Source organism: Hylobates moloch, unplaced genomic scaffold (genome assembly GCF_009828535.3).
Source record: "Hylobates moloch isolate HMO894 unplaced genomic scaffold, HMol_V3 SCAFFOLD_6, whole genome shotgun sequence".
Taxonomy (NCBI): Eukaryota; Metazoa; Chordata; class Mammalia; order Primates; family Hylobatidae; genus Hylobates; species Hylobates moloch.
In genome coordinates, this window is record NW_026652281.1 from 156,234,480 (window position 1) to 156,371,738 (window position 137,259).

At 53.9% G+C, this 137,259-nt stretch overlaps 7 protein-coding genes across 20 annotated transcripts in view; 3 read left to right on the plus strand and 4 right to left on the minus strand.

The window, feature by feature from the left end:
• The first annotated feature begins 7,262 nt into the window (after positions 1–7,262).
• LOC116471953 (uncharacterized) lies at positions 7,263–8,411 on the plus strand. The gene has a single exon (XM_032158896.2). It carries the CDS (start codon positions 7,279–7,281, stop codon positions 7,900–7,902), a length of 624 nt encoding a protein of 207 aa, XP_032014787.1. The 5' UTR covers positions 7,263–7,278; the 3' UTR covers positions 7,903–8,411.
• A 99-nt stretch (positions 8,412–8,510) lies between these two features.
• LTC4S (leukotriene C4 synthase) lies at positions 8,511–11,499 on the plus strand. Of its 4 annotated transcripts, XM_032158895.2 has the most exons (5): positions 8,538–9,124; positions 10,570–10,669; positions 10,772–10,842; positions 10,927–11,008; positions 11,240–11,499. In XM_032158895.2, exons 1-5 carry the CDS (start codon positions 8,911–8,913, stop codon positions 11,379–11,381), a joined length of 609 nt encoding a protein of 202 aa, XP_032014786.1. In that variant the 5' UTR covers positions 8,538–8,910; the 3' UTR covers positions 11,382–11,499. The 4 variants fall into 4 exon arrangements, with proteins under 4 accessions (XP_058296213.1, XP_032014784.1, XP_058296212.1 ...); XM_032158893.2 differs by having other exon boundaries at positions 8,522–9,124; positions 10,772–11,008; XM_058440230.1 differs by lacking the exon at positions 10,772–10,842 and having other exon boundaries at positions 8,511–9,078; positions 10,587–10,669; positions 10,927–11,499.
• Positions 11,500–12,600: 1,101 nt separating this feature from the next.
• Positions 12,601–21,942, minus strand: MGAT4B (alpha-1,3-mannosyl-glycoprotein 4-beta-N-acetylglucosaminyltransferase B). The gene is made up of 15 exons (XM_032158877.2): positions 21,552–21,942; positions 16,787–16,972; positions 16,557–16,697; positions 16,336–16,469; positions 15,913–15,959; positions 15,490–15,603; positions 15,190–15,265; positions 14,955–15,069; positions 14,504–14,634; positions 14,198–14,305; positions 13,923–14,116; positions 13,509–13,587; positions 13,343–13,430; positions 13,156–13,268; positions 12,601–13,059 (listed from the first exon to the last, which is right to left on the minus strand). Exons 1-15 carry the CDS (start codon positions 21,646–21,648, stop codon positions 13,036–13,038), a joined length of 1,647 nt encoding a protein of 548 aa, XP_032014768.1. The 5' UTR covers positions 21,649–21,942; the 3' UTR covers positions 12,601–13,035.
• A 5,139-nt stretch (positions 21,943–27,081) lies between these two features.
• On the plus strand, positions 27,082–50,514 carry SQSTM1 (sequestosome 1). 2 transcript variants are annotated; one of them, XM_032158881.2, is made up of 8 exons: positions 27,082–27,351; positions 38,322–38,417; positions 39,060–39,289; positions 39,384–39,525; positions 40,348–40,428; positions 48,002–48,213; positions 48,560–48,755; positions 49,664–50,514. In XM_032158881.2, exons 2-8 carry the CDS (start codon positions 38,369–38,371, stop codon positions 49,819–49,821), a joined length of 1,068 nt encoding a protein of 355 aa, XP_032014772.1. In that variant the 5' UTR covers positions 27,082–27,351; positions 38,322–38,368; the 3' UTR covers positions 49,822–50,514. The 2 variants fall into 2 exon arrangements, with proteins under 2 accessions (XP_032014772.1, XP_032014769.1); XM_032158878.2 differs by lacking the exon at positions 27,082–27,351 and adding an exon at positions 36,222–36,490.
• Positions 50,515–50,535: 21 nt separating this feature from the next.
• On the minus strand, positions 50,536–72,626 carry MRNIP (MRN complex interacting protein). 7 transcript variants are annotated; one of them, XM_032158888.2, is made up of 8 exons: positions 71,213–72,626; positions 69,714–70,848; positions 65,627–65,686; positions 61,558–61,646; positions 57,344–57,419; positions 55,135–55,292; positions 54,108–54,195; positions 50,536–51,147 (listed from the first exon to the last, which is right to left on the minus strand). In XM_032158888.2, exons 2-8 carry the CDS (start codon positions 69,768–69,770, stop codon positions 50,653–50,655), a joined length of 1,023 nt encoding a protein of 340 aa, XP_032014779.1. In that variant the 5' UTR covers positions 69,771–70,848; positions 71,213–72,626; the 3' UTR covers positions 50,536–50,652. The 7 variants fall into 7 exon arrangements, with proteins under 7 accessions (XP_032014779.1, XP_032014777.1, XP_032014781.1 ...); XM_032158886.2 differs by having other exon boundaries at positions 69,699–70,848; XM_032158890.2 differs by lacking the exons at positions 69,714–70,848; positions 71,213–72,626 and adding an exon at positions 69,363–69,442.
• Positions 72,627–73,403: 777 nt separating this feature from the next.
• TBC1D9B (TBC1 domain family member 9B) lies at positions 73,404–117,731 on the minus strand. Of its 4 annotated transcripts, XM_032158873.2 has the most exons (22): positions 117,538–117,731; positions 114,572–114,682; positions 108,682–108,800; positions 105,402–105,630; positions 104,227–104,485; positions 102,400–102,607; positions 99,181–99,390; positions 90,226–90,387; positions 89,649–89,799; positions 88,919–89,133; positions 85,939–86,056; positions 84,921–85,206; positions 83,139–83,268; positions 82,922–83,020; positions 81,919–81,987; positions 80,711–80,951; positions 80,223–80,288; positions 78,373–78,444; positions 78,040–78,090; positions 76,462–76,512; positions 75,910–76,016; positions 73,404–74,794 (listed from the first exon to the last, which is right to left on the minus strand). In XM_032158873.2, exons 1-22 carry the CDS (start codon positions 117,653–117,655, stop codon positions 74,114–74,116), a joined length of 3,753 nt encoding a protein of 1,250 aa, XP_032014764.1. In that variant the 5' UTR covers positions 117,656–117,731; the 3' UTR covers positions 73,404–74,113. The 4 variants fall into 4 exon arrangements, with proteins under 4 accessions (XP_032014764.1, XP_032014765.1, XP_058296208.1 ...); XM_032158874.2 differs by lacking the exon at positions 78,040–78,090; XM_058440225.1 differs by lacking the exons at positions 114,572–114,682; positions 117,538–117,731 and adding an exon at positions 111,988–112,208.
• A 9,577-nt stretch (positions 117,732–127,308) lies between these two features.
• The window catches only part of RNF130 (ring finger protein 130), a 152,731-nt gene continuing 142,780 nt past the window's right edge, over positions 127,309–137,259 (minus strand). Inside the window, exon 8 of the mRNA XM_032158898.2 lies at positions 127,309–130,289. Within this exon, the coding sequence (XP_032014789.1) occupies positions 130,180–130,289 (110 nt within the window). The 3' untranslated portion in view covers positions 127,309–130,179. The remainder of the gene's footprint in view (positions 130,290–137,259) is intronic.

The window sequence follows — 137,259 nt, forward strand, 5'->3', positions numbered from 1 at the left end:
TTCTGCAGGAGGGCTGCGCTCAGTGGCTCACACCTCTAATCCCAGCACTTTGGGAGGCTGAGGTGGGTGGATCACCTGAGGTCAGGAGATCAAGACCAGCCTGGACAACATGGTGAAACCCTGTCTCTAGTAAAAATACAAACAATTAGCAGAGAGTGATGGCAGGCACCTGTAATCCCAGCTACTCGGGAGGCTGAGGCAGGAGAATCGCTTGAACCTGGGAGGCAGAGGTTGCAGTGAGCCGAGATTGTGCCATTGCACTCCAGGAGCAAGAATGAAACTCCATCTCAAAAAAAAAAAAAAATGGAGAAGGAGGAAGAAGAAGAAGAAAAGAAGAAGAAGAAAGGAGGAGGAGAAGAGAAGAAAGAAGGAAGAAAGAAGAAAGAAGAGTCATCCTGGCCTAGGCCCAGCTCCCAGTGGGACCACTGGGTCCACAGCCCCACCCAGCCCAGCCATTTCCCTGGCCTTGATATCTAATCAAAAAGGACTCCCTTCATAGTTGACAGAAGCCTCACACTGGGTATTGGCCTGGGAAGCCACAGTGGGGAAGGCCCAGAGAAGAAATGCCAAGGGGCCTTGTTTGCCAGTGGGTCGGACACAGGGTGGTGGTCTGCCTCATAGATGCCTTTTTTTTTTTTTTTTGAGACGGAATTTCGCTCTTGTCGCCCAGGCTGGAGTAGAGTGGCACGATCTCGGCTTACTGCAACCTCCGCCTTCTGGGTTTAAGCGATTCTCCTGCCCTACACTCCCAAGCTGGGATTACAGGCTCCCGCCACCACGCCCAGCTAATTTTTGTATTTTTAGTAGAGACGAGGTTTCACCATGTTGACCAGGCTGGTCTTGATCTCCTGACCTCAGGTGATCCGCCCACCTCGGCCTCCCAAAGTGCTGGGATTACAGGACTGAGCCACCGTGCCTGGCCATAGATGCCTATTTGATTTTCCAGTCTGGGCCCAACGAAACGCAAATGGTCCCCAGCAGCTGACAGCAGTCTGCTGCAAACACAGCAAAGTTGAGTCCCAGTTGCAGCTGCAGTGACCACCAGCCAGCCTCTTTCATGGCCCCCGAGTGCTGGGCCCAGCAAAGGTGGGCTCATGAGCAGTAAACAGCAGTGGCAGGGGTGGGGCTCAGCGGGATCCCAGCATCGTGGCTCTGGCTCCCCCAGACAAATCCAGATCTGCCACCCAAGTGCCCAAGTCTCCAGCCTGCCAGTGACAGAGATCAGTGTTGGTCTCCTCAAGGGACTGAGTGAGGAGACCAATCACCACCTGGTGCAAACTGAGTCCCTTCCACACGGGAAGGGGCCACAAGCAATTCATGTTTTCTTTTGTTTGTTTTTGAGACAAGAGTCTCGCTCGGTCGCCCAGGCTGGAGTGCAGTGGTGCGATCCTGGCTCACAGCACCCTCTGCCTCCGGATTTTGTGAACCAAGCAGGAGGTTGCTTGCCCTGCATCCTAGCAGGAGTCAGCAATTCTCCTGCCTCAGCCTCCCGAGTAGCTGGGATTACAGGTGCCCACCACCATGCCTGGCTAATTTTTGTAGTTTTTAGTAGAGACGGGGTTTCACCATGTTGGCCAGGCTGGTCTCCAACTCTTGACCTCAGGTGATCTGTAGGGACCAGCCCCACAGGGTCAGTGGGCTTCTCCCCGTGTGCGGCGACGAGAGAGTATAGAAATAAAGACACAAGACAAAGAGATAAAAGAAAAGACAGCTGGGCCTGGGGGACCACTACCACCAATGCGCGGAGACTGGTAGTGGCCCCGAATGTCTGGCTGCGCTGTTATTCATTGGATACAAAGGAAAAGGGGCAGGGTAAAGAGTGTGAGTCATCTCCAATGATAGGTAAGGTCACGTGGGTCACATGTCCACTGGACAGGGGCCCTTCCCTGCCTGGCAGCTAAGGCAGAGAGAGAGAGGAGACAAAGAGAAAGATGGCTTACGCCATTATTTCTGCATATTAGAGACTTTTAGTACTTTCACTAATTTGCTACTGCTATCTAGAAGGCAGAGCCAGGTGTACAGGATGGAACATGAAGGTGGACTAGGAGCGTGACCACTGAAGCACAGCATCACAGGGAGACGGTTAGGCCTCTGGATAACTGCGGGAAAGCCTGACTGGTGTCAGGCCCTCCACAAGAGGTGGAGGAGCAGAGTCTTCTCTAAACTTCCCCGGGGAAAAGGAGACTCCCTTTCCCGGTCTGCCAAGTAGCGGGTGTTGTTCCTTGACACTTTTTGCTACCGCTAGACCACGGTCCGCCTGGCAACAGCGTCTTCCCAGACGCTGGCGTCACCGCTAGACCAAGGAGCCCTTCTGGTGGCCCGGTCTGGGCATAACAGCAGGCTGGCACTCTTGTCTTCTGGTCACACCGCACTGTGTCCCCTCAGCTCCTATCTCTGTATGGCCTGGTTTTTCCTAGGTTATGATTATAGAGCAGGGATTATTATAATATTGGAATAAAGAGTAATTGCTACCAACTAACGATTAATGATATTCATATATAATCATATCTAAGATCTATATCTGGTATAACTATTCTTGTTTTATATTTTATTGTACTGGAACAGCTCGTGTCCTCGGTCTCTTGCCTCGGCGCCTGGGTGGCTTGCCGCCCACATTGACCCACCTGCCTCGGCCTCCCAAAGTGCTGCTGGGATTACAGGCGTGAGCCACCGCACCTGGCCATGTTTTCTTTTTTTAGCTTTTCATTTTGAAATATTTTCAACCTTACAAAAAAGTTGTGAAAATACAACAAAGACCTCAAAAACATTTTGCTAAGTTGTGCCAGACACAAAAGACCACATATTGTATAGTTGCATTTATATGAAATATCCAGAAAAAGCAAATCTGCTAAATGCATGCCCCAAAAGTTCATGTGTTGGATTTAGTCCCCAATGCAACAGTGTTGGGAGGTGGGGCCTAGTAAGAGGTGATTGGGTCATGAGGGCAGAACCCTCATCAATGAATTTTTTTTTTTTTTTTTTTTAATTTGAGATGGAGTCTCACCCTGTCGCCCAGGCTGGAGTGCAATGGCGCAATCTCTGCTCACTGCAACCTCCATCTCCCGGGTTCAAGCGATTCTCCTGCCTCAGCCTGCCAAGTAGCTGGGATTACAGTAGATTGCAGACCTGAATATAGGAGACTATCTTGATGACCTCAGAGTTGGAAAGAATTTATTAGACAAAACACAAAAAGAGCAACCATAAGGTAAAACACTGATTCATCTGTTACAGTCAATTTAAGAGCTTCTGTGCATCAGGAGACACTGTCAGGAGCCTGGAAACACAAGCCATTGGTGAAAGAGAGCCTCTCTCTGGGGGCGGGTTTTGGCTACTGTCAGGGAGCATGCTGGAACCACAGCAGTGGGTGACATAGGAGTGTGCTTGTGCTTACCTGTGCACTGGGACACCGTGGGTGCTGGAGCACCGCTTCCACTGCAGGAAAGATGGCCTTGGGCCTGCCACACTGTTGGACTTCTTGGGCCCAATAGAACCAGCTCCTATGGCAGACTGCCCTGGCCACACAGTCACTTGGTGCCCCAATGTCCCAAGGTCCAGTTTTGTTTGTTTTGTTTTTGGAACAATGTCCATTCCCTGCTGGGGAAGGCACAGACTTGATCTGGGACCATAAGGTTATGCAATACGACTCTCTTACGAGGCTTCTGCTAGAAACACCACCTGGCCCTGTCTCCACCACAGCTATTTCTAGCACCAGGGGGTGTGCTCGATTTTGTGAACCAAGCAGGAGGAGGTTGCTTGCCCTACATCCTGGCAGGAGTCAAAGCAGCAGTCCCCAGTGTGAACTGTGTTGCATCCAAAACCTCCAGAGGCCCGCCAAGGCCTATGTGCCTTTCTTAGTGGCAAGAGATCAAAAGTGCAATAACTTGAATTTTTGCCCGGGCTGGAGTGCAATGGCGTGGTCTCAGCTCACTGCAACCTCCACCTTCCGGGTTCAAGTGATTCTGTCTCAGCCTCCCGAGTAGCTGGGATTACAGGTGCATACCACCACGCCCAGCTAATTTCTGTATTTTCAGTAGAGACGGAGTTTCGCCATGTTGGTCAGGCTGGTCTCGAACTCCTGACCTCAGGTGAGGACAGGCCCACCTGGGAAACTCCTGTTTTTAAAACCATCTAATGGACCGGGCTTGGTGCCTCACGCCTATAATCCCAGCACTTGGGGAGGCCAAGGCGGGTGGATCACTGAGGTCAGGAGTTGCAGACCAGCCTGCCCAACATGGGCAGGCTGTGTTTTTTGTAAAAATACAAAAAATTAGCCAGGCGTGGTGGCGGACACCTGTAATCCCAGCTACTCAGGAGGCTGAGGCAGGAGAATTGCTTGAACCTGGGAGGTGGAGGTTGCAGTGAGCTGAGATCGCACCACTGCACTCCAGCCTGGGCAACAAGAGCGAAACTCCATCTCAAAAAACAAAACCAAAAAAAAATAAAAAAATTAAAAAAAAACGGGAGTGTCCCTGCACAAGCTCCTCTCTCTTTGCCTGCTGCCATCCACGTAAGATGTGACTTGCTCCTCCTTGCCTTCTGCCATGATTGTGAGGCCTCCCCAGCCATGTGGGACTATAAGTCCAATAAACCTCTTTCTTTTGTTAAATTGCCTCGTCTTGGGTATATCTTTATCAGCAGTGTGAAAACAGACTAATACACTGGGCATGGTGGTGCACACCTGTAATTCCAGCTACACAGGAGGCTGAGGCAGGAGAATTGCTTGAACCCAGGAGGCGGAGGTTGCAGTGAGCTGAGATTGTGCCACTGCACTCCAGCCTGGGCAACAGAGTAAGACCCTATCTCAAAAAGAAAAAAAAGACTGGGCGCGGTGGCTCATGCCTGTAATCCCAGCACTTTGGGAGGCCGAGGCAGGTGGATCACGAGGTCAGGAGATCAAGACCATCCTGGCTAACACGGTGAAACCCTGTCTCTACTAAAAATGCAAAAGAATTAGCCAGGCGTGGTGGCGGGCGCCTGTAGTCCCAGCTGCTCGGGAGGCTGAGGCAGGAGAATTGCATGAACCGGGGAGGCAGAGCTTGCAGTGAGCCGAGATGGCGCTACTGCACTCCAGCCTGGGCGACAGAGCGAGACTCCATCTCAAAAAAAAAGAAAAGAAAAGAAGAAGAACAGAGCAGAGAGAAGCCAGGCTAGCTGCCCCAGTGAAGACTCAGGCTCTCACGATCGCAGGCCACTTCCAGACTGAATCAGTTCTCAGCTGTGCAGCAGGTGATCCCTGCCCTACAGGGATCTGCACCCATTTACTCAGGAAATGGTCTTCTTACTATCCAGTTTTGAGAGTTTTTATATATTCTGAATTCAAAGTATTTTTTTAATCATATATGTGATTCACAAATGTTTTCTCTAAATCTATGGTTTAATTTTTTAATTTTTTTATTTTTGAGACAGAGTCTTGCTCTGTCGCTCAGGCTGGAGTGCAGTGGTGCGATCTTGGCTCACTGCAAGCTCTGCCTCCCTGGTTCAGGTCATTCTCCTGCCTCAGCCTCCAGAGTAGCTGGGACGACAGGCGCCCACCGCCACCTCCGGCTAATTTTTTGTATTTTTTAGTAGAGACGGGGTTTCACTGTGTTAGCCAGGATGGTCTCGATCTCCTGACCTCGTGATCTGCCTGCCTTGTGCTGGGAGTACAGGCGTGAGCAACCACGCCTGGCCCTCTCTGTGCTTCTTTTTTTTTTCTTTTTCTTTTCTTTTTTTTTTTTGAGACGGAGTTTCGCTCCTGTTGCCCAGGCTGGAGTGCAATGGGGTGATCTTGGCTCACTGCAACCTCTGTCTCCCGGGTTCAAGCAATTCTCCTGCCTCAGCCTCCCGAGTAGCTGGGATTACAGGCATGCGCCACCATGCCCGTCTAATTTTGTATTTTTGGTAGAGACGGGGTTTCTCCACGTTGGTCAGGCTGGTCTTCAACTCCCGATCTCAGGTGGTCCACAACCTCGGCCTCCCAAAGTGCTGGGATTACAGGCATTAGCCACCATGCCCAGCCTGGCACAATTTAGCATAAAGTTTTTGAGGTCTTTGTACTATTCCAGTGGGACAGTTGGTGAAACTTGAATAATATCTGTAAAATACTTGATTACTAACTTGTATCAATGGAAATGTCTTGGTTTATATAACTGAATTTTGGTTATACAAGTTTTTTTTTTGTTGTTGTTTTTTGTTTTGTTTTGTTTTGAGACAGAGTCTCGCTCCGTCACTCAGGTGTGATCTCGGCTCACTGCATCCTCTGCCTCCTGGGTTCAAGCAATTCTCCTCTCTCGGCCTCCCGAGTGGCCAGGATTATAGGTGCCTGCTACCATGCCTGACTAATTTTTGTATTTTTAGTAGAGATGGGGTTTCACCATGTTGGCCAGGCTGACCTCGAACTCCTGACCTCAGGTAATCCGCCTGCCTCGGCCTCCCAAAGTGTTGGGATTACAGGTGTGAGCCACCGCGCGTGGCCGAGACCGTAGATTTTCGCAACTTTTTTGTAAGTCTAAAATAATTTCAGCCAAGAATGGTGGCTCACACCTGTAATCCCAGCACTTTGGGAGGCTGAGGCAGAGGATCACTTCAACCCAGGAGTTTGAGACCAGCCTGACCAACATAGCGAGACTCCATCTCTGGAAAAAAAAAATTAGAGCCTGTGGTCCTAGCTACTTGGGAGGCTGAGGTGGGAGGATTGCTTGAGCCCAGGAGTTTGAGGATGCAGTGAGGCATGTTGAGCCACTGCACTCCAGCCTGGGCAACAGAGCACAATCCTGTCTCAAATATAAAATAATTTCTAAATAAACTTTTTTGTTCAAGCTCAGGGTCTGAGTTGTGCACTGCTTATGATCCACTCCACAGAAGTTCTGATTTCTTCTCTGTGCAATGGTTCTGCCGGCCTTTCTGCCTCCCAGAGGTCCTGGTGGGTGGGCATCAGAGGCTCTTAGGGCTCTGTGGAGGCTCAGGGAGAGCTTTCCCTTCCCTCCTGATGCTGGTGCTTCCAGAGCTAGACAGGAAGATGGAAGCTGGGTGGCCCGAGCAGGGCTGGGGGCTTGGCTGGCCCTTCTGTCAGCTTGAGCTGGCTTGAGCCCAGGCGAGGCCCTGACAGCCTGGGCAGGCTCAGAGGGAGGGAGGTGGGGACCAAGAGACCCGGGGAGGGCTCCCAGGGCCAAGACCCAAGTCTCTGCCCTGCACATCTGCCAAGGGACTTCCTCAGAAGCTGCTGATGTTAGGCTTTGGCTTCCTGCTGTGGACTGAGGGGATGAACTCCGACGGGAGGACATTCAGGCCTTGGAGGAAATGAGAGCTTGGCCGACAGGAGGGCCTGGACTCGCAAAGACACTTGGACACCCACAAGCACAGAGACATGGGTGTGTGACAACTGACCAAGGGGCATGCAGGTATGTATGCGTGGTGCACACAGACACCCTGGGCACAGCCCACTGGCACCAGCGTCAACCCCTGCGTGGCGGCCTGCATCCCACCCTTCGGGCAGGCCCTGTGGGGCAGATTTCAGGGAGGAAGGAGGCTGAGTGGGCAGAGTCTGAGGATGCGGCCACCATCGCTCCCTGGCACTGCATCTGTGTCCGGGATCTAGGAGGCAGTCCTCCATCACTGAGCCCCAAGATGACTGTCACACCTTGGTCTAAAGCAGGGGCCGGGCCTGAGCCCTGGAGAAGCTCACAGAGCCCCCAGCTGGGGCATATCTGGTTTCCAGGGGCAGGGGCGATACCCAGAGGAGGAAGAAGGGATTCTGAGAGAGCCCGGCAGGCTCTGAGCCTCAGGCTGGAGCTGAGCTTGGGGCAGCAAGGAAGGACCAGGTGTGAGGGCAGAGCCATGCGGCCCGACCCCTGCAGCACGGCCTGTGGCCTCCCCCAGCTCCTGCCTGTGCTTCTGGGTCAGTCTGGACTTTGCCACTTCTGACCAAAAGCCACCGCAAACCCACTCAAGCCAAAAGAGGAAGTGACCATTAGGCACAACTGGGAAGGCCTGCGGCCGGGGGCGCTCCAGGCGGGGCGAGGGGGACACCCAGGACTCCAGACAGGAGTCCTCAGGTGCCACCTTTCCTCTCTCCCTGGCCCTGCGTGGGCCCTGTCCTCCTCAGGGTGGCCTGCCGTAGTCCTCCTCCCCACTCCGAGTTTCCTGTCCCAAAGTTCTAAGGAAGTTTCCAGAACTACATCTCACCATCTTGAGTCAGCCTTGACTCAGTGTCCATCTCACAGGCCTGGAAGGGGCAGGAGTCAGCACTGTCCAGACCACAGGGCCTGAGTGTGGGGAGGGCAGCTGTCTTAGGAAGGTGGTGGAGGGTTGTTACCCTGAGGCAAGAGGGCTGCAGGGCAGAAAGACGCGGCAGGTGACTGTCGTGGGAGGCCCAAGAGAGGCCTGGGAGAGGGATGGCCCACAAGGGCTGACCCTCCCGCCACCCAGGGGGCTTGAACAGGTTTCCTCCTGGCAGGGTGACCCTTGTGCATGGAACCCCTGCGACGACTAAGGCTGGTAGGCATGAGGTTTCCTGAAGGAGAGCTTGTGGGGCCCAGTGTGGCTGGGGGGCGCTGGGACTCCATTCTGAAGCCAAAGGCACTGGGAAGGGCTTCCGCAGAGGAGGGTGCGGCAGGGGTTGCCAGGAACAGCCTGGATGGCGGCAGGGAACAGATAAGGTGGGTGGAGGAGTCAGCCGGGAGCCTGGGGCTGGCTCCAGCATGACGTGGGGGTCTGCAAGGCCCTGGAGAAAATGGGGTGATGCAGCAGGGGGCACACCCATAGCTGGAGCTGACCCAGATGGACAGCTTGGGCTCTGCCACCCAGGACTAGGCAAGGAAGGGGCACGAACAAGCAGGAAGTGGTGAGGCTGTCTCCAGCTGGCTGCTCTCCCCTGCCCAGACTTTGGTTTCCTCCCTGCTGGCCTGGCCTGGCTCCCTGGCTCTGTGTGATATGGTCACACCCCCACGCACCCCCTCCACTGAGATGGGGCGGGAAGAGCACCGAGGCTGCTCTTCCTCTCCTGGGCCGACCTCTGAGCAGCAGACGGGGCTAAGCGTTCCCCAGCTCGCCTTCACACACAGCCTGTGCCACCGCGCCAACGGTACCATGAAGGACGAGGTAGCTCTACTGGCCACTGTCACCCTCCTGGGAGTCCTGCTGCAAGGTGGGCTGGTTCCTATCTAGGAAGAGGGTGGGCCTCAGATCCCTACAGCTTGCCCTCTGCCCCCTAGGCCCAGGTGGAGGGCAGAGGTGGGGACTCCAACCCAGACCCAAGCCCAAGCTGGAAGAGGGTGGGGACTTTCAGAGACCTGGGGGGCACCTGGCTGTGAGAGCTGTAGGACTTGGGGGTGGCAAGGGTGCCAGGACAAATGGTAGGATAGCCATGGGCTTGGGGAAGCTGATCTCTGCTCTTTCCAGCTGTCCCCTCTCTGAGCGTCCCAGCAAGCAGCCCCCATTCCCTGGCCCTGCTTCAAAGGCACCTCCATACTGGGACCACGTGGAGCAGGGTAGAGGTGGGACTCCTTCCTCCAGCCCCCTAAAAAGAGCCTGCTTAATGCCTTTCTCAGACTGGCCCTAAAGGACACATTCCTGGGCCAGATATCCTTGCCACTTAAGAGACACCACTACTCCACAGTGTGTGGGCTAGGATAAGGCACAGCCTGGGGAGGGGGCTCTGAAGGGGCTGGACAGACAGGCCAGCCTGACCTCCAGCCGCACCTGCCCTGAGCTGGATGGCCACCCTGTGACACCCATCTGCAGAGGGCCCAGCAGCAAAGGTGCCAGGGCTGCAGGACTCAGGGGGAGATGGTCTGACGGGAGGTCTCGGGGGGGAGTGCACAGCCAGCACTGGCCTGTGTGTGGTCTGGCCTGGCCTCACCTGACCAAGGGAAGGGCTCCTGCTCACAGAGAAACTTTAGGGCCAGCCCACCCTCTGCAACTACCCCAGCCCTCGGGTCCTGGGGTTAGGCTAGGAGAGTCCCAGCTGCAACCTCCTGGGAGCAGGAGAGAAGGTGTCAGATTTAGGCCTGGGACCGGAATGCAGGAACAGAGAAACTGAGGTTTGGAGGCACAGGGACACAGGCTTTAGTGATCCTGGCCTGAGGCAGGGTCAGAGGGCCCTGCTGGTGGGCGCTGGTAGGTGGGTGAGCAGGGACTGTTAGCTACAGGGAGTGTGCTTCCTTGCACCTGGGAGGATGCAGCCAGCTCTGCCCTCAGGCTCCCGAGGCACTTCCTGGCCAGGGACCTGAAAGCTGCATTTGCCTGTGTTTTGCGAGTGAAATGATTCAGAAACAAGGACTCAAGCGGTCTCTCTTGCGGAGCAGGTGTCCCTGTGCCTGAATCACTCACCCTCCCCCATACACTCACAGGTTGGGACAGGGCCTCTCTGCGCCCCAGGCTTCAGCCCTGCCCTCCTCGCTGAATGTCAGGGACACAGGGCAGGCCAGGGATGGGTCAGACGAGAGGTTTCCTCGGGTGGGAGGGGCGGGGTTCCGCCTTAGGGAAGAGAGGACGCGGCCCAGTGAAGGGCCAGATTGCAGGATCCCTCCCACTCTCATCTCCGGGGCTTCGGGTGTCCAGATCTGACTCCTGCTCCCCCTCCTCCCGCAGCCTACTTCTCCCTGCAGGTGATCTCAGCGCGCAGGGCCTTCCGCGTGTCGCCGCCGCTCACCACCGGCCCACCCGAGTTCGAGCGCGTCTACCGAGCCCAGTGAGGCGCGGCGGGAGGGCGCGGGGCGGGGAGCGAGCCCCTGGCGGGTCCGGGTCGCAGGACCATCCCGGCCCGCGCGCTCATCCCACCCGCCCACCGCAGGGTGAACTGCAGCGAGTACTTCCCGCTGTTCCTCGCCACGCTCTGGGTCGCCGGCATCTTCTTTCATGAAGGTCGGGGTGTGGGGCAGGGGCGCACGCGCTGGACCCCCGGGGCCCGCGCAGCGCGCTCACCAGGTCTGCGCGTACCTCTCGCAGGGGCGGCGGCCCTGTGCGGCCTGGTCTACCTGTTCGCGCGCCTCCGCTACTTCCAGGGCTACGCGCGCTCCGCGCAGCTCAGGTGAGGACCGGACGGGGAGCGGGGCGGGGCCGGGGAAAAATCGCGGGTGGGCGGGGCTCCTGGGGAGCGGGACCGAAGCTGGGGGCGGGCCACGGGCCGGAGCCCAGCGCCTTTGGGGATTCGGTGGGCGAGCCCTGGCGGCGGCCAGAGGAAGTCCCCGTGGGGCCGGGGTTGCGGCGGGGAAGAAGCGGGGCCTCCTCGCGCCACCTCCCGGCTGACCGCCGCCCGCAGGCTGGCACCCCTGTACGCGAGCGCGCGCGCCCTCTGGCTGCTGGTGGCGCTGGCTGCGCTCGGCCTGCTCGCCCACTTCCTCCCGGCCGCGCTGCGCGCCGCGCTCCTCGGACGGCTCCGGACGCTGCTGCCGTGGGCCTGAGACCAAGGCCGCCGGGCCGACGGAGCCGGGAAAGAAGAGCCGGAGCCTCCCGCTGCCCCGGGGAGGGGCGCTCGCTTCCGCATCCTAGTCTCTATCATTAAAGTTCTAGTGACCGAGACCCGGGCTGCGTTGTGTGTCCGCGGGGGTAGCGCACCGCGGGCTACGGAGCCTGGAGGGGCCCAGCCCAAGCCCGGGCAGCCCGGCGGGCTTCCTAGTGACGGCGTCAGAGGGGCTACGAAGGAACGGGACCTCCCCCTGGGGCGGGACTGGATCCGGTCTTCACCTCCTACCCCACTCCCTACTCAGCCTCGGAGTCACAAGGCCGCCCAGTCCTGCCGGGGTTCACCCTCCTAGCGCTCAGCGGTCTCCTCACCGGTCCCCCTCCTCAGGGGCCTCCCCTCTCCTGACTCTCAGCCGCCCCAGTCCCTCGTCCCCTGGCCTTGACATCTGACACTAGATAGAGCCTGTGGCTCTCTCCCCAGGTGAGGGCAGCGGCCTTTTTCTTTTGGTCAGCACTGGATCCCCCTCATTAACTGTAGGTGTTCAGGGCAGCCCTCCCAGGTCCGCAGAGCTGCGGGCACCATGGGAACGAAGTGAGTCAGTGACAGGCGGTCTCAAGGAAATATCCAGAAGCCTTGGGGATCCAGAGGAGGCCCACAGGAACAAAGAAGTGACTTTTAGCCAAGTATGCAGGAGAAACGGAGAAAGGAGAGCTTTCCAAGCAGGGGCAACGGTGTGTGCAAAGGCCCTGAGGTGAGCGGGAGACCCTAACGTGCCAGAGGAGAGTGTCGGGGACCCAGGACGAGGACCAAGCTGAGACACACGGAGGGGAACAAGGAGGCTGGGAAATGCCTTCAGCTTGAGGAGCTAAGGGAAGGCCTCATCGCAGGCCTTGGACATGGGGGAGGCATTTGGGGGACTTGCTATAGGCATTGTGGCCCCAGATTCTGAGCTGGTTTCACCAGTGACTGACTCTGCAGCCTGATCCTAGGAACGGGGGTGAGCTGGCACCGAGGTGGCACTGCAGCTGCACACCCAGGTGCTGGACCCCGCGCCTGCAGGCCAGGCTGGCTCCTTGACTTAGCAGGGAAAGGTCGCTGCTGATGCTGGCTGGGGAGGCCCAGTGCCAGGCTTAGCTGGCACGTTGGGGCACAGACCAAATGAAGCCAACCGCAGGGGCAGAGGGAGATGCCCAGGGCGCTCACATTTGAGGCACACACTTCATTAACCCTTTATTACAAGTCACGCTCTTGTAGAAGTATATGTGGACTTACGTGAAAAAATCAAATGTATCCAAGAATAAAAAACACAGCACATAAAGTAGTATATGCATTCCAGTGTTCGCGCCAGAGACAGCGGGCGCCCAAGAAAAAGCTCTTCTAAAACGGCCTGACTGGGGCAGGCCGGGTGCGAACGGTTCCGGGCCTCAGGCACAGTGTGGGGGCCGCCTGCCTCCTCCGCGGCCCGGCGGGCGGGGGCAGCACCAGCTCCTAGGGCCTCCGGGCCAGCGGCGGACCCCAGGCCGGCCCAAGCCTGGCGCCAGGCAGAACCCTTCGGGCGGGGCTGTATCTGGCCCTCCGGGGACGGCAGTGATGACATCCCCAGAAACGTGGGCTTCAGGGCTGGCCACAGGGTACCCTCGGAAGCCCACAGCTTAGTCGGCCTTTTTCAGGAAGATCTGGAAGAGCCGGACCCAGGGTCAGCACGGCCTCTCAGCTCCGCCAGGGTCTCCCTGGCTGCTCCCCGTGCCTGGCCTGGCCCTGCCCAGCCTCACCTCGCTCAGAATCACCCACACCGGGGAGTCTGTCTGGATCGAGAGGCGCAGTGCTTCCAGAGGGCCGAAGGCTGGGTCCACCTCTCCCTCTGCCACTCCCTTGTAGAAGGAGCCTGGGGGAGGGCAGCGCTGAGAGGGTGTCCCCGAACCCCAGCCCAGCCCACGCTCTCCCCCAACCCCTACCCACCGATCTGGAGGTAGCCATCGGGGCTCCGAGGGTACCGGAGGGTGGCGGTGCGGCCCTCCTGCAGGGCCTCCTTGTCTGACTGAGGGTTCTGGGGACAGAATCAAGGGCTGAAGCAGGTGGCCGCGGGAGGCCCGGCCTCAGTGCACACCACACCTACCGAACTTACGTCGAAGGGCAGCACCTCCACAGACGTGTTGAAGAGCTTGTCCTCCGGGTGCTCGATGTTCCCACTGCGGAAGAAGAACCTGCAGCCAGGCAGGCCTGTGAGCTGCTGCGGGGGCAGCGCTCCAGCACAGCACCCAGGGCCCAGCAGAGAAGGGCCAGGCCTGCGCCAGGGGGGCCCCCCAGGCAGCTGTCAGGCTGTGCAAAGAGACCAGGGCCTTCCTGTGGGAGGATGGTGACGGGAACATCCCTGAGCTCCTAGGGGCTGCCTGACTTAGTCCTCACAAGGTAGTTACCATTAGGAGGCCCACTGCAGATGAGGAAACTGAAGAATGTGAGGAGAATTTGCTGGTGGAGCCTACACCCTGGTGGCCAGCCAGCCCCGCCCCCATTGCAGACCCAAGGTGCTGGCACTGACCGCTCCAGTCTTAGAGGCTGGAAGAAGCGGAAGCGGATGAAGTCCCCCGCAGCAGGGGTGAAGGCCCAGAAGAAGTCCTCACGCAGGTAGGCTTTCTCCAGGGTGAAGTGCTGGTACGTCTTCAGGCTCGTGCTCACCTCTGCTGGCGGGTTCACATGCTCCTTCCGCAGTGCCTGCTTCCCAAAGTCCTTGTCCTGCAGCAGAGGAGGGACAGCAGCGATGGCGTGGGCCCCGACCTTGAGCCCGGCCTAGGGAGAGCCTGCAGCGCAGCCCACCTTCAGCTTCTGGATCTTGCCAGCCAGCGAGGAGTGAGTGCCCACGTGCTGGAAGAGGGACGGTTTGAAGCGGATCCGCAGGTTAGCCTTCTGCCGGTCACAGTGCTTCTGTGGAGGGTGGGCAACACCCCAGGGCTCGGCTTAGCCCTCCTTCCTCAACATGGCCTCTCCTGGGGGCTGCCAGGGCCCTCCCACAGCTGACAGTGCCTTCTCTATGTGATCAGATAGAGGACAGGGACACAGTTTGGGGTGGAGGTTGCCTGCCCCTTGGCCCTGCCCCTGCCAGTCCCACCAGCTCTTGCTCACCGCATCCTTCTCGGGGTTGCAGACTTTCACCCACAGAATATGGTCCAGCAGCCAGTCGATGGGCTTGTCCCGGTAGAACATGAGGATGAACTCTACAATCAGGCTCAGGTCCAGTGACTTGAACATCTTACCTGGTGGGGAGGGGCCTGAGTGGGCAGTGCTGCTCCGCCTACTTCCTTTCTCCCTGCAGGGGCCCCGGAGAGTCTCACAGCAAACCCAGGGGCCGGCTTCAGGCAGGTGTGGGCATAACGGGGCAGGCGGGCAGACAGGTGATGAGGGCAGACATGTCTGACGCACAGGCAATAGGAACAGGCCAGGCAGGGCTGTAGCACGCACACCAGGCAGGGCCCAACCTGGGCAAAGGCTCACAGCGGACACTGTGGGACTGGGAGAGAGGATGGCAGAGGCAGGTGGGACTGAAAGGCACCCTCAGGTAAGGGGAGGGGCACACCAATGAAGCCCAGCTGGGAGAACTCCAGGATCATCCAGTCCTCTGAAGGCTGCTGCAGTGCGAAGTTCTTCATGGTGCTCAGGTAGTTGGGCTTGGCCACGATGTCATCCTCCAGCTGCGGGGTGAGCAGAGAGGGGCTGGGGCTCAGGAAGAGCACCCAGATGGACCTGACCCATCGCAGGGCAGGGCAGGGCAGGGCAGGGCAGGGCAAGGCAACACAGGGCTTGGGGCTGACCTGCACGTAGTAGATGCCTTTGGACTGTGCGTACATCATGAGGAAGCAGTAATCGAGGTTCTGTTTGGTCCTCCACCTGTGGGCCGGGGCGGGGCCTCAGGAGTTCAGACCCCTCCACCTCCTGTGTGGCTCCGCAGAGAAGCCGCTGGGTGGGCAGCTTCTGTCCCCCCACCCCCATGCACGGGTCCTCCCATGGGTAATTCAGGGCACTGCAGGGAAACGCCCTGGACTCAGACACCAGTAGATGGGTTCTCAGCACAGGTGGGCAGGTTGCTGAGGGTATGGGGGAGTAACTAGTACCTGACTCTCTCCTTGGGGTCCCCAAAGGACTCTCGGAGGCGGGAGAAGTCAGGGTAGAAGTGGGGGGAGGGTGAGATGACCTCCAGGAGCCCAGAATGGATCTCCGTGGGGAACCTGGGGGACGGGAAGGCCCAGTCTGTATGCAGCCTCCAGGGGCTGAGGGGGGCCGAGCCCACCAGACTGTGGCTCTTTCTTGAGGCTCACCCAGTGCCAGCCCCCCACCACCCCCTACACCCAGCCAACTGAGGTAGCAGAGCTCCAGAGGGGCGGGGCCGCTTCTGCACACCCACCCCTCCCCAACTAGTTCCCTGCCTCCCCCCAAGATAGGAAAGGCACCATCTTACGGGGAGGCAGGAACCTGCCAGCACAGCACCCCGCACAGAGCTCTCCCGCCACCAGCTCTCTGGGGCCACCAGTACTCACAAGGCCTTGATGTTCTCTGTCACTGCCGAAGTGTACTGTGAGTCAGTCTGTGGGGAGACCAAGTACCCTCCCTTAGCCCTGCTGCTGCCCCAAAAGGCCTGGAAGGGCTTGGAGAAGGTGCACAGGCTTCAGATGCCCCCCACGTGGAGGGAACGAGCCTGCTGTGCTGAGGGCAGAGTAAGGGGCCCCAGAGACAGCCCTTTCCCTTTGGGACTCGCATGACCAAGGACGGGGGAATGGGGGGGTGGGTAGGGGTAGAGGGCACCAGAATGCCCTTTTTCAACTTTCTATCTCAGAACATTTGCGAATGAAACTAGCAACTGAACTTCCAACAGCTTTCTCCTCGGAATGGCTCCTGCTGTCAGTTCTGCACCGCGGGGGCTCCTCTGAATGTCCCCCAACCCCGAGTCCCGGTTCACTCGCCTCGGCGATCAGCACCACGATGACGGAGTCCTCCTTCTCCTGCGGGCTCAGCTCGGAGATGAGCGAGTGCAGAGTGTCAGTCAGGTACGAGTGCACCTCGCGCCGCACGCTCGGGATGCCCATCACTACCGACACTATGGGGGACGGAGGTCCGACGCTGGAAAGGGCGCGGGGGCCACCCGTCCCCCCCACCCCGTGCTCCTCCCTGTCCACGCCCATACCTCCGGTGCGGCCCTGGCCCACGCGCACCGCGGGCTGCAGACTGCTCTCCTTGGCCAGCAGGTGTGGCAGGTGGTGGAAGACGGTGGGCAGGTGCAGCACGTGCCGGTGTGAGCCGTTCCACGGCTTCAATCGGGGGTCCTCTGGGTGGGTCGGGAAGGATCGGGGCTGAGACTAGGGAGCCTACAACCAGCCCGCCCCCGCCTTTTCCCCCTCCCGCCTCAGACCTCACCTGTTAGGCGGCTCCAGGTGCGATTGCCGTCGCCGTCTCGCAGCGCCTGCCTTTCCGATACGGCCCTCTTGATCTCGTCCAGCACCAGGTTGAGCTCCTTGGAGCGCTTGAGGCTTTCCTGCTCAGCTGCGTGCAACCGATCGCGCAGCGCCAGGAACTCCCGCTGGTAAACGTCCACAACGTCGCCTGCAGGTGGTACGCAAGCCGTCACGAGGGGGCAGTCTAGAGCCGCCCTACGGGCCCCTTCAGTGTGCCAGCGCACACATCTGGGTGCTCATCTCTGCAACAGCTCATTTACATCTGTTGTGCCTGCCACACGTGACATAGCTGGGGTCACTCTAAAATTACACTGACACTAATGCTTGTGGGGAGAAAAACAGGGGAATTAGCCCTCTTCCAGTACTCTCCCCTACCGGGGCTTATTTTATCCTCTGAGGCGGCATCTGAAACGAGAATACGATTCCCAGACCTAGGTAGGTGGATCCTAAGCAAGGGCTGGAACAGCCTCAGACCGAATCCGCTCTGTCTGTTGGCCTCCAAAGCCCACTCTTGCTTTTTGCAGCACATGCTCCTTCCAGGGGGTGGGCTACCCAAGGTCCTGGTGCTAGTTCTTCACTGTCCTTGTAGCTGTCGCTGGTTGCTCACCCTGCACTGGATTCTTAGCCTCACAATGGCCCCGGGGGTGGCTGCTGCAGTTCCAGGAGCTCACCTCACTTCATTGCTCAGGTGAGCAGATGAGGTTGAGAAACCCGCCCTGGGGCTGCTCAAGGACAGTCGACAGCAGCAAGGGGACTAGCTCTGAATGCCCTAGTGCCTGTGTCTCTGGAGACCTGTGCTGCGCCTGGGGCACCCTGAAGGGTCTGCATGCCACCCCAGGGGGCCCATGTCAGAACCTCCAGCTGGGCCCAGGCATGAGGGCTGTAGGTGGATGGGGCAGCACACAGGTGGGGCTGCCGGACAGTAGAGAGGCACCATCAGTCTGGGAAGGACCAGTGAGCAAGAATGAGATCAACAACCTCCTGGTGGCTCGGTGCCCACAGTCCATGCAGCAGGACGCTCAGGGCCTCTGCCAGGCGAGCCTCTGAAAACCTATGTGGCCTACAAGGCCTTATGTTTCCAAGTCTCCAAGTTTAAGAAGCCTGACAGAACTCCCTCTACCCCCAGGCAGCTCTTCCATTCCTTGATCCTTGGTGGCTTCACAGACCCCAGAGTTTCGTGGGATGGCCTCACCCCACCAGCAGCCCTGTGCATGATCAAGGTCACGATCAGGCAAAGTTCAGTCACCTCAGGGCACACCCCTTTCCGAAACAGAGGCAGGAGGTCAAAGTACCAAGTGACCAGGGAAGAGGAAGGGGTGGACCTGAGCAGGAGGGAAAGGTTTAAGGAGCAGGGAGCCAGGTAGACCTTCCCTGAGGTATCTCTTACTCAAGAAGCTAGCCCCCACCCTCCCACACCCTGCCTCTCTGGGGCTAAAGGCTGAGGCCAAGCGGAGCCTCTGGACAGCCCCTGGCGGGAGGGAAGGGGGAGTCAGATTACCAGATCTGCCAGGCTCCACGCTGGGCTCAGGGGCTGGGTTACCCTGGAAACCTAACCCCTTGAATGCAGAGCTGGCTACCCTCAGGGCTCACCCATTGCTGGGCGACACCAAGGTGTAGGCAGCGGTTGCCCACAGGGATGGGACTGGAGGTGCAGAGGCCTACAGAGCCATCAGGAGTGGGTTCAGGGCCACCTGCACCTGCAGGTGCACCTCCCTCCTGCCTAGATGCCAGTCCCCGCTTGCCTACTTACAGCCACTGCCCACCCCCACCCTGGCTTTCTCTGTCCCACACGACTGCCTCAGATGGACAGGCTGGGTGGGCAGTGGTGGGTGAGGCTGCCTGAATCACCCTGGCAACAGCCTGCGCCTTACCCTGGCTTCCTTCCTAGGGGCCTCCCCTCTCCCCCAGGTCCTGTTTACCAGGAGGTAAAGGGCCCCACGGGCTCCGGCCTACACCAACCCTTCTGTCATTTCCCTGCGCACTGCAGGCCCTGGCCCTGGGCAGCCTCCCCCGCCTGCCAGCTCCTCCACCCGCCTTGCCCTCAGCTTCTCTGACTGTGGGTCCAACTCTGTGACTGCCTCCCCATGGGCCGGGCCCCATGCCAGGGCTCTGCCAAGCCATGCTGGCAACCTATAGCCTTCGGGAGCTGGGTAGGCAGCTCAGGTGAGGAGAGGGGCCAGCCTGGGAGCCCCTGCCACACCTTCTTGCCTCAGGGCCACATTGTTAAGTGCAGCAGCAGTGAGGCCTGGAGGCTGTGTCACCCTCCCCTGGAGGCGAGTCATTAGGACACCCTGGGGCCCACAAACCACAGTTCCCCCTGCTTCCCTTTTGGTTGGGGAAAGATTAAAGAGCCAAGCTGGGGCACAACCTTTGTGCCCTGTACTCAGGGAAAAGGGACAGGCTCAGAGGGGCATAGGGACAGGCTCAGAGGGGCATAGGCAGATATCAGGCCCGATAACGGTCTGCTGTCACCATGCATGTGTGTGGCAGGTGTCTGCCTTCTCTCCAGATCCTGCAACCTCCTAGGAGTCAAGGAGGGTGTCCGTCATTGCTGAAGGCCAGGCCTGGGGAGGCAGACAGCCTGAAGGCTGGGAGCGCTGCGTGGCTGAGACCCTGGGCCGCCCCCAGGGGTCTGCCTCCCTGGGCAGATCCTCAGCAGGTGCTTGGCCGAGGGCCACAGTTTGAGTGCTGGCAGAGCTGCTTCACAGGCTAGATGGGAAACTGGGCCCCAAACCCTTCTCCAGGGTCCACTTTGCGTTGGTCTAAGAGGCTGTCCTGGGCTTGACCTTGGGTTTCCAGGATGATGCCCGCACCTGCTGTCCTTCCTCTCTGGCTCCCTGCCCACCTCCTTCCTTCCCTGCAGATTCCACTTCCTGGGTCCTTCCCTCAAGTTCCTGGACGCCCGCTGGCTGCAAAGTGGAGGCCAGGTTCCGATCTGGCCTCAGACTGGCTAAGTCTGGTTTCACCAGGGGCTTAAGACAGATTTTCTACATGTGACAATGAGATGGGTTCACATAAGAGCCCAGATTCCTAGCTTCTCTTGAGGCCTCCAAAGACCTGGTACTACTGGGTCACCACAGAAACAGTGACAGCCCCTCGACAAGGCAGGCCTAGGTCACCCCCTACTCATGCCTCACAGGATCCTTAGGCTTCCATCCCCTAGGGGCTGGGCTCTTGAATCTAAGTGCTCCCCTTCTTTGCTCTCCTGTTCCCCAGGCCCTCAGCCAGCCTCCTGGATGCCCCCCAGACAAAGTGGATGCCACGGAGCCAGTGCCTCTCCCTCACTCTCCTGTCCTGGAGACTGGCTCCCTGTGGTAAGCCAGGCTTGCAGAGGTGGTTCCTGACATCAATCCAGGGGCATGTGGCTGCTGTGGGAGGCACACACTGGCTGAGGACAAAGGGCAAGGGCTCATGGCTCTACCCACGGCTCGAAGAGCATGCCCCAGCCCTTCAGATATGGCCCCACCTAGGCCTTCATGCCAGTGTGCTTTTATAGTCACCCTGCCAAGGACCCAGAATGTCCTTCCCCAGGTGACACACCCTACCTACAGAGAATTCTGCCCCAGCCATGCCTGCCCTTGATGATATACCCCACCACCACGGCCTCTGCCCCAGCCATCCCTCCCGTGTCAGGCAGGCTCCCGGCAGAGTCCCTGGGTGATGCCTCTCTGGCCCTGGAGCCCCAAGGCCAGCCCAGGCCTCTGCCCTGACAGAACAAGTGCGGCAGGCGGGCGTGCTGGCAGAGCTCGGCGTGGGTAGATGGAGCTCGGAGGGTCCGGAAGGGTCCAGGTCCCCTCGCCCTCCTCCTCAGCTTCTCTGGGGTGGCGCTCCGGGACAGGGAAACAGGGAAGCAGGTGGCGGGGAGGCCGAGGGGCAGCCGGACTCGGCACGCTTAGGCCTCCAGCAGGCAGGCAGGCAGGAGGCCACTCTCCCGGAACCTCCAGGCCGGGGGAAGAGCGCCTCCGAGGGCTCAGGCCCTACCCGGTCCCACCATCGCCAAGACCCGCCAGCCTGGCGGCGGGGGGCTATCGGTCCGCACCCTCCGCCTGCAAAAGCGCTGGGCGGACGCAGAGGGCGGGGGCCAGCCCGGGAAGCTCGGGGTGCGGAGGACGGGCTGGGGCCGCACGGGAGCGCAGGGCAGCAGGGGCCAGGCTGGCTGAGGACGCCTCCCTCCCTCCCCCGCTCCCACAGGCCGGATGCTGCCGAGGCGTTCTGGGCGCCGAAGGGAGTCTCAGGACCGGGTGTCACGCCGGGGTCGCCCAGGCCGGCGCGGGGCAGCGGGAAGCAGGGTCGGGGGGGTGGTGCCTGACCGCCTAGCGGTGCCCTCGCGCCTGTGTCCCTCACGCCGCCCCAGCTCCTGCCCAGGTGGCTGTGGCTGGCGTTCCGGGACCTCTGTGACCTTGGGTCTCTGCCCCTCTCCGAGAACCCCAAGGGTCCCCAGCTCAGCGTCGGGACAGCTGCGCCCGCGGAGTCCGGTCCGGAGCACCCACGGGCGCGGCCGGCGCTGGGCGGGCAGGCGCAGCCCGGGCCCGAGGAGAACGCCGCGGCTCCAGCAGCAAACAAGTGGGGGAGGGTGGGAGGGGCGTCCTCTGCGCCGCCCGGGCGGGGAAGGGGCGCCTGCGTCGGCTTCCGGCCGCCTTCCGCGGCCACCGCCGGGCCCGCTCCCGCCGCCGACGCCCAGGTGCGCCAGGTGCGGGCCAGGCCGGCCGGGCGGGGGTTGCGCTCACCTTTCTGGCCGCTGAGTGCCGCGTACCAGGACAGCGAGAGGAAGGCGCACAGGCAGAAGAGCAGCAGCGTCAGGAAGGTGCCATTGCGGAGCCTCATCTCCTCGGGTGCGCGGCGGGCGCCCGCGGGGCCGAGGCTGCATGGCCCGGGGGACCGGGGCCGGGGCGCAGGGATCGGAAGGCGGCGGCGGCGGCGGCAGGGGCCCCGGCCCCGGGGCGGAGAGGGGCGGGGGGCCCGGGGCCGGGCGGGGACCGGGCCAGGGAGCGCGCCGGCCGCTCCTCAGGGCGCAAGCTTTGTGCCCTGTACTCAGGGAAAAGGAACAGGCTCAGAAGGGCAGAGGCAGATATCAGGCTCACTGCAGATATCAGGGGCGCGGGACACTGGCGGCCTCGCCTCCGCGGCAGGGCCGGGCCGGGCCGGGCTGGGCTGGGCTGGGCTGGGCGGCGAGAGCCGCGGCCCGGCCTGGATCTGGGGCCTGGATCTGGGGCCTGGATCTGGGGCCGCCGCGGAGTCGACGGCGCAGGGCGGGGCGGCCCGGATTTAAAGGGGCCGCAGCACCACCGCCGCCGGCGCCGCGAGGGGGCGGGATGGGGTCCGGCGCCTGGAATCCCGACCGGCTCCCGCAGCCCTGCGTGGGCTCGTGCGAGTCGGCCTCAGGTAAGGCCGGAGTGGGAGTGCGGGTCGACCGCAGCCGGGGTGGGCGGCGGGGGCGGCGCTCCGGGACCCCGGTAGTCTTCTCGGCAACATCTCCTCCGCGCGCGGACCCCGACCCCACTTGCACGTTCTTGGGGCTCTTTCCCGGGCGTGAGGGGCTCTGGGTGGCGCGGGGGACTGGGCGGTTGAATGCGGGAGCGACTGCTGCCTTCGCCGCTGCCCAGGGCGCTTCCCCGCTCAGGAGCTTCTTCTGGGCCGCGGGACGGAGGTGCGCAGGGGCCCGGGAGGCGGGAACAATGGGCCGTTCTAGGGGGTATCCGGGCCGATGTTCGTGGATGCAGAGCAGTGACCAGCCCAGAACCGTACCGGCTTCCCGGGGCAGGGGCGGCCTGAGCGCGCCGCTAACGGGAGCAACGGGCCCTGTCCCCGGTGGTGCAGGTGTCACTTCGCCCCGCCCAGCACAGCCCACTATTGATGGGGGCCCACGCCTTCATTGGGGTTTTTTTTTTTTTTTTTCTTGAGACGGAGTCTCGCTCTGTCGCCCAGGCTGGAGTGCAGTGGCTTGATCTCGGCTCACTGCAATCTCAGCCTCCCGGTTCAAGCGATTCTCCTGCCTCAGCCTCCCGAGTAGCTGGGATTACAGGCGCCCGGCTAATTTTTTTTTTTTTTTTTTGAGACAGAGTCTCGCTCTGTTGCCCAGGCTGGAGTGCAGTGGCGCAATCTCGGCTCACTGCAACCTCCGCCTTCCGGGTTCAAGCGATTCTCCTGCCTCAGCCTCCCGAGTAGCTGGGACTACAGGCGGCCGCCACCACACCTGGCTAATTTTTGTATTTTTAGTAGACACGAGGTTTCACCGTATTGGCCAGGCTGGTCTCGAACTCCTGACCTTGTGATCCGCCCGCCTCGGCCTCCCAAAGTGCTGGGATTACAGGCGTGAGCCACCACTCACGGCCCATTCGCGTTCTAATTTCAGGCGTTCCTCAATCCTCTGTGGAACCAGGAAGGGCGCAAATTATAAAGGGACTGGCCCAGCGCCGCCTCTGGGCAGGCTTTGGGCAGCTCCTGGCCCGCTGCCGGCTTGGACCTCCCAGTCCTAGGGGCCCGGTTCCCGGTGGAGGCTGCAGGGACCTCTGCCCCGCCTGCCCACGGGAGGCCCGAGGGGCTGGACTCAGACTGAGATTGAATGCGGCTTTGTCTTCTAGTCCGGCCCCGGCCCACACCTGGGGCTGGGTGGAATCGGGAGCTTCGAGGGGTCTGGACAATTCCCCCGCAGAGAGATTGATGCCAAGAAGGGGGTGGACGAGCCAGAGGCTCAAGTGGGCTAGATCCTGAGGCCCTGCGTTAAAGGACAGGGCTCCCCACTCAGTGCTCCTGGAACTTTCCGCACTAGAGACTGGGGCTTGTAGGAGCCTTCTAGAGGAAACTGTCGTGTTTTCACAGATGTCTTCTATTTGTGGCAAAGGATAATGGCTTTTCACTTAGGTTGTGACATAAAGGGCCTTAGAAATTGTTAATGAGTTACTTAATGTTAAAACTTAGTCACCCAGAGGCCGGGCACAGTGGCTCACGCCTGTAATCCCAGCACTTTGGGAGGCAGAGGCGGGCGAATTATGAGGTCAGATCGAGACCATCCTGGCTAACACGGTGAAACCCCGTCTCTACTAAAAAATACAAAAAATTAGCCGGGCGTGGTGGCGGCTGCCTGTAGTCCCAGCTACTGGGGAGGCTGAGGCAGGAGAATGGCGTGAACCTGGGAGGCGGAGCTTGCAGTGAGCCGAGATCGCGCCACTGCACCCCAGCCTGGGCGACAGAGCGAGACTCCGTATCAAAAAAAAAAAAAACACAAAACAAACAAACAAAAAAACAACAAAACTTAGTCACCCAGGCCCTGTGTCACCGGTGGCTCATGCCTGTAATCCCAGCACTTTGAGAGGCTAAAGCAGGAGGATCATTTGAGCTCATGAGTTCAAGACCAGCCTGGGCAACATAGTGACACCTCATTTCTATAAAATTAAAAATTTTAAAACAAATTTTTTTGGATTTTTTTGTAATTAATTAATTAATTTTCTTTTTATCTTTTTTTTTTTTTTTTTTTTGAGACGGAGTCACTCTGTCGCCCAGGCTGGAGTGCAGTGGCACCTTCTGGGCTCACTGCAAGCTCAGCCTCCCGGGTTCACACCATTCTCCTGCCTCAGCCTCCTGAGTAGCTGGGACTACAGGCGCCCACCACCACGACCAGCTAATTTTTTGTATTTTTTAGTAGAAACAGGGTTTCACCGTGTTAGCCAGTTTGGTCTCGATCTCCTGACCTTGTGATCTACCTGCCTCGGCCTCCCCAAATCCTGGGATTACAGGCGTGAGCCACCATCCCTGGCCTTTTTTTTTTTTTTTTTTTTTAAAGACGGAGTCTCGGTCTGTCGCCCAGGCTGGAGTGCAGGGGCACCATCTCGGCTCGCTGCAACCTCGGCCTCCCAGTTTCAAGCGATTCTCCTGCCTCAGCCTCCCAAGTAACTGGGATTATAGGCACCCGCCACCACGCCCGGCTAATTTTTTTTTTTTTTTTTTTTTGAGACAGAATCTCCCTCTGTCATCCAGGCTGGGGTGCTGTGGCACAATCTCGGCTTACTGCAACTTCCGCCTCCCGGATACAAGCAATTCTGCTGCCTTATCCTCCTGAGTAGCTGGGATTACGGGTGCACGCCACCAAGCCCGGCTAATTTTTTTGTATTTTTAGTAGAGATGGGGTATCACCATGTTGGTCAGGCTGGTCTCAAACTCCTGACCTCCTGATCCACCTGCCTCGGCCTCCCAAAATGCTGGGATTACAGGCATGAGCCACTGCGCCTGGCCCTTTTTTTTTTTTTTTTTTGAAACGGAGTCTTGCTCCCTGGCCCAGGCTGGAGTGCAGTCGAGTGATCTCGGCTCACTGCAACCTCCGCCTCCCGAGTTCAAGCGATTCTCCTGCCTCAGCCACCTGAGTAGCTGAGATTACAGGCGTGTGCCACCATACCCGGCTAATTTTTGTATTTTTAGTAGAGACGGGGTTTCACCATGTTGGTCAGGCTGGTTTCGAACTCCTGACCTCAGGTGATCCACCTGCCTCGGCCTCCCAAAGTGCTGGGATTACAGGTGTGAGCCACCAGGGGTGCCCAGCCTAATTTTTGTATTTTTAGTAGAGATGGGGTTTCACCATGTTGGCCAGGCTAGTCTCCAACTCCTGACCTCAGGTGTTCTTCCCACTTCGGCCCCCCAGAGTGCTGGGATTACAGGCGTGAGCCAACGCACTGGGCCAACAATTTTTTTTTAATTTAAATTTAAATATTTATTTTTATTTTTTATTTTTTATTTTACTTTAAGTTCTAGGGTACATGTGCACAACGTGCAGGTTTGTTACATATGTATACATGTGCCTAGTTGGTATGCTGCACCCATTAACTCATCATTTACATTAGATATATCTCCTAATGCTATCCCTCCCCCCTTCCCCCACCCCATGACAGGCCCCAGTGTGTGACGTTCCCCACCCTGTGTCCAAGTGTTCTCATTGTTCAGTTCCCACCTATGAGTGAGAACATGTGGTGTTTGGTTTTCTGTCCTTGTGATAGTTTGCTCAGAATGGTTTCTAGCTTCATCCATGTCCCTACAAAGGACATGAACTCATTCTTTTTTATGGCTGCTTAGTATTCCATGGTGTATATGTGCCACATTTTCTTAATCCAGTCTATCATTGATGGACATTTGGGTTGGTTCCAAGTCTTTGCTATTGTGAATAGTGCCGCGATAAACATACGTGTGCATGTGTCTTTATGGCAGCATGATTTATAGTTCTTTGGGTATATACCCAGTAATGGGATTGCTGGGTCAAATGGTATTTCTACTTCTAGATCCTTGAGGAATCGCCACACTGACTTCCACAATGGTTGAACTAGTTTAGAGTCCCGTCAACAGTGTAAAAGTGTTTCTATTTCTCCACATCCTCTCCAGCACCTGTTGTTTCCTGAGTTTTTAATGATCACCATTCTAACTGGTGTGAGATGCTATCTCAATGTGGTTTTGATTTGCATTTCTCTGATGGCCAGTGATGATGAGCATTTTTTCTTTTTTTTTCTTTTTTTGAGACGGAGTCTCGCTCTGTCGCCCAGGCTGGAGTGCAGTGGCACCATCTCGGCTCACTGCAAGCTCTGCCTCCCGGGTTCACGCCATTCTCCTGCCTCAGCCTCTCCGAGTAGCTGGGACTACAGGCGCCCGCCACCACACCCGGCTAATTTTTTTTGTATTTTTAGTAGAGACGGGGTTTCACCGTGGTCTCAATCTCCTGACCTCGTGATCTGCCCGCCTCGGCCTCCCAAAGTGCTGGGATTACAAGCGTGAGCCACCACGCCCGGCCGATGATGAGCATTTTTTCATATGTCTGCGGGCCAACAATTTTTTTAAGGAAAAAAAAAAAGTGACTCAGTTGGGCACTGTGGCCTATGCCTGTAATCCAAGTGAGGCAGCCAAGTATAAAGGAGTCCTGGTTTGGGAGGCCGAGACGGGCGGATCACGAGGTCAGGAGATCGAGACCATCTTAGCTAACACGGTGAAACCCCATTTCTACTAAAAATACAAAAAAATTAGCCGGGAGTGGTGGTGAACACCTGTAGTCCCAGCTACTCCGGAGGCTGAGGCAGGAGAATGGCGTGAACCCGGGAGGCGGAGCTTGCAATGAGCTGAGATCGAGGCACTGCACTTCAGCCTGGGCGACAAAGCGAGACTCCGTCTCAAAGAAAAGAAAAAAAAGAGGTCCGGGAGAAACTCCCATACCTGCCTAAGCACTGGAAGAACTGGGTAGAGCCACAGAAGCTCTGCAGGGGAGAGGAGCTTTGCAGGGGGAGGAGCTTTGCAGGGGGAGGAGCTTGGTCTCCTGTTCCGGGGTGGAACTTGGGATTCTATCTCTGAGGTGAGAAACCAGCTAGCGGGACTCTCTCGCTTTGCTGAGAGTCCCTGTTTCCCTTTTTTTCCTTCTTGCCCAATAAATTCCATTTTTCTCACCCTTCAAAGTGTCTGCGAGATTAATCTCTCATGGCCGCGGCACAGAACCTGGCTTTTGGCTGAACTAAGGAGAAAGTCCTACAACAGTTTGGCGTGCAACATGTGGCTTGAGAAAGGGTGAGTGAGATGCACACCAAGAAATTTCTTTCCTCTCTTTCTAAGCCTATTTATCTTCGGACTTCTGAGGGGGAGGGGAGGGGAAACCGTGACCCCACCCCCTTGGTCTCCACAGCCTTTTCCTTCCTTCTGGACGGATGGGCTGACGGCGGTTCTCTGTCACCCAGGCGGGAGTGCGGTGGCTCCATCTCGGCTCACTGCAACCTCCATCTCCCGGGTTCAGGCGCGCCTCCTGCCTCAGCCTCCTCCCAGTTCCAGTGCAAATGTCCGCAGGGACGGCATGAGGGCCCTCACTGGGTGCCGCGGGCTCCTTCCAGGGCAGCAGTTGAAGCGGGTCGTACTGCAGGCCTACAGAAAGGCTGGGGTTCCTCTCCTTTTCGGGTTCCTTCCTGATGGAATCCTAGGTTTTCAGCAGCTTCCGGAGGCGGCCTGGACTGCAGAAGGCGCCCTGGGCGTGTGTACTTCCACCTCTGCAGGCGCTGGCATCTCCAGGCTGCTTCGGGCCGCTTTGGACCTCACCATCGGTAGCATCTGTGTCTTCTTGAGGTGACTGGAGCCCATCTGTGGTTTCAGACATTGACTTCTGGACATGGGAGTGTCGAGGCCATTTTTGGCCCCTCTCGTATCCGGGAAGGGCTCCGTGGCCAGTGGAGGCGCAGTGCAGCAGCCAGCTCGCAGCAGCGCTCCCGTAGAGCTGATGGCATTGGCAGGAGCGGTGGCTCAGCACAGGGAAGTTATCCAGTGCCCAGGCCCAGGCTTGCTCTCGGTTTAGGTCCCATGGCACGTGGGGCTCTGGACCTGCCTGCCTCCAAGACAGCTCTTCCAAGGTGGATGGTTGGAACTCCGCAGCCGCAGCCTCAGCCTCGCGCGGCTTGACCAGGCCCAGCCATAGCTAGTCTAGGAAAAGAGCAAATGGCCGTGTTTTTATATTTTGACCTTTGCATCTCAATATTAATTTTTTTTTGGTAATGTAATGCATTCAAAACATGGTTCTCAAAAAAAAAAAAAGAAAAAAAAGCATGTTTCTAACCAGGGGTCCTTCATCTTCTGCAAATGCCAAGGGTGTCCCTGGCACAGTAAAAGTTTAGAAGCCCTGCCCTAAAGCCTCACCTCACCTGGCAGCTGGCTGTTTCATTCATAGTAAATGTTCTGTATATTCACCATGTACCAAACACACATGTCACTAATGATACAGACATGTGCACTGACACTGACCTCTTCACTGTCTTACTATAGTCCCATCCACAGCCACCTTATCAGAGTCCATGGGACTGTGACAACTTGTAATGGGAAAATTAACCATGCCTGTAAGGGTGGACGGCCTGGGTAGCGGGAGGTGGTTCGTGACTACCAGGAAAGCTGGCCCTGGGGCAGACCTGGGCAGGGCAGAGCACAGCTTGCAGGACCTAGTACACAGTGTTGGGAATTGAATTTGGGTTTTGACCTTTGAAGTTGTGCATAAAGTCTAAAACAACAAGAGGAGTGGAGGCTGGGGTTGTATTTGTATTTTAAAATGAGCATTCGCCACACAAGGCCAGGAGCTTCAGACCAGCCTGGTTAACACACCTCCTCTCTGTGAGAAATTAAAAAAGATAATAATAAAAGCCAGGCATGTTGGCATGTGCCTGTAGTCCTCACTGCTCGGGGGGCTGAGGCGGGAGGATCACTTGACTCCTGGGTTACAGTGAGCTCTGATTGCCACCGCGCTTCAGCCTGGGCCACAGAGTGAGACCTTTTCTCAAAATAAGATAAAATAAAATATAACCTTTTGGGCAGGCGTGGAAAGGGGCTGGAGAGAATAAGAGGAAACAGAGATAAGCCACCTCCCTGGGAGCAACCAAGGACTCTTATCACCAGAGATGGCACCACAGGCAAACAGACACTGTCACAAAACTAGCATATTATCTTTCCTAGACGTCCTTTGTTTTCCCCAAGTGCCCTTTCCCCCAACGTTTTGCTGGTTTACGAGCTCCCCAGTTCTAACCTCCTAGTACATGAATAAAGATGTCTGTCGGGGTGGTGGTGTGAGCCTGTAGTCCCAGGTACTTGAGAGGCAGAGGTGGGAGGATCCTCTGACCGTAAGAGTTCCTGACCAGCCTGGGCAATACTGACTCCATCTCAAACAAAAAACAAAAAGCTACACAACTCCGTTTCTCTTGCTAATTTGTCTTTTGTCAGTTTAATTTGCAGGCCCTCAGATGCTGAATCTAAGAGGGCAGAGGAAAAGCTTTTCCTCCCTGACATAACCATCAGGAGAAAGTCTGGAATGGAAGGTCAGAGGGGTGGGGAATGGAGTTAGGAGAAGCAGATGGATTCAGGACAGTCTTTGGAGAATGTACATCACTGAGGTCAAGATGTCCTAGGGAATGGCCCTTCTGGGTTCATAATTCTGCTTCCGTCCGTTAACAGCAACTTAGTCCCTTCTGTGCCTGTGGGGATAATCAGTCAGGATAGACTGGATTATGCTGCTCTAACAACCCCAAATTTCTCTGATCTAATAAAAGTATACTCAAAGCTGTATACCCTTCAAGGGTCCCCTGGGGTCTCTGCTCATTGTAGTTCCTGCCCAGGCTACAGGCATAACCATGTGAAAATCAAAGGCTTTCTTGGCAAAGAGAAAGAGAGCTCTAGAAGCTTTGGCACTGGCACATAAATAAATGCTTGGTGTATAGGTGATATATGGCTCTTCTGGCTCAGGTCCTTGGCCAGAATTAATCACATGGTCTCACCTCAAGGGAACAGGTGAGTTAATATGCAGAAAAATATTCAAGCTGGGTGGGGTGGCTCACACCTCTGATCCCAGCACTTTAGGAGGCCGAGGTGGGAGGATCGCTCGAGCCCAAGATGATCATGGTTGCCGTGAACCGTGATCATACCACTGCACTCCAGACTGGGGACCAAAGTGAGACCTTGTCTCTAAAAATTAAAATATTTAGAATGCTTCCGGGCATAAAAGATGTGCTACATGTGTATTATTACTGTTGCTATTGCCGGAAAGTACAATCAACAGGAACTGCTGGTGGCTTGAGGGGAAGCACATGGTCATAGCTGACTCCCAGGTTTCTGGCCTGTATTGTGACTGTTTCTGGCCTGTATTGTGACCATCACTGCCATCAGGAACCCTAGAGCAGGTCGGGTGTGGTGGCTCACGCCTGTAATGCCAGTACTTTGGGAGGCTAAGGTGGGCGGATCACTTGAGGCCAAGAGTTCAAGACCAGCCTGGCCAACATGGTGAAACCCCGTCTCTACTAAAAATACAAAAATTAGCCAGATATGGTGGTGGGCGCCTGTAATCCCAGCTACTTGGGAGGCTGAGGCACGAGAATTGCTTGAATCCGAGAGGTGGAGGTTGCAGTGAGCAGAGATTAAGCCACTGTACTCCAGCCTGGGCAACAGAGCAAGACTCTGTCTCGAAAACAAAAAGAAAACCTGGGGCAGCATGGGGTACACGGCAGGGGTCACTACTCTTGGATACAACTGAGGAAAACCACAAACAACTGGCTTAAGCCGTTTTATAATCCAGCATTAGGCCAGCCTGGATCCAGGAGTCAGATACTGAGATCAAGCTTTGATCTGCTCAGGATTCCCCCCTCCCCAAGGCTCCTGCTTCCAGATGACCCCAGTGTGCATTTCATCGGCCATCGTGGGTCACATGTCCATCCCTGACCAGGGTGCTACAGTGCTCTGGTTGGCCAAGCTTGGATCATGGGTTTACCTCACCCTACCTGTACACAAAAGTACATGGTGGCCTAACACAGGTGGGGGACCCTGCTTCAATACCAGCCGTTATCCACAGGTGAGCCCACGCCTTCTGCTCCAGAGCATCAGGGTTATAACACACAGGACACACGGGGCACACATACACTCCCACACAACATCCACACACCCCACAAAACTACCTGAGCCCACACAGTCAGGCAGGGACAGGCACAGAACAAAGCGGGTGCACAGGGACTCGCAGGGAGGTTGAAGAGCTGAGTCTGGTTGGGAGGCTGACGGGGAAGAGCGGGCACTGGGCTGTGAGTGTGCAGAGCTGGAGGTGGGGGACTGCGGTAAGTACCCGCCCTGGGGTGCAGGCCCTGCTGGGAAACATTGGGAGCAAGAAGGGTTAGATCCTCAAAGACAGATAATTCTTCCAGAAGGTTTTCTTTTTTGTTTTGTTGAGACACCAAGATTGGAGTGCAGTGGCGCCATCTCAGCTCACTGCAACCTCTGCCTCCGAGGCTAAAGCAATTCTCTTGCCTCAGCCTCTCAACTAGCCGGGACTACAGGCACCTGCCACCACGCCCAACTAATTTTTTTTATTTTTAGTACAGATGGGGTTTCGCTCTGTTGGCCAGGCTGGTCTCGAACTCCTGACCTCGCGATCTGCCCACCTCGGCCTCCCAGTGCTGGGATTACAGGCATGAGCCACCGTGCCTGGCTTCTTCCAGAAGGTTTTCGATGGGAGCAGGTGGAGGGGAGCGAGAGGGCCATCGCTCCTGCTGCGGGGGCAGCCCTCTCCACGGGATCCCACGCTCCCGACCCGTTCAGTATAGACGGGGTACTCCCGGTGCAGCCTGGCACCGCTCTGTCTGAGGCTGGCGCTCCTAGAGAAGGCATGCTGACCTCTCCCCCACCTCGCTCCAGATTCCCCTTCTTGAGCTGCTTTTCCCACTGTCCCCCCAGGCGCCACTGAGAGCCTCCAGTCTTCGATGGGCTTGGGGCGCCTGGACCCTTCCGGGGTCACTTTGCCGTCTTACTCCAGCCCCCCTCCCTACTCCTTGTCGCCGCCCCCCCGTCTTTTCAGGACCTTCCGCACTCAGGCTGGCCCTATGCTTTGGGGTACCCCAGCAGGGCCCCCGGGTCTCCGGCCACTGGGTGGCCACTGGGTGACGGAGGAAGGGAGAGACTGGCGAGGGGGCGGGGCCTTAGGTCCCAGCGCGACCCACCTCTCAGCCCCTCCCGCCGGCTACAGGTGCGCGGGACGATGAGGCAGGGGCCTCGAGAACACGGGGGACTTGCGGGCCGGTGGCCCCGGGCAGGCCACTTCCCACGCGGGTGCGAGGCGCCCGCGGGCGTGCACGGTTGGGCCGGAGCCGCGCCAGGGGCCGGGACACGCCTGGGGTCAGCGCTGGCGTCGCCGCTCGGGTGGGGCGGGCCGGGTTCGGGTCCAGTCTCCTCCCCACGGGCGGCCCACGCCCCGTCTTCCAGTGAACCCCACATCCCTTGCGCCCCGAGCTAGAACCCCGGCAGGTTCTGCCCCGGGCCGCGCGCGCTTTCTGGGGACCAGGGCTGTGGTTCCTGCTCCGCGTTGTGCCTTTAGACACCGCCGGGCGTTCGTCCTCCATCCCTCCCCTTTTCCCCACTCCGCGGTTGGCGAGGGCGGCCCCCAAATGGCGATGTCCCCCGGCATGGGCGACACTTCAGTGCCCCTGAGGGCCCAGGGTCTCGCCCCCGTCCCGAGGCAGGCCATATCTGAATTTATTTGGAGAAATTCGCCCAGCCCGGGGGACCTCTTTCTGCAGCTCTGGCCTTCCAGTAGGAGAGGGTCCCTGGGGCTCTCAGGCCTGACAGCTTGGCATCACTGAATTCTCCAACCATGTCTGTCCATGACTTGAACTCCTTTTCTTTTAGAAAGATCTTTGCAAACCCCTTGTGGGCGTGCCCCCTCCCATGGCCCCAGCTCCTCTTTCCTGGGCTTTGGGCTTGTCTGAAAGGGCTAAAAAGGGGTGATGTCTGGCCGGGCGGGTGGCTCACGCCTGCAGTCTCAGCACTTTGGGAGGCCGAGGTGGGTGGATCACCTGAGGTCAGGAGTTCAAGACCATCCTGGCCAACATAGTGAAACCCATCTCTACTAAAAATACAAAAATTAGCAAGGCTTGGTGGCAGGCACCTGTAGTCCCAGCTACTTGGGAGGCTGAGGCAGAAGCAGGAGAATTGCTTGAACCTGGGAGGCGGAGGTTGCAGTGAGCCAAGATCGTGCCACTCACTGCACTTCAGCCTGGGTGACAGAGAGAGACTGTCTCAAAAAAAAAAAAAAAAAAAAAAGTGATGTCCAGTGCCTGGGGAGTTTTTCTAGGGAGTGGTCAAGGAAGGCCCCACTGAGGAGGAGACATTTAGGGTGGGAAGTTGCCATGTAGGGCAGGAGCGGAAAGGGTTTCGGACCAGAGGGAGAGCCAGGGAAAAGTCACCAGGTAGAATGAGCTGGCATGATTAGGAAGATGGCAAGGGAGGGCTGTGGCCTCCCATGTGAGTGGAAGGGAGTGGCTGCAGCCCAGAAGGCCTGGAGGTCCCCGCACAAACCAGGACCTCTGTAGAGGAACTCATCCCCTGTGTCTCCTGTGATTGTCAGTCTCCCTAAAGATGGCCCAGAGCGGTGCAGCCTGAATCCCTCAGTAGCCTCGTCTCTGGCTGCCCCAGCACCCACGCGGACACTTGACTCCACACTCCAGAGAAAAGAAGCGAACCTGGGAACACCACTGCCAAGGCGTAGGGTTATTTGGGAAGGGGGAAGGGGGAACTGAGGGGGTGGTTACAACATGCCGGGCAGCAACAGACAGAACCAGACCACCCCTGTGGCTGCCCCGGCTGGTCTCCTGGGACCACTGGGCGCTTGGCTCAGGCCTCTCCTGCCCTCCCCACTCTTTCACCTCAGCCCCCCTGCAGTCTCTGTCCTGCCCTGACCCCCCAGCTTACAGCCCCAAAAGCAGCTAAACAACTTGCACACCCACGGGTCATCGCCTGGGAGGGCAGTGCAAGTCCTCCCACTTCAGCCCCATTTGAAAGATGAGGAAATGAGAGGCTGGTCCACAGTGGGTCTCACGGCTCAGGTGCGGAGCTTTCCCTGGTCATGCACGCTGGGCCCTGGAGGGTGGGAAGGGGGTCAGTGGACGCGGGGAGCTTGCGGGGTGGGACTGCATCGGGAAAGGGGAAGGAGTCAGAGGCCAGAAGGGGGAGAGTGTCTGTTTGGCACCGGCCGCTGCACGCTCTTCCTGCTCAGGGGACTCACGGTGACCCCGGAGCCCCTCCCCAGCCCAGCCTCCAGGTAAGAGGTCACTGAGACGGGTGGCAGCAGGGGCCGGGGATCCCCCTATTACGACAGCGGTCATGGGACGCTGACTCACTGCCGGCCAGACCACCTGACCTCCGCGGCGGGAGGAGAGGGCCCTACCAGGGGGTTCCCGCCGCGCCTTGTTTACCTTCGGGAGGCCTTGGCCTCGCGTGGGGGCAGGGCGGCCGCTGGGGCCGCAAGGCGTGCGGGGAAGGGCCAGAGCCGGGGTCTCCACCCCAGCTTCCCAAAGACCCCCCTTCTGTGCCACCTTCTCCCCACCCCCCAGTCTCTTCACCTGCCCCCAGCCCCCGCGGAAACTTCCCGCGATCCCAAACGGGCCAAATGGCGAGAAGGCAAAGGAGCTCCTTCTTGGGGGTGAGTGGGGCGCCTTGAGCGCTTCCTCAAAGCTATGTTCCCAGAGCCAGAGGGCTTTCCTTGTGTCCCTCACCCTGCTCAGACCGGGCCATAGCGGGGGGCTGGGGCAGGAAAGCCGGCCCTCGGCGGGGGCCACGTGGCTCTCAGGCGTCTGGGCTGCTGAGTCACGCTTGGCCAGCACCCGTCTGTAGGCCGCAGCCTCTGCCAGCACGCCCCTCTGTGTCCCTACCCCTGTCTGCAAGGCAGTGGCTCCAGCAGGCCCTGGGGCATTTTCCACTCTCCACCGCTGGATGCAGGGAGAGGCCTGAACCCTCGCCACAGGGCTGCTCTGGGCAGGGTAGAAGCCTTGCCCACTTCGGAGCCCTCCGGGAAGGATTATTCACACCTGTGGACCAGGCCCTGCTGTGCGCACACGAAGGATTATTCCCACCTGTGGACCAGGCCCTGCTGTGCGCACACATCACCTTTGCACCTGACTGGCCCCATCCAGCTACTCTTCCCTCCCTCCCTCTGGGTTTCCTCCCCTGGGAGGTTTCTCCAGCTCCTGCACGCCCTGGCCTGAAATGGCACGAGTTGGATCCAGCAGGTTCCGACCTGCCCCTCACAGGACCTTGCCTGGGGGCTCCGGAGGGTGACCACTCGTCCTGCCCCTCTCCTTGCCCCAGTTCTGGCGGACAGGTTACTTTGGTGGCATAAAGCAGTGTTTCTTCGTTCCTAGCTGAGGAGACCGTTGGCTGACCCCCTTGGCTGCCCATAAGGCCAACGGGCCTGAGCCCCCACAGGGCCATGGGCATTACCTGCTGAATCAAGGAGCTCATAAGGAGTCACTTGGACCACAGTGAACACTTGGCGACCACTGACACTCAGGAGACCTTAGCTGGTCCTCCAGCACCTCTCAACTCCACTCCTACTAAACTGGGAACTTCTCTGTTGCTCAGGCCAGAGTCGGGGTCCGTCACCAAGGATGCTATGCGCTGTAAGAGGGCTGCCACCGCGGGAGGCTGACCATGGCAGGGTTCCGCCAGCACCCTGAGAGCCAGCTTGTTCTGGCCAGCAGTGCCCACTGGGCGGCCTAGCAGCCTCCTGATATGGGCGCTGTGTCCCCCCTCTCCCTACACTGGGTACCCCCAACTGAGGATATTGCTGAGTCATGGCCAGGCCCAAGCCTGGGAGGGGCGAGGGGCTGGACCCCCGCCAGTACCCTGATCCCAGGCGCAGAGGCTGGAGCCCAGGCCAGTATGAGTGCCAGGGCCGGTTTCTTGGGGTCCTTGGTGCACCGGGGCAATGAATAGAGGGGTCAGCAATGAGGGGGCCGGGAGACCTGGAGCGAGGGGTAGCGGGGAAGGGGAGAATAGTGAAGGGGCCTCTGCAGGGCGGCTCTCGCGCCGCGACGACGGTGGCGGGGGAGGGGAGGGCGCGACAAGCTCCGCCCCTCTCGAGGCGGGGCGGGGCCTCCGCGTTCGCTACAAAAGCCGCGCTTCGGCTGCGGCCGGGACGGCCCGTTTTCCGCCAGCTCACGGCTCGCTATGGCGTCGCTCACCGTGAAGGCCTACCTTCTGGGCAAGGAGGACGCGGCGCGCGAGATCCGCCGCTTCAGCTTCTGCTTCAGCCCCGAGCCTGAGGCGGAAGCCGAGGCTGCGGCAGGTCCCGGGCCCTGCGAGCGGCTGCTGAGCCGGGTGGCCGCCCTGTTCCCCGCGCTGCGGCCCGGCGGCTTCCAGGCGCACTACCGCGGTGAGCGGGCCGGGGAGCGGCGGGGGCGGTGACGCAGGCCGGGCACGACCTCCTGCCGGGGGGTGGCTGCCCCCTCCCTTCTCGCCGATGCCTGGCGGGCCGTGAGGGGGTCTGCTCTGGCTGCTCCCTGGGTGGCGGTGGCCTGCATGGGTCCCCAGTTCGGCCATGGGTGCCGGCCTGGTGACTGGAGTGGTGACCAAGGCGGGGACCCGCTGCTCAGCGTTGGCCCCCTGGGGCGGTGGAGCCCTGCCGGCCGGGGGGTTCGAGCCTGGGGGCGTCAGACGCCCCCCCACCCCCCGCGCTGTTGGGGATTTTGGCAAGGACGCGCCGGGGCGAACTCTCTGGCTCTCCGCGGGAACCGGGTGGTCAGGCGGGCACTCGGGTTACACTGACATCTTGCTGCGCCAGGTGGTGGGTTCAGATAATGCCCTGGAGGAGCCCGGGGAGCGTCGGCGGAGGGGAGGGAGTGACGCGGGTAAACAAGCGCGGGGGTGCGGGGGACTCGCGAGCGCCGCGACAGCGCCTGGGAGGCGGGCACTGATTGCCGGCGGAACGCTGCGGGCCAGTACAGATGTTTTCCCATTGGCAAGTGGAGAGGAACAAGACGAGAACATTCTTCAGAAGTGTTGGTGTGGGCACAGAAGCCCAGGAACTGTTTCCTGCTGCGCTGGTGTGACCTGTGGCTGCTGGGGGTGGGGTTAGGGAGGTGGTTGTGGCCAGGAGGCGGGGAGGTGGCCAAAGCCGGCCCCTGGGAGGGGGCAGTGCTAGGACCTCCCTCTGGAGGGCTGCCTGCCTGCCAGGCCCTCTCCTACTCTTAAAAAAAAAAATTTTTTGTGATGTTATTGAGCTGTAACTGACATAAGGGTTCACTCATTTAGTGTACACGTCAGTGGTTTTCACCATTTTCATAGGTTTGTGGACCATATTCAATGTGAGAGCTTTTCATCACCTTATAAACGCCATATATACCTCTTATCACCCCCCTATCCACATGCCCCCAGCAACCTCCTTTCCGTATCTATTCATCTTGCAATCCTGGACATTTCATGTAAATAGAATCAGACAATGTTGTCTTGCAAGTGGTTTCTTTCGCTTAGTGTAATGTGTTCAGTGTTGTGGCACATATCAGTACTTCGTTTTTTTTGGAGGAATAATATTCTGTTGTATGGAGAGGCCATGTTTTGTTTACCTGTTCATTAGTTGACAGACATTTGGGTTGTTTGCACCTTTGGGTGCCTCACCTGTACGCACGGTGGATGGTGTGGTTTGGTCTGCACAGTTGTCTTTAAAGCCATTTGAGCTCACATGTATCTGTCACAACTGGAGACTACATACAAATACATGTTTTTTAGCTTTGTTAGGGAAGGAAGCAGGCAGATGCCCTCGTCTCCTTTACTCCCAAGCCACTAGAAGTCTAAGGCCTTTGTGGGGCTGGGCCCCTCAGGAGCAGGTCACAGGCAGGGATCTCCCATGGTTGAAGATGGACATGGGCCTGGTCTGATGTGGAATGAGGTAGCACGTTTCTGAAGCGGCAGCTGGCCCAAGGCTAAATAAGTGCAGCAGCCGAAGCTGCTGTTGCCCCTTTGCCCAGGCCCTCCGTCCCCTGCATGTGGCTGTGGTCCAGGGCCCAGGTTGGAGCACTCACCTTCCAGGAGGTGCCAGAGCAAGGGGGCAGTCTTGCCTCTCACTCCTGCCCTCCGTGGCTCAAGTAGGTGTGTTCCAGTTTATAGCCCTGTGAGTGTCCCTTTCATACTGGCCTCAGCCCGTTCCAGCAGCTTATGTCCAGCTGAGAACCCCTGGGTGCTCATGTGCTGTCTTTTAAACAATCTAGATGAGGACGGGGACTTGGTTGCTTTTTCCAGTGATGAGGAATTGACAATGGCCATGTCGTATGTGAAGGATGACATCTTCCGAATCTACATTAAAGGTAAGGGGCTGGCCGGGCGCGGTGGCTCACGCCTGTAATCCAGCACTTTGGGAGGCCGAGGCGGGCAGGTCACCTGAGGTCAGGAGTTTAAGACCAGCCTGGCCAACGTGGTGAAACCTTGTCTCTACTAAAAATACAAAAATTAGCCGGGTGTGGTGGTGCGCGCTTCTAGTCCCAGCTACTCAGGAGGCTGAGATGAGAATCGCTTAAGCGTGGAGAGCGGAGGTTGCCACGAGCCGAACTCACAGGACTGTGCTCCAGCCTAGGCAACAACAACAACAAAAAAGACATATTAAGTGCTGTGCCTGATCTGAGAAAGAGGAGTCCATGTTCACTCTAGGGATGGGGTCTGCTGCCGTGGTGCTTGGGTGAAGAGCATGGCCCAAGCTGTGCAGACAGGGCTCCTTGCTGCTGCTCTGCTGCCTGGGCCACAGTTCCCGGGTAATAGACACAGGGACTGGGAACCTCCTAGCAGGTTCTTGGTTGCTCTGCTGCCCTCACCTAAGCGGCTGAATTTTGTGTGGACTCCACGCTGGAGAGCAGGGCCAGGGGCCTTGCTGGCAGTGACAGCCCCACAGTGACGATAGAGGGGGAGGGCTTTAGGGGGCCCCACTCTAGCGGCTCTCTTTACCCTTCCTGTAGAGAAAAAAGAGTGCCGGCGGGACCACCGCCCACCGTGTGCTCAGGAGGCGCCTCGCAACATGGTGCACCCCAATGTGATCTGTGATGGCTGCAATGGGCCCGTGGTAGGAACCCGCTACAAGTGCAGCGTCTGCCCAGACTACGACTTGTGTAGCGTCTGTGAGGGAAAGGGCTTGCACCGGGGGCACACCAAGCTCGCGTTCCCCAGCCCCTTCGGGCACCTGTCTGAGGTGAGCAGGCCCTCTGTGCAGGCCTGGGGTGGGCTCAGGGTGGCAGGAACCTTGACCCGCTCACTGCCTGCCCCTCTGCTAATTCCTCCCCCAGGGCTTCTCGCACAGCCGCTGGCTCCGGAAGATGAAACACGGGCACTTCGGGTGGCCAGGATGGGAAATGGGCCCACCAGGAAACTGGAGCCCACGTCCTCCTCGTGCAGGGGATGCCCGCCCTGGTCCCACGGCGGAATCAGGTGAGGCTTGCGTTGGAACCGGCTTCTGTTTGGTGACAGTAGTCAGGCAGCCTGTGTGCAGGGCCCTTGTGCAAAGCCTGTGTGCAAGGCAAGAATTCAGAATACCTCCCCACCTTCCCAGTGTCCTATGATCGCACAAGAACCCTGCAAAGTGGGGGGTATTCTCTGCATTTCCCAAATGGGGAAACTGAGGTGCCTAAGTGCCTGAGGCCACAAATTCACCTGCACAGCCCTTCCCACCTCAGGAGGCTGCCCTCTTGAGGTACCCTGAGGTGCAGGCAGGGAGGCCCTTCCAGCCCAGGGATCTTTGATGCACTTTGTTCTCTTTTGTGATGGTTGTCAGGAAGATCAGAGCCAAAGTTGCTGAAGTCCTTTTAAACATAGTTATAAGTTAAACACTTATCCTTAGCTTTGTAGTCTAGATTTTTGGATTCTGATTTTATTAATGTTACTGTGTCCTGTGAATCACCTCACCCTTTGGAACAAAGATGGGGATGTTTGCTTGACTTTGAGTAAATAACATATTTACTCAAGGATGTGATCAGTATTCACAGTGGACTGAGCCTGAGCCTCTGTGGGGTTGCTGAGCACCAGGGTCACAGATGAGGGGCAACGGCACGGGAGAGTGGAGATGCTCTCTGTGTGGGGCCGGGGGGTGCAGAGTGGGAGGAAGGAGAGGGGGATGCTGAGTGGGCCACTGGACAGGACGCCTGGGTTAAAGGTCACCCGGGAACACAGGGACCTTGGTAAGAAGGTGACGGGACTGTGACAGGTACCCAAGGCATTAAAGATATCTTTATCTTATCTTTGTAAAAATCAAAGCTTCTGCTCCATCGGAGGATCCCAGCGTGAATTTCCTGAAGAATGTGGGGGAGAGTGTGGCAGCTGCCCTTAGCCCTCTGGGTGAGTGCGCCTCCTTGCCCAGTGCTTCCCTGACTCAGCCTGCACTTTATGTAACTTTTCACCTGGAATACTGCAGAGGAATGGGTAATTGACATGCCCTTGACACTGGTGAGGATTTGTTGCCTCAAATCAACCTTTAGTAGTGCTGGACCACAGGCAACTCAAGGTTGAATTCCCTGACAAAATTCTCAAGCTTTCTACATGGAGTGAAGTAGAATCAGCCGGCATTTGGTTGGGATAATCCCAGTAAGGGAGGGTGACCAGACTCTGGTTGCAGGTCTTGCCTGTCACCTCTGACTGCCCTCCTTTGGGTGAACAATAGTCTGCATTTTCCCCTAAGCCAGGCCTTGGGATTTGGACTTTTGAGGACCTGGGTAGTAGTTAGTTGACATGCTATTTATCTTTTTCTTCTTTTAGTTTACAACCCCCCAAACCTTTCTGCTGCTTCTGAGTGCTGGGCCTGCCTCAGAGCGGGGAGAAGGTGGAGGCAGGTGCTCTGGGTGACACCCAGTTCTGGTGCCTCAGGTTGCACAGTGGGTCTGTGGGGTGGGTGAAGGTGCCACCTGACCCCAGGCATGAGCTCAGGCTCTGAAACCCCTCCCTGCTGGGCCTTAGAAGGTGCCTGTTGCAGGCCGGGCGCGGTGGCTCACGCTTGTAATCCCAGCACTTTGGGAGGCCGAGGCGGGTGGATCACGAGGTCAGGAGATCGAGACCACGGTGAAACCCTGTCTCTACTAAAAATACAAAAAAATTAGCCGGGCGTGGTGGCGGGCGCCTGTAGTCCCAGCTACTCGGAGAGGCTGAGGCAGGAGAATGGCGTGAACCCAAATTCCGGCTGAACCAGCCTGGACGAAGGAGATCCGTCTTAAAAAAAAAGAAAGTGCCTGTTGCGTCTAGCTAAGGGTCTGGGGCGGGTGCTGCAGGGTTAGGCATGTGGCAGTGAGAATCAGGGAATGAAGCCAACTTCTAGTTGAAGATGACGGTGGATCCGTCATGGCAGATGGATCGCTGGGACACCTGCATCTCTCGCTAGAAGAGTGAGCTTGTTTTTGCGACCGCAGTGGCAGGCTGTGTCCACCCAGCCTGTCCAAAGGTTGTGTTCAGTGTCTGAAAGAATGCTGCTAGGAGTGGCGTCCGAACCCTGCCTGCTGCCTCCTGTGGCTACAGGGCATGACTGCCATCTGCTCCAACCCTGCTCATTCCACTTTTTTTTTTTTTTTTTTTTTTTTTTGAGATGGAGTATTGAGGTGTTTTTTTTTTTTGGGGGTGGGGGTGGGGGGGGCGCTCCCTGGCACCCACCCCCCACGCGGTTCAAGACCAGCCTGGCCAACGTGGCGAAACCCCATCTCTACTAAAAAAATACAAAAATTAGCTGGGCGTGGTGGCGGGTACCTGTAATCCCACTTACGCTGAGAGATGGAGTCTTGCTCTGTCATGGAGGCTGGAGTGCAGTGGCGCCATCTCTGCTCACTGCAACCTCCCCCTCCTGGGTTCAAGCGATTCCCCTGCTTCAGCGTAAGTGGGATTACAGGTACCCGCCACCACGCCCAGCTAATTTTTGTATTTTTTTAGTAGAGATGGGGTTTCGCCACGTTGGCCAGGCTGGTCTTGAACTCCTGACCTCAGGTGATCCACCCACCTTGGCCTCCCAAAGTGCTGGGATTACAGGCATGAGCCACTGTACCCAGCCTTGCTCATTCCACTTTGAGGTAGCAGTGACATCTTGGCATTGCTTCTGAACTAAACAGCCCAAACACACATGGCTTCTGTACTAGAGTTTAGAGGCAAAGTCAGAGAATAGGAAAGAAGAATCGCTAGTCTGGTTTTTTTTTTTTTTTTTTTTTTTGAGACAGACTTTCACCCTTGTCGCCCAGGCTGGAGTGCAGTGGTGTGATCTTGGGTCACTGCAACCTCTGCCTCCTCCCAGATTCAAGTGATTCTCTGGCCTCAGCCTCCCCAGTAGCTGGGACCACAGGCGCCCACCACCACGCCCGGCTAATTTTTTGTATTTTTAGTAGAGATGGGGTTTCACTGTGTTAGCCAGGATGGTCTCCATCTCCTAACCTCGTGATCCACCCGCCTCGGCCTCCCAAAGTGCTGGGATTACAGGCGTGAGCCACCGCGCCCGGCCTCAGATGTCTTTGAGCAGTAAAAGCTAATGGCTTAAAGTGGATAGAATTGCTTTCTCCTAACTAGGGAGGAGCCTGGAGCTGTACAAACAAGGAAGATTTTAGTAAAATAGACTGAGTGGTTTCAGCTGAGGAGAGCCAGTCGTGGAGTGGCTTAGACTGTTGTATAAGTTAGTGCTAGTTTCTTTCCTTTCTTTATGAGCAACTATAAGCCGGATGACTCACAGGTTAACTGCCTAGAAGGGACTGTTCCCAGAGCAGGGCCCAAAGGGGAACGAGTCAACAGCTGCCTCCCGGTGGCAGTGTGTGTGGGGTAAGCGGCGGCTTTCATGTGAAGTGCCAAGGCCTTTTGGTGGCGGGGGGTGAGAACTCGCTGAGGGAGCCACCGCGACCCAGGCTGCTCCTGGCGGTGAGGCTGCAGGCCCTGAGATGCAGGACACGAAGCCACAGGGCCCCTCCTGGTCACGGTATCTTTGATAAACCAACATGCAGAGGCTTTGTGGGGCAGCAGGGCACAGAGCATCGTCTAGTCTTTTTTTTTTTTAAGTGAAAGCAAATTTCTTAAAGTAAAGGAATACAAGAATGGCTACTCCATAGACAAAGTAGCCTGTCCAGTCTTATTATAAGGCCTGAAATCTCAGGCTTTCATCATCAAGTTGGAGAGATCCTAATTCTGATTTCTCTGATCTGTTTACAGGCGAGTCTCGTTACCCACTTAAAAAGCATATGGGTATTGATTGTACTATTCTTTCAACTTTTTGTTTGTTTCAACCTTTTTTCTTTTTCTTATCTTTTTTTTTTTTGAGACAGACTTTTGCTCTTGTTGTCCAGGCTGGAGTGCAATGGTGTGATCTTGGCTCACTACAACCTCCGCCTCCCGGGTTCAAGCAATTCTCCTGCCTCAGCCTTTCCAAGTAGCTGGGATTACAGGCATGTGCCATCACGCCTGGCTAATTTTGTATTTTTAGTAGAGACGAGGTTTCTCCATGTTGGTCAGGCTGGTCTCGAACTCCTGACCTCAGGTGATGCGCCCACCTTGGCCTCCCAAAATGCTGGGATTACAGGCGTGAGCCACTGTGCCTGGCAGCTTCAACCTTTTCATAATCACAAGTTGGGAAGAATAAAGGAGAAAAATAATTTAAATATTACAGATGGAGGTACTTGTAGTTAAGCCTGCTTTTACCTCTGCTCACCCTTTAAACTCTATTGAAATAACAGGAAAGTGCTTACACAAAAAAGAAAACACTATAGACAAAGTAACAGAGGAAAAGACAAACATGTGATCAGCTTTTGGAAGATGGAAATGGAGGGAGGGTGGCAACCTGCTGAGGGAAGCTTCAGAAATCTCTGTGCCAGAACAGGGCATCCTGGTGAGAAGCAAGACCATCTGTTCAGGTGCCAGGAAAGACGAGAGGTGGAAGTGATGGGGGACAGGAACAAGGGGGGAGGGTTGAAAACCTCTAGTGAGTGTCAGTTAGAGTGTCAGTGGGCCAGATGACGGCTCTTGCCAACAATTGAAGGAGACCTCATGTTTAATTCCAGAAGCACCTGACCCAGGGAAGCTTCAGCATGGGATACCAGAGACACAGGGCAGGGTGAGGCACCAGCCTGAAACTGGGCATCCCGAATGAGCAATGGGCCCAGCAGTCAGTTCCCTGGCCAGGCAGGAGGTGGGGGGTCCCTGCTGAGGGAGGCTGGATGCCCCCAGAGAAGTGTCCTACAGCTCCTGCCTGCCAGACCCCCCGGCACCCTGCAGACGGAAAGTTAGTGGTGGCGCTGTCCCCACAGAAGGCTTCCTGTCAACCTTTCTTAGTGCTTCAGTGGGATCAGCCAGCCTTGGGTCACCAGCCATCTGAGGAAAGCCCCCACACATGGGAGAAAAGGTCTTAAAGGGAAGAGAATGTTAATGCCCTCAGTGAGATACAAATGAGTATTGTCTGCATGAAAAAGGAACAGGATACTATAAAAAGGATAACAAAGGGAACAGAATAAGAAAGTTCTTGAAATTAAAAAATGTAAATAGAAAAAAAACTTCAAAAGAAGACTTAGATTCTAATATTGTCTCAAGGAGATATTCCAAACGCAAAATAGAGACAGGAGAGGAAAGAGAAAAAAACTAACGTAGGAACAAGTCTAGAAGCCCAATATAGGATGAGTAGGAATTCCAGAAAGAATAGAAAACTGAAAGGAAATGAACATAGAATGCAAGACAGTTTCTTGGCGCCAGGCATGGTGGCTCATGCCTGTAATCCCAACACTTTGGGAGACCTAGGCAGGCGGGTGACTTGAGCTCATGAGTTTGAGACCAGCCTTGGCAACAGAGGGAGACACCGTCCCCCACTTCCCGTGTCTATAAACACTACGACAACTAGCCAGGCATGGAGTTGTGTACTTATGGCCCCAGCTACTCGGGAGGTTGAGGTTGGGGATGGCTTGAGCCTGGGAGGCAGAGGGTGCAACGAGCCTGGATTGTACCACTGCACTCCATCCTGGGCGACAGAACCAGACCTTGCCTCAAAAACAACAACAACAACAACAACAACAACAAAAAACAAAAATGCAAGATAGTTTCTTGGCAATGAAGACGTTATCTTCTAGATTGAAAGCAGCCGCCAATGACTGAGAAAGACCCCACAGCAAAGCTTATTGTTGTCAAGTGTCAGAACCCTGAGGATACAGAAAGAGGGGCTTCTATAACTCTAGGTTATTGTAAATACTTGGGAATACAAAGAGCAAACAAACATGAACAGCTAGGAGACAATGGAACAACTGATGACTCCAGAAATTAGTTGAAAAGGCTTTTCGGCCTAGAATTGTTTTGTTTTTGAAACAGGGTCTGTCATCTGGGCTGGAGTGCAGTGGTACAGTTGTCTCGATCTCGTGGGCTCAAGTGATCCTTCTGCTTCAGCCTCCCAAGTAGCTGAGACTACAGGCATGTGCCACTGTGCCTAGATATTTTTTTCTTTTTCTTCCCCCCCACCCTGAGTCGGAGTCTCACTGTCGCCCAGGCTGGAGTGCAGTGGTGCGATCTCAGCTCACTGCAGTTTCCACCTCCTGGGTTCAAGCAATTTTCTGCCTCAGCCTCCTGAGTAGCTGGGACTACAGGCACCCGCCACCACGCCTGGCTGATTTTTATATTTTTACTAGAGATGGGGTTTCACCGTCTTGGCCAGGCTGATCTTGAACTCCTGATCTCATGATCCACCTGCCTTCGCCTCCCAAAGTGTTGGGATTACAGGCGTGAGCCACTGTGCCCGGCCCTGTGCCTAGCTATTTTAAAAATTTTTTGTAGAGATGGGGTGTCTTGCCACGCTGCCCAGGCCGATTTTGAACTCCTGGGCTCAAGAGATCTCTCATGTTGTTCTCCCAGAGTGTTAGGGTTACATGCATGAGCCACTGTGCCTGGTCCAGCCTAGAATTCTATACCCAGCTAAAATGATCAAGTATCAGGGCAGAACAAAGTTACTTTCTGGTGTACAGTCTTAATTATTTTAAGCTTGGTTTGAACCACATGAAGAGGGAAACCCAAAATGAAGCGCAGAGGCATTAGGAAACAGGGGACCTAACAGGACAGAGGGTGAAAGTAAAGGCGGTCACAGCATCACAGTGGAGCCTGCCCAGAGAGCTGCCAGTCCTGGCTGGAACAGGAGGCTGCACAGCAAGGGGCACTCTCTATGGAAAACACCAGAACGAGTGGGGCCTCTGATCCCCTTCATCCTTGTAGAAAACTATGGAGATGCTGTGGGAGAACATGGGGAAAGTTAGCAAATGCAAAGAGAAGGCAGGCTGGGCGCAGTGGCTCACGCCTGTAATCCAAGCACTTTGGGAGGCCAAGGCGGGCAGATCACCTGAGGTCAGGAGTTCAAGAGCAGCCTGGCCAACATGGTGAAACCCTGTCTCTACTAAAAATATAAAAATTAGCTGGGCGTGGTGGCACGTGCCTGTAGTCTCAGCTACTCGCGAGGCTGAGGCAGGAGAATCACTTGAACCTGGTGGGCAGAGGCTGCAGTGAGCTGAGAGATTGCGGCACTGCGCTCCAGCCTGGGCAAGCGAGCGAGACTCCGTCTACAAAACAAAAAAGGAAAAGAGAAACCATCATCAGTGGTAGGAAAACAAAAAGCTATACAAGGAAACAGTCTCTGCTACCTAACCCAGCAAAGAACATTTAGATAGAGGTACTAGCTGAAACATTGAATGTTCTTTTTGAATTTTTTTTTTGAGATGAGTCTTGCTCTTGTCGCCCAGGCTGGAGTGCAGTGGCGCCATCTCAGCTCACTGCAACCTCCGCCTCCCGGGTTCAAGCGATTCTCCTGCCTCAGCCTCCCGAGTAAGTGAGACTACAGGCGAACACCATCACGCCCAGCTGATTTTTTGTATTTTTAGTAGAGACGAGGTTTCACCGTGTTAGCCAGGATGGTCTCGATCTCCTGACCTCGTGATCCGCCCGCCTCAGCCTCCCAAAGTGCTGGGATTACAGGCATGAGCCACCGCGCCTGGCCTACTGAATGTTCTTTTAACAGAAAATTGAGTCTTGGAAAGCGTAGTGGAAGGAGAGGCAGATACTGGTCTAGAGTAGGAAATGCACAGCTATGAACTCAGCAGGCAAGAACAGCATGAGTTGAAAGGGCACAGGGAGGCTTTGGGGAGTGGGATGGGGGCAGGGAATGTGCACCACAGCCTTTGGCAACTGGTGACTCTTAAGCTGTGTGTGTGGAGACTTTTGACACATTTAATTTCAAAAATAGTGCAGGTGATTCTCCCGTCCCTGGTGAGTCACGTGAGCCTGGAGGTGTGCAGGCGCCCTGCGCTGCCGGTGTCGGGCCCCATGCCTCGCCTGCATGGCCTGTCCACCTCCCTGAGGAGAGCCCCAGCGTTGAGGTGCGTGTATGTGTCGTCGTACAAAGCCTCTGTGCAGGTGTCAGGAGGCACATGGCCTTCCATCACTGTGGCTGGAGGCGCCTGCCACAGGCAGTACTGGCTCTCCCTGTGCTTAGGGCCTGGCCCTACCTGCTGTGTGGCCCATGTCCTGCATGGTTAGGAAAAACAAGGTCTCTTTGGACTTTCTGGCTCAGAAGCTGACCTTAGATGCTAACTGAGATTAATGTTTTACTGAATTGGAGAAAGAGAAAGGTCCAGTATCATGGGCACACCGAGAATGTTTCCAGAAGCCACAGAGATTTGTAGCTGGGATACTGGGAGAAGCCTCTGACCCATGGGTTTGCATCGTCTGGTCCCATACTGGCTGTGTGATTCCGGGGTCGAGCTGGGTAGGAGAACCTAGCACCTGCATCCACACGCTGAGTGCCACCATCCAGACCCTCACCTGCTTGTGGGGACTGAATGTGTGATCTTCGTGAGTCTGTAGCCCCCACAGGCCAAGCTCCTGCTTGCAGGTGCATCCTTGGGGGAACTTCACAGCTTTCTCTTTCCTCCTTGGCCTCTAGGCATTGAAGTTGATATTGATGTGGAGCACGGAGGGAAAAGAAGCCGCCTGACCCCCGTCTCTCCAGAGAGTTCCAGCACAGAGAAGAGCAGCTCACAGCCAAGCAGCTGCTGCTCTGAACCCAGCAAGCCGGGTGGGAATGTTGAGGCCGCCACGCAGTCTCTGGCAGAGCAGATGAGAAAGATTGCCTTGGAGTCCGAGGGGCGCCCTGAGGCAAGCCTGTGCCCCTCCCACCACCTGGGACCACAGCCAGCCTAGTGATTTGTGGCCTGCACCTCCGCCTCACCCTCAGCACCTATGCAGCCCCACGTAGAAAACCCGAGGGAGCTGCTGCTGCTGCAGTGATGGCTGTGCCATTCAAGTCACTCTGGGAACCTGCTAGAACTTTGTAGTTACTTGGTCTTTATGAGTGGCTCACTGTTCCCCCTAGACCCCTGCAGCCTTAGACGCACATGTGCATGCATGCTCCCCGACTGTTTGTTTGCCAGGAGTCAGTGCCATGGTCAGGCTTGGCCTGTTGTGCGTGTCTCCTGTGTGCTCATGGTGAGTTTTGTTCCAGGAACAGATGGAGTCGGATAACTGTTCAGGAGGAGATGAAGACTGGACCCATTTGTCTTCAAAAGAAGTGGACCCGTCTACAGGTGAACTCCAGTCCCTACAGATGCCAGAATCCAAAGGGCCAAGCTCTCTGGACCCCTCCCAGGAGGGACCCACAGGGCTGAAGGAAGCTGCCTTGTACCCGCATCTCCCGCCAGGCAAGTGAACCAAGAGGTTTTGTACATATTCCTACCTTTCCCTTCAGAGCATCCTGCCCCCTTCTGATTTCAGTGACATAAACAGAAGGATGGGATGTTCTCCACTGCAGGGCTTCTGTAGGTGTGGGAGGTTAGGAGTTGGTTTTGTCCTCTTATGTGTACCCTGAGCAATAGCAAGTAAGTTCTGCTAATGCAGAAGTTCTAAAAATGTTTTTCTTTAAGCAAACTCCAGAGCCAGGAATATTAATTGTAGGAGTTTCTAAAACTTAACATGCAGACCAGGAATTAAGGCAGGTGTGACACAGAGAGGGGGCAGCACTGGGTGTGTCCCTACTACTCACACTCAGTGTCCCCTCAGGGAGTGCTGGTCTGAGAGTGGGGGTCATAAGATCCCTGTAGGAGCCAGGCAGACGCTACCGTTGAAGTGGATGGTGTGGAAGGCAGCAGTGGGGCATGGGACAGCTGACAGACTCCCCATTGTCACATGGCAGCCATGTGTAAACCAAGGTCCGTGTGCACAACCTGCTGTGGGCTGCCGGTGTGTGTCTTCTCTGCCTTAGGGCAGGGGATGGCGAGCTATGGCCTATGGGCCAAGAGTAGTTCTTATGTTTTAAAATCAAAAGATGTGACAGTTATGCGTTTCATCTATTTCGGTGTCCATCGATAGTTCTGTTTACATACCACCCGGCTGCCTTGTGTCGCAGTGGCAGAGTTGAGCAGTGTGAAAAAAGACTGCTTGGCCCTTTACAGGGAAAGCAGGTCCACTGTGGCCTGTGAGGGCCAGAGTTCTGGGCAGGCTCGGACACTGGCAGGCCCTGGTCCTGGCTGGCCAAGGCAGGAGGGTATGTGTTTCGGGTCACTCACAGGGCTCGGCACCACTCCTCATGGCTTCCTTCCTGTTTCGGCAGAGGCTGACCCGCGGCTGATTGAGTCCCTCTCTCAGATGCTGTCCATGGGCTTCTCTGATGAAGGCGGCTGGCTCACCAGGCTCTTGCAGACCAAGAATTATGACATCGGGGCGGCTCTGGACACCATCCAGTATTCAAAGCATCCCCCGCCATTGTGACCACTTTTGCCCACCTCTTCTGTGTCTCCCTCTTCTGTCTCATAGTTGTGTTAAGCTAGTGTAGAATTGCAGGTCTCTGTACAGGCCAGTTTCTCTGCCTTCTTCCAGGATCAGGGGTTAGGGTGCAAGAAGCGATTTAGGGCAGCAAAACAAGTGACATGAAGGGAGCATCCCTGTGTGTGTGTGCTGATGTTTCCTGGGTGCTCTGGCTCCTTGCAGCAGGGCTGGGCCTGCGAGACCCAAGGCTCGCTGCAGCATGCTCCTGACCACTCCCTGCAGGGGCTACATTAGCAGCCCAGCACATAGCTTGCCTAATGGCCTTCCACTTTCTCTCTTTTTTTTTTTTAAATGACTCATAGGTCCCTGACATTTAGTTGATGATTTTCTGCTAGAGACCTGGGACGCTCTGATTTTAGACAAAGTAAGCCTAGGTGTTGTCAGCAGGTAAGCAGGGAGGGGGCTGGCCTGGCACAGGCAGTGGGGAGGCCGGTGCTGTGGGCTTCCTGCTGGGACTGAGAAGGCTCACGAAGGGCATCTGTAATGTTGGTTTCACTGAGAGCTGCCTCCTGGTCTCTTCACCACTGTAGTTCTCTCATTTCCACACCATCAGCTGCTTTTAAAATAAGATCTCTTTGTAGCCATCCTATTAAATTTATAAACAATCTAATTAAATGGCATCAGCACTTTAACCAATGACGTTTGCATAGAGAGATGATTGTTTGACAGTAAGTTTATTGTTAGTGGGTCTTACACAGTATCTTTAAAAGTGCCTTAGGGGAACCCTGTCCCACCTAACAAGTGTATCTCGATTAATAACCTGCCAGTCCCAGATCACAGATCATCATCAAAGTCTTCCCCAGTTGTAAAGAGGTCACACAGTCGTGTGGGTTGAGGATTCTGCGCCTCCAGGACCAGGGACCCACCCTCTGCCCAGGGAGTCCTTGCGTCCCATGAGGTCTTCCCACAGGGCCTCTTAGGCCCGGATGTGAGGGTGTGTGTGGCTTGAGGAAGCTGGACAGCGGCAGTGGGCCTGCTGAGGCTATCCCTTGAGGCCTGTGCTCTGGGGGTCCCTTGCTTAGCCTGTGCTGGACCAGCTGACCTGGGGTCCCTCTGAAGATACCTTGGCTGCTCACTGTCCACATGTGAACTTTTTCTAGGTGACAGGACAAATCGCGCCCATTTAGAGGATGTGGCTATAACCTGCTGGGCAGGACTCCGTAGCTCCTTCCCAGGACCCCTCAGCTCCCTGGCACTGCAGTCTGCAGAGTTCTCCTGGAGGCAGGGGCTGCTGCCTTGTTTCACCTTCCATGTCAGGCCAGCCTGTCCCTGAAAGAGAAGACGGCATGCCCTCCATTTGTAAGAACAATGCCAGGGCCCAGCAGGACCACCTGCCCTGCCTGGGCCTTGGCTGGGCCTCTGGTTCTGACGCTTTCTGCTGGAAGCTGTCAGGCTGGGATAGGCTTTGATTTTGAGGGTTACCAAGACGAAGCAAATCAATGCCTTCCACCTCACCGCAAACCTTCTGCTAAATTGCATGATCAGGCTTTCCAAAAACAAGACATTCTCATGTCATCAGGTGATCCATCTCCTGGGGACCTTAGACTCAGGTCACCGGTGCCTACAAGAGGTTTGAGCGGGAGGGCCTAGAGCCGTCTGGAAAGGGGTGGGCTGGCTCCATCCTGCCACCTCCCACCTGGGAGTGGCTCTCCAGAGCCTGCTGGGTTCTGCAGCTGCAGAGGTGGCAGCACCAAGCTCCCTGTTGGATAGGACTGGTGCTGGGGTCTGGCTTCTCACCCCAGGAACCAAAGATGCTCTGAAAGTTGGGTGTAGGCCGGGCGCAGTGGTTCACGCCTGTAATCCCAGCACTTCGGGAGGCCGAGGTGGGCAGATCACCTGAGGACAGGAGTTTGAGACCAACCTGGCCAACATGGCAAAACCCTATCAATCACTACTAAAAATACAAAAATTAACCGGGCATGGTGGCACGCGCCTGTAATCTCAGCTACTCAGGAGGCTGAGGCAGGAGAATCACTTGAACCTGGGAGGCAGATTGCAGTGAGCCGAGATCGCGCCACTGCGCTCCAGCCCGGGCGACAGCGAGATGCTGTCTCAAAAAAAAAAAAAAAGCAAGCTGGGTTGTAGGCTGGAAGCAGTGGCTCATGCCTGAATCCCAGCACTTCGGGAGGCCGAGGCAGGCAGATTGAGCCCAGGAGTTTGAGATCAGCTTGGCCAACACGGTGAAACCCCCTCTCTACAAAAAAATTAGCCAAGCGTGGTGGTGAGCACCTGTGATCCCAGCTACTCGGGAGGATCACTTAAGCCCAGGAGGTAGAGGCTATGAGGTGTGACTGTGCCACTGCACTCCAGCCTAGGTGACAGAGTGACACCCTGTCTCAACAACAAAAGGCTGGGTGCAGTGGCTTATGCCTGTAATCCCAGTACTTTGGGAGGCCAAGGTGGGTGGATCACTTGAGGTCAGGAGTTCGAGACCAGCCTGGCCAACATGGGGAAGCCCTGTCTCTACTACAAATACAAAAATTAGCCAGGCGTGGTGGCAGACGCCTGTGATCCCAGCTACTCGGGAGGCTGAGGCAGGAGAATCGCTTGAACCTGGGAGGCGGAGGTAACAGTGAGCCAAGATCGTGCCATTGCACTCCAGCCAGGGGAACAAGAGTGAAACTCCATCTCGAAAAAAAAAAAAAAAGTTGGGTTGTGCTGCTTACAAAGGGAAAAGCAACGTGAAAGCAACGACAGAGTGGGTCCCTGCAGCACTGCCACCCAGGCAGTATGGAAGAGGCTCTGTGGCCCTGAAACTTGATGTCGGCTTTGCCGTGACTGCACAAAAACTGCAAGCCTCAGTTCCTCACCTTTAAAACAAAGCAACAGGCTTGAGGGAGCATGAAACATAATGATACCATTACAACGTGCAGCCCAGGGACTGGCCCGTGGCAGACTCTCTGGTCATTCTTCTAGGATTTGAAGATTCAAAGCCACATACTTACCCAGGATCACAAAACTAGTTGGCGGCAACATCAAAGTTTGAATTCTGTCTCGGCATGAGCCAGTGCTCTGTGTGTGGTGAGGCCAGTGGAGACCGACCCTGGCTGACGTGGGGGTGGGGGCAGTGACTGACGCCCAGTGGACTCCCAACGGCAGTGCCCTGCTGTGCCCTGGCTCCTGTGACAGAGCAAACCCTGCACTGTGCAGCACCGGATATGCGGTGGGGCCTGCAGGACTGGAAGCTTCAAGAACAAGACAACCAGGCCAGGCGCAGTGGCCCACACCTATAGTCCCAGCACTTTGGGAAGTGGGAAGATTGCTTGAGCTCAGGAGTTTGAGACAAGCCTGGGCAACATAGTGAGACCACGTCTCTAAAAAAATTTTTTTTTCTGTTGCCCAGGCTGGAGCGCAGTGGTGCAATCTCTGCTCACTTGCAACCTGTGCCTCTCAGGTTCAAGCAATTCTCCTGCCTCAGCCTCTCGAGTAGCCGGGATTACAGGCGCGTGCAACCACGCCCAGCTAATTATTTTTAGTAGAGATGGGGTTTCACCATGTTGGCCAGGCTGGTCTCAAACTCCTGACCTCAAGTGATCCACCTACCTCGGCCTCCCAAAGTGCTGGGATTACAGGTGTGAGCCACTGCGCCCGGCCTCTACAAAATATTTTTTAAAGAGTAGCCAGTGTGGTGGTATGCATCTGTGGTCCCAGCTACTTGGGGGCTGAGGCAGGAGGATCACTTGGGCCTGGGAGGTGAGGCTTCAGTAGGCTATGACTGTGCCACTGCACTCCAACCTGGGTAGACAAGAGTGAGACCCTGTCTCAGAAAACGAGAAAGAACAAGACAACACCCTAAGTGAAGAGTGCCTCACATACAAGACCCCACAGCTGGGCAAATGTGAGTGTGGAGGGAAGCATCTCCCAGGAGTCAGGGCGGCCCACTGACTACTCCTGCCTGGACACAGGTCCCCGTGCTCCACGCAGAACGAGACGATGGCCCTGACCCATCGTCAGGCTGACCTGCTGGCCAACCTCAGTTGCTACAAGGGTCACAGTGCTCTTTGGTCCTGAGTTACCCTCATGGGAGACGAGAGGCATGGGTGGGAAAAGGGGGTACAGACCTGAGGAAGGAGCTGGCGTCAGACAGAAAAGACAAGAAACCCAGGTGGGAAGATGGGCTTTCTGCGGGTAGGAATCTCACACTTTGTCAGCTGTGACAAAGGACAAAATTATCCCACACATACTCAGTGGTCACTGGGACCAGAGAGAAACTGTTCTCTGTCACTGACCTTCTGGGGTTCCCAGGCGACCTCGGAGCCACCCGAGTCCTGGACGCCAAGGCTGCATGGAGGTTGGACGGTGCTCTGGCTCCACTTCCTGTCAGGACAGTACTGTCAGTAGTCCCGTGCTACTCTCCAGCGGCACCCCGAGCCTGACTCCATGATCACACGGCCCACAAGCTTGAGTGGCCGCCTGCTTGTCCCTACAGCTTCCCAGGCAGCTGCTCAGGCTGCCCAGCCACCGCCCAGGCCCCACACCCCTGCTTCACAGCTTCTAGGTGCTAGAAAGTGTTTTTATTTTAGACAGGGTCTCACCGGCACCAGGCTGGAGTGCAATGGCTCACTGCAGCCTTGACCTCCTGGGCTCAGGTGATCCTCCTGCCTCAGCCTCCCAAGTAGTTGGGACCACAGGCAGGCACCACCATGCCCCATGAATTTGTTTTAAAAAATTTGTTGTACAGATGGGGTCTCCCTGTGTTGCCCGGACTGGTCTCAAATGATCCTCCTGCCTCAGCCTCCCAAAGTGCTGGGATTACAGGTGTGAGCCACTGTGCCTGGGTGGAAGGTTTGGTTTGAAAGCAGAATCTACCTCCTGAAAGCTCCTGCCCTCTAAGAGCCTCCCTAGATCCTCAACCTAAAGCCGTCTCCAAAAAACTCACGGAAATGCCTGAAGCAGAAGAAACCTTCCTTCAAGTAGGAGGTCTCTGCTTCTCTGTGCTGAAAGCTCTCAGGCCTGTCAGCTACTCTGGCCACTTCCCTGAGGTCAGTACAGTCTGAGATGTTCAGAATTAAGTGGGCATCATAAAGGGTATGCGTACTGGTGACCTGCCCAGCTTTTGCCACTGCACCGGCAGTGCCCAATGCCCAGGTGGGCTGAGGGGCCAGCAGTGGCAGCAGCTGCCCGTTTTCCCACCTGCTGGCACTTGCCACCTTGGCTTCCCGCGCTTGGCTGATGCTCACAGTGGCTCACTGGTGCCCCACTGCTGGAGGCAGCGTAGGCTCTGGGCCAGGGCTGGAACGGAGACGCACTTGGTACCTTTTTCTAGGCAGGTCTTGACTGAAGCGGGGGCTTGGCTCCTCCAATTTGGGTGAAGGCTGTTTGCTGAAACACACTCCTCTTCCTTCCAGCTCCAGTTCTTGGGAGTCCTTTTCTAGATACTTCAGCCAGCGACTCTCTGAGGGCCGCGATTTTTCCTACCAGATGGAGAAAAAAGTTGATTCTCAGTACTGGAAACCAGGCAGTTTTATCAAAAACCCCTAGCCCAACTCTTGGGCCTGAGGATCTCAGGAGTCATGTCCAGCTCCACTCTTGGAAAGGCCCTGGCTGGAAGGTGATGGACACCAACACCCTGCAATGCTGGCAGGACAGCGCTCACTGGTACAGACCTCGGGAAGGCGGCCGGGCACGGCCCACCAAGAGCCTCACGAATGTCTATGCTCCCTGGCCCAGTGATTCCACACAGAGAGAGAAGGCAGAGGTGCCAGTCCCAGTCTTACAAAAAATAGCAAATTTCATTTATAAGAACAGAAGTGGCCAGGCGCGGTGGCTCACACCTGTAATCCTAGCACCTTGGGAGGCCGAGGCTGGCGGATCACAAGGTCAGGAGATCAAGACCATCCTGGCTAACATGGTGAAATCCCTGTCTCTACTAAAAAAAAAACAAAATACAAAAAATTAGCCAGGCGTGATGGCGGGCACCTGTAGTCCCAGCTACTCAGGAGGCTGAGGCAGGAGAATGGCGTGAACCCGGGAGGCAGAGCTTGCAGTGAGCTGAGATTGTGCCATTACACTCCAGCCTGGGAGGCAGAGCGAGACTCCATCTCAAAAAAAAAAAAAAAAAAAAAAAAACAGAAGTGTAGAAACATGGCCAGGTGCAGTGGTTCACACCTGTAACCTTAGCACCATGGGAGGCTGAGGCAGGCAGGTCACCTGAGCTCAGGAGTTCAAGACTAGCCTAGGCAACATGGTGAAACCCCATCTCTACTAAAAATACAAAAATTAGCCGGGCGTGGTGGTGCGTACCTGTAATCCCAGCTTCTTGGGAGGCTGAGGCAGAAGAATTGCTTGAACCCAGGAGGCAGAGGTTGCAGTGAGCTGAGATCATGCCACCGCACTCTGGCTGGGGGACAGAGCGAGACTCCGTCAAAAGGAGGAAAGGAGAAAAGGAAGGAAGGAAAGAATGAAAGGAGAGGGAGGGAGGGAGGCAGGTAGGCAGGCAAGCAGAAGTGTGGAAACAACCTAAATGCCACATAATAAAGGAATCAATACGGGTCCATCTACTACATTCTGTAAACACTTTGTTTTTTTGAGACATCGGGGCTCCAGTGAGCAGTGATCATGCCTCCGCACTCCAGCCTGGGTGACAGAGGGAGACCCTGTCTCAAAAATAAATAAGAAATGAAAATCACTGAAGACTATACCACAACACAGAAGAATGATAACAACTGAAAACTAGGATGCAAAAAAGTATTTCTGATGAGAATGATATAAAATTAAGTCTGTAAATGAACCAAATTGGAAGCACAGGCACAGGTACCAGAAGAGCATCTTCCTCTGCTTATAACAAAGTGTCAATCTGGCCAGGTGCAGTGGTTCAAGCCTGTCATCCCAGTACTTTGGGAGCTGAGGTGGGAAGATGGCTTGAGCCCAGGAGTTTGAGACCAGCCTAGACAACATAGGGAGACCCTGCCTCTACAAAAAAGAAAAAAAATCAGCAGGGCGTGCACTTATAGTCCCAGTTACTAAGGAGCCTGAGGTGGGAGAATCACTTAAGTCCAGGAAGTCAAGGCTGCAGGGAGCCATGATCGCGCCACTGCATTCCAGCCTGGGTGACAGAGTGAGACCTCGTTTCAGAGGAAAAAAACAGCTTGCAGTGTGGAACAAGGAAAGATGGAAACCCAGGTGTTTTATCCCATTACTCTTTCCCTCTCAGAGGTATGCCCAGAGTGCTGTGGGGGCAAAGTGCAAGCAGCATAAGGTGATGTTTGAGTTACATTCAGGAGTCCCCCAAGCAGAGGAGAGGGTCCTTTGCAGGGTACTGTAATGATTGGTACACATGGCTGCCTCCATCCTTACAAAAGGTACAGGTTTATTTATTTTTGTGTTCCCTGCAGCTTTAAGCCAACTGACTGTCATTGGGTGGCATCGACACACATTAGCTATACGAATGACTACTGGATACATCTGTGCATTCATCCCTTCCCTGACACAGAGCCAGCCTGGGGCAGGTGGGCCTGAGGCTTACCTGCTGCTTCACATTCCCAGCCTGCTGGTGGCCCACGTTTTCTTCTTCACCGGCACTGACGGTTTCTTCTAGACACCTTCAGGGAAGACCATACATATGCCCTTTGAAAAATGACCAGGGGCTGGGCATAGTGGCTCACTCCTGTAATCCCAGCACTTTGGGAGGCTGAGACAGGTGGATCACCTGAGGTCACGAGTTCCAGACAAGTCTGGCCAACATGGTGGTGCATACCTATATTCCCAGCTACTCAGGAGGCTGAGGCAGGATAATCGTTTGAACCTGGGAGGCAGAGGTTGCAGTGAGCCAAGATCGCTGGACGATGGAATCACATGACAATGGAGATAAGTTGCAGCTTCAACCTCCCTGGGCTCAGGTGATCCTCCCACCTCAGCCTCCTGAGTATCTGGGACCACAGGCACGTACCACCATGCCTGGCTAAATTTTTTTTTTCTTCTTTTTTTTGTAGACAGGGTTTTGCCATCTTGCCCATGGAAGTCTCAAATTCCTGGGCTCGAGTGATCTACCCACCTCGGCCTCCCAAAGTGCTGGGATTACAAGCATGAAGTACGCATCCAGCCGGTTTGATTTTAAAAATCATTTTTCCAATTGTCCACTGCATATATATAGAAATACAATTTAATTTTGTATGTTGACCTTGTATTCTTGTGATCTTGCTAAATTACTAGTTCTAGTAGCTTTTTTTGTAGATTCATTAGGATTTTCTACATACACAATCAGGCTATTTGCAAATAATGGTTTTATCCAGTTTGGGATTTACTGTTTCCTTAATCTAAAAATGTTGTCTCTGATTCTGGAAAATGCTGTGCTCTTATCTCTTCAGTTACTGCTTTTGCCCCATTCTCTTTATTACCTCTTGGTAGAACTCTCCTCTGTAACCTCCATGTCTCTCAACTTTCCCTTATATTTTCTACTTTTCCATTTTTCTGTGTTGCATTATGAATAATTTTTTAGATTTATCTTCCATTTCACTAATTCTCTCTTCAGCTGCATTTAATCTGTTTAACATGTACACTGAATTTTTAATTTTTTTTTTGAGATGCAGTCTCACTCTGTCACCCAGGCTGGTGTGCAGTGGCACAATCTTGGCTCACTGCAACCTCCGCCTCCTGGGCTCAAGTGATTTCCAGCTAATTTTTGTATTTTTAGTAGAGATGGGGTTTCACTATGTTGGCCACGCTGGTCATGAACTCCTGACCTCAAGTGATCTGCCTGCCTCAGCCTCCCAAAGTGCTAGGATTACAGTGATCTGCCTGCCTCAGCCTCCCAAAGTGCTAGGATTACAGGCATGAGCCACTGCGCCTGGCCTGAATTTTCAATTTCAATGATTATACTTTGAAGTTCTGCAAACTCTTTTTTTTTGAAAGACAGAGTCTCGCCGGGCGCGGTGGCTCACGCTTGTAATCCCAGCACTTTGGGAGGCTGAGGCGGGCGGATCACGAGGTCAGGAGATCGAGACCACGGTGAAACCCCGTCTCTACTAAAAATACAAAAAAAAATTAGCCGGGCGTGGTGGCGGGCGCCTGTAGTCCCAGCTACTCGGAGAGGCTGAGGCAGGAGAATGGCGTGAACCCGGGAGGCAGAGCTTGCAGTGAGCCGAGATTGCGCCACTGCACTCCAGCCTGGGCGACAGAGCGAGACTCTGTCTCAAAAAAAAAAAAAAAAAAAAAAAAAAAAAAAAAAAAAAAAAAAAAAAAAAAAAAAAAAAAAAAAAAAAAAAAAAAAAAAAGAAAAAAGAGTCTCACTCTGTTGCAGACCTCACTTGAGCCTGGGAGATGGAGGTTGACTCACTGCAACCTCTGCCTCCCAGGCTCAAGCAATTCTTATGCCTCAGCCTCCTGAGTAGCTGGGACTACAGGCATGTGCCACCACACCCAATTAACTTTTGTATTTTTAGTAGAGACGGGGTTTCACCATGTTGGCCAGGCTGGTCTTGAACTCCTGACCTCAAATAATCCACCTGCCTTGGCCTCCCAAAGTGCTGGGATCATAGCTGTGAGCCACTGCACCCGGCCTCTTTTTGGTTCTTTTTCAAATACACCTATTTTTTTGGATGTGAGGGTGATCTGGCTGCGACATCTGTCACCCCATCCATCACCAGGGTTGGTGAGCTGATCTCGATGGCTAGGCAATGTCCCCTTCTTCCCTCACCACTCCATGTGCGTCCCTCCTGAAGCTGTGCGCTTGGTCGAAGAGGACGGCCACCTCCAACAGAGGAGGAGTGGTCTTCGGTCCAGGGTATACGAGTAGCTGCACTCCCCTGCTAGAACCTCCAAACAAGCTCTCAAATACACCTATGTTTTGAAGTCCCTCATCTTATCACCCACTTCTTTTATTTTATTAAATATATTAAACATGCAATATCCTGTATTTTGAAGTCTTTATGGGTCTGACTTTTCTGTTTGTTGTTCTGCTATCTTTTGCTCCTGGTGGCATATTTCCTTGAATGTTAAATGATTTTAAACTCCTGAGTATATGCTGCTTGGAACTTTTTCTGTGGGAATTCTTTTTTTCTTTTTTTGAGATGGAGTCTCGCTTTGTTGGCAGGCTGGAGTGCAGTGGCGCGATCTCGGCTCACTGCAGCCTCTGCCTCCCGGGTTCAAGCAGTTCTCCAGCCTCAGCCTCCCTAGTAGCGTGGACTACAGGCGCCCGCCACCATGCCCAGCTAATTTTTGTATTTTTAGTAGAGATGGGGTTTCACCGTGTTGGCCAGGATGGTCTCGATCTCTTGACCTCGTGGTCCGCCCACCTCAACCTCCCAAAGTGCTGGGATTACAGGGGTGAGCCACCACGCCTGGCCCCTGTGGGAACTTTAAGGCCCGGCAATTGAAGATATATTGCTGCAGAGAGGAGCTCCATTTACCTCTGCTTCCTGGGACAATTAAAACATAAATTTTCTGCTTGAGGCTTTTCACAAAGGGTATGTAAAAGGCTGAAAAACCATGCAACTACTTCCTTTTATTTCCAAAATCTTAAGAGATATTTCCCCCTCTTCAGCCACTGCCAAGGTCAATACAGGCAAGCTGCCTGTTGCAGAGTGGACCTAGTTCATTTGTACACTGAGGGTGTAGTCCTCTGGGGGCTCAGTGTTGTTACGAGGCGTCCTATTGGCCCGTCTACTCTGACCGGGCCATAGGTTTTGTCTTCCGAGGGCCTCCTGCACCCCTCCCAGCCGTTGAAATGGAGGCTCCAGAGCACCGGGCTTCAATCACCCCAGCAGCTCAGGTGCTTCCTCTCTGGATTTTGGCTTCTACATTTTTTTTTTTTTAAAGCCAGTTAAATTTAGCAGTGGAGAGTTGTATACCAACTTTAGCGACCCTAATGTTAGTAAGTTCTGATAATCGACTACCATTGGACCAGCTTCTTCATTTTTGACCTCTGAGAGTTACTTATTTTTTTTTGAGATAGTCTCGTTCTGTTGCCCAGGCTGGAGTGCAATGGTGCGATCTCGGCTCACTGCAACCTCCGCCTCCTGTGGTCAAGTGATTCTCCTACCTCAGCCTCCTGAGTAGCTGAGATTACAGGCGTGCACCATCATGTCCAGCTAATTTTTTTGTATTTTTAATATAGACGGGGTTTCACCATGCTGGCCAGGCTGGTCTCAAACTCCTGACCTCGTGATCTGCCCACCTTGGCCTCCTAAAGTGCTGGGACTACAAACATGAGCCACTGCGCCTGGCCGAGAGTTACTTTCTTTCTTGTCAGCTCATCAGTGCATTTAAAATAGCTAGCAGTTTTAGTTATTTTCAGTGGGAGAACTGCTCAGGGTGTTTGACTGCCATATGGTAAGACATGGAAGTCTAACGGACTTCTCCACTGACCCAGGCCCAGTGGGGTCTGTCCTACCGGGGCCTCTCTGGGGAACCTGCCACAAACGAGAACAGCTGTGTCAAGAGCCTTTCGGCTCTGGAGGCACAGAGCAATGGCCTGCCAGCTTTAAAAATCACAGGTCTGGGCCCCATCACAGGCAATCAGGTGAGAATCTCCTCAGGTGAAGCTCAGCCCCAGTATTCTAAAAATCCCCGGGGTTGGTTCTGAGGGCAGCTGCTGACCTCAGATGGCAAAGTGACAGCAGGGACCTGGGGCAGGTCCCGCCGGAGCAGAGTGCCCAGCCCAGGATTTCCATTGTGTACTTCTATTATCCAGTCAAGACGAAAACAGGGCAAGACAACCACACTCTTCTCAAACAACTGTACCTGAGTGGCAGCTCAGAAACTTGTCCCTGTAGCAGATTTAATTTTTGGACATGGCGTCTACAGTCAGCACCAGAGCCTTCACCATAAGCCTGAGAAACCAGAAAATATATTACATTTAAAAAGTGCTGGCGGAAGGCTGAGAAACAGATCCATCTGAGATGCACCTCAGGGAGGACAGGCCGAAGACCCCTAAAGCAGCATGCAGGAATCCTAGTGACTGACGGCTGTCTCTAGATCGATTTGCAAACCAACAGTCTCCGGAACTAATAGTTTAGATCTGTGTGGCTATCCCACAAGAACTGTCCCACCCTGAACTCTACCTATTGAAGCCAAACTCAACCCAAAGCCCTACACAAAATGGTTAGTGAACATGAATAAAAAGGTCACAAGGGAAGTAACACGTATTGCCATATTGTATAACATACTGCCAAAAAATATATGAAATGATACTTACCTTCACTGATAATGAAAGGAATACAAAATAAAACACATTTTTCCCACTTAGCAGTCACAAATTCATCCAACAAATATTTATTGAATACCAACTATGTGCCAGGCCTCATCTAGGGGTAGACAATACAGGAATGGACAAGACTCCCTGTCATCATGGAACTCACATTCAAGTGAGAAGAGACAGGAAAGAAACAAGTGAGCCATGTAACCTATCAGATGCTAGTAAGGCCAGGAAAGAGGCCGTACATAAGAGCATACCGTTTTACTAAGGTGTTCAAAATGGTCAAGGAATGGATCTCTAAGAAGGTAACGTTTGAGCACAAACAGGAAGCTATGAAGCAGCAAGCCACATGGCTGTCTGGGGAAGAACATTCCAGCAGAAGCAATGACATGAAAACGAGTGTGAAGACCCTGAGCCTGGAATTTTCGAGGAACAGTGAAGAGGCCAGCATGGCTGGAGCTGAGTGGTCTAAGGGGAAGATGGTGAGAGATGGAATTTGAGAGTATGGGTCCTGCTATAGTACAGGCAGAATCAGCTTCACAGGTATGACAGCTGCTCTGCTGTCACCATCCTGAAATTCTTAATACTCTGGTCTTTGAACCTGTGTTTTGTAAGTGAAGTCTGCTGGGACAATGGAGCACATCTGTGATCAGACACACACACTATACGTGTCCAGTGTTCCTCAACACCCCACTGGCAGGAGCATTCTTGATGTCCCCTGAGCACAGAATTCCGTGGACTCCCAGTGCCTGGCAGCTAGTAAGTCAAGTGAGAACTGAGAACCAACCATTGTTTTTAGCAACACAGAGACCACTGCTGACTCTGACAGAAGCAATTGTGATGGACACGTAGGGAGTGTGCAGTCCTGTTTGGAGCACATTCACATGAGAACGGAGAAGAGTAGCTGGAGGGGGAAACGGCAAAGACCAGGCTGGCATAAGCAGTAGTGGTGTGCTCTTCCATAGGGCAGGGACTGCTGGCTGGATACTGAAGCGCATTCTTCCCAATGTGGGCACAAAACTGGACTTCATTTTCCAGTGTGCATGTGGTCGGGGTGGCCACAAAACCAGCCTCTTTCCACGGCACTGTCACTTGTTTCCCAGCCTGGCCCTCAAAGCCTCCCAGTAGCTCCTCCAAGCACCTGCCCTTCTCAGTGGCTAGAAGCAGCTACAGATGAGCCTCAGGGAATAGAAGAAGCTCAAGATGGCAGGAGCTTGGATCCCTGAGCAAGCACATCAAGGGCAGTGCCCTGCTGACCTTATCGTCTTCCCAGGACTGTTATCAGAGCAAGAGAAACGTTTATTGTATTAAGCCACCACAATTTTCGTGTGTTTGTTACTGTGGCCTAGTCAGCCATACACCACATACCACACACAGCACAGAGGCATTGAGGGGAGTAAGAAGGCTTCCTCAAGGAGAATGTAGAAATATATACATCTCAAACAAGCCATGCTCACCACGTGGGGTGTCTGCCTACCTGGTAAGCCAGCCCCTCTCTTCTGAGACCCAATCCCAGTTGACTGGACCAGAAGTGGACATCCGAGTCAGCCTGGGCCACCAGGTTGCTTCTCCTAGGAATGTATAATTGAGCCTCAGCTCTTCCAGCTGGCTTGGAATGAGATTCTACGGACTTGGAGCAGAGAATGTGACTGAACAGTCTGGGGAGAAACACAAAGGGAAGGAGAGGAGAAAATGGAGTAAAGATACAGGGAGAAGCTGGGTGATGGGCAGGAAAAGCTGAGGCCTGGCTTGTTGGCAGCTTTTCAGTTCTTGGGGCTAGTTTTTCAAGGGATGGGGGATGAAGTTCTGCCCCTTGGATTCCCTAAGAGATCTCATTACCTTGCCAGCACTTTATTTATTTGTTTATTTATTTTTTAACTTTGCTGAACCCATTCTGAAGTGTTTTTTTTTTACCTTTTTTTAAAAAAAATATCAGCCGGGCACGGTGGCTCACGCCTGTAACCCCAGCACTTTGGGAGGCCAAGGCGGGCAGATCACGAGGTCAGGAGATTGAGACCATCCTGGCTAACATGGTGAAACCCCATCTCTACTAAAAATACAAAATATTAGCTGGGTGTGGTGGTGTGCGCCTATAGTCCCAGCTACTTGGGAGGCTGAGGCAGGAGAATCGCTGGAACCTGGGAGGTGGAGGTTGCAGTGAGCCAAGATTGCGCCACTGCACTCCAGCCTGGGTGACAGAGCGAGACTCCGTCTCAAAAAAAAATAAAAAAATAAAAAATATCAGGTGAAGGCATTCATCAACATTATGAAATGTTTTTGTCTACTGAGGCAGGTGAATCATTTGAGGTCAGGAGTTCGAGACCAGCCTGGCCAACATGGTGAAACCCCGTCTCTACTAAACATACAAAACACAAATTAGCTGGGCGTGGTGGCACGCACCTGTAGTCCCAGATACTCAGGAGGCTGAGGCAGGAGAATCACTTAAACCCGGGAGGCGAAGGTTGCAGTGAGCCAAGATCGCACCACTGCACTCCAGCCTGCGTGACAGAGCGAGACTCCATCTCAAAAAAAAAAAAAAAAAAAAAAAAAAAACAAACCCCAAAAAACAGCACTTCAACTTCTAGGACTTCGTCCTAAGTGAACAGTAAACAGCTGGTCACGTGGATAAAGAGGTTTTTGTAAAAAGCTTCACGGTAGAGTTGTGCATAACAGTCAAAAGGGAAATCAACCTAAACGCCCAACAAGGTTGGACCGGCTGCTTCCTCACTCCACAAGCACCGAGCACTGTGCTAGGTGCTGCGGATACACTGTTCTCATGGAACTTACAGCCTTAGACGGACAATCTGTGCATAAACACAGACTATGTAACTTCCACAGGATGCTGAGAAGAGGGAGGAGAACTCCACAGTGAGCACAAAGGCCCAAAGAGGAGCGAGTTTGGATTTAAGGTCAGAAAGAAAGCACCGTGGCTGTAGGAGGAGAGGAGAGATGAGAGGTGAGGGAGAGGCGGCACTGGGGCTGGAGCAGGAGAAGAGCAAGTTCAGTAAGGCAAAGGATGCAGGACAGTCTGGGGTCCTAGAGTTCAGGAGGGGCAATACGGATGGACTGAAAAGACGTCCTCAATGCCAGGGGCAAACAGCTGGGTAAGAGCATTTACAGCCCACCCCTGCCTGCCTCCACTTCCTGAGCCCACTTTCCCACACCCCCACCTCCACCAACAGCCTCTGCCCTTCCCCGGCTGCCCCGACTCCTCTGTCATCTTCTCACAGTCCCCAGTGCTTTCCTCTCCTTGTGCTCAGCCGAGTTTTAAATTATGTAGATGCATGTGTGCATTAGTTTCTCTTCCCCTTCCACACAAGTGCGCCTGTGAGGGCAAGAACAACAATGGGCTTAGTTTCCACTGTTTCCCTTGTGCTTGGCACACAGAAAGTACTCAAGAAATACTTGCTGAATGAAGAATCAAATGGCAGTACCTTTCCAGACACTGCTCCATCCATTTCACCTCCTGAAGGAACAGGAAGCTCGGAAGCAGGAGCTCCCTGTCTGGGGAACTTTGTGTGAGAGAGGATGATCCCAGCTGTGGCACGCTGGGAGTCCCTGGAAGGGCTCGCTGCAGGCCTGCGCCCCACCTGCTTTCTGTTTTGTAGGACTCACCCGCAAAAAGGACTGCTTCTCTCCACAAGCTTTGCATGTCCACTTGACACTCTTTTTTACCTGCAATGAAATTTCAGAAATACAACTCAGATAATTATTTAAAACAAAATGGAATTGGGCCGGGCGTGCTGGCTCACGCACGTAATCCCCCTTTGGGAGGCCGAGGCGGGCAGATCACAAAGTCAGGAGTTCGCGACCAGCCTGACCCACATGGTGAAACCCAGTCTCTACTAAAAATACGAAAATTAGCTGGGCGTGGTGGCAGGCACCTGTAATCCCAGCTACTCAGGAGGCTGAGACAGGAGAATCGCTTGAACCCGGGAGGTGGAGGTTGCAGTGAGCCGAGATTGCGCCACTGCACTCCAGCCTACGCGACAGGGTGAGACTCCATCTCAAACAAACAAACAAAAAACAAAATGGAATTGAACCTGAAATTTTTTTTTAAAATCTCAAGTAGCTGGGATTACAGGTGCGTACCACCACGCCCAGCTAATTTTCGTATTTTAGTAGAGATGGGGTTTCACCATGTTGACCAGGCTGGTCTCAAACTCCTGACCTCAAGTGATCCACCTGCCTTGGCCTCCCACAGTGCTGGGATTACAGGTGTGAGTCACCATGCCTGGCCCGAAATAATTTTTTTTTTTTTTTTTTTTGAGACAGAGTCTGGCTCTGTTGCCCAGGCTGGAGTGCAGTGGTGTGATCTCGGCTCACTGCTAGCTCCCCCTCCGGGGTTCACACCATTCTCCTGCGTCAGCCTCCCGAGTAGCTGGGACTACAGGTGCCCGCCACCACGCCTGGCTAATTTTTTGTATTTTTAGTAGAGACGGAGTTTCACCGTGTTAGCCAGGATGGTCTTGATCTCCTGACCTGGTGATCCACCCACCTCGGCCTCCCAAAGTGCTGGGATTACAGGCGTGAGCCACCACGCCCGGACCTGGCCCAAAATAATTTTAAAAACTGATGGAAAGAGTCCAGAAACAAACCAACACATGTGTAAAAATTTAGCATATCATAATCATAAACGTGGTACTTTAAAAGTGGAAAAAAAGACTATTTAACAAGTCTGGGGTGGTGCTGGGAAAACTGGCTATCTATATGAAACACAATCAAATTGGGCTGGGCACACTGGCTCGAGCCTGTAGTCTCAGCAACCAGGGAGGCTGAGACTACTTGAGCCCAGGAGTTTGAGGCCAGCCCAGGTAGCACGGCAAGAGCCTGTCTTGCAAAACCAAATCCGAACAACAAAAAAACACTCCAAAAGACCCAACTTGAAGCTGTAAAAGAAATTCCATAATATTTAAATTCTTGTTAAACTGGGGTCTAAAAAAAATTCCATAACATTTATTTTCAATTCTTGTTAAACCTGACTAGACGTCTTCTCTCTTAACATGATAAAATGCCTAAAACCCAGCTCTAATGCTGGAGAATCTCTACCAGCACTCCACATGGAAGTCAAGAACAAGCCAGGGTTGCCCGCTATTATTTACCATTTTTTTCTGGATGTACTAGCCAATGGAATTAGAAGAAAGTTGTAAGAGGTATAAAAATTAGAAAGGAGGGGAAAACCCTATCATTATTTATAGACATAATTATAACACCTGAAATAACTCCTGACCTCAAATGATCTGCCCACCTCAGCCTCCCAAAGAAAAGCCAATTTTTTATTTTTATATTTTTTGAGACGGAGTTTCGCTCTTATTGCCCAGGCTGGAGTGCAATGGTGAGATCTCGGCTTAGTGCAACCTCCACCTCCCAGGTTCAAGAGATTCTCCTGCCTCAGTCTCCCAAGCAGCTGGGATTACAGGCACCTTCCACCACGCCTGGCTAACTTCGTAGTTTTAGTTGAGACAGGGTTTCATCATGTTGGTCAGGCTGGTCTCGAACTCCTGACCTCAAGTGACCCACCCAAAGTGCTGGGATTAAAGGTGTGAACCACCATGCCCGGCTGCTACCTGATATAATTTTTTATCTGAAAACCAACATAATGAAATGAGAAGCCACTAAAACTAGACAATCTAATACAGTGGTTAGGTACAAAATTAAGATACCTTCAAAAATTAATATAGCTTTTATATGAGCAGACATCTAATTAGAACACATAATTGATAAAGAGTCCATTTATAAGAGCAACAAATAAAATGTTACCAAGGGATACCAAGGTTACTTGAATAAACGTAATGGATCATGTTTAACACCACAAAGATGTCTAGGTTGATTCATTAACATTAATACGATTAATATGATCCTCATACAAAATCATGAGGTTTTTGGGGGAAGTATCCAAAAGGATTCTAAGGCGGACAATGAGCACCTACCAAAAATTGAAGTGGGTAATGACTTAGCAATTTTACTTCTCAGCTTCTACCTCAAAACACCAATAAAACTGTGGATTTTCTGGCCGGGCACGGTGGCTCACGCTTGTAATCCCAGCACCTTGGGAGGCCGAGGCGGGCGGATCGCGAGGTCAGGAGATCGAGATTACGGTGAAACCCCGTCTCTACCAAAAATACAAAAAATTAGCCGGGCGTGGTGGCGGGCGCCTGTAGTCCCAGCTACTCGGAGAGGCTGAGGCAGGAGAATGGCGTGAACCCGGGAGGCGGAGCGTGCAGTGAGCCGAGATCGCGCCACTGCACTCCAGCCTGGGCGACAGAGCGAGACTCCGTCTCAAAAAAAAAAAAAAAAAAAAAAAAACACACAAAAAACACACAGAATTAGCTGGGCATGATGTCGCATGCTTGTAATCCCAGCTACTCGGAAGGCTGAGGCAGGAGAATTGCTTGAACCTGGGAGGCGGAGGTTGCGGTGAGCCGAGATCGCGCCATTGCACTCCAGCCTGGGCAACAAGAGCGAAACTCCGTCTCAAAAATAGAAAAAAAAAGAAGTCTGATGCTATTCTTTCTCAGGGCATAGCAGATTACCAATAATTAGGAGGGAGGGACTATCAGAAGCGAACACAGTGACTGCAGTGTTATCAAGCAGGGAGACAGGCGCGATCCAGAAAAGCTTAAGTGGCATTCTCTATCTGGCACGCTGGAAGTTAGGGAGGTAAATATGTTCTAGTAACACAGATTATCTGTCTTTAAGACTCCGGGGCCCGTGGTTTATGCGTCGGCGAACAGGCATATCAAGTCCCTGACCCCGCGGAAAAGGACGGCGGCAGAGGCACGGGGCCACGGAGAACGCGCCCAGGTGTGGAGCAGGGACGCCGCCGCGGCGCGCCCGGGCTCTAAGAACCGTCCTCCCCCTCTCATTGAAACTAATTGAGGGCTACTTCGTGGGGTAGGCTCTGCGTAAAGGAATCTATACTCAACCGGGTTCTCCCACTACCTGCTACAATTCACGAGAGGCCACCTCCGCAGAAACCGTTATCTCTGGTTTGTACAAGAACCAAACAAAAAGCTCAGAACGTTATGCGGGGGCGACCCCAATGAGACCCGCCCTCAGCGCTCCCTGCGCTCCTTCGGGCCCGGTGCATCCCAGAGCCACTCGAGACAACACCCACGGCCCCGCCATTCCCCGTCCGCTGTCCCCGCCCTGGAGAAGAAGGAGGGGGCTGGCACCTGCCAGACCTGGTGCGCCTGGAAGAGGCGGCAGCTGCAGCAGCGTAGCACCCGAGAACGCTGAGGCGGCGCCATCCCTGCTTGTGCAATCGCCAGCCAGCCAAGCGCGTGCGCTCTGCATTTGCCCCGCCGCGGCCCCGCCCCACGTACGCGCTCCAGACCCTCTAGTCCCCTACGCCGCCTCGCATGCATTTATACTCTTCGCTCCGGCCGCCGCGGCCCGCCCCACGTACGCGCTCCGGACCCTCTAGTCCCCTACGCCGCCTCGCATGCATTTATACTCTTCGCTCCGGCCGCCGCGGCCCGCCCCACGTACGCGCCACGGACCCTCTAGTCCCCTACGCCGCCTCGCATGCACTTATACGCTTCGCTCCGGCCGCCGCGGCCCCGCCCCACGTACGCGCCACGGACCCTCTAGTCCCCTACGCCGCCTCGCATGCACTTATACTCGGCCGCGGCCCCGCCCCCGCGCACTGGAACCCCTCTAGCCCGCCGCGCCTCTCGCTGGTCACCTGGGCCCCTCCGACCTCGGAAGGAGTCCTGGGTCCCGGTGGGTGCAGGATTCCTGGTAGCCGACTCGCCATCTGAGCAGGGCAGTGCCCGCATCTTCCTAAGGCAGCGGCTTCAGGCCCTGGGGAGACTGGAGTTGAGACGGCAGGGCCTCCGCTGACCAGTCCTTGGGCTGTCGCACAACGCGGAGCGGGGCGGAGGGGCCGCCCTGCCTGGCCTGCGCTGCCGTGCTTTTAGGCAGCAGCGAACAGTTAGCCTTTGAACCGGAGCCCGGGGTGGAATCCGGGGAGACGGAGGGGCTCACCAGACCCACGCTTCCCGGAGAGGGCGGCGGAGGCGCGCGGCCGCCGAGCGCGAAGCCGGTCCCCCTGCAGCCCCGGGAGCGTCCCAGGCCCACCCTACGGAGGGCGGAGGCGCCCCCGCAGCCCGGCGCTCACGCCGCAACCCTGCGTGGCTTAGGGTTGTACCTCATTGGAAAATAAAATACAAAAAAAATTAAAATTACCTCCCACCGTACAACCCTGTGTCTAGGGTTGTAATTTTAATTTTTTTCCCAACTTTTACACAATGAATAATTATCACAAAAGAAGTTTTTGTTTTTGTTTTTTTTTGGAGACATAGTGTCTCGCTCTGTCGCCCAGGCTGGAGTGCAGTGGCGTGATTCTCCTGCCTCAGCCTCTCGAGTAGCTGGGATTACGGATGCCCGCCACCACGCCCAGCTAATTTTTGTAGTTTTAGTAGAGACGGTGTTTCTCCACGTTGGCCAGGCTGGTCTCGAACTCCTGACCTCAGGTGATGTACCCGCCTCGGCTTCCCAAGGTACTGGGATTACAGACGTGAGCCACTGCACCCGGCCGACACTCGCTTTTAACAGCAGAAACCATCCCGTTGAAGAACACACCCAATCCTGACGGTGCAGGGAGGGCCACCCCTCTTACAGGGTGCTAGGAGAACGGTCAAATGCAAAACCGTGGAAAGCAACCTGGCAATACTAATACCCCAAGAAAGGAATCTCTTCACCCAGGTGATTTATTATTCATTCCCTAGTGTTCCCTGAAGAATACTAGGAAGAAATGGAAATCAGTGTTCTGAAGAACGGCACGGACTCAGGCAGTTCCATCAGCAAGCACCCGAGTTTGAAGTGACAACGTGCTGTGGAGAGGCAGGGTTACAAAATTAGAGTACATCGTGACTTCTGTGACACTGGCATTATTTTCTGGGGTGTGTGTGTGTGGCTAAGGTCGTAGGTAATGCTAATTTTTAAATTTTTTCCAACTTTTGTAAATAGTTACCAGAAAAAAAAATTGAGAGACAATATACCAATAGACAATGGTCAGATAACGAATGACAATAAACTGACTGCAGCTTCCGCAGTAACCCAGCGGTCGGCTGCGTGGGAAGGACGCGGTCAGGACTACTTGCTCCTCTGTTTTTTGTACCACCCTCCCCATGTCAGAACCAACCCAAGAAAGCGCTCCCCAAACCAGTCACAGAAAACATCCTGCTTCTCGCTCACCTCCAGTTTCCAACAGCCTGCAGTGGGAACCGCCTGGAGCCTTCCCCGTTTTCCACCCCCTGGGTCCTTGCGCCTACCCACACCGGTGAGGGCGCTGATTCCCTTGCTGTAGCAAGCTCTGAACACTGTTTCTCATTTGGGTGGTCTTCCTTCATTTCTACGTTTGAGTTATTGTGGCGGAGAACAGAAGGCATCTGCAAAAAATGTTTTATGCTTAATGAAAAGAGTAGAATAAAAATTTCATATATGACATCAGTTAAACTCTGAAAAAAATACAGAATCAACGCCAAAATACTGAGGAATAATCTGTAGCACTAGGAAAAATTGTTTTTCTACTTTTCTGTATATTTTTCTCTTTTTGGCAATAAACCTGTAATACTTTAAAAATTCATGTATATAGTTTTTTTCTTGGAAATTGTAAGAATGATTTCATGAGTGGTTTGATGCAACTTATATTACTCGGTAAGCAGTTTTAAAATATTCATGTTTACTTATAAAATTTAAATTTTTTATTTGTATTATCTATATATTATTTAATGTTACTCTTCTGGTTGTTAAACATTTTGAGTTATCTTCCCAGGCTGAATGATTTATGGATGAAAGTACTATTGTACGTTTTCATACACTGTATCATGTGAATAGGCCAGATTCCTCTTTTCTATTCTTTGGTTTCTTTGGTGTATTCACAAGTTTATACTTCCACATATTAAAAACATTTATCTTACCTCTGTAAAGACAAAAAATGGAAAAAAAAAGGCATTTATCCAAATTCCAAGTTATTCAAATCTAATTGAATATAATCAATGTAAGACTTAAAATTGCCAGATGTGTGGGGTTATATCTTAATTATATTATGGCCAAGAACAGTCTTTCTGTTATAAATCATTTGAAATTATTTTATGGTAGTTTGTGTAAATACTAGAAATTAAAGCCAGGCATGGTGGTTCATGCCTGTAGTCCCAGCTACTAGGGAGGCTGCGGCAGGAGGATTACTTCAGGCCAAGAGTTTGAGGCTGCAGTGAGCTATGGTCATGCCACAGCACTCCAGTCTGTCTCTAAAACAAACAAACAAGCAGGCCAGGCACGGTGGCTCACGCCTGTAATCCCAGCACTTTGGGAGGCCGAGGCAGGTGGATCACGAGGTCAAGAGTTTGAGACCAGCCTGGCCAATATGGTGAAACCCCATCTCTAGTAAAAATACAAAAATTAGCTGGGCGTGGTGGCACACGCCTGTAGTCCCAGCTGCTTGGGAGGCTGAGGCAGAAGAATTGCTTGAACCCAGGAGGCAGAGGTTGCAATGAGCTGAGATCACACCACTGCACTCCAGGCTGGGCGACAGAGCAAGACTCGGTCTCAAAAAGAAAAAAAAAAAAGCAAAGCTACTTAATTAAAACAAAAAACAGCAGCCACAGAGATAAACAATAGTACCTCTGAGTTTCACCTTCTGCAGCTTTAGTTACCCAGAGTCAACAGCCACCTGGAAAATAGACGAGTACAGTACAAGAAGATATTGTGGGACAGACCACATTTACAACTTTCATTACAGTATAACCGTTACATTTTATTATTAGTTATTGTTGTCAATCTCAAGGTGCCTAATTCATAAACTTAATCACAGGTATGTATGTATAGGAAAAAACAGTATGTATAAGGTTTGTTATTATCTGCAGTTTTAGACATCCACTGGGGGTCTGGTTTTAGATATCCACTGTATCTCCCGTGGATAAGGGGGTAACTGCTATATCTTTTAGTAGAAGCAAGAGCAGCCCCATGTGGGGGCTAACACTGGACACTGGTCAGTTTCAGCTCCTCCTGCAAAGTGAGGGTATCCTTGTGGCTCAGCCCTGGGGCCCCCTGTGGTCACCTGTGGCTCTTGAACCCAAGGGCAGACAGCTTGCTACACCCCAGGCCTGAGGATGCACTTCCTTCACCAGGACCCACAACCCCTGCCCATGAAGACCTGTGCAGCTCAGGGCATCCCCTGGTGCACGTTAGTCAGGACCTGCTCAGCCTGCACCCACAGGTTCTGCTTTCCATCTGACCTGGCAGGCCTTGCACTCTTCCACCCACTGTGGAGGACTAAGTGTCTTGAACTTCCAGAACACAGCCAGGGCCCCGTACTTGGCCTGGGGAGAAACTGGGAGGCCTAAGCAGTGGTTGGGGGCCACAGCAAGGCATTGCACACAGTGGGTTTTATTTCTTTCAGGGATTTATTAAGGCATTGAGCACAGTGTAATTTCTAGCCAAGTGAAATGAATCCAAGGAAATATATCAGGGCCTGAGGGATGTGCTTTTAAAGTTACTGGAAAGGATGATAAGCTGAGAGCATGTGTATAGCCACGCCTATGCGCAGCACCCACCCTGTGCAATAAACATGTTCTGCCCACGTTCCTCAGTCAGGAGGTTCAGGCTCCCGGAGAGCACCTGACGGTTCCATCACTTTGGTGCCCAATAAGCACATGCCCCCCAACCTGCTGCCAAGAGGCAGGAATGACCCCCATACCACATAGCTGCAGGAGAGCATCCACGGATGGAGGGACTCAGCTGGCCTGGCCACAGTGCGGGGCACAGAGGTATGAGGCAAGCAAGGGCAGATCTGAGAGCCTCTAACGCTAGGCAGGTGCAGCTGGTGCGAGGAGGGCTCCTACCGGGTGTAAGGAAGGTGGGAGCCACAGCCTCTTCCTGGGCCCAGAAGCAGCCGGCGCCAGGAGATGCAGGCCCAGGGAATCTGTCTAAGGCAGCTGGGTCTGCACCAGCCGTCTTTCCATTCACAACTCACTGCTCCTGGGAGAGCAGGAGGGGCACACCTTTAAAGAGAAACTGATAAGGGGGGAAAGGCAGGGGGGAGATGAGGCCAGCCCCACTGATGACACCCCGGGCCAGGCCTCACAGCTGCAGGCATCAGCCGGAAACTCCAGGCTGCTCATGGTCACTGGCGGTGCTGAACTGTCTCTCCACTTTCTTTTGGTCCTTGATCTTGAGTCCAATGTCCACTCTCTTCTCAAAGAAGTTCACCAGCACGGACTCCGTCAGGATGGAGGCCAGGATCTGCTCAAAGGAGATGCACCAGTCGGTGTCGACGGTGCCGCCGATGTGGGCTGTGGGGCTGCAGGCCTCCCCACCCACCAGCACCGTGTCGTCTGCAAGGTCTTCACACTGCAGGGAGCCCGTGCTGACCACCGAGTATGAGGACATGGACATGTCGTCTTTGGTTTCATCGTCAGACAGCAGCTGGGAGGGTGAGCCCTGTCCCTCGCCGCTGCCCGCCTCCACCACCACCTGGCTCTCCTGTGGGGCTTTCCCGAGGTGTGTGTCTCCGCCTGCTTTGGCTTGGGGGTCTCCTGCAGCTGGGGGCTGAAGCTCCCTGGCTGCGTCCTGATGGGATTCGGGTGCTGGTGGCTCGTCCTCCTCAGTGGCACAGTCCCTGGGCTTCCTGCCTGTGCGGGCCGAGAACTTCTTCCCCACCTCTCCGATGCGGAGCAGGAGGCTGGCCACGGTGGCGATGGCGTGGTACAGGTCCTGCTCCATGGGGTCTTCACTGAACATGTTGTAAAGCGTCTTGCACAGCTCAATGAACTGCTCCTTTTAAGGAGAAAAACAGAAGAACAGGCAGATGGTAAAAGACCAGTCAGACGGGGTCCATATTAGCCAAACTGATGACAAGGGCCAGCCTAAGGATGTTGGCTGCCGTCTTGTTAATCATCTCCACGAGCCCCATCAGTCCCATCTCACAGATCAGGACACAGGCCCAGAGAGGGAGAGTGGCTCGACCAAGGCCACACAGCTCTTCAAAAGGCTTTCCCCTCCAGCTGCCTTTCTCTCGGCACATAGAGTGTGCCGGTCTGACCTGGAGCCTCCCTGTTTCTAGGTGCGTTCCGTTGGCACACAGAGATGGATTTCTACCACGACTCTAAATCCAGTCAGTACAAGGACTTCTCCGTTGTGTTTTAGAATCACCTTTGGTTTTAATCAGAAGCAACCTCAACTCAGCCCTTGAATGAAGCTCTTTAGAAGGTGATGATGAGGAAAAGTACAGCCTGGGTCAGCTGAGGAGGGGGGTCCTGGGGAGGGTGGGTGCCACACGTCTAGGCCCCCTGGCCCAAGAATGGGAAGAATCCTCATCGCACGTGGTGCCCACTCTCCAGGCCTGCTGGGGGAGTGGTCAGATTGCAGGGTCCCCTACTGGGCACAGCTAGGCCGTGGGTCTGGCCCAAGGGCCATGGTCAGGCTGGTGCTCCAGACTTGCCTTTGGCTCAACGCTTGCAGTTTGAAGCTGGGGTCTCCCATTTTCTGGCTGTGAGACCCTTGGCAAGACACCACGCTCCTGATCTGCGAGACCAGTGAATGGAGAGTGGGTATGGAGGGTGCATGTGAGCCTGTGTGTGCAGAGCCCTGGGCAGGGCTGGGAGGGTGCAGGGCGTGGAACGCCTATCTTGACAAAGGTAGCCTACGAGCCTCTGGCTCCTGGTTCACGGACACTCAATCTGGAAACATGCCCCTGTACAAGGCCCTGGAGCAACTGGCCGCTTGTCTTTCTGGAATCATCACTGACTGGCAACCAGGACTAACGGCTCTAGAGGAAGGGAGGAGCCTTCCCACCCACCGGGAGATGCTGCAGTGCGGGTGCTGTGATATTAGGGCCCAGTCTTGGTCAGAACTCTCCAGAAATGTCTACTGTGGGCTCCAGCGGAGCCTACCTGGTTCATCTTGGGAAGATCCTTAATCGTCTCCTTCTGAGCCTCTTTCTCCTTGGCCCACATTCGAAGGTAGTGCCGATAGTCCGGAGAGCTGGTCCCCTTCTCCTCTGCAGGTTAGGAGGAAAGAGATTAATCTTTGTCATGTGAGAGAGAGGGCTGTGGGCTGACAGCAGGGAGAGGAAGAGTTGGGTGTTTTCTGGCATGGAGTTACCGGGGCCCTATTACAAAACACCCTGGCGTTTGGGAAGGTGGTCATGGGAAAAAAACCCAGAACAGCCACAGGTTTCCCCTAAATTGCTGCAGTGGTTGGACCTAAGCTGATGACAATGATCCACAATGTCTTCTCTCAGATGAGGAGTCACAGGGCAGCTGGAGAGAAGCTGGCAAGAGAGGGCTGGCTGGGTGCCCGTGGGGCTGGTGGAGAGCATGGAGCCTCCTGTGTATCCCGAGGCCTGCTCCCTGATCGGGGGACACATCCGCCACCTCCCGGGGTAGGGGGCTCCCTGGCAGTGACTGGGGTCTCTAAGAACAGCGGCAGAGAATGGCCTGTACCTCCTCTCTCCTCACTTCCACTTCCTTCTTGCTCTTCCTGTGGTAGTGTTTCTGGACAAACGCAAAAATGAAAAGAACATGAACAACATTCTGCTGTTGGGACTGCAGGCTCCTGGGGTCCTTGAGAGATGTAGTCTGTGTTTCTGTACAGCCAGCCCCAGGCCAGGCCCTGGGGGGCAGGTCCCCCATGCCACACCTCCTGCCTGGCCCGCCCAGCCCCGCCCTGTAGCACCAGAGCAAGGGCCTGAGCATTCTCTCACTTGGTCAGGTTAAAATAAAAGCCGCCAAACCCTCAATTCCTTTTTTTCAAATGAATACAGGTCTCAACATGCTGGTTTTGAAGTGAACAATGATGCAGGCTATAGACCAGTCTGAGGACTAATGAATTCTATAGTTCCTGCTAGAACTCAGGGGAACCCTAGGACCCCTTCCACCCGCGCCTGCTGTGCCTGTTACTGAGGGGTTGTCTGTGCACAGCTCCTGTGCTCAGTGCAGTGTTTCGGGGAGGACATTTGCCGGAGTTGGCACACACTATACTCCCTAGACGTGGGAACATGCACCTGGGGAGAGAAGCAGCCGACCAGCTCTCCTGGAGCTGTTCCCCAAAGGCAGTGTGGCTGGTGGGGGCACCTCAGGCAGGTCGGCAGCACCCCAGTTCTGAGCTGCTCTCGCTGGCTGTGTGGTGGCAGTGAAGGGCACACCTCTCTGGGCTCAGGCATCTCACCCTGGAATGGAGGCCCTGCTTCCTGGGGGCCACATGCGGTCTGAGGCCAGGGCTCTGCACCAACATGCCGCTCCCAGAAGCATGCGGGACAAGCCTAGAGTGGCCGGCTGGTTCCACGTACAACAGAAGGTGTACCTGCTTCTGCAGTTTCTGTCCTTGAAATCAAGGTCCTCAAGCTCAAGTCAGCCTCTGCCACTGTCACCAGGACTGCCGTGGGCATCTTGGTACACACTATTTTTGGTTCTGAGTCGGTTCCTTGGTGTGCATTATCCCCCACGTGAAATCACCAGGTGACACTATGGTTGGTTTTGCAAGTTTGCTGCATGTCACCAGCTCGACTGCCAAAGCCCAGGGCCTAGAATGCTCCCGTCACCTGGGATCAGATGCTCCCAACGGGCTTTAAACATAGCACAGGGATGAGTTCTAACAGGCACTCAACATGCGTGTCTTTCCTTAACAAAAAAAGTGACATGGAACATGAAGAGTTTTCCTAGGAAAGCATCCACTATTCTTTCTAGCCTCCACTCAGCCATGCTGTGTCTTTCACACATTCCAGTGATAGCATTTTGTATTTCTTTCCTAGTCACATGAAGACAGAGTATCTCTAACATGTGGCTGTGGAGGTCGTGCCCTGGGCCTGCTCGGCACCTAGTGTGGGGCCTGATTTACTGCCCACCCACAGCAGACATGGAGGCGGTGCAGAGGAGTGGCTTGGTTCTGGGTCCTTCTCAGAACTCATGCCCCAGAGGATGCAGTCCCAGAGGGGTCCCTGGGACAAAGAGCTTCCAGGCTTCCTGATAGTGCAGGAGAGTGTTAGGAGGTACAGGGGGCGCCCCTGCCTTCCAGGGACTGACCTTGAGCCTCCCAGGGCAGGAAAAGGTCCAGATCTGAGGCCAGAGGAGATGCTGGAAGGGACAGCAGAGGAGAGGCAGAGGGGCAGAGGGGGAGGAGCCAGGGTCCAGGAAGACAGAGACACAAGAGAAACAGGAGTGAGGACATCCACAGGGGGCGGCCCCAGCCCCCGCCAGCATGGCAGGGCCCAGCCCGCGGTCCCTTGGGGAGAACCCCATGCGGCCTGCTCCCTGAGCCCAGGTGGGACTGCCGGCCACTGCCGGAGCCCCACAGGAAGGCGGTGGTGGCTGCAGAGCGCTGGCTGGGCCATGGCACGTGTTCCAGTGGCCACTCACCTTCTGAGGAGCTGTCCTCTGTGAAATAACGGGCCGCCTCCAGGGCTGACTCGGCTTCCTCTGGGCTCAGAGCTGTGCTTGGAGAGAAGGCAGAGTGAGGGCAGGAGGAAACAAGGAGATCCTCTCAAAGTAAGCTCCCTCCAGCCCTGGGCAGAGGCTTGCTTTCCCCGCCCACAAGCCTGGCTAGTCCCAGCACCTGCACATTACAGTGCCCGGTAATAGTTTTGATGGTGATGATTGGTTCTGGTTATTTGTTACTTTCCTCGGCTTTTTTTTTTTTTTTAATGGAGCCTCACTTTATTGCTCAGGCTGCAGTGCAGTCACATGAACTTGGCTCACTGCAACCTCCGCCTCGCGGGTTCAAGTGATTCTCCTGCCTCAGCCTCCCAAGTAGCTGGGACTACAAGCACGCACCACCACGCCCAGCTAATTTTTGTATTTTTAGTAGAGACAGGTTTCACCATGTTGGCGAGGCTGGTCTCCAACTCCTGACCTCAAGTGATCCACCCGCCTGGGCCTCCTACCGCATCCAGCCGCTTTCCTGACTTTGACATTGTGTTTGAAAAGGAAATACATGTCCCAGATAGAAGTCCAATCAACACAACTAGGAGTCCAGTGAATGGCAGCTGCCCTCCTGCCCCAGTGACCATCTGGCCAGTGGGCCCTTTGCGGGTGTTTCACGCTCCTATGGGCACGTAGGGACCAGCCACGCACAGGCAATTTGCTGCTCTCCCTTTGGGTAGCTCAGGGATCGTGCCGCGTCATGCATGCTGGCCTGCCTCATTCAGTGCAGTCTTTGCTGGAGGTCACCAAGCAGTACCCAGGGTTGCAGATCGCATGGTCCTGGGTGAGGGTAGCAGGGCATGGGCCATAGCCCACCAGAGCCCAAGTGTTCTCTGTGTCTGGACAGGACAGGGCAGGGCAGGCTGAGGGGGCTCAGGAGTCTCAGGATAGCCCTGCATGCTCTCAACCCTGGGACCCAGGCCCAGTGGGGTCTGTCCCACTAGGGCCTCTCTGGTGAGCCAGCCACAAATGAGAACAGCTGTGTCAAGAGCCTTTCGGCTCTGGAGGCACAGAGCAATGGCCTGCCAGCTTTAAAAATCACAGGTCTGGGCCCCATCACAGGCAATCAGGTGAGAATCTCCTCGGGTGAAGCTTGGCCCCAGTATTCTAAAAATCCCCGGGGTTGGTTCTGAGGGCAGCTGCTGACCTCAGATGGCAAAGCGACAGCAGGGACCCGGGGCAGGTCCAGCCAGAGCAGAGTGCCCAGCCCAGGATTTCCACCTGCCTGCGCCTTTGTTTCCTTCTGTGATGAGGGAGATGACGCCTCCTTAGAGCACTGTCCTTGCAGCCACCCCTACTGAGCCCTCCCCCGTGCAGACAGCCTGTTGCCAACGCAGCCCCGCTAGGCTACAGCACCACTGAGAGGCCAGAGAGAAGTGGCCCCTCCTCATGGCCACGTGACAGGATTCTCTAGCTGAACCTCTGGGAATAAACCCTTAACAAACTTGACAAATAAATGCAGCAGTTTCAGTTCCAGCCCTGAAGCTCCACTCATGGCCCTCCTCGTGGGTTTTGGGTCCAGCTGCCTCCTCGGTGGGAGTTCTGTTCCCAGTGGTGCCCGGTCACCCATGGGATTCTCCTCCACGTCCCTTCCCAGGCCAAGGCCCTGCTCTCAGACCTCTGTGAGGTGCTCAGGCTCCCGCTCCCTCTCCTCCAATGTGAACCTCCAGCCTGCGGAGCCGCTGTGCCCCCTCGAGGCCCCACAGTCTCACAGAGGCCTGTCCTCTGTAGCTGAACTTCTGGACGAGTGGGAGATCCTGGCTGGGGAGTGGGCAGGAGGCTCTCACCTGGGGGAAGGTGTAGCTTGTAGAGCACCTTGAGCTTCTCTGTCAGGTCCCCGTGGTACATCCCGCCTGTGGAGAAGGCCAGGGAGGGGGCTGCGGCTGGCAAGATGGCTGCAGAGCCCCTTGAAGGGGGTCCGAGTGGGACCCTCTTCACAGCCTACGCTGCCCAACTCCCTCCTGGAGAGGTCACGGGGTGAGTCCCAGGCCTCCTGTCTCCCTGGCACCCTGCTGGGAAGGCTCAGCCCTTCCCTGGGGCTGGAAGACCAGCTTCTGGCAGCCCCAGACTGCATGAGGGAGGGGAGCGGGCAAGGCTCCTGCTAGACTCCATCTTGGCTCCTGTGGGTAAACTGTTCTTCTCGTATCTAGGGCCAGGGGCTCAAGCTGCCCCCTACTTGCTGCAGTGGGGACAGACAGGAGATGCCGGCATTTGGAGGCTTCCTGGGAAAGGGTGAGGGAGGGTCAGGCCCCTGGTAGGCCCTGCAGGCACTCACTCATCCCCGTCACGAACTCCTTGAAGTTGATCAGTGAGTCCTTGTTTTTGTCCAGGAGCCTGAACATGCGCCCTGCCAGCACAGGTGTGTGGGAGCCGCAGGCCCAGGGTGTCAGGCTGGCAAAGAGTTCCCGGAACTGGCTGGCATCAATCCGGTACTGCTCCAGGTAGGGCAGACTGGGGTCCCGACGGCTGGCCACTGTGCGGCTGCACCCCCAGTACTGGCTAGCCAGGTGCTTGGCCTGTGGGACACAGTCTGGTGAGATGGCCCAGCCGCTAAGCCTGTGGGTCGAGGGGACCCCTAGGCTGGTGGTGTGTCCACCCTCCCACTCTGTCCAAGCCTGCGGAGCCCTGGGGTGGTAAGCACTAGCCAGACACTGAAGCACCTCCAGGAAGCTCTCAGGGTATCATCAGCCCCTTGTTAACATATGGGGAGGGGGTTGGCTGAGAGACAGAGTCCTTGGCAGCCTGCAGGGGGCAGAGCTGGTCTGCTGGCCCCAGAGAAGGGCTGAGCCTTCCTGGCAGGGCTCCAGGGAAACAAGAGGCCTGAGGCTTGCTCTCGCTCCTATGACCTCTCCAGGAGGCCGGCAGAGCTGGCTCAACTGTTGTGACACTAGGGACACAGCGCAGTGGCCACCTTGAGCACAGAACCTGAGGCAGCTGGAGAGGTGGATGGGAACTGGCAACAAGAACAGAAAGACAGTCATTCCAACCATTAAGGCTGGGTCTTTTGCTAAAAGCACAAGAGAAAGAAAAATTCTCTTTGCACTGGGATTACTGAGAAGAGGGTATGACCCTGGAGCTGTGACGACAGTCCTGGCACGGTGTAGGAAGAGCAGTGCAGAGGACATCAAAGGTGGGGGGAGCCTGATGGCACATTTCAGCACCTGGATCCAGCCATGTCTGAAGCTGTGCATTGCTAGACTTTTCAGTTACAGGGGCAACGCGTTCCCTCTTCTGTGTCAGATGACTTGAATGGATTTTCTGCCATTTGAGAGGTCCTGCCTAAACTCCAAGAAGGATTCGATTCTACCACATGAGGTTCATGCAACTGCATCTGAGGATGCACTTAGATCTATTTCTCATTTCTATTCTATTCCCTATTTCTATCCTCTATTTCTAAGAGGATACTCTTAGATCTATTTCTTTTCTGGCAGGAAGCTAGGAAGCTGGTCAGGAGGGGGTCCTGCCCTGGCTCTGAGCTGTCACCTTAAACACCATGTAAAGGTCCTCCAGCTCTTCAATTGAGAAACCAATGTCCACAGGTATAGCTCGGACCTAGAAGGAAGGAGAAACAGGGTATATGGCTGGATCACAAGCTCCTGTCACAGAAGTATGGCACTTTGTGAGAGCATCCTCAGCAGACGAGGGCAAGGGTGTGAACTGCCCTCTCAGTGGCCCAGCACTCAAGGGCGGACCCTTCAGGAGAGGGCGAGGCCCACGGCCCATCCCTGGCCCCCCACCCACCAGTCAGCTCACACTCCGGGCTCCTTCCCAGGATGGGCTTGGGGGAGCCTCTGTCCTCAACGTGCAGCTGAGGCACAGGGTGAGGGACACTCATTTGGCTCCCGTCATCTGGATCCCTGCAGAGACCCTGGTGCCAGCTCTGTGGAAGGAGCCCAAGAACCTGCCAGCCAATGCTCGTTTGCTTTAATTGGCCGAAGCAGTCAGTCTGTGGTGCTGTGACTCAATGTCCTTACAGTGTCCTACAAGCCTGCAGGAGGGCTGCGAATGTGGAAACAATGGAGGAAGTCCCTGCCTTTGGGGGCAGAGACCACAAACAGGTCTTGCAGCACAGGGTGGCAGGGAGGGCCCGGCCCCTCCAGAGATGAGAACAGAAGCTTGTGGCAGACACACGCCATCTGGGGTGTGCGGAGGGTGGCGGCACGTTGCTACCTGGGAGGGGGCAGGGAACACGTGGCACAGCCAGGCTGGGCGGGCTCAGCCCAGAGGACGGGGCACGTGGCTTTCAGGGTAGGAGCCATCTGAGAAGCTTCCCGGTGACTCATCCACCAGCAGAGAGAAGTGACTGGGACCTCTCCCCACATTCCCACCTACACCCCTGGATCCCAGTCCCACAAATCCTACCATGACGTACATACCAAAGCAGTGCAGGAGACCGGGTGTGGTGGAGCCTGTGCCTGCCCTGCTCTGTGGAGAAGGCACTGCTGCCCCTCGGCCCAGCCCCGCCCAGTCCCCCCGGCACCCATACCACACTCCTCTTGGCTGTGTCCTCCAAGGACTGGATCACTTTCAGCCTCTGTTTAAACCGCATCTGCTCAATGTCTTCGGCCCTCAGGCTGCTGAATTTCTATAGGCAGAGGTGACTTGGTGAGATCAAGCCAACTGCAGGGCAGAAGGCCGCCACCTGCCCGTAGCCACCCCAACCCACACGCCAGATGGCCAAACTGGCCCTACTGGGTGCTGACCTCATAGGACACTTTCAGGAGCTCAAAGATGTCCACCTCTGCAGGGGGGTCATCACCGCTGGTCAGCAAGGCATGCAGGTGTGGGATAGGAGGAGAGACACTCTGCTTATTGACCACATTATCCAGGTATCTGCAAAGGGCAGAGGACAACAGTCCAGACCATGCCCAGGCAGAGGGAGCCTCCTTCCCACAGCTGGATGATGTGGAGGGACTCAATCTTTACACAGACTCCTAACAAGGAGTGTGCAGAGGACTGGGCACCCTGCAGGAGGGCAGAGGTGTGCCCCGGCAGGGCCCCCAGCAAGTTGGGGAGCTCTCTACAGGGCAGTGCCCCCCCACAAGGCCTGAGCACTAACCCTGAGGACGCTGGGCTGTTTTCTTAGTCGGGTGGGGGGGGGTCCCTTGGGCAGGAACACCTTATAACCCCAGACCCTACCCAGCTGGAAGGATGACGAGCTTCCTCCCTTTGGCGGGGCCCTGGGGACGTGGGACCTTCTTGCCGTGGCCAAGGAGATTCAGGGATCAAAGGTTGAGTCGCAGGAGAAAGTCAGGGGTGGGGAGGCCTGCTGCAGCCCAGGGAATCAGCTTCTCTAGGGACACAGTCCTGGGGATGGAGCCCTACCTCGGTCAGCTGACCTAGCTCCACCACAGTCCATGGCAGGTCTCTGGGCTGAGCCCGACACTCAGGTGGGAGGAGGTGGCGGATTCCCCATGCCCATAGCCCTGGTCGTATCCCCAGTCAGACCCCTGTTCTGGAGGAGGCCCCATCCACCTGCTGTAGGAAGGGGCGGGAAAACCAGCCACAGACTCCGGCCACAGGCTGAGTATCTTAACATCAGTGTGGACCAAAAGCTACTTAGGCCCACAGTAGAGAGGTGACAACCCTGCTGGATCTATAGAGTCCCAGGCAGCACCTGGCCTGGCCACAGGCAAGTGGCAGAGTCCCAGGCTGTTCCTGGGGGCTGGGGGCATTCCAGTCCGGACAAATACGCTATGTAGGAGGGTGGAATTGCACAGAGCTCAGGGCAGGGCAGAATGTAGCCAGGAGGGGCCGGGGCTTGAAGGCCAGGCTGGGGGCTAAGACAGTGCCTTTGTACAGAGGACCCAGGGGAGGGGCAGGGCCAGGTCTGATCAGAGTCCTGGGATGCAGGCAGGGGAAAGACCTGAGAGGGGAACCCCAGGGAAAGGGCATGGTGGGCCTGGGCTGAGGCAGCAGGCTGAAGGGAAGGGGCTGGATCCCAGACAGAATCTTCAAGAGATGGGATGTGGGGACTAAGGAGGGGGTGGAGGGGCTGGGATGACCCTGGGCGTTTGGTGTGACTAGCGGGACACCAGCTCATCCAGCTGTTCCAGCAGGCCCAGGGCAGGCCTGCTCCCTCCAGGGCGTGGGGGCTGCAATGCAGCTGAGCTTGGGGAGGTATGACCGGGACCACCTGGTGGACATGAAATGCCCAGCTGTGCCACCAACTGGAATTGTGGTCACTGGATCTTGGCTCTGGGTTGCCCCCAGGGGAAGCATCCCCAACCCCACATCTGAGTGGCGGCCCTCCAGCCAGCGTGCTCTGCCTGCAGTGCCTGCTTTACTCCTCCTGGCACCTGTCACTGAGCGCTGCTTCATCTCCCACTAGAAAGGAGCCGGCTCCTGACCCCAGAGCGCCCCCGGGTCCAGCTGCAGCCTGGCACTTGGTGGGCACCGTCACTTCAGGCTGACTGGACAGTGCCCAGGGCTGGTGAGGGGTTCTGCTGTGAGCCCCCGGCAGGAGAAGGACCCCGGCATGTCACCTGCCCAGCATGGTCATGGCCTCGCCCTCGTCGCTGCAGCCCAGCAGCTGCTCCATGTTGGCGTCCAGGACAGCCAGGGCCACCTGCAGGATCACCTTGATGCCCTCATAGAAAAAGCAGTCGACGATGACCACGGCGCTCTCGAAGGGCATGACGCTGAGGAAGAGGGTCAGGAACCAGGACAGCGAGATGCTGGAGATCACCCCCAGGTCCTGCATCTTCTCTGAGAGCTGCGGCAGGAAGTCTCTCGTGAGCTCTTCGAAGATGCCTTGGTCCACCAGGGCTCCTGCGGGCAGGATAAGCGAGGCTGATGGTGAGCCCACCCCATGGCCTGGGTGGGCCCTCGCCTGCAGCCTACGAGCCCTGGCCACTCCAGCCCTGCCAGCTCTTTGGTGAGGGCTGAAGGAGACTTGGGGTGCCAGGAGAAAACAAGGATGAAAAAACCCTTCAAGTCTTCTCTCTACAGCTCCCAAACCACTGGGCGAAATAACTATTTCTTCTACTACACTTGAATTTTATTTTGGGGAAATACTGATTTCTCCCTAAGGCATGAGAGGTAAACAGCGCCCTCAGTGACTCTGTCCCATCCTGATGACTGTGAATAGATGCAGCTCTGAAGGACCCCAAGAGTGGGAACTCCAAACACCAGACGGCAGGGGAAGGACAGGATAACACGCTTAAACATGAACCTAATTAACACTCTTGCAAGTCCATTTCCACTTAATAACAGATTTCACTGGATGTGAGTTCAGTAAAGTTGAGCATCAGGTTACATGGGGGATATATACTCTCTAGTTTTGATGTTTGCAATTTTCTATAATCAGAAAGTTGACAGATAGTTAGATGGATAGGAATTTAGGCTGAGGGGACTTTTATAAACCACCGAATGTGTAATACTACCTTCTAACTCCTAGGGAACCCACGTGAAGCCTGGAGCTCGGCCTGGGAAGGGCTGCCACCCTCGTGGAACCAGCAGGCACCTGGGGACCCAGGCGAGGCAGCACCCGGGGACACTCACCCACCACCCTGGTGTTGTAGTAGTCGGGCAGCATGCGCTCGCACAGGGCCACCAGGAGCCAGAAGGCCTCCTCCTCACTGCCATAGAGCAGAAGCACCGAGGTCACGATGTTCATTGCCTGCCGGGCACAGAGACAGCCGGGGAAGGCTTGCACTGCTGGCCAGCAAATAAAACTGTCTCTCCCCACCCCTCCCAGCCACCCCCTCCCTGCAAGGGCCCACATGATCTTCTTTTTGTTGTTGTTATTTTTATTATTTTTCAGGTTCTCCTGGTGAAGATTAATGGCCTCCTTCTACAAGCAAGTCTGCCTCTTCAGGAGGGCTGCCCATCCGGTAATGAGAAACTGCCCCTACCCAACTCCGGGAAATGCCAAAGGGCAATTTGTAGGAAACTGATTGAACAGAGTTGACCAACTCCTTCAAACTGGGTCAGAAGGCACCGGGAAACCAGAGAAGGTGGACATCAACACATCACACTTCTGCAGAGTGGTGTTGGGTGTTGGAGGTGGGATGTATGACCAAGCTGATGTGGAGGTGAGCCACGTGGCCATAGCCCCACACCAAGACCACTCACTCGGTGCAGAACTAGGACCACACACGGCCCTAGCTGCTAACAAGACCTTTAAGGCAAACAGCAAGCCATTTGACTCGGCCAGGAAAATGCCTAGATTTAAAATCAAAAGCTACCAGAAATGCTAACCTAAAGTACAATTAGATACCCTCATGCCCATCACTCTAACAACAACAGAACATAGCAAGTGTTGATGAGGATGTGGAGAAATCGAAGCCCTTGTGAATTGCTGGTGGGAATATAAAATGGTGTAGCTGCTGGGGAAGAAGTATGGAGTTCCTCAAAAAATTAAAAATAGGCCAGGCCACAGTAGCTCACGCTTTATAATCCTAGCACTTTAGGAGGCTGAGGAGGTCGGATCACTTGAGCCCAGGAGTTCAAGACCAGCCTGGGCCACACAGTGAGACCCCGTCTCTACAAAAAATACAAAAAATGGCTGGGCGTGGTGGTGTGTACCTGTGGTTCCAGCTACCCAGGAGGCTGAAGTGGGAGGATCGATTGAGCCCAGTAGATGGAGGCTGCAGTGAGCCATGGTCACGCCACTGAGCTCCAGTGTGGGCAACAGAGATCCTGTCTCAAAAAAAAAACAAAAAAAGTGCCCAGGAGAGGTGGCTGGTGGGAGTTTGAGGCCAGTCTGGGCAAGATAGTGAGACCCCATGTCTAAAAAAAAAGTTAGCTGGGAATGGTGGTACATGCCCTGGGAGGCTGAGGCAGGAGGATCCCCGGTCCGAGGAGCTTGAGACCAGCCTAGACAACATAGCAAGACCCCGTCTCTAAAAATAATAATAATAATTTAAAATAAATTAAAAATAGAAATACTGGCCAGGCACAGTGGCTCACACCTGTAATCCCAGCACTTCGAGAGGCCAAGGCAGGTGGATCACCTGATGTCAGGAGTTCAAGACCAGACTGGCCAACATGGCAAAACCCCATCTCTATTAAATATACAAAAGCTGGGTGTGGTGGCACATGCCTGTAATCCCAGCTACTCGAGAGGCTGAGGTAGGAGAATCACTTGAACCTGGGAGGCGGAGGTTGCGGTGAGCTGAGATCGTGCCACTGCACTCCAGCCTGGGCAACAGAGCGAGACTCCATCTCAAAAAAACAAAAAAATTTACAGTCAAATTATTTTGGGCAAAAGTGCTAGAAACACACAATGGAAAAAGGACAGTCTCTTAAATAAATGTTGTTGAGCTGGGCACGGTGGCTCACGCCTGCAATCCCAGAACTTTGGGAGGCCAAGGCGGGCGGATCACGAGGTCAGGAGCTCGAGACCAGCCTTACCAACATGGCGAAAACCCATCTCTACTAAAAATACAAAAATTAGCCTGGTGTGGTGGCACCGTGCCTGTAGTCCCAGCTACTCAGGAGGCTGAGGGAGGAGAATCGCTTGAACCCGGGAGGCGGAGGTTGCAGTAAGCCGGGATCACGCCATTGCACTCTAGCCTGGGCAACAAGAGTGAAACTGTCTCAGAAAAAAAAAAAAAAAAAAAGGCTGGGCGCAGTGGCTCATGTCTGTAATCCCAGCACTTTGGGAGGCCAAGGCAGGTGGGTCATGAGGTCAAGAGATCGAGACCACCCTGTCCAACCTGGTGAAACCCACTCTCTACTAAAAATACAAAACAGCTGGGCGTGGTGGCACATGCCTGTATGTAATCCCAGCTACTCAAGAGGCTTAGGCAGGAGAATCGCTTGAACCTGGGAGGTGGAGGTTGCAGTGAGCTGAGACTGCGCCACTGCACTCCAGCCTGGGAAACAAGAGTGAGATTCTACCTCAAAAAAAAAAAAAAGAAAAGAAAATGTGGTCTATGTAATATGATTGAGCCTTAGAAAGAAAGGAAATTCCGACACATTCATGTGACATGGATGACCCTTGAGGATATCACGCTAAGTGAAATAAGCCAGGCACAGTAAGGTAAATGCTGTATATTTCACTTATACGAGACACAGTCGTCAAATTCATAGCAACGGAAAGTAGAACAGTGGTTGCTAATGGTGGTTGGGGCATGTTTAATGGGCACAGAGCTTTGGTTTTCCAAGATGAAAAGAGGTCTGGGGATGGATGGCGGTGGCGGGTATACAACAGTGTGAATGTGCTTAAAGCACTGAGCTGTACACTTAAAAATAGTGAAGCTGGGAAATTTTATGTTCTGTATACCTATTTTACCAAACACACAACACAATCAAATGCTGCTGGGACTCAGAGAAAAGTACAAAGAGGACAACTTCTATTCGGCATGGGGATGAGATGAGCAATTAATACTGTTTTTAAATTACGTCTTTTTCTGCAGCTGGGCTGCTTCCTTGGGACACGAGGCAGGGTTACCACACAGGCCTGGGACCACAGGGGCCTGCTCCTGTGAGCCTCTCGTGGCAGATGCCGTCTCTGGGCCCCGGTCAGGCCCCTTACCTGGCAGTAGCCGATGGTGGGGTTTCGGAAGGCATAGGCAGTCAGCACCCGCCGGAGGGCAGCAATCCCGAGCTCGTTCTGGAAGGCAGGGTGCTCGGGCATGGAACGGTGCAGGTCTCGCTCGATCTCCTCCGTGGCCAGGCTGTACTTGCCAGTGGACTTCTCCACCAGCTCAGCGTAGTACCCGGGGTGAGTCACCATCTCATTCCAGGCCCCTAGAGAGACACGGGTGCCGGCTGTCTCTGTCCTTCTTCTGGTACTTTGGGGGCAGTAACAGGGCAGGTTGGAGACACCGGGTGCCCCACAGAGGAGAGGTGGGGCTTGGGGTCAAGCACAAACTTGAGAAAAGGTTTCCCTTGTGCTCCTGGGGAGGTTGCTCTACCCGAAAGTTCAAGTGGCTGACTTGCCTCCTCCAGAAACCACGGGTGTGAATGCTGTCAGAGCCTGTCCCAAGGAAAGGAGGCCTCTAGGGGACCTGTTTCCCTCCCACTGTGGGCGGGAGGGCACCACCCGGCCAGCAGAGTGCCCATCCCCCAGCCTCTGTCCCTCGGGATGCTCCTTCTGGTTGGGCCCCGGGCCTGAGCCCAGAGCTCGGCTCCCAGCTGTGTGAAAGAGCTGGGAGCTCCTGCCTGGCCAACTCCAGGCCGGCTCAGGACCAGACGAGCTCACATGGGGAGAGCTTGGGGGCTGACTGGCTGAGCTGAGGCTGGGGCGGCTGCATCCCACTCACCGGAGAAGAGGAGCCACAGCTCTCCCCGGAGGCTCTCAGGGATGCCCTTCAGGACCAGTGCCCGTGTCTTGGCTGTGCGGTACATGCACACACCACGCCCATACTCGAAGAAGTGGATGTGCCATGATTCCTCTTTCATCTTCTCCTTGGCCTGAGGGAAAAGCGCATCAGGGAGCCTGGGGGCCGAAGCACATCTGAGTGCCGAGGCCTAGGCCACAGCGAAAGCCTCGTGAACACTCCAGACGGTGCTGGCCAGCAAGTGTGGCCTTCCTCAGGATTCCTGGGAAAGACCAGGCCACGCTGAGCCACACCTCCCAAGGCTCAGGAGACCAGCTCCTCAGCAGGAGGACCCTTCCCTTCAGAGGCCTGGAGTGTGCAAACAGCACACTGAGCAGGTCAGTGGAGCCCCCCGGAGATGCCTGCTCCATCTCACGCTGCCAGGGTGCAGCCTGGGTGGGCACTGCCCAGTGGTCAGCCCAGGGCCCTGAGGGAAGGCCCAGGCCCAGGACTGGCTCCAGCTTTCCTCCTGAGGGCTCCGCTCTGGACGGAGGCTGGGGTGCCGGCGCTCAGGGCTCACCCCCTTGGCTCCAAGGTCCTCCATGGGCGAGTTTTTCTGGAAGAGCTTGAGCAGGCCCTGGGATGCGGTTGGCACCTCCTGCGCACAGAAGCTCTGGCGGCTGCTGAGGGGAGAGGCTGGGCTGGTGGGCTGCTCCGACACCTCCTGAGGAGCTGGGGAAGACTAGAAAATAAAACAGGGAAGGGGAAGCCCTAACAACTGTGCTGCCAGGTGGCCTCTGATGCGCCCGTCCATCCAGAGCTGGATCAGGGCCCGGTGCAGGAAGGGCCATGGGGGCAAACGGTGCACGGAGAAGAGCCCGTCTGGCTGGGCAGGAGGCTGTGGCTGCAGCTCAGCCCTCAGCTCCTCTCTGGCTGCTGGACACCGAGTCCTCAGTAATTAAACCCACTCTCACCAGTGAGTCAGCCTCAGGGAGCGGGTTCTGGGCTCACCCTGTGGGGCCCTTTTCTGAGGGAGGTCAGTGCAAAGCACAGGAGAGGCCCTATCCTAACGTGGAGGCACATCCCTGCCCACCCTCGGGCCCATGCTTCCTGGGCTGCACAGAGGGCTGGGCGATGGCCTGTGACGTTGGTCTGGGCTCAGGGTGGGTTTGGGGTGACTGCGTCACCCGGTTGCTACCAAGGAAATGAGTGGCCCTTCTGCAGGAGTGCTGGGATAACCCAGGGGGCATGCAAGGCCTGCTGCTGCCATCACGGTGCCACACGGGCCTGAGAGTGATGCTGTCTTGCAGAAAGCACAGTCCAGTGGGGGAGAAGCCCAGCTGACCGCCTGAGCTTCTTGGCTGGGCAGGTGGTCGATTCGCCATGGCGGGCTCTGGCCTGGGCTGGGCTCTCCACCCCTCACGCCCTCCCACTGGCTCTGGTCCCGTGGCCACGGTCCCACTCCACCCAGGGCTGGGGCAGCTGCCAGGGTGCTGGGCGCCCTCCTAAAACACTTCATATTCTGTGTTTTTTCGAGAGAACCCTGATCTTGGCTGTGGCGATGGCTTCATGAGGGTATACGTGTTAAAACGTACCAAACTGTATTCCTTCAATATGTACAGTGTATTGCATATCAATTTTACCTTAATAAAGTTGTTATTAATATAAAACGAAAAAGGAAAAAAAAAAAAGAGAGAACGCTGCTAGGTTCGCACCCAGTCTACCCCTCTGCCCCCTGTGATGTTAGAAATGGATTTTGGGTCCACTTAAACAAATGTTTACGACAAGCTGCCTGAATCCAGTGGGCACGGCCCCAGTGCAGACTGACTGCCTGCCTGGAGATCCTGCTTCCCCCCTGAGCTCCCCCAGAGGGACCGACTAGGACACACATGGGCTCGCAGGCTGTGAGGTGCCTTGGAGGATCACAAATCTCAGTGCCAGGGAAGGAGCCAGACCGCCGGGTGTGTGGTGTGCAGCAGACGTGTGCTCCCGGCGAGGTGGCAAGCGCGGCACCGAGCTCAGGGACCAGGCTGCTTTCAGCAGAAGCTTGGCTCAGGTCCCACCTTACGTTCGGGCTCAGGTCCCACCTTACGTTCGGGCTCAGGTCCCACCTTACATTCGGGCTCACTGGCCTCAGGTGGGTGTTCAGAGCTGCCTGGGATCCTATGTATTCCTAGTCCGGTCCTCCCCGCTTCCCCGAGGTAACCACCCCACATAAACCTCCAAAACCACTTGCCATCCTTGCATCCCACTGAAGCACACTTTTTCCTGTTTAGCTGAGAACATGGGAACAATCTGAGCCCTCCACGGGTGCCCTCCTGCCCGCCCACCTGCCTGCACCTGGACCCCATCCCCTGCCTTCTCTGCAGGAGTCACTCTCCAGCACAGACTTGCACTGTTATTCCCCTAAAGCCCACCCTCACTTTGGCTGGGTGTTGTTCACATATGATGTTCACTCTGCAGATTCATCCAGCTGTACACTGTATGTGTATATTAAACTTCAATTAAAATTCTAGCCCGCCCAAAAGTTACCTCCGTTACTCTCTGCTGACCTTTATACAAAATTTCTTGAAAGAGATCCTTAATCCCACTGTCTCCTTTCCCCTTTTCAAGTTTTTTTTCCCTGTGTTAGAAAGTGTATATTTATACTGTAATATTTTATGCTAATATCATTATATAGTTCCCTTAGTCCTCTCTTTTTAAGATGTCAATTCCCTACTACAAGCAATATCGAAATTAGCTAGTAGGCCTTTTCTTCCCACTTTCCTCCCTCTCTGCCAACATCTGATCAAAAGGATATATTTTTAATTAATAAGGCAATCAGTGAGCTTATTCTACTTTCCATATCTTTCCATATACCTTCCCTTTTTTTTTTCTTTTTTTTTGAGATGGAGTCTTGCTCTGTCACCCAGGCAGGAGTACAGAGGTGTGTACAGCTCACTGCAACCTCTGCCTCCTGGGCTCAGGCAATTCTCCTGCCTCAGCCTCCCAAGTAGCTGGGATTACAGGTGTGTGCCACTATGCCCGGCTAATTTTTGTATTTTTAATAGATACGAGGTTTCACCATGTTGGCCAGGCTGGTCTCAAACTCCCAACTTCAGGTGACCCGCCCGCCTCGGCCTCCTAAAGTGTTGGGATTACAGGCATGAGCCATCAAGCCCAGCCTCATATACCTCCCTAATCTCAGGTTTTGATTGTACTATGTCTCCATCATCAGAGACTATAACATTTATATACTGTCACCTCTATTCCTACTATCTAACCTTAATTCCACAGCTAAATATAATCAATGCTACCACCAGTCCTTAGGCCCAAGCTGCTTCCATCACTCCTTGGTTGTCTGCAGTCTGTTCTCCAGCAGACTCCACAGAAGCTGAGAGAGCCCCTGAACTCCTCTGTGTGTTCTTTACCTACGGTCTTTATACCTGAAGGTCAGTTTGGCTGGGTATAAAATCCCTGGGTCACAGCTTCTTTTACTGTGTATCTTAAAAATGTTACTCTGTATAATCTCAGCACTTTGGGAGGCTGAGGCAGGTGGATCACCCTAGGTCAGGAGTTCGAGACCAGTCTGGCCAGCATGGTGAAATCTCAACCCTATCTCTACAAAAAATACAAAAATTAGCCAGGCACGGTGGCATGTACACATAGTCCCAGCTACTCAGGAGCCTGAGGCACAAGACTGCTTGAACCTGGGAGGCAGAGGTTGCAGTGAGCCGAGATTGTGCCACTGCACTCCAGGAGACACCCTCCCCAAAACCCACCAAAAAGTTACTCTAAAATGTTGCTATTGTATCACAAAGTCTGATACCTCTCTGAGGAGGAATCTCTCAGGATCTTGGCCCATTGCAACCTCCATCTCCCACCTCCTGGGTTCAAGTGATTCTTGTGCCTCAGCACCCCCAGTAGCTGGGATTCTAGGCATGTGTCACCACACCTAGCTTATTTTGTATTTTTAGTAGAGACAGAGTTTCACCATGTTGGCCAGACTGGTTTTGAACTTCTGGCCTCAAGTGATCTGCCTGCTTCAGCCTCCCAAAGTGCTGGGATTACAAGTGTGAGCCACTGTGCCCAGCCTGGAATAATTTTTTAATCTTTAAAATCGAATAGTTTTATGAGATTATATGTCAATATCGACTATTTTGTGTTGATTTTTCTAGACATTCAATGTGCCCTTCCACTATACAAGTTCAAGCTTATTTTATCAGTTTTCCTAAATCACAGTTTCTATTATCTGTTATTCCACTGCTTTTTTCTGGGAAGGTGTGGGGTGGCACTACAACTATATATAAGTTGGATCTTCTTTGCCTAAACTTCTTTATCCCTTCTCTGGACAATTTCTTCTCTATTTGTTTGAGTCTCCTCTGACTCCATTTTTCTCCTATCTCTTCCTTATTTACCTTAATGTATTTCCATTCTTGTGTTCCTGATTTTCATTTCAGAAATATGTGTTTTTTTTCTTATTTCCTCCTGAGTCCTGTCAACTCTCTTCCTGTTTTTCTGTTGACTAGTCAAATTTAAGCCGAGCTTTCTAAACATTTGTAATTTATACCATTCTTTAGTAGTTTCTGTCGTTTTTCTAATTCCTTTGAGATCACTTGGAAACATCAGGACACAGTTTTCATCTGCTTGGAGGAATATTCTTCTGGTGTGCTTTCATTATCTGTGGGAGGTTATCTGGTTCACTTTCTCCCTGCAGTATCTTTGTACAGGGTGTGATCAGCATCTTTTCCTGTTCTTTCAGCAGGATGTTCTATGTGTGGGCAGTTGTGGGTCAGAGTAGCTTTCTGAACTCCACAGCTGGAGGGGCCTTTCCCCTGCTGCGGTCAGTCTGTGGAGCCCTTGCTCCTGTACTTCCTGGGATCGGCCACCTCTTTGTTGTATCTGAAGCTTTTCTCCTTTACCCCAAGTGTTCCTGCTCTGTTCAATCCCAGTCCTCTTGCACCTGAAGCTTTTCCCCTTTACCCCAAGTGTCCCTGCTCTGTTCAATCCCAGTTCTCTTGCACCTGAAGCTTTTCTCCTTTGTCCCAAGTGTTCCTGCTCTGTTCAATCCCAGTCCTCTTGCACCTGAAGCTTTTCTCCTTTACCCCAAGTGTTCCTGCTCTGTTCAATCCCAGTCCTTTTTTCCTTGGGGTGGGCTCTTTTCTTTTGGAAGAGAAGTTTTTGTCAAGGGCATGGGTTTCCCTCACATTCTTGATCTTTCCTCAGCCATGTAATATGTCAGGCCGTGATAAGGCTGTGGGTAGAAACAAAGCAGGATTTTGTGCTTCCATTAATAAAAAAAAGCCTCCTCTATAAACTGGAGCCTGAGAAATCTGCTCCCAATTTCACTGGCTGTCTCTCAGATTCACTTGTTGAGGTTTCCATTTGCTGAGTAGTCTCTTGTGAGGGGTATTCTGGTGACTTCTGGATTCCTTGGCTCTTAGGACTATCAGAGCCCCTTTTCCTTCCTGCCATTGCCTCAGCACAGCTACTGGCTCTGTGTCTGCACAGAGTCATGCCACAGTTGGTGGTCTGGCCCCCAACTGTGGTGCACAGTTGGTGCATAGAGCATAGCACGGAGGTTCCTCAAAATATTAAAAATAGAATTGCTATACAATCCAGCAATTCCACTCCAGGGTATGTCCCCATAAGAACTGAAAGCAAAGATTCAAACAGACATCTGTACACCCATGTTCACAGCAGTGTTACTCATAATAGCCATGAGGTGGAAGCAGTCCAAGTTTCAACGGATGAACAAAATGTGGCTTATCCATACAATGGCATATGATTCAGCCTTAAAAAAGAAATCTTGCCGGGAGTGGTGGCTCACGCCTGTAATCCCAGCAGTTTGGGAGGCCGAGGCGGGCGGATCACAAGGTCAGGAGATCGAGACCATCCTGGCTAACACGGTGAAACCCCGTCTCTACTAAAAATACAAAAAAATTAGCCGGGCGTGGTGGCGGGCGCCTGTAGTCCCAGCTACTCGGGAGGCTGAGGCAGGAGAATGGTGTGAACCCGGGAGGCGGAGCTTGCAGTGAGCCAAGATCGCGCCACTGCACTCCAGCCTGGGTGAAAGAGCGAGACTCCTTCTCAAAAAAAAAAAAAGAAAGAAAGAAAGAAATCTTGAGCATGCTACAGGAATGAACCTGGAGGACATCATGCTGAATGAAATAAGCCAGGCACAAAAGGGAAAATACTATATGCTTCCACTTATGTGCATTACCTAGAATAGTTCAATTCAAAGTCAAAAAGGTAGAACGGTGCTTGCCAGGGCCTGGGGGAGTGGGGACTGAGGAGTTACTGTTTAATGGATTCAGAGTTTCAGTTTTGCAAAATTGAAAAAGTTCTGTGGATGGATGGTGGTGATGGCACAGCAATGTGAATGTACTTAATGGTAAATGTTGTTATGTGTATTTTACCACAATAGTATCTCCTGAATCTGACCCCTTCTTACCACCTGCACTGTTCCTACCCTTGATGCTCGACTCTATCATCTTGTGCCCCTGCTTCTGTGACGGGCTCCTGCCAGCCTCCTTGCTTCTATTCTTGCCACTCTCTAGTCCAGCACTGCCCAAGAGAGATGATGAGAGCCACAAATGTAATTGTAAATTTTCTAGTAGCCACATTGAAAAGTCCTAAAATAAATTATTGAGATTAATTTTAACAATATATTTGACTTAATCCAATATATCCAAAATATTCGCATTTCAACAGGAATCAATTAAAAAATGATGGAGTGGCCAGGCACGGTGGCTTACCCCTATAATCCCAGCACTTTGGGAGGTTGAGGCAGGTGGATCGCCTGAGGTCAGGAGTTCGACACCAGCCTGGCCAACATGGCAAAAACCCATCTCTACCAAAAATACAAAATAAGCTGGGCGTGGTGGTGGACGCCTGTAATCTCAGCTACTCGGGAGGCTGAGGCAGGAGAATCACTTGAACTTGGGAGGCAGAGGATGCAGTGAGCCAAAACTGCCGCACTGCACTCCAGCCTGCGTGACAGAGCAAGACTCTGTCTCAAAAAAAAAAAAAAAAAAAAGATGGAGGTATTTTATGGTATTTTATGTTTTTCTCTTCATACTAAGTCGCCAAAACCTGTGTATAGTGATTTGAACAGTCACAGCACATTTCCATTGGGACCCACTGGATTTCCAGCACTCCATGGCCACATATGGCTGCTGTACTAGATGGGGCACCTCTAATCCACTGTCAACATGGACGGCCACAGTAACCCCATTAACATGTAAACAGATCATGCCCTCCTCTGGTCATGACTCTTCACTGGCTTCCCCTCTCACCTAGAGTCAAAGCTGCAGCACTCACAGGGCCTACGGGCTTTCGGTGACTTGGCCTTCTGCCACCTCTCTGGTCTCACCTCCTACACCTGGTCAGTCTCCTAAGCCCTGGTCCCAGGAGCCCGTGCCACGTCCAATCCTGTCTCCCAGCTTGCTGTGCTCTCTGCCTCCAACACCCTGCCCCAGACAGGCTACGGTTGGTTCCCCTGCTTCTTTTGAGTTTCTCCTCCAGTGCTGCCTGATCAGAGGTTGCCCATGAGCAACAGAGAGAAAATAGAGCCCCCTTCTTTCCCCTGGCACTCCTGATCCCCTCATCCTGCCTTATTTCTACCCACAGCCCTTATTACTACCTGACATATTGTATGTTTATTTGCCTACTGTCTCCCTCACTGGAATATTAGCTCTAAGTGAACAGGCACTCTGTCCAATGCGTTCACTGTTCTACTCCTGGGGCCTAGAACAGCAGCTGGCACCTAACAGGAATGCACTGAAATATGTTTGGCTGCATGAGGCCGAGTGCCTGGGAGGGGCCGTGAGGGGCGCTTACTCAGCTTTCAGGAAGTGTGGGGCCTCATGGAGGCAGAGGAGGCTCGACCACCCTGTTCACTGCCCCTGCCACTCAATCCAACTTCACTCTTCCTTGAAATCCCAGATGAAGCCCAACCTCCTCCACACCTTTCTTCATGTCTCCAATCCACACTGATTTCGCCCACCCCTTCCCACACACTCATCGACGTAGTAATTTATTTAGCATCTATTATTGGGGCGGACAATGTAAAGGCCTGCCTGGGCCAGACCACACACAGCGCTAGAGCACTGAGGACACACACAGCCACAGCTCCCACGCCCGCTGTCCAATGGGATGGGGCCTGTAGGGCTGGGCACTGACTTTTCCAGAGAAGCTGGATCTGTGAATTTGCATATGGACTCTTCTAATGGCCAAATGTTTTTGCAAATTCAGACTCAACGACAGCAGCAGCACATCCATCTTGCCACACCAGAAAGCAAGCAATCAAAGACGACCAGTGTTGTGCCCAGGGACTCGGGGCCAGCCCAGATGAGCCCCTCTGACCACAGATAGAATAAGCATAGTGATTCCAGTGGAAAGACACACATCAAGTTGCTTAAATCCATACGTTCATAATTACAATAAAAAGTAAACCAAAAAACTCACCGGTCACATGTGGAAGACACTAGAAAACCAACTCATCATTATTTTGACAACTGGTGGGTAAGAGGGAAGAGTAAAAGATGTATTCTGCCTTTCCTCTATGAACCGTGCCTGGGGTCAGCTTCCCTCTTTGGGAGAATTTCAGCTCCCAGACGAAAGAAGGAATGGAATGAGCATGCCACTGGCCACTGGCCACTGGCCACTGGATCCAGGCATATTCTCAATGACTGACGGTAGCATAGAGAGGTGGCCGGTTGCCAGACATCTCTTGTTGGAAGTAAACAGCACCTCGAGCCTGCCCACAGGCAGACCTGCCAGAACCAAAATCAGCTGAGCCTGAACGTGATCACGGCTGTCGGTCTCACTGCTCAACCAACTTAAAGGAAACAAGAGACACAGGAGCTTGCTAAACGCCCGCAGCGGATGCAATCAGCAAAACCAGACGATGAGAGACTCTACGGCACAAGTGACCCATTCCTTCAATAAAATATTGTGGAAGAATAAACAAGAGCTAGGTGGAGCAGAAGCCCGTAGATTAAAGGGATTTAAGAGACCTATCAACCAACAGTGACATGTGTGACTTTCGTGTGCCTCAGTTCAAATAATCAAACCGTGAAAAGTACACTTGCACACGGGGAAGTGTGAATACAATGTTTGATGATATTAAGGAATTCTTGTTAAGTTTGCTGGTACAATAGTGATACTGCGGTTCTACCGTCAAGAACTTCAGCCTGAACGCCTGGCAGGGAAGGTCATGGGAACAAAGCCGAAGTGTACAGGACTCCATAGTGTGGCTTTGCTCTGAGTGCAGCAGCAATGCAGAAAGGACGGCCAGAGAAGGTTCCTCATGGGCAATGGACCCAGCAGGAGTGAGGAGTACCGGGGTGTGTGGCTGGGGGTGCAGAGAGGCTGTGATGTTGCTGGGCAGTGTGGGTCTGGGCCAGGGGTCTCTTGCCAGCTCTGACACATCTGCCCCTAGGCAGAGGCCCACAGCAGGCTCCATGGGGTCAGGCTCCAGTGCGGAGGCTGATGGATGCCCTGGCTCTTCCTGGGCCCAACTCGACCCTGCTGCTCCCAAGGGGCTTCTCACCTCTGTGCTAGGGTCCACAACACTGGCTTTCCTGCTCCCGATACTGCCTGGCTGCTTGGATGGTGTTTTCTGGAGGAAGTCAGAGATCCTCTGAACCAAGAAATCACGGTCTTTCAGGTTGGCAAACAGGAATGTCATTTTGCTTTTGGTGCTGATGGACAGGGGGCTTGGCAGCACGCTGGAGCTGTCAGCTTTTTCGACAATGGTCACCTGAGAAGGTGGAAGAACTCTTTTGGGTGTCTGCATCTCAGGCCCTGCAGCTGGGCATGCTTTGTGAATGGCAGACTGTCATGCAGCTGTCCTCTCCTGGGCACAATGCAGTGAGTGGCCCGACTGCCCTCATATTCTGACTCTGCCACCCGCTGCACGTAACCCCGAGCAAGCTGCCTGTGCCTCTAAGGTCCCGTTTTTCCTGTCGATGGGGGGGAGCACACTGGCCGTGCAGGGTGGTTCTGAGGATGATGTAAAGTGTTCAGCCCAGCTGCTGGCCTTCACCGGCTCTCAGAAGGCTGTCCTAAAGCAGGGCAAGCAGTCCCTTGCTTGCAGGACTGTCCCCTGCACTTGTTCCCAGGGAACACTTCTTGACAGCAGGGGTCCTGGAGCTCCACTCTGAACCCCTCTGAGGTGTGGAGGGCACGGGACAGGCTTTCAGTGGGCACCTCTGCAGAGCCCAAGGCCTGGCAGGGAGACGGACGAGGGATGCACCAGCTGAGCACAGTCAGCAGGGGTGAGTGCTGGGAAGAGGGAAGGCTGGGTGGTCCCAGGGGAGGTGGCCACTGAGCTGAGACCTGGTCCAGCCAGGTGAGTGCTGGGGAAGAGACGGGTGGGGGCACAGCAGTCACCCTGCGGAGGGGAGTAGGACTGCCTGAGGGAGGAAGAGAAGGCCAGAGAAGCCAGGACAGTGTGAGCTGGGCAGTGGTGGGGGTGAGTGTGTACTTTTTTTTTTTTTTTTTTTGAGACAGAGTCTCGCTCTGTCGCCCAGGCTGGAGTGCAGTGGTGCGATCTCAGCTCACTGCAAGCTCTGCCTCCCGGGTTCACGCCATTCTCCTGCCTCAGCCTCTCCGAGTAGCTGGGACTACAGGCACCCGCCACCAGGCCCAGCTAATTTTTTGTATTTTTAGTAGAGACAGGGTTTCACTGTGTTAGCCAGGATGGTCTCGATCTCCTGACCTCGTGATCTGCCCGCCTCGGCCTCCCAAAGTGCTGGGATTACAGGCGTGAGCCACTGCGCCCGGCCTGAGTGTGCACTTTTTATGTCTGTGTGTGAACATATCCATGGGCTGTGCCTGGGCGCAGGTCTGAGAGGGGGAGAGGTGCACAGAAGGCCTCACAGGTCACAGGAGGCAGGCGGGAGAAGCCTCTAGAGGACTCTAAGCAGGGTGCCAACATGCTCCCACTGACATTTCAAATTTTGCTGGTTGCTGTGGGAGGATGCGTCATAAAAGGGCTAAGTGTGTTAGGCCAGGTGTGGTGGCTCAGGCCTGTAATCCCAACACTGTGGAAGGCTGAGGGAGGATCGCTTGAATCCAGAAGTTTGAGACCAGCCTGGGCAACATGACGAACCCCTGTCTCTGTTAAAAATTAAAAAAAACAGCTAGGTGTGGTGGCACGCATCTGTTGTCCCAGCTACTCGGGAGGTTGAGGTGGGAGAATCACTTAAGCCCGGGAGATGGAGGCTGCAGTGAGCCATGATCACACCCCTGCACTCCTGTGTAGGCAAGAGCGAAACCCTGTCTCAAAAAAAAAAAAAAAAAAAAAAAAAGCGGGGGTGGGGGTTAAGTGTGGTTAGGGAGTGGCTAAAGCAGATGATGGTGTCTTAGGTGGTGGCCGTGGAGAGGAAGGGCTGAGCTCTGCGGGGTGAGCTGGCAACACATGCTGTAGGTAGGACACAGGGAGGAGGGAGAGGTCGGAATCTAGGCTGATATGTGGCTTTTACCTGGGCAAAGGGTGGAAGAAGGGTCACTTCCCAAGGGAAGCATGGAAGGGCATGGTTGGGAGTGCAATTCAAGAGTCCACTACACCCACAGCAGAGTACGCTGCGTGCGCAGGAGCCTGCAGGCTGGAATGTGGAGGAGCAGGTGTGTTGAGGGGTCGGCGCTGGCTGGGCAGGCCGCCTCCACCCTGACCAGCTGCAGAGTTCCATCACCAGGGCACACTCATCCTCCAGCGTGGGCTCGTCGTGCCCCCCGAGCTCTGCCAGGGCTCTCTACCACCTGGGGTGTCAAGGGCCCGGCAGGAGAAATGCAAAACGGAGCCTCAGGTGTCAGGGAGACCCCTAGGCCTGGGGGACAGGTGAGTACAGTGCCCCGGACAGATCCACAGGGCCCTGGTGCTAACAGAATGTGGGGTCCGGGTCACACCTGAGCCTCTCGACCTGGAGCTTTTGGAGCTGTGGCTCTTCTGAGTTCCTTCCCTCTGACTTCCCTTGGGGAAACTGAGGCAGCAACTCTCCCACACCTATTCTCAGCTACATCTGCAACTTGAGGGATTTGTGCAAATGGCAGGGAGGTCTTTAAGTTAAGAATCTCACTTGCTGCTTCTTATAATTAAACAGTCAGTGCCCTGCTTGGCCACAAGGAAAAGGAGGCCTTGGGGCCTGACCTGACTCAGTCTCATGCCTTCTATTTGGGCAAGGGCCCTTGTCCTTGCTGTCCACACCCCTTCAGTGCAGTAGACAGATGGCCTTGTTCCCACCAGGGTCACTGTGGGAGTCCAAGAAACCCAAGGAGGAGCAAGTGAGAGCCAGTGCAGCCCCACGGGGGGGCCGGCCTCTGACGGCCTGCTGGAGCTGAGCCACGTGGTGTGTCAGAGAGGACTGGTGAGGTGGCCTCTGAGGGTGACATGTGGGACCGGTGCAGGAACACGGTCCTCTAAGCCCAGCCACGGAGCAGCGCTTTGCCCTGCAGGGCCTGGAAGGCAGGCCTGACGGAAACTCACGCGTGGGAGACCCTGTCTCCACTAGGCAAGTGACCCGGGAGGGCAAGCAGTGTGCCCCCACCATGTTACCTGCCTCCCCGACAGGGCAGGTGCCTGTGGAGGGGCTCACTTGTCCTACACCCTTCACCTGTCCCATCACTGAGTGACATGTGACTGCCTGGGCCGGGGCCTCCTCCCAGGTACCCCCCAGTGAGCCAGGGCAGAGCAGGACAGGCTGGTCCCTGAGCCCACTGACACCTCAGGGCTGGAAAGGCCTTGGCCTCTCAACTAGGGGATGCTGACCTCCCTCAGGGGTATGATGAGGTGGCAGGCGTCCTCCTCCTTGCTGGCAAAGCAGATGTAGTTGTTGGAGATGAACATCTGGCCGGGGATGTGCAGCTTGTTGAACGGCGTCCACAGGGTGCAGCTCGTGTGGCCGTCCAGCCGCTCATCCCTGGGCAGCCGGAACGTGGCTCGGTAACACTCATTCTTGGCTCGGGCGTCCAGGTCTCTGGGGAAACAAGGTGGGCGGACAGGAGGAAAGGGGACAAGGTCAGGACCAGCACACTCTCAGGGAAGCCTTGGGGCCTCCCCAGGCCTGTTTCCACATCAGATTCAGGATCCCTGGGGTTGTCCCTTGAGCAAGTCATGCTCAGGGGCCTCAGAGTTCAATAAAAGATGCATGCTGAGTGACTAGGCAGAAGGTGAAACAGTCACATAACCAGCGGAGAAGTGGCCAGCAAGCAATGTGTCCTGAGACTGCTTTGAAAAGGACATCTAGATGCTGGCCTGGGCAATGTGCAACCCATCCCTCGGTACTGACGGGCAAGCAGAGCCCAGAGCGCCTGCACTGGGTCCCACTCAGATGGAGGGTCCTGGGCAGCTCATCCACCCTGGGCAGGCCTAACCCCAGGTTTCACCTTGAAACCCAGGTGAGAAGCTCCCCACAGGGAGGTGTGGAGCTTAAACTAAAGCATGCGGCTGCTAACACAAATGCACACCTGTGTATCTGATGGCTGTGACAGTGGCCTGGCCCAGGCCCTCACCCCTTCGGTGACTCTGTCCACATAAACTCTCCCAGCCCCAAAGGAAGCCTCCTGCCTGCCCTGGGCTGCAGTAACCCGACCAGGGCCTGACTGCATTCTCACCGGCAGTGCCAGGGGTAGTCGCATTCCATCTCTGCTCGTGTTCTTTCCAAAAGGTCCCACAAGCCAACCTGTCACTCGCATCCCAAGGACAACATGCTTGCACAATTTTCTGGTCCTGGAGGTGGACCCCAGAGTTTGGGCCTAGACCATAGTCTGTGGGTGCAATGCAGGAAATGGCCCGGTTGGAATGAGGTCACCGAACACAGGGGTGTGAATCTGGCTGTGCTCAGGCTGGCTGTGGGACCCAGGGAACCTCAGAGATCTTGGCCAGCCTCTGGAGTTTCCTATAAGCTACAACCTAGGAACCCAAACATAAGTAGCCCGGGAGGGCCGGCTGCTATGATGCATTCCTGCCTATCAGTGCCCAGGACAGGGAAGCAGGGACCTCAGACCCACACATGGCCCATCTCCTTGGCTGGCTTCAGACCCAGAGGTCTGCTTCCACATCACACTCAGGACCCCTGGGGGGCCCATGGCTGTGAGGGGCCTCTGGCCAAGGAGTCTTGGGGTATACAGGAGAGCTGTCAATCATGGTGGGATGGAGGCCGTGCACTTGAGCCCAGATTCACCAAAGCCTTTCTGGGGGCGTCAGAGCACCCTGGCTGAGGTGGCTACATCCTGGCTCCACTGCTCACTAACCGAGGGACTTCAGGCAAGTTACTTAACCTCTCTGTGCCTCAGCTTCCTTGTCTGATACCTAGGGATGGTAAGAGCCCCTTCCCACTGTAGGGCCAAGAGGAATAAAGTGTGAAGAGCTTCCTCCCCGTTAGTGGTATCCTCAGGACATCACTGCTATCTCCTGCTGCCTCTCCACACGGGACTGCAATGATCTGTTTACCTGGCTTCCCTCCCAAGTGGGGAGCCCATGAGGGGTGAATGTGGACACCTTCTCCAGGTCTACACATTTGGACCAGGCAGGTCCCAGCCAAGGTCAGCGAACCTGGCTCACATGAGCCCACCCCAGCCCTGGAGGGCAACGCACCGCTTCAGGGCTGAGATGTTCCTGTGTGGCCGGATGGGCCTGGGCAGGGCCTTGTCCTCCAGGAAGCCCTCGCTGTCCAGCAGCTGCCGCATGGCCAGGTTGGCCAACTGCTCCATGAGCTTGAAGGTCTCGCCGATGTTGAGGAACATAGAGAAGAAGAGCTCCTGGTCGCGGGTGTCCACACGGATGCTCTCCGGGAAGAGCAGGGTGGCGTTCTTCTCCAGACGCGTTATGTCCACCCACTGCACCACGAGGCTCACTGTGCCCGCAGGGACAGACACACCGCGGGGTAGGGCCTGGCAGGGTGAGGCTCCTGATGCCCATCCGTACCCCAGGCCCACCCCAGGGAACCGCTCTGGGGGCAGCACTTCCTGCATGCCCAGGCCTGGCTGGGGTAGGTCACGCCCTCCACGTGGAGGGACCAGGCCACTGAGGTGTCCACTGCCTTCCAGACCAACCACACACGGTGAGTGTCTGCCCCACCAGTGGCTGAACGGGAAAGGAACGAATGTGCGGAGGTGAATCACTGAGACCCACCCAGCAGCTCCCCCAAGTGGGAACGCATGGAGGTGTGAACAGTCACAGCACAGTGCGGCCAACACACAGCAGGACACAGCCCCTGCTGACGGGAGGTGACTGGCCACTTGGTCGTGACAGATAAGCGGCAAGGGCCGGAGGGGCACAGGGAGGCTGTGGGCCGAGAGAGGCGAGGAGGGAGGAGGGCTTGGTGTGCTTGGGGATGGCTAAGACCCTGGGGGCTCTTTCTGGAGCTGCTGGGAAACCAGGCTCGCATCCTGTGGCCAGGATGTCTGCAGGGAGGAACCTGCAGCAGATGAGGGCTGTGGCACGCACCCAAGGCATTGCATGACATGGAATCACCAGGAATTCAGGGCAGACGTGTGCCCGAATACGCCAGCTCGGCAGAAGAGGGCAGGGCAGGCGTGTGGAGTCACCATGTAGAGAACCCTACTGGCGAGTGGTGGGCATAGTAAAAGTTGGCTGGGAGCAGGTGGACGCCGGGCCAAGGCCGGACAGTCCCACCCTGGGCTGTCAAGGTGACATTTGGGTTTCAGGGAGGTCCCTCTGGTGGCCATGTGGGGACGGAGTATCTGGGGGCTCAGGGCAGGGAGGGGCTGAGGGTGTGGGGGCTGGGGCACACTGAGGGGCGGGCTCACCTTCCTTCCCCAGCAGGAAGGAGTAGAAGCACAGGTGGTTGACCGTCAGGTACAGCCAGCCCTGCCGGGGCACGCGGCCCTTCCAGTAGCTGCAGGAGTAGTAATTCACCAGCTTCTCGCCCTCAGGCATCCCAAACTGCTTCCGCATCTTCAGCTCAGCCTCCTTGAACTTCCCGGGGTCCTCGTCTCCCTGGGGCTGCAGGTTCTTGTTCTCTTCTGCAATGATCCCCTGGAGGAAGGCAAAGGACAAGGGCTTGCCCTGCACAGTCCTGGACAGCTCAAAGGGTGGAGCAGAGAGGCCCAGGCAACCCGGGACTCATGGACCTTGGTCTAAGGGCTACAGGCACAGGTGGGAACAGTCAGTGGCTCTTGCTGGCTTGCAGTCAAGGCACACGGGTGAGAGACGCTGCCTGTGTGACTCTAGACAAAGTTCCTGCAACTCCCTGAACTACTGTCATCACCAGTTGTGAGCAGAGACTTTTTTAAAAAATTAAGACAGGGTCTCACTCTGTCACCCAAGCTGCAATGCAGTGGCTCAACCATGGCTCACTGCAGCCTCAACTCAAGAGCTGAAGCCATCCTCCTGCCTCAGCCTCCCGAGTAGCTGGGACTATAGGTGTACTCCACCACACCTGGCTAATTTTGTACTTTTTGTAGAAATGGGGTTTTGCCATGTTGCCCAAGCTGGTCTCAAACTCCTGGGCTCAAGTGATCTGCCCGCCTCAGCCTCCCAAAGTGCTGGGATTACAGGCGTGAGCCACTGTGTCTGCCCGGACGCTTTTAAAATGAATATTTCAGTTATTTTCATGTAAAATTGTTGAAACGTATTATCCATAAACATGGTAAAAAATGCATACGGTAGAAATGTGTATTCAGTGAAAAGGGAATCTTTTCTAGCTCTCTGTAGTGACTTTCCTGGTTCCATCCAGACATGCAAACACCGACGGATTCATAAGCAAATGTATGTTTTCCTCTTTCCCCCTTTATCTGCCCAAATGGGATCACCCTGTAGCTCTGTTCTGTAAAGTGCTTCTCTTATCACATCCTGGAGGACATTCTGCACTTGGCCGCCTGTATGCCAGGGGCCTCCTGCCTCTTGGCCCTGCACACAAACCAGCGGCAGGACCCACAGGTTCCGGGCCCGTCCATACTCCCTCATGCTGCTGGCATTGTTGCAGGGCTCAGGGTGCCCAGAGACATCCCCCTGGGCCACAGAGCCAGCCCCAAGCCTCCTGGGGTAAAACAGGTCCTCAGCAGTGCCCTCAGCTCAAAATGTACACGTTGATTTTCTAGAAAGACAATTACAAGATAAACTAGAGTCAGTCAAGGTCAGTGCTGGTGGCTGGGCCACCTCCCATCCCTCTGTCCATGGGCAGCGAGGACAGCCATGAGCCTAGGTGAGGACTGAAAGGGGGGATCTGTTCTGATTTCTTCTATTTCTCAGAGTAGCCAGGGAAGGAAACTAGAATATGCCATCCCAAAATATGCCTTTTTGACATAAGAAGTATTTTGAGCTGAAGGCAATTAAGTAGCAGCAAACACAGGAAAAGCTCTTTCTGCCCTCCCTCCCCCTTTCTGCCTAAAAGCTGGATATACGTTCTCCTTTATTGGAGACAATTCTAGATTCCTATCAGCCCAGAGATGACACTGGACGCATCTGCAAACAAACCTTACTCCATTAGTTTCATCCCATGTATTATCTTCTCACAGTTTCCTGCCCTTAGAAGCCTAAGCTGTTTTTGTCTGTCCTGTTATGGTTCTTTAAGTGGACTGTTCCTGTGTTAAGAGGCTGTGAAAACCCAATTCTAACTAAACTTTTGAGTCACCTATCCAGGTTTCTCCCATGAATATATAAGATATACACATTAGTAAACTTCTGTTTTTCTCTTGTTAATCTGCCTTTTGTAACAGAGCCCCAGCCAAGAACCTAAATGGGGCGAAGGAAAGGAGAAGGGTTTTTCTTCTCTCCCACCAGTGCTACCGCAGCTGCGATCTAAACATCTCTCTCCAAAGTGCTGGGATTACAGGTGTGAGCCACCGCGCCTAGCCAAATTTGTGTTCTTTTAAGCCACTCAGTTTATGGTAATTTGTTGCAGAAGCAACTGGAAATTAATAAATGTTATTCTAATAAAGTGCCCATTTTGTCTAAATTCTTTTTTTTTATTTTTTATACAGGGTCTCACTCTGTTGCCCAGGCTGGAATGCAGTGGCGCCATCTTGGCTCACTGCAACCTCTGCCTCCCGGGTTCAAGCAATTCTTGTGCCTCAGCCTCCCAAATAGGTGGGATTACAGGGGCACAACACTATGCCCAGCTAATTTTTTATATTTTTAGTAGAGACAAGGTTTTGCCATGTTGGCCAGGCTGGTCTTAAACTCCTGGCCTCAAATGATCCACCTGCCTTAGCCTCCCAAAGTGCTAGGATTACAGGTGTGAGACACCACGCCCAGCCCCATTTTGTCTAAATTCTTAAAGGTACTGGTTTAAGGCTGTTTTGTTATCCTCTCTCTTTGGAGTTTTGCTTTTTTACAGATGCTCCTCACGGCGTATTTTGAGATGGAGTCTCGCTCTGTCGCCCAGGCTGGAGTGCAGTGACGCGATCTCGGCTCACTGCAACCTCCGCCTCCGGGGTTCAGGCCATTCTCCTGCCTCAGCCTCCCAAGTAGCTGGGACTACAGGCCCCCGCCACCACGCCCAGCTAATTTTTCTGTATTTTTAGTAGAGACAGGGTTTCACTGTGTTAGCCAGGATGGTCTCAATCTCCTAACCTAGTCTCATGATCTGCCTGCCTCGGCCTCCCAAAGTGCTGGGATTACAGATGTGGGCCACCACACCTGGCCCTTTAAACTGTATATTCTACATATATGAATACACTGTAGGGTAAAATCCAAGGAATGGAATTTTTGGGTAAAGGGCATGTGTCTTTTAAAATAACGTTAGTTTTATAATAAAAAATAACTCAAAATATCCTATTGTTTCCAGCATCTCTTCTGGCAAACAGAATTGTCTATCTGCATATACCTCCTAAGGCACTTGGGTAGGAATGGAAGCCCTGCACTAGGCTTCAGCAGCCTCCAGTGCCCGCCCCAGGGTAAGAGGAGGCTTTCCTGGGTCACGAGTTCCTCTGCCCCTTTCAACTCCAAGAGAAGGAGCGCTGACACTTCAGTCTCCACCTTTGTAAAATGGGGACGCACCCTACATCGTGAAGATTAAATAGGATAACACACGAGAACACTGCTGGCAGGGAAGGGTGAGGACAGGGAGTGGTGAGTAAACCTTACGTGTATCTTGCCCTTGACGAAGGTGGTGATATCTTCCTCACTGTCGAAGATGGACAGTGTCTGCAGCAAGTTATTTTCCAGCCATTCCCAGTGTTTTGTGATCTCTTTGCGGGAAGAACCTAGAAGAGGTTTGGTGAAGTAAAAGAAAAATCACAAATTCACCAGGCCTTAAACGCACATTCAAAGAAGCGAGATGAAAGTGGGTGACCTAATTTGCTAAATCTAAGTGACCAGAATCTTCAAGCTGCTTTTCCCTCTTAAGCTGATGAATATGTACATAACAAAAGTAATAAATGGTCCTGGTAAAAAAACAAAAAATTAAACGTCCAGGCTGAATCACAGTCGTGTGGGAGAGAATGTTTCCACCTGTCCCTGAAGCCAACAAGGAGAGTCACTAAGTCTCCAGTGTGTCCTAGAAATAGTGTATGCACCTGCAAGCTTGCTAACTTATACTTTTCCTCAAGTTGAAGGAACTTAATGTGGCTTTTGCTATGTATGTGATTAATCAAACACAGTCATACTTTGTATAAATGAATCCAGCTCTTTCCTGAGAATCTAGGTATCCACAGATAAGCAGCCGGAGCTTCCTACAAGACTCCAGGCCCTGCAGCCATAAAAAATGATGAGTTCATGTCCTTTGTAGGGACGTGGATGAAACTGGAAAACATCATTCTCAGTAAACTATCGCAAGGACAAAAAACCAAACACCGCATGTTCTCACTCATAGGTGGGAATTGAACAATGAGAACTCATGGACATAGGAAGGGGAACATCACACTCCGGGGACTGTTGGGCGGGGGGGAGGGACAGCATTAGGAGATATACCTAATGCTAAATGATGAGTTAAGGGGTGCAGCAAACCAACATGGTACATGGATACACATGTAACAAACCTGCACATTGTGCACATGTACCCTAAAACCTAAAGTATAAAAAAAAAAAAAAAAGACTCCAGGCCCCTGGCCAGCTAGGCTCCTGCTGGGCAGGTGAGTAGCTACTGCCCCTCTCTTCAGTTTCTCCTGGCCACCTTCTTACCTAGTGTCTGCTCCACCTAGGAGGGAGTGGGTCCCTGTCCTCCATAGGCCCAATGGAAATAAAAAAAAATGTAGAGAAAATCTGGGCGCCGTGGCTCATGCCTGTAATCCCAGCACTTTGGGAGGCTGAGGCAGGAGGGTCGTTTGAGCCCAGGAGTTCGAGACCAGCCTGGGCAGCATGGCGAAACCAAAAATACAAAAAATTAGCTGGGTGTGGTGGCATGCACCTGTGGTCCCAGCTACTCAGGATGCTGAGGTGGGAGGATTGCTTGAGGCTGGGAGGTGCAGGCTGCAGTGCAGCCTGAGTGACAAAGTGAGACCTTGTCTCAAAAAAACAAAACAACACACAAAACAAAAACGTAGAGCAGGCAGCACGATGCCACTTTCAAAGGCTGGAAGAATTGTTTGCTCCCATTAAGGAATTGGGGAAGAAGCCCCAGGGGGAAGAGCAAAGGGATGAGGGGAGATCTCTGCCTGGCCTGGCTCCCCCTACCCCCAGCACCTGTTTCTGGGGTTTTGCCTGTGCTGAACGAACACAAGGATGAGGAGCGAATGACATCCTGAATCGTTCTCAGCTGTCGGGGGGGTGGGACAGGAGGCCCACCCACCAGGCATGAAGACAGCCTCAGCCAAGACAGGGCGGATTCTCGTTATTCAAGTGGTCAGATTCTGTAAGGTGGCTGCGAACGCTGACTTAGCGAATCCTGAACCACTACTCCGGGGGAACACAGGGTTAGGTTCCTCGAGCCTCTAATCACACCTTTGTCGACTGACCGATACATAACTGTTTTACATGTGTTTGCTTAAAGATGCCTTATTTAATACGTATCCCTGATCGACTGGCACTGATCTCATGGCCAGCAGCGCTATCACTCACGCCTGAACGAAGCTGCTCTCATGCACGGATCTCCTTCACCAGGCACAACCCAGCCTTCTTGCTCTTAGGAACAAGAGCGCTTCGGCGCCATGCTCGAGAGTCCAGAGTCACTGTGAACCAGACGTCTCTGCTGGCGTGCCTGCCCCTGGCCACCTTCCTTCCCTCCCTGAGCAGGCTCTTCTGCCAGCTGGAGACAGCTCTGACCCTCCCTCCAGGCCAGGCTGGGCCTGTCACCTGCTCCAGCCCGTGGCACCCGCTCATGGCTGTGTCACAGCCTGGCTGTTCTGCTTGGGACTGATTTGTTTGCTTTGTCAAATCTCCTCAAGCAGACCCTGACCTAAGAAGTGAGGCCACAGGACAGATCCTCCCAATTGGCCTGGGGGAGGATGCCCACGGGAAAACGATTCCACCCAGAATCACACAGCTTGCAGTGAGTCACAAAAGGCCCCCAGAATTACTCCTGGAAGCCCCTTAAGTCATCCATAACTTACTTTAACCTTTTTTTTTTTTCATTTTTCTTTGCATTTCTATTATAGCCTCCTTTCCCTGATGCACAGAGGCCAAGGCCTAGTTGGTAGGTAGAGATTTCTTTTTCGGTTTCTTTGCCAGGAACCCACAGTTGAATTTGGTAGTCAAATTTACATGTGGTACAACTCTACCGTATTATTTTCTTTTATACATACATTCCTAGAAAACAAACAGAAGAAATCTCCTCGCTGCCTGTGTGGATGTGTCAACACTTTAATTAAAAATATTTATAGGCTGGGCATGGTGGCTCAGTCCTATAATCCCAGCACTCTGGGAGGCTGAGGCAGGGGGATTGCTTGAGCCCAGGAGTTTGAGATCAGCCTGGGAAACATGGCTGTCTCTATAAAAAATAGAAAAAATGAGGCATGGTTGCGTGGGCCTGCAGTTCCAGCTAATCAGGAGGCTGAGGTGGGAGGATCACTTTAGCCAGAGAGCTGCAGTGAGCTGTGATTGCACCATGGCACTCCAGCCTGGGCAACAGAAAGAGAATGCCTCAAAAAAAAAAAAAAAAAAAAACACTTTTTTTTTTTTTTTTTACACATATGTGCATTAAAAAATATTAGTTAAAAGTAACTCAATCTTCATTTTACACTAAGAAACTATTCCATCTCTATGCTAGGTGCTGGGAATAAAAATAACATAATAGCTAATTAGAGTATTAAATGCTATTTCTGTTTCCAGAGTTTTCCATGGATTATCTTATTTCATTCTCAGAACACAGTGGAGACAGGTACCATTATTTTCATTTTACCAGATGAAGCTGAGGCACAGAGAGGTGAAATAAGTTACCCAAGGTCACATAGCTGGGAAGTGATCAAACCAGAATCCTAACCCTGGGTGCCTGGCTGCAGCGCCTGCCCTCACCACCCTCGGGAGCTCCCGGCCTCATGGGCTTCCACGTAAAAGCATGCGCAGACATGTCATGTCCAGAGGAGTAAGCAGGAAGGATGGGTCTCTGGAGTCTGGGCAGTTCTCAGCGGAGTGGGAGGGAAGGTTAGCTGGCATGGTGGACACTAGGCACAGCAGCCAGGAGGGGTGTGGCTCCTCCAGGCCCTGCAGCTGTGTGGTCCGGCTGAAGGCCAGGCTGTGAGCTGGGGAGAGAAGGCCAGAAATGGAGGCAGGCAGACCCCCAGGTGTCCTCAAACACCAGGCTCGAGGGTCAGGACTCACTAAGCAGGTGCTGGCAGGGCCAAGTCTGGTCTTGGTGAGCTGCTTCTGGGGCCTAGCCTGGCTGGCAGGAAAGGGAGGCACAGCCAGGGCCAGCACAGGGCTTTGGGCCTGGCAAGAGGGGAGAGATCAAGTGTGTGGCATGGGGCTACGTACACGGGCTCCGCTGTGTGGCTGTGGCTCGGTCCCTCCCCAGCACCAGGCCTGCTGTGACTGAAGGGATTCCCACTCTGCCCCTCACACTTTTCTCTCCCCAGGGAGGGGCAGCTCTTGCTGCCAGAGATGGAAATCTCAAGGGCGCATGTTAAAGCAGCTCCCCTCCTCATCAGCACACACCGACCTCCTGGCCCACTCAGAAATGGTCCCCTCCCCACAGGAAGCCCCTCCTCTGGCAAACTCTTGCTGCGCCCAGGGCCACGCAGGCTCTGACGCCGGAGATCTGGGGTCTAACTGGGCTTCCCTGCCTGGCCTTGGACGAACTCCCCTTCCTGACTCTTACTGAGGTATTCAGTCCTGCAAGGGAGAAGGGCACTGCTGGTCAGGATGCCCGTGCAGAATGCCCACCTGGGAGTGGGGCTGTTCCTGCGGTGCCGCCTGCCCTGTGCTTTTACTTCCTTGACCCTTCCCCTCCTGAAGCTGGGGTCCAGCCATGAGGTTGACAAACTTTTGAGTCTCATCGTCTTCTCCCAGGCCTTCGAGGGAAAGCACTGCCCTGGGGAACAAGGGCGCTGTGGCTTCTGCTTCCGAGAGGCACCGAGAGGGTCTGAACTGCAGCTGTGTGACTCTGAGCAGGTTACTTAACCCCTCTGGGCCAGAGTTTCTTCACCTTCAACATAGAGAAGACCGAAGTACTTATGCCTCCTGGAGGTACCGGGTGGTTCAGGCAAGTGCCTGGCACACAGGAAGCGCTGTCTGTCAGCTAGGACTGTCATCTTCTCAGAGCAGACTCAACCCAGCAGGTGCCCGCTGAAGGGGGACTTCCCTCCGCACTCTTGGAAGGGTGAGTGCGCTTCCACCTAGGAGGCCACCTACAGCGGATTCTCGTTATTCAGGTGGTCACATGCTGTAAGGTGGCCGCGAACACTGTCAGCAAATCCTGAACCACTACTCCGGGGGAACACAGGGTTAGGTTCCTCGAGCCTCTAATCACACTTTTGTCGACTGACCGATACATAACTGTTTTACATGTGTTTGTTTAAAGATGCCTTATTTAATACGTATCCCTGATCGACTGGCACTGATCTCATGGCCAGCAGCGCTATCACTCACGCCTGAACGAAGCTGCTCTCATGCACGGATCTCCTTCACAAGGCACAACCCAGCCTTCTTGCTCTTAGGAACAAGAGCGCTTCGGTGCTATGCTTGGGAGCCATTTTAAACAGCCAAGTCATCAGCAACGAGCACAAACGTGGGAAAAACAAGGCACTACAGAGACTGTGAACAGGACACACAAGTGCAGTATGAGAGCTGAATCACGAAGGCAGAGCGTCGTCCTGTTCCGCCTCGGCTGGGGACATGGGCATCAGGCGACTCCAATTCTTCACTGCTTTGAACGTGCATGTGTCCATGAATGTCTCCAAATGACCACAAAATCGCTGAAGTACTGATTTGGGGATTGCAAATACATTTGATCGAGTAGGCCAATTTGCAAACATGGAATCTTTGAATGAGGCCGGCTGTGTCTACCTTCAGAAAAGGTGGCATGAGAATGTGGACACTGGCTGGCCCCACACCTGCGTCCCTAGAGGTACATGGGGCTCCATGAGGCTGTCCTCTCCTGCCCTGTCCCCATGACCAGCGGAGCTGCCCTTTTTTTTTTTTTTTTGAGACGGAGTCTTGCTCTGTCGCCCAGGTTGGAGTGCAGTGGCACGATCTCGGCTCACTGCGACCTCCGCCTCCCAGGTTCACGCCATTCTCCTGCCTCAGCCTCCCGAGTAGCTGGGCCTATAGGCCTCCACCACCACGCCCAGCTAATATTTTGTATTTTTTAGTAGATACGTGGTTTCACCGTGTTAGCCAGGATGGTCTCGATCTCCTGACCTCGTGATCTGCCCGCCTCGGCCTCCCAAAGTGCTGGGATTACAGGCTTGAGCCCCCGCGCCCGGCAGTGGAGCTGCCTTTCTAAGATGGAAGCGAAGGCTCCTCCACTTCCCTCTTGCAGCCTTGGGCTGTGCTGTCAGCAGGGAACACCACCCAGGCATGTGGGCTACACACCCCTTCCTCTCGGCAACGGCCCTTCCAGGGCAGGTCCTGCCCAACATCCCTCACCACTCAGGGCACCTACCACACGCCACTGTCCAGTAGACCTGGGAGTCCTGGGTCTGGTGCAGGATGCGGTAGGGGGCCACGCGGGCACTGGAGTCCAGCACCACGTCCAGGGTGCCCACGAGAAGACCTGGGAACAGCGCAGAGAGACATGGAGGGTGAGGGGAGGGCCGGACTGAGGCCCCTGAAGGCTGAGTCTGGCCGGAGGCAGACAGGATGGTGACGCTACCCAAAGGGTCCAGCCAAACGAGGGAAACGTCCGGAATGACCCCTGCGGTCAAAGGCCTTCAGCCAGTGTCTAATCCTGATCAAAAACATCCCCTTCTACTTCTTCCTGGAAGCATCTGCTTCTTCTCCTGGCTCAGAAACACTTGCAGGCAGAGGCAGATGCAAGTTTCGTGGGGCCAGAGCTTAAACAATTCTGGGAAGCCCTCTTTATGTATACAAAACTAGACGACAAGACAAGTATTGCTTTAGACTGAGAAAGTGCTGAGCTACACATTAAAGCTGAAAAAGAACAATATCACAAATGTCACAAAATCCAGAAAACCAACACAATGCTTTCTTAACTGCCAGACGCATCTCCTGAAGTACGTCTTCCTGACAGTTTTGGTCATGTGCTCATCGCTTCACACACACAGGACAATGATTCTGCAACATTATTTTCCATATCAAGAACAAGAAGATAACGTCTTCCCTTTGCCATGACTGATTTTTATTACCGACAGTTTAAGGAAGTTTCTTTTAGCCTCAAAAACCATAACTGAAGATGTCGATTTTTAGAATTGTCAAATTTTGGAAAATAGAAAGTTTTTTCATTTCTGAACTGAAACATTTTAGGGCATTTCAAGTTTTTCTTCTCACCACATATACCCATCTGATAGATGACACACATTAACCAGTTTGTGGCAACGCTATCTTTGTTTTTATTTTTTAGGTAATGCTATCTTTGTCAGTGTCACTATTTTCTGACAAATCAGCAGGAAACACATAGCTTTTATCATTGATTCACTAATTATCAAGCAATCTAAAAACCTGTTTATTGTTTTTACCTTAAATTTTTTCTTCCGTTTAATGCAGTGCTGCTTTTGACATGATCTGAAAATATTTTGTTACCATTTTTCCTGTTGATGTCAGAACAATTTTTATTGCTATTATTCAACTTTAACACTTTTGTTTCATAGTCCACTAGGATTTTTTTGAGATAGTCTCGCTCTGTCGCACAAGCTGGAGTGCAATGGCGCCATCTCGGCTCACTGCAACCTCGACCTCCTGGGTTCAAGCGATTCTCGTGCCTCAGCCTCCCGAGTAGCTGGGATTACAGGCGCATACCACCATGCCCAGCTAAATTTTGTATTTTTAGTAGAGAAGGATTTTTGCCATGTTGGCCAAGCTAGCTATTCAGATTCTTTAATGAAAAGTCTAGGTTGGCATGTTTTTAATAGATGGCTTGAATAAAACCACATCCCTGTCTGCTCCTCTTCAGGGAGGACAGTACTCAGGAGGCCACGATGCCCATGATGGCACAAGGAAGGCCCTGTCAGAGGGCACAGCAGGACACACCAAACCTAGCAGTGCGGAGAGGGTTCAAAGAAGGATTCCCTTGGGGGGACCCTGGGAGCTCGGTCCCAGGGGACACGGAGAGTGAGGTGGAAAGGAGAAGAGCCCGCAGGAAGGAGGTGTACAGAGGTCGGGCTGCACCTGCACCCGCCCGTTCAATGAGATGACCCACATAAGCCTGCCGAGCGCAGCACAAGTGTTCCAAATATGACACCCTGGCGCGCTGATGACACCCTGGAGCGCTGGCGGAAGAAAAGGTGCCGGTCCCTCGCTTTCTTCCTCGGGCTTGCAGTAGCTTCGAGATTGGCCACAGGGGCTGCCGACTAACTCCCACTGAACAGCTGGATCTAGGAGGCAGGTCCAGCACAGGAGCCCGAGATCCTTGAAGCTCACTGGGAGGGAGCCCGAAGCTGAAGGGAACACTCAGTGTTCCTGCGAACAGAACAGTCTCTTCCACATGAAGAAACGTGACCCAGGAGAAGCCTCTGTCTGCAACTGGCTATTAGCTGCTAACACTGAAAATCAGGATGATTCACAGAAAATGCTCTTGATAAACTGGACGACCTGGCAACAATGGGACCGCATTCCTGGAGGGCAACAATCGGTGTCCCGAAGAGCACAGGCACTGAGCCTGAGCCAGCCGGGCTTCTGCAGGGCTGGGCGCAGGCCCTGGAGCACGAGGGGCCCTGGACACCACCTGCGGAGGGAGTGGCCTCTGGGCCTCCCCTGGATCCCACAGGCTGCACGACTCCAAGGGTGCCTGTCCAGCCTCATCCTGTGTGATGGTGGCACCCAGGTCCATAAAGGGCCACCTTGGCGAGCTTGCAGGAACACCCTGTGCTGCTACCCACAGCCTTGGGTCGGCAGCTCTGAGAGCAGCCAGGAGCAGGAGAGGTGGGGGAGGAGAAGCTGGGGGAATGGGGGTGCGGCCAGCTCCAGGGACCTCTGATCTTGCTAAAAGGGCGATACTTTGGTGAGATGGGCATGAAGAAGAGGGCAAAAGAAAACGTGCGCTGGCGTCACTTGGCCCCTTAGAGGCACCTGGGGAAACTGAGGTGGAGGATGAGGACAGGGCGGTCTCGCTAACTTTAGGCGGTGAAATCCCGGGAAGCCGCACGGCCCCCGGGGCTCGCGGGCGCCGAATCCGGGCAGAAGCCGCCGCAGGTGTCCACTTGGCCGCCCCACGCCGACCTGAGGAGAGCCCGCCGAGGGCGCATTCGCCTCCCGCCAGCCCCTCGCCTCCCCGCCCCGGGCCCTCCGGCCCGGCTCCCGGGTCCTGGCCTCGCGCCCCCGCCCCGCCGCGCGCTGGCGTGTGTGTCCGCTGCGACGCGCCGAGGCCGGGCCGGAACCGGACCCGCCCGCCGCCAGCCCCGCCGCCAGCACAGCCGCGGCGCCCACAGGCCCGGCCGCCCGCCCGCCTCTCACCCGTAAGGCCGCCGCCCTTGCCGTGGCCCCGGCGTCGCTGCAGCACGAAGAAGGGGTTGGCCCGCTCCGTCACCCACAGCGCATTGGCCACCAGCACCTCCTCCGGGCTCAGCCACATCGCGGTGCCGCTCGCACCGGGCCGAGGCCCGCGAGGCGGAAGCGCCCGCCGCCGTCGGCGTCCGGGAGCGGAGCGTGCGGAGCGGGCCGGGGCGGGGCCGGGCGGGCGGCGCCCCCTGGCGGGCGTGTGGCGCTCACGCACGCGGCCCGAGGCCCGCGCCGCCCCCTCAGCCCCGGCCTCGGGCGCGCGCCAGCCTGGCCTCCTGGAGCGGTCCAGCCCGCGGCCGCCGGCCTGGGCCCAGAACGGAACGGCCCAGTCCGCAGACAGGGGAGCCGCTATGCAGAGCAGGGCTTCTGGCGTTTTGAAAGCTGTGCAGTGTGAGAGAAAGATGTAAAGAAGCAGAGTTTGGCTGCTTTTGGCTGGTTGTGCGTGCAACCCGGGGCGTGTTAGCACTGCAAAGGGCGCCTGAAAAGGGTTTGCAGTTCCTCCTAATTCTCAGCTTTCTTTCTCTTTTTTTTTTTTTTTTGACATTGTCTTGCTGTGTCACCCAGGCTGGAGTGCAGTGATGCAATCTCAGCTCACTGCAACCTCTGCCTCCCGGGTTCAAGTGATTCTCCTGCCTCAGCCTCTTTAGCTGGGATTACAGGCGCCCGCCAACACGCCCGGCTAATTTTTTGTATTTTTAGTAGAGACGGGGTTTCACCATGTTGGCCAGGCTGGTCTCGAACTCGTGACCTCGGGTGATCCGCCCACATTGGCCTCCCAAGTCCTGGGATTACAGGCATGAACCATCACGCCCGGCCAGTTGTCAGAATTCTGACACTGGGGCCGGAGACTAGAACAATCTTCTAGCGCAAGGCAGGTGCCAGGAGGCCTTGGAAATCAGTGCTGCCCCTCCCCTGACAGACGGGTCACAGAGGCTGGCCGGCCCTGGGGATGGGTTCTGGACTGGCCCAGGGCCCAGTGGCGGCTTCTGCGCAAGCGTGAGGCTGGCTGCACGCGAATGCGGGTCCCTGGTCTCCCAGTGTTGGCCTGCAGGGGCAGCACCAGTCCACACACGGCCTTCTGCATGAAGGGGCTGTCAACTCCAGCTGGGACAACGGGCCTGGGGCCTGTCCGGGGTCGACTGGGATGTGGGGTCACCCTGCTGGCTGGAACCCTCACCAGGATCTGGCTAGAGGGCAAAGGGAAGGGGGCAGTTAAACTATCCTTGGAGCTGGACCTGGCTTCCAGGTGGGTTTCTGTGATTGGCACTCAAGAATCTTGGTGTGATGGATGTAGGTACACGCAGTTGACACCCAGGGTAATCTGCAGTCTTCTGCAATGTTGCTGGATATAGGAATCAGCTTTCAAGATGCAGAGGCGGGCTTTCTTCAACACCTTGGAAGTTTGAACTAATACTGTCATTGTGCTCTCTAGAGGGACAGAATTTGGAAGAACTGCACTTTTTAGCACCCTGAGAGGAGGTAAAGAGTCATCTTGTTCCTTAATTCCAGTGGTTCTCAAATTGGGCATACATTAGGGTCACCTGGAAGGCTGATTCAAACAGGCTGCTGTAGTCCCAGCCACTTGGGAGGCTGAGGTGGTAGGGTCACTTGAGGCCAGGAGTTCAAAATCAGCCAGGGCAATATAGCAAGACTCCGTCTGAAAACAAAACAAAACAAAACAAAAAGCAACCACACAGGTTGCTGCCCCCTCCCTCCCAGGGTGTTTGCATTGCTAACGCGTACCTAGGTGATGTTGATGCTGCTGACCTGGAGACCACTCCTCGAGAATGATTTTTTATAAGAAAAAGAACAAACATTTATTGAGCACTTAGTATGTGCGTGCTAAGCTTACTTCTTTTTTATTTTCTGAGATATAATTCACATTCCATAACGTTTACTCTTTTAAAGTGCAAAACGTAGTGGTTTTTAGTATATTCACTAGGCTGGGCATCCATCATCACTAATTCCAGAACATTTTTATCAAGTCAAAAGAAACCCCTTACCCATTAGCTGCCATTTCCCACTTCCCCCCGGCTTTGCCCCAGCAACCATCAATCTATTTTGTCTCTATACATTTTTCCCATTCTAGCCATTTCTTCGTATAAATGGAACCTTACAATATGTGGCCTTTTGTGTCTGGCTTCTTTCACTTCCCATAACGGGTTCGAGGTTCACCCATGTTGTGGCATGTATTGATACTTCATTCCTTCTGATGGCTGAATAGTACCCCATGGTATGGATGCACCACATTTTGTTTATTCATTTGGATGGACATTTGGATTGTTTACCCCTCTTGTCTATTATAAATAATGCTGCCATGAACATGTGTACAAGTCTTTGTATGAATATGTGTTTTTAATTCTCTTGGGCATATATTGAGGAGTGGTATTGTTGGGTCATGTGGTACAGCTCTGTTTAACTTTTTAAGCAGTGACCACACTGCTCTCCAAGGCAGCTGTAGCACTCCACGTGCCCACCAGCAGCGTGTAAGAGTTCTAGGCCGGGCGCGGCAGCTCACGCCTGTAATCCCAGCACTTTGGGAGGCCGAGGTGGGCAGATCACAAGGTTAGGAGATCAAGATCCTGGCTAACAAGGTGAAACCCCGTCTCTACTAAAAGTACAAAAATTAGCCGGGTGTGGTGGTGTGTGCTTGTCCCAGCTACTCGGGAGGCTGAGGCAGGAGAATTGCTTGAATCCGGGAGGTGGAGGTTGCAGTGAGCTGAGATCGCGCCACTGCAACTCCAGCCTGGGCAGCAGAGTGAGACTCCATCCCCCCCAAAAAAAGTTCTAGTTTTTCCATATCTTGTCAACACTTGTTATTGTCTTTCTGTTTTTTGATGCTCATTTCTAGAGGGTGGGAAATGGTATCTCACTGTGGTTTGGATTTGCATTTCCCTGATGACCAATGATGTTGAGAATCTTTTCACGTGCTTTTGGGTTATTTGTATATTTTATTTGGAGAAGTGTCTATTTATATCCTTTGCCCATTTAAAAAAATTTTTATTTTATCATTTATTTATTTTTGAGATGGAGTCTCACTCTGTCTCCCAGGCTGGAGTGCAGTGGCACGATCCTGGCTCACTGCAGCCTCCGCCTCCCAAGTTCAAGCGATTCTCCTAGCTCAGCCTCCCAAGTAGCTGGGATTACAGGTGCATGCCACCATGCCTGGCTAATTTTAGTATTTTTAGTAGAGAGGAGGTTTCACCATGTTGGCCAGGATGGTCTCGAACTCCTGACCTCAAGTGATCTGCCCGCCTTGGCCTCCCAAAGTGCTGAGATTACAGGTGTAAGCCACTGCGCCCGGCCTCTGGCTCCAGCTCTTTTCCACACGTGTCGGACACGTGCTGCCTTTGCCCCCAGCATTCACTTCTGTCTGTGCAGTGTCGCTCGTTTTTCTGCAGTGGGAACCGTGCCTTAGAACACTCAGCTCCTGTCTGTCAGGTGAAGATGCATGGACTCCTGGGCTGTGGAGGTGGAGCCCATGCCAGCTCAGGCCATCAGTGCATTCTATCTGTGATCACAGGGGCTGGCTGGTGATGGCCACGTGCCTCCAACCAAGCCAGTTGGGCCAGGGAAATACCGTTCTGACCTGGGCCACCTCCTGGGGAAGTGCACTGGCTTTTGTGTTGATGGGGCTACTGCCACCCTGAGCCTGCAGATGGGGTTCCCAAGGAGGAAGCAAAGTTGGCATGTGTCTTGGTGTCAGCATTTGAGGGTCCAATCACACCAAGCCTGACATAGGCGCCCCTGGGCATTTTGGCTTTTGGGAGCCATTACATTCCCCTTTTGTGTTAGCCAGTTTTGGTTGGGTTTTCTGTCATTTGTAACCAAGAGAGTCCTCAGTGATACACGTTACCACCACCAATACTCCATGTGGTCAAATGAGCTTTTTCAGTAGGTTTTTATTGAAATGGTTATATTAGCAAATTCTGCACATACAGGTGTACACTGTTGGCATATAGTATATACCATACAATTTCACTACTTGATTATACTTACACCAACCATGCAGACCGAGGAGCTGAGCTGCCCAGAACATTTCAAAGGGTTGACGAGATCTGATTGTCAAGAACCAGCTCACACTCTACTCGTAGGTGTTTGCGTTCCAGACAAGAAAACTCCCCCTACAGGGAGGCCCAAAACCGAGCTAATCATCAGTTTTGCTTCTTGAACATTGACTGTCCTTTCTGGCACAAGCTATCAATGAATTAAATTAAAATTTTAATTAAAATTCAAGTGCATAGTTTCCTTGTCATCCCTCAAGGTGGAAGATAAATCATTCGCCACATTTAGGTATATCCCAAGCCTCCCCACCCCCACATCACCTGTGCTGGAGTTAGAAAAATAGTTTTGTTCGCCATCTTCTGAGACGTTGTGCATAGTGAGGAGGAACTGGAGTGCGGTGGGCTCTTTCAATGACCCGAACAGGAAAGGGGCAACTTTAATATTCTATGAGTATAAAAGCTACGGAGGGTCCAAAACAACGGTGACACATGTGGCCTAGGGCTTGCACCAGCTCCTCCTCCTGAACAGAAACACGATGCCTCCATCAGGTGAGAATGTTCTCCACACCTCAAATACCATTTCCTAGCTTGGAGCCTTTTCCTGTTTTTGTAATCATACGGGACAAGTTCTCTTTTTAGACAGAGTTATTGCCTCTCTGCAGTAGATCTGGTCCCAAGCCCCCGTCAGGAGATCCCCTCCTGCAGCTCGCTCGGCAAGCCAGGCCCAGGCTGTCTGGAGAACGCCTGGAGACAGCACCCTCTCTGCTTCTCTCCAGGATGGCACGTGTCATCTCAGGCTGGGCGCCCAGCAGAGGTGCCAGGACCTGGACCTGGGCCACACCTACTGGCCCAGTCCACAGAGCACAGCCAGCAATCCGCAGCCTTTCTGCCGTAGGAGCGCTTACTCGCCGGAAGGAAGAGAAATGGCCAGGACGTTATATTCTACCTAACCACCTCACCCCACCGTTTCTTCACAGACATCTTCGTTCAGTACCTCCCAGTCATCGGAGAAGTCCTTTACTATCGCATAGTGTAAATATACTTGCACTTAATTGGAGATAAAGGGTGTTCCAAAAGCAAATTTGAATTCACTCTGTGTTGGGTTAAATTTGTAAACCACAGCTCAGAACCACTGTCTGTGACGCTCCGCAGATGTCGGCGGCTATAGAGAGAGGCGGCCAGGGAAGGCGATGATCGCGGATGCGTGGGGAACTGAGGAGGCCAAGTCAGCCTTGCCAGCCACCATGTGCTGCCAGGAGCTGGGCAGCCTGAGAGGAGAGCAAAGATGGGCCGGGAGCCTCTGCCTCAACCGACAGCAGCCTGCTCACCACATGCCCCCCGAGTTCCCACAGGAGAATGCATGTGCGCTGGGCAAGGTGCCACCCTCGGCTCAGGGCGGGAGCCTTGGCGGCGTCTGGCTACCCGCGCTGCTTTCACGGGGGTGGCTGGGCCGCCTAGAGCTTTTGTGGTGTGTGCACAGGGAGGAGGAGCCGGCAGGAGGAACTCCACGGCCCAGGCAGGGGTCTGAGCGGGCCAGCAGCACCGAATCCTTCTGAAAGCTTAAAACTCAAGTTGCAAGACGTTCAAAGGTGTTTTTTTTTCTTTTCCATAAAGGATCTTCCTTCTTCCCCAAGTTAGAGTGAAGAAAACAGGAAAAAAATACCTTGAGCTTAGGGTGGAAAAGGAAGGAAAACCCAAGATGAGTCCAGGTGACGACTGGGCGGCCCCCACAGGGTCTCTGCGGGACCACAGAAGCCAAGACCCAGGCGTAAGAGCATCACCCTTTCAGCAGCCAAGACAGATGGCACCTTCCCCTCCACGGTCACTGGAGGCTGTGGGGCCACAGCTGTGGAGAACACAGGCGGCTGGAGACCCTCTCGGCCTCTCTTCTTCAAAGCTCAGTTTCTTGGGATCTTCCAGGACACCCACAAAAAAGAGGGTGAACCTTTAACAATGCCCCAGAGGAGCTTCATGGCTACAGGGGACCTCCTGACCCCCAAGCCAGCCCTCTCAGCCAGGCCTCAGGAGGCCAGTGTGACCTCGAAACTCAGAGCCCCCGTGAGACACAGGGCCAGCCAGTCCCATGCCTTGAAGGGTAACGTTCCTCCCAGGTGCGGATTTGGGGGCTCACGCTTTGCTTTCCCTGTAGTTGCCTCGGACAATAAGGAAAGCAATTCCAAGGAACAGACATAGGCACCTTGTCCCAATCTGCCTTCTTCCGGTGTTTTTTTCTGATGCCACAATACTTCAAATACACAGGGCGTCTCCCAGTCCTTCTGCAAGGCTCTTAACCACAGCCCAGGGTGCTGTGTGAATATTACAATCAACAGCCTTTCCTAATGGGCTGAAAGGAGGGTGTGTCGAAGCTTTGGAATGCTTTACCAACAAGGCCAAAATACAAGACAGAACTCCACACCCCTCATATGTAACAACTGCCCTAACCAGACCCGGGAGGGGAAGGCGCCTATTTTAAGCTGTGGGTATCGCCCTGCGATGAGTCCTTACTCATCTCCCCACACTCCCTGACAGTGTGAGCCAGTGTTGACTTTAGTCACATTAAACTCTGCTTCAGGGTGACGCTGAACACAGGAGAGGAAGTGAGAGCTAGTTGGACAGCCTTCCTTGAAGAAGAAATCATACTCAACTGCTTTTCTAAATCTGTTGCCTTCAGTAGCTCCTTCTGTCCACACTTTAAATGTCGGCGTCCCCAGGGCTTTATCCCAAGCCCCATCCTCATGTCACTGGGCGGTCCCAGCCCCACTCTGGCTTCCACCTCCATCTGAACTCAGGGACACCTCTCCTGGCCAGCCCCCCCCCCCCCGGGAGACTCTGCCTCCAGCGCGTGGGAGCGTGTGCATGCCTGTGGGGGTGTGTTGGGGGAGGAAGGAGGAAGGAGGAGATTTGGGTGCCATAGATATTGTGATTACATGGAGATACTTCAGCAGGACAAGATGGCATGTCCACTTAAAACACAGCTTCTGACCAAGTGTGGTGGCTCATGCCTGTAATCCCAGCCCTTTGAGACGCTAAGGCGGGAGGGTCACTGGAGCCCAGGAGTTTGAGGCTAGCCGGGGCAACATGGAGAAGCTCTGTTTCTAAAAAACTTTTTAAAAATTAGCTGGGTGTGGTGACATGCATGTGTAGTGCCAGTGACTCGGGAGGCAGAGGTGGGAGGATCGCTTTAGCGCCGGAGGTCGAGGCTGCAGTGAGCCGAGATTACACCACTGCACTCCAGCCTGGGCAGAGTGAGACCCTGTCTCTAAAAAAAATTAAAAAACAGGCTGGTGCGGTGGCTCACACCTGTAATTCCAGCACTTTGAGAGGCCAAGGCGGGTGGATCATTTGAGGTCAGGAGTTTGAGACCAGCCTGGCCAACATGGTGAAACCCCGTTTCTACTAAAAATACAAAAAATTGGCTGGGCGTGGTGGCGGGCACCTGTAAATCCAGCTACTCAAGAGGCTGAGGCAGGAGAATCACTTGATCCTGGGAGGTGGAGCTTGCAGTGAGCCGAGATGGCTCCACTGCACTCCAGTCTGGGCGACAGAGTGACACCCTGTCTCAAAATAAACAAACAAAAAGAAAACCCACAGCTTCGCAGGCATTCTGATGCGGGGGTCTGCACCCTGGCCACCTCTCCCCCACTGCACCTCCACCTGGGCACCAGGTTGGCACCTCGATGCCTCCTTCCAGAGCCCCTGCCAGCCCAGACCCAAAGTATCCCCACAGGACTCTCCCTGGGTCCCATCAACACCCGGCCAGGCACCAGGCCTGGAAGCCCAGGCTTCTGCTTCAGTCTCCCTCCTCTTCCACTTGGCGTCAGAGCCGGTGTGGGGTCTGTGAATGCTTCCCCTTTGCCTTGGCCCCTCAGGCAGCAGCGGCATCCCAGGCTGGTGCCGTGCCTAGCCTCCCTGACCCCCAGTACTGTTCCTTTTCTTTCCAAACAGAGACAGGAGTCTGGTCCCCCTGGTGAGCCTTCCCTGCCCAGGAAGTGCTGCCCTCACCTCCTGGCCACTGTCCCCGCCTTCTCTTGACTGTTCCCTTGGGCCTCTCTAGGGCTGCTATGCCTCTCCTCCACCTGTGCCCTGGAAGTCCCTCCTCATCCAGATTCACCCTCTTACCATTTGCTCTCACACCCCAGTTGCTTGATAATGTGCCCATTGTCTAGAACAGCCCAAATCTTAATGGTCACAGATTCACCCCAACTTCAAGTATGTGTTTGGCACAGAGTGAGAGCTTAATAAAAGCCTGCTGGCAATATTAACTGTAGAATCCTACTTCTCTAAAATCAGTGTTTTTGTTTCATGACATTTATGAGCAGCAACCACTTGTCAAGGAACCACATTGTCACTTGCCAGTGGTTAATGTCAACCACTGACATTAACGTCACCTCCTTGTTTTCCTATAGCAGAGCCAATGCCTCAATAATAAAGGTTAACAGCAAGAGAACACTTTGATTTTTCTTCAGTTAAAACTAGCTTCAGCCAGGCGTAGGTGGCATGAGCCTGTGGTCCCAGCTACTGGGGAGGCTGAGGCGAGAGGATCACTTGAGCCCAGGAGGTCAAGGCTGCAGCGAGCCATGACTGTGCCACCGCACTCCTGCCTGGGTGATGGAGCGAGATCCCGTCTCTAAAAAATAAACATATAAAAAAACCAATTTGATTTAGCATGTAGCTCGAATGGATTGGATGTGAGGGTAATGAAAATATGAGAGAGCTTATAAAGCCAATAGGAAATGTCAAGTTTGGAAAATGCAATAATCTCATTTTTAAAAATACTTTGGAAAATGTCACAGACTCACTGGCAGCTGAGGCTGTTGCTGCATCAGGGAAGCTGGCAGGTGCCAGACCCCAGTGCTCAAGACAGTGCCTCGTGAATGTGCCTCTCAGCCAGGCCTGAGGACCACCAGGGGAGCCGGGAGATGGGGCCTCTCTGCAAAAGCAAGGCTCATCAGGGTTGTGAGGAGTTTTTAGCTGGGGGCAGAGCTTGTCTTCCCAAGAGGAGGGCAGAGGCAGGCAGCCCTGGGCAGACATGCTCACCACCACCAGTGGCTGCCAAGCTCTGCCTCCTGCGCTGGAAGCCCTGGCTATCTGGCCTTCCCTCCCCTCCCTCTGGATTCACAGGAAAGAAGGGTTACTCCTCCCTTAAGATGTTAAAAGTCACCAAAGCTTGGCCAGGTGCAGTGGCTCATGCCTGTAATCCCAGCACTTTGGGAGGCCGAGGCGGGCGAATCACAAGGTCAGGAGATCGAGACCATCCTGGCTAATACGGTGAAACCCCGTCTCTACTAAAAATACAAAAAATTAGCTGGGCGTCGTGGCGGGCGCCTGTGGTCCCAGCTGCTTGGGAGGCTGAGGCAGGAGGATGGTGTGAACCCGGGAGGCGGAGGTTGCAGTGAGCCGAGACCGCGCCATTGCACTCCAGCCTGGGCGACAGAGCCAGACTCCGTCTCAAAAAAAAAAAAAAAAAAAAAAATCACCAAAGCTTAAGCATTTGCATTTCAATAGTCACAGCCAACTCCCAGAAGACGCTGACGGCTGCCCTGGCCTCAGACTTGCTCATCCTGCCACACATGCCCATGGTTCTGCTCACCTGGGCACAGGCCCAGCTCACAGCAGTCCACTGGATGCAGGGGAGTGTGTGTGTGGTGTAAATAGCTCACTCAGCCTCTTGCTTACTTCAAATAGTTCCCCCCTCAACAATGACTGAGGCTGTCACACATTTCCTAATAACCGCTGCTGGTGGCAAGACTTGTAACAATCGAGACACTCGCTCTCCGCACCCCATCACACCTGCGGCAGGCGGAACGCTGCTTCCCAAGTGCCTCAGGGCAGCGCTGCCCATGTGGCGACGTGTGTCCTCACAATGCTCACCGGACAAGCAGCCCCGGCCACTTCCTGCCAGGGCCCCAACTTAGCAGGTATTTCCCCCAGCATAGCAGCTAGTAAAGAGGCTGTTATTTGGGATTAAAAAGAAAAATGCCATTCTTGGCTGGGCATGGTGGCTCACAACTGGAATCCTGGAACTTTGGGAGGCTGAGGTGGGGGTGGATTGCTTGAGCCCAGGAATTCAAGACCAGCCTGGGCAACACGGCAAAGTCCCATCTCTCTACAGAAAACACAAAAATTAGCTTGGCGTGGTAGCATGTGCCTGTGGTCCCAGCTACCCAGTGGGCTGAAGTGGGAGGATCACTTGAGCCCAGGAGGTGGAGGCTGCAGTGAGCCAAGGTTGTGCCACTGCCCTTCAGCCTGGGTGACAGAGTGAGACTCTGTCTCAAAACAAAAATAAAAATAAAAACAAAAACCCGAAACCAAAAACCAAATCACCCTCTCTATTCCTGAAGAGCATGACCTGAATGAGAAATTAGTGTCCCTCCTGACAAAGAGAGCCCATTCTGTAGCTGAGCCAGAGGGTGACCCCGATTTTCCAGAAAAGGGTGTCAAGCTAGGATCCAGAGCACTGTCCTGAGCACGCTCCCCTGCAAGCAATGCCTCCTGGGTTATTCTACACTGAATGTGTGCCCCAGATTTCCCAGAAATTCAAATGTTATATTAAGAGACAGATTTTAGGGGCCTGAAATTTGTATTTCTTCTCAAGTAATTTCATACCTTTTCAGTAAAGAAACTGTCTTGAGTGGAATTTAACGTATACACCTTGGTAAGACCTCAAATCAGGAGAAAACGTGACATCGGGGTATCTGCGTTTTGGTTTGGGAAAACAAGGAGGTGGTATAGACCACACGCAACGATCCGAACTGAGCTCTCCTACCTTTCAGGTGGGCCAGACACATACAAATGCAGGCGCGTGTCTGGAACCTCCAGTAAATGGGTTCCAGCCTCCTGCAGACTCATCCTCTGAGAGCCCAGTGGGGAAACCTGTTTTTCTGAACGATCCTATATTGAAGCTGCTCATTGAAAATATTTTTATAGTACGAAGACTATCATAAAGAAAAACAAAAACAAAGAAACCCCCAAAGCCCTTGGTAAAAGGTAAAACAGAAAAGCTGCTAAGACCTTTAAAATCTGCACCGTTCTAGTCTCAAACGAGCGAACACGAAATGCCGCTGCTCGCTCTCTGACTACGCTCCTGAAGGCTGTCCCCATCCGGGGCTCCGCAGGCTTCCTTCAGGCACACCTGTGTCTGAGGCATGTCACTGACGCGTTAGGAGAAAAGACACTTTAGGAGAAGCTGCACGTGGAAAAATGGCAAGTGTTCACTTCAAACGTATGTTTCACAGTCAGTGAGAACAGGGCAGGGGATTCACGCGACTGCTTCGCTTGCTGTCGGATCTGACCCTGGGCATGTGGAGACTGAGGTTCCTATTCTCACGGCAAGGGTCTGCGCGCCTCACGCCCCCACAGAGCTCACACCAACGAGGAGAGGCAGACTCAACTCAGGTGTGCCCTTTTGCAAAGAGGGTGTGCAGATTCGTTTTATAAATTTGCCCATGGTGGCTCTGTACTGGGATTACTGGTAAGATTCAATTTTCTCATCATGTTAATGCGATGTCATCCCAGGTGTGTGGGCAGATCCCACATGTGCCTGATGCCTGGGATGCTGGCCGCTGCACCCTGTCCTGTAAGCCTGGCGGCCACTGCTCATGTGCCTTCTTCATGCTGTGCTGGGGCTGGTGGAGGGGACTGGGCAGCACAGTGGACACTGAAGATGGGTGCTTATCTGGTATCTGCCGCGAGAAGGGGGTTTGGTCTCCCCAGTGAGACATTCCAGATCATTCTGTCTTTCACAACTGCTGGCCATCCCCCCTGAAGTCACTGTGCCCAGAGACACTGCTGGGCTGGGCTCCCGGGTGCCACCTCCCTATACACACACTCTCTATACTGAGGGGTGGCCGAGTAGACGTGTCCACAGGCTGCAGGGATGGAGGGGCCTTCAGTGTTTTCGTGCTGACTTAAACACTTGTCACTTTACGTCATGCTCAACACGGAGGCTGGAAAACAGCGACGCAGATGGCTGCCTGGCCCCACACACAGACCCGGCCCCACGGCCTGCGTCTCCCACGGCCCTGCCCCGGCAGGAAGTGGGTGGTCAGAGTCTCAGAGGAGATACAAAGGCAAGGCCTTCTCTCAACCCCCTTTAGAAGGGGCTCTTCAGCAGGAAGTAGAATAAGCGAGAGGGGAACATCCAGAGCCAGGTCAAGGAGCAGCACCTGTACTCCACGCGGGTAGGAAGCTTCTCCCACAGGGCAGTGTACATCGTGAGCAGGGGCCACAGAAGGATGTTAAAAACCCCAGCTTCCCTGGCACAGAACAGCATGTGATTGTTCAGAGATGCATCTGCAGTGCAACATCAATCCTGGGCCCGGCCTCTTCTCTGCAAACAGCCAGGCTTGCTGGGCGCCCACCTTCAACGATCAGCTTGGGCGGGTTTTCAACACCACAAGGCTCACCTGGGCAATACTACTGTCCTCAAAGCCTCACCTTGGGGGAACTTTGCAAATTAACCCTGAACCCCAACCTGTGCTTGGAAAGTGCTGCCATTCTTCCAAAACGGATGCTGACAGGAGAATACAAAATAAGAAAGGTGATCAGAAATCAAATCACAAAAGCAGTGACCCCAACAGCCCATGTTTAAAATTCAGGTTTTGTTCTCATCATACATGTCCAAAGAAGGTTCGATTGTGGAGAATTCACTTTCGTACACCAGACTCCGAGGGGACAAGGAGTTTCGATGAAAGAAGTGACCACCTGGAAAAGGAAGAAGAGAGAGAGACTTAATAGGTCATCAGGCCTGTGTTTCTCCCGTGGCTTGAGGAAACGATGTAGACTATCTTTGAAACATGACATTTTCTTCACTGTCCTTCATGCGGGGCTCTTACTGGAGAAATACAAAGAGTGCGGGCATCCTTCAATTCACGCAGGCTTTAAGCATCTAAGTTCCAATCTTCGGATCCCCAAGAGACTAACCACTGGAGCTCCTCAAAGCAAAAGCTGCCTGGTGCTCGTAAAAGGGTTCCACTGAGAAACGTGAAGACTGTTTCCTGGGCACGTGATCTTATGGAGGACTGCCTCCAGCCCTCTCATCTGGGCACCTGTTCCGGTTTGGTCCTGGAGATGGGCACGGAGCCCCCTCATCAGCTGGGCAGACTTGGGGTGTGACTATATATATATATATATATATATATATATATATATATATATTTTTTTTTTTTTTTTTGAGATGGAGTTTTGCTCTTGTTGCCCAGGCTGGAGTGCAGTAGTGTGATCTCGGCTCACTGCAACCTAATATGCCTATGCTGATCCTTCCAAACTTTTTCAGTCTCAGACTTTATCTACTGAATTCCCACTGTGGAAGATGAGGATTTTCTCCTAACCCCCGCCCCCAAATTGCACATACTTTCCATTGCCCCAATATAATTATATTTTGATTTTAAAATTCCATATTTACGTTATTTGACTATTTGTGCTACTCAAAGCTGAGCTGTGCTTACATTTCCTTTTCTATAAAACTGTTTTTAAGCTTTACTGGGGTATAACTGACATACAATGAAAAGCACATGTTTAAAGTACATCATTTGGTGAGTTGACAGCTGTATACGCCAGTGACACCAACACCAGCATCAAGATAATGAACATATCCATCACCCCAAAGTTTCCTGGTGCCTCTCAATCCCTTCCCCTTCTTTCTACCCTACTCCTATTGCCAGGGAAACAGAGATTAGTTTGCATCTTTCTAGAATTTTATATAAGTGGAATCGTATAGTATGTATTGGCTCTTACAAATAAAGTTGCTATGAACATCTGTGCACATAAATTGTGTGAACATATGCTTTCACGTCTCCTAGACCTGTAAATACTCAGAAGTGAAATGACTGCAAAAAATGAACTTTTTCAGAAACTGCCAGGCTGTTCTAAGATGGTCCTGGCTGGGTGCGGTGGCTCATGCCTGTAATCCCAGCACTTTGGGAGGCCGAGGTGGGTGGATCATTTGAGATCAGGAGTTCGAGACCAGCTTAACCTATGTAGTGAAACCTTGTCTCTACTAAGATACAAAAATTAGCCGAGCATGGTGGCAGGCGCTTGTAGTCCCAGCTACTTGGGAGGCTGAGGCAGGAGAATTGCTTGAACCCAGGAAGTGGAGGTTGAGGTGAGCCAAGATTGCACCGCAAGCCTGTAATCCCAGCACTTTGGGAAGGCGAGGCAGGTATATCACGAGATCACGAGTTTAAGACCAGCCTGGCCAACACAGTGAAACCCCGTCTCTACTAAAAATACAAAAAATTAGCCGGGTGTGGTGGTAGGCACCTGTAATCCAGCTACTCGGGAGGCTGAGGCAGGAGAATCACTTGAACCCAGGAGGCGGAGGTTGCAGTGAGCGGAGATTGCGCCACTGCACTCTAGCCTGGGCGACAGAGTGAGACTCTGTCTGAAAAAAAAAGAAAAAAAAAGATGGCTCTACCGGCAGCATGTGGTAGTCCCAGCTCCTTTTCATACTCACAAACACTCGATATGGTCAGTCTTGGAAAAGTTTAGGCATTCTAGCAGGACTGTAGTAGTTTCTCACTGTGGTTTTAATTCACATTTCCCTGATGACTAATGATGCTGAGCCTCTTTGCATGGGCTTATTAGCCAACTGTGTATCTTCTTTTGTGAAGTGTTTTGTTCGACTCTTTAGCCCATTAAAAAACTGGGCTTTTAAAAAAAATTTCTTTTTTTAATTTTTTTTTTGAGACAGAGTCTTGGTCTGTTGCCCAGGCTGGTATGCAATGGTTCCATCTCAGCTAACTGCAATCTCCACCTCCTGGGTTCAAGAGATTCTTGTGCCTCAGCGTCCTAAGTAGCTGAGATTATAGGCGTGGGCCACAATGCCCAGCTAATTTTTGTATTTTTAGTAGAGATGGGTTTTCACCATGTTGGCCAGGCTGGTCTTGAATTCCCGAGCTCAAGTGATCTGCAGTAGCCTTCCAAAGTGCTGAGATTATAGGCATAAACCACCACGCCCGGCTTCAGCTGTCTTCATATTATCAAGTATAAGGGTTTAAAAAAAATTCTAGGCCGGGCACGGTGTCTCATGCCTGTAATCCCAGCACTTTGGGAGGCCGAGCCAGATTGCTTGAGCTCAGGAGTTCAAGACTAGCCTGGGCAACATGGTGAAACCCCATCTCTACCAAAAATACAAAGAGTAGCCAGGTGTCGTGGTGAGCACCTGTAGTCCCAGCTACTTGGGAGGCAGAGGTGGGAGGATTGCTTGAGTCTGGGAAGCAGAGGCTGCAGTGAGCCGAGACTGCACTACCGCCCTCCAGCCTGTGCTACAGAGAGAGACCCTGTCTCAAAAAAAAGAAAAAAAAAATTCTCAATACAAGTCTTGCCAGACGCACATTTTGCAAATGTTTCCTCCTAGTCTGTGGTTTGCCTTCACATTGTTATAACAATATCTTTTGAAGATTAAAAGTTTCAAATTTTGGTAAGATCAAATTTATTGATTTTTCCCTATTATAGTTTGTGCTTTTTGTGTCAGATTTAAGAATCCCAAGGTCACTAAGATTTTCTCCTACATGTTCATCTAGAAGCTTTATAGTTTTAGTTCTTACACTTAGATGGTCCACTTCAAGTAAATCTTTGAAAATGGTAGAAAATAAGAGTTGCAGTTCATTTTTTTTTTTTTTTTTTTTTGCATATGGATATCCAATTGTTCTGTAGTCGATTGTTTAAAAGATTATCCTTTCCCCCACTGAATTGTCTTGGCACCTTTATGGAAAAATCTATTGATTGTAATGTGTGGGTCTATTTCTGGGCACTATTCTGTTCCAGCAATCCATTTGTCTGTCTTTATGCTGTTAAATTAAATTTAGACTAAACTGCTTCCTTATATATTTTAAGTTCGGCCTAAAGGTTTCTCCATACACAGTGAACTGTCACCTAACTGGATGTGTGACAGACTGTAACCGACTCTTGTACCAAGGAGCTGAGTCTCAGCCAATCCCAGTGGCCAACAGTGCAAACCGTGTTCAGTGAGGCAAAGGCCGAGCTTCCCCCATCCAGCTGTTTCTGTACCTCACTTCCCTTTCCTGTACCTCACTTCCCTTTCCTGTACCTCACTTCCCTTTCCTGTACCTCACTTCCCTTTTTCTGTCCATAAATCCGATCACGGTGCAGCCCTGGAGTTGCTTTGAACATATTTCGGTCCTGGGGGCTGCCCAATTCTTCAATCACTCTTGCTCAAAGTAAACTCTGTTAAATTTAGTTTCTCTAAAGTTTTTCTTTTAACAACGCTAACACCATATTGTCTTGATTACTGTAGCTTTACAAGTCTTGAAATTAGGATTAGAAATTCTGGAACTTGATGGGCACGGGGGTTTCCGTGTATAATCTCAGCAGATTACTCAACAGACGAGTATTAAATGAAAGCATTTCACGTGCTAGCTCATGAGCGGCAGGGCAACCTCTGTTTTCTTAACTTTTCTATGTTAAAAGTCTTCTGCATTTAAAAAATTGGCATGAAGTCGGGCTTGATGGTCAGTATCTGTAATCCCAGCTACTAGAGAGGCTGAGGTGGGAGGATCGCCTGAGCCCGGGAGTTCAAGTCCAGCCTGGGCAACACAGTGAGATCTTGTCCCTAAACAATTTTTTTTTAAATAAATAAAAATTACTGCTGGGCGTGGTGGCTCACGCCTGTAATCCCAGCACTTTAGGAGGCTGAGGCAGGTGGATCACCTGAGGTTAGGAGTTCGAGACCAGCCTGACCAACATGGAGAAACCCTGTCTCTACTAAAAATACAAAATTAGCCAGGCGTGGTGGCGCATGACTGTAATCCCAGCTACTCACGAGGCTGAGGCAGGAAAATCACTTGAACCCGGAGGCAGAGGTTGCGGTGAGCTGAGATTGTGCCATTGCACTCCAGCCTGGGCAACAGAGCAAGACTCTGTCTGAAAAAAAAAAAAATTAAATACAGGCTGGGCGCAGTGGCTCATGCCTGTAATCCCAGCACTTGGGGAGGCTGAGGTGGTTGGATCACCTGAGGTCAGGAGGAGTTCGAGACCAGCCTGGCCAACATGGTGAAATCCCATCTCTATTAAAAATATAAAAATTAGCCAGGCATGGTGGCGGGTGCCTGTAATCCCAGCTACACAGGAGGCTAAGGCAGGAGAATTGCTTAAACCCGGGAGGTGGAGGTTGCAGTGAGCTGAGATCGCTCCACTGCACTCCACCCTGGGTGACAGAGTGAGACTATCTCAAAAAAAAAAAAAAATTAAATATAAATAAAAATTTTAAAATGGAATCAATTCAAAAATGCTTGCTATCTATACACAGTAGCCCTCTAAGAGCAAGGTCCCACATAAAATACGAGCTATTTCATTTCTGACAAAGGATCCTCAGCCCCCAGAAGTATCAGCACAATCCAACAGTGCTAAGGCAGGAGGATGAAAGACAAAGAGCTGATGACAGGGGAGGTCCCTCTCTTCAGGAGGAATTAAAGCTATCTGCGATATTGTGAAAAGTGTATTTGGTTTTTATCTGGGCTTCCTGGCTGACAACTGCTAGAGTCCTTCAAATCTCCACCGTGGTGTCTTTCTTAGGCTAAAGAGGTGGGTGAAGGCGGGCAGCCCCCAGGTAGCTCCAGGACGGGGCTGGTCACCAGAAAGACCAAGGCAGGACTAGAAGGCTGGGACTTTCAGCCTCGCCACCCAGCCTCCAGGGAGGGGAGAGGGGCTGAAGGTTAAGTTGGTCACCCATGGCCAGTGATTTAACCAGCCATGCCCACGTAATGAAGCCTCCATAAAAACCCAAAAGACTGGGACTGGGATACTTTGGGGATAGCTAAACACGTAGAGGTGCCGGTAGGGGAGGGCACTGAACTCCAAGCTGCTTCTCATATGCCTTGCCCTACACATCTGTCAACCAAAAAGTGAAATAACAGGCACTGGAACTACAGAACCATGGCTGGGTTTCTTCTGTTTTTTTTTCATTTATTTATTTATTTTATTATTTTCTTCTTTTTGAGATGCTCTCACTCTGTTGCCCAAGCTGGAGTGTGCAGTGGTGCGATCCTAGCTCACTGCAGCATCAACCTCCTGGGCTCAAGCAATTGTCTTGCCTCAGCCTTCCCAGAAACTGGGACTATAGGTATGTGCCACCAAGCCTGGCTAATTTTTAAATGTTTCATTTGTAGAGCCAGGGTCTTGTTAGGTTGACCAGGCTGGTTTCAAATCCCTGGGCTTAAGCCATCCTCTCACCTTGGCCTCCTAAAGTGCTGGTATTACCTATGTGAGTCACCACACCTGGCTGGATTTATTCTGAGCCAAGTTTGAAGACTTAGGTCCAGGAACACAGACTCAAAGGAGGCTGCGTGAGGCACAGGAGATATACATTTTCCAACAGGGGGATGCACGTGGCACGGAAAGGCCACGCGGAGGCGAGGCAGGGAAGCAGTTTTCCATTCTTGTGATTCTGATTGGTGCTCAGTGACGCTACCCATACGATAAGGTAAATGTGCACTTGGGTGGGGTGGGAGAAAGGCTAGGCAACTTAGGGTCTGGTAGGGGTTGACCAATTACACCCTGTCTTTGTTCTACCTCTGATAAATGGGTTTATGACTAGTGTCTGTCAGTGAACTACGTAAACTCCAGTCATACAGGCAAGAGGTCAGCTTTATTTACAGGCCTAGGATTTATTATTCATGTGCCCGATTACAGCCATCATGGGCCACTGTTAAAATTTTCTTTTGAATTTTCCTTTTTCTGGCACGTCTCTTCATCTGTATCCTTTGCAATATCCTTCATAATAAATCTCAGGCCAGGTGCGGTGGCTCACGCCTGTAATCCCAGCACTTTGGGAGGCCGAGGCGGGCGGATCGCCTGAGGTCAGGAGTTTGAGACCATCCTGGCCAACATGGTGAAACCCCATCTCTATTAAAAATACAAAAAAAAATTAGCCGGGTGTGGTGGCGTGAGCCTGTAATCCCAGCTACTTGGGAGGCTGAGGCGGGGGAATTGCTTGAACCAGGGTGGTGGAGGTTGCAGTGAGCCAAGATCGCACCATTGCACTCCAGCCTGGGCGACAGAACGAGACTCCATCTCAAAAAAATAAAATAAATAAATAAATAAAAATCTCAGAGTTGTGTGAGCTGCTGTAGCAAATTAATCAAACCTAAGGAGGGGGTGGTGGGCACCCTGACTCAGCCGGTTACTCAGAAGCATGGGTTGAACACTTGGGCTCACGCTAGGCATTGGAAGTGGAGACAGTCTTGTGGGACTGAGCCCTCACCCTGGGGGACCTGATGCCATTTCCAGGTAGGCAGCGTTGGAACTGAATTGAATTGAGGGACACCCAGTTGGCATCTGCCACAGAACTGCTTGCTTACTTTGTGTGTGGGGGCCCCCTCTCCCCACTCGACACTGCCCCCACCACTGACTTCTGGTCACGGAAGTCTTCTGTGTGGACTGTTACGGGGTGAGAACCGAGGAAAAGCAGTTTGCTTTTTCTAGTCACCGTCAGAAGTGGAAATGACCGAATCTTTTTTGTTAGGGTAGTCATCAGCTGATACCAAATCTTTGGCAATAAGAAAATGGGTCAGAACTTAAGTCAGTAATCTACATCGGTTAACCAGTTTTCTTGAGAGAAATATAATGCAAAGAGAGGAATGCACAAGCAGCTGAATTTCACAGAAAGGGATGATTCTGGCTTTGCCAAGAAAGCACACATATTTTTTGACACCTG

What these genes read in the sequence shown, in the direction of transcription:
- LTC4S (XM_058440229.1), top strand. Translation starts at nt 8,911, where the DNA reads ATGGTCACACCCCCACGCACCCCCTCCACTGAGATGGGGCGGGAAGAG. An exon ending in CCTGGGAGTCCTGCTGCAAG is followed by an intron (nt 9,125 to 10,569) that starts GTGGGCTGGTTC and finishes CTCCTCCCGCAG; the next exon opens with CCTACTTCTCCCTGCAGGTG. An exon ending in GAGCGCGTCTACCGAGCCCA is followed by an intron (nt 10,670 to 10,926) that starts GTGAGGCGCGGC and finishes TACCTCTCGCAG; the next exon opens with GGGCGGCGGCCCTGTGCGGC.
- MRNIP (XM_032158884.2), bottom strand. Translation starts at nt 65,465, where the DNA reads ATGGAGCAGTGTCTGGAAAG. An exon ending in CAAGACCTGCCTAGAAAAAG is followed by an intron (nt 54,196 to 55,134) that starts GTACCAAGTGCG and finishes CTGTCCTGACAG; the next exon opens with GAAGTGGAGCCAGAGCACCG. An exon ending in TCGCCTGGGAACCCCAGAAG is followed by an intron (nt 51,148 to 54,107) that starts GTCAGTGACAGA and finishes CTTCTCTTTCAG; the next exon opens with GGACAGGCTGGCCTGACATG.
- MGAT4B (XM_032158877.2), bottom strand. Translation starts at nt 21,648, where the DNA reads ATGAGGCTCCGCAATGGCACCTTCCTGACGCTGCTGCTCTTCTGCCTG. An exon ending in GGCACTCAGCGGCCAGAAAG is followed by an intron (nt 16,973 to 21,551) that starts GTGAGCGCAACC and finishes TACCACCTGCAG; the next exon opens with GCGACGTTGTGGACGTTTAC. An exon ending in ACAGAGAACATCAAGGCCTT is followed by an intron (nt 15,604 to 15,912) that starts GTGAGTACTGGT and finishes CCCGTCCCCCAG; the next exon opens with GTTCCCCACGGAGATCCATT.
- LOC116471953 (XM_032158896.2), top strand. Translation starts at nt 7,279, where the DNA reads ATGAGAGCTTGGCCGACAGGAGGGCCTGGACTCGCAAAGACACTTGGA.
- TBC1D9B (XM_032158873.2), bottom strand. Translation starts at nt 117,655, where the DNA reads ATGTGGCTGAGCCCGGAGGAGGTGCTGGTGGCCAATGCGCTGTGGGTG. An exon ending in TCGTCAAGGGCAAGATACAC is followed by an intron (nt 105,631 to 108,681) that starts GTAAGGTTTACT and finishes GCCTTCCTCCAG; the next exon opens with GGGATCATTGCAGAAGAGAA. An exon ending in TGGAAGTGAGGAGAGAGGAG is followed by an intron (nt 76,017 to 76,461) that starts GTACAGGCCATT and finishes CCTAACCTGCAG; the next exon opens with AGGAGAAGGGGACCAGCTCT.
- SQSTM1 (XM_032158878.2), top strand. Translation starts at nt 36,286, where the DNA reads ATGGCGTCGCTCACCGTGAAGGCCTACCTTCTGGGCAAGGAGGACGCG. An exon ending in CTTCCGAATCTACATTAAAG is followed by an intron (nt 38,418 to 39,059) that starts GTAAGGGGCTGG and finishes CCCTTCCTGTAG; the next exon opens with AGAAAAAAGAGTGCCGGCGG. An exon ending in CCTTCGGGCACCTGTCTGAG is followed by an intron (nt 39,290 to 39,383) that starts GTGAGCAGGCCC and finishes TTCCTCCCCCAG; the next exon opens with GGCTTCTCGCACAGCCGCTG.